At 46.8% G+C, this 140505-nt stretch overlaps 7 protein-coding genes, 1 long non-coding RNA gene and 1 pseudogene across 16 annotated transcripts in view; 6 read left to right on the forward strand and 3 right to left on the reverse strand.

The window, feature by feature from the left end:
- Positions 1-7879, forward strand: part of ZNF304 (zinc finger protein 304) — an 8574-nt gene extending 695 nt beyond the window's left edge. Inside the window, exons 3-5 of one of the 2 annotated variants that reach the window (XM_035724953.1) lie at positions 1639-1713; positions 1812-1938; positions 3740-7879. In XM_035724953.1, coding sequence (XP_035580846.1) covers positions 1639-1713; positions 1812-1938; positions 3740-5562 — 2025 coding nt within the window. In that variant the 3' untranslated portion in view covers positions 5563-7879. The remainder of the gene's footprint in view (positions 1-1638; positions 1714-1811; positions 1939-3739) is intronic. The other variant, XM_027618140.2, reaches the window with a different exon arrangement.
- Positions 7880-15114: 7235 nt separating this feature from the next.
- LOC113935748 (zinc finger protein 548-like) lies at positions 15115-43234 on the forward strand. Of its 3 annotated transcripts, XM_027618142.2 has the most exons (5): positions 15151-15225; positions 33685-33806; positions 35505-35546; positions 38505-38631; positions 40268-43234. In XM_027618142.2, exons 1-5 carry the CDS (start codon positions 15207-15209, stop codon positions 41833-41835), a joined length of 1878 nt encoding a protein of 625 aa, XP_027473943.2. In that variant the 5' UTR covers positions 15151-15206; the 3' UTR covers positions 41836-43234. The 3 variants fall into 3 exon arrangements, with proteins under 3 accessions (XP_035580855.1, XP_027473943.2, XP_027473944.1); XM_027618143.2 differs by lacking the exons at positions 35505-35546; positions 38505-38631 and having other exon boundaries at positions 15157-15225; XM_035724962.1 differs by lacking the exons at positions 33685-33806; positions 35505-35546; positions 38505-38631; positions 40268-43234 and adding an exon at positions 20404-22011 and having other exon boundaries at positions 15115-15347.
- Positions 43235-45403: 2169 nt separating this feature from the next.
- On the forward strand, positions 45404-51987 carry LOC113936254. Its single transcript, XR_004819728.1, has 3 exons — positions 45404-45595; positions 48743-48830; positions 51092-51987. It is a non-coding gene; the product is annotated as an uncharacterized LOC113936254 (long non-coding RNA).
- A 35-nt stretch (positions 51988-52022) lies between these two features.
- On the forward strand, positions 52023-64384 carry LOC113935750 (zinc finger protein 501-like). 5 transcript variants are annotated; one of them, XM_035724966.1, is made up of 4 exons: positions 52023-54175; positions 57425-57463; positions 59380-59506; positions 60355-64384. In XM_035724966.1, exons 2-4 carry the CDS (start codon positions 57449-57451, stop codon positions 61695-61697), a joined length of 1485 nt encoding a protein of 494 aa, XP_035580859.1. In that variant the 5' UTR covers positions 52023-54175; positions 57425-57448; the 3' UTR covers positions 61698-64384. The 5 variants fall into 5 exon arrangements, with proteins under 5 accessions (XP_035580859.1, XP_035580860.1, XP_035580861.1 ...); XM_027618147.2 differs by lacking the exon at positions 52023-54175 and adding an exon at positions 54276-54311; XM_035724967.1 differs by lacking the exon at positions 57425-57463 and having other exon boundaries at positions 52024-54175; positions 60355-64383.
- Positions 64385-85207: 20823 nt separating this feature from the next.
- On the reverse strand, positions 85208-90790 carry ZNF772 (zinc finger protein 772). Of its 2 annotated transcripts, XM_027618144.2 has the most exons (5): positions 90301-90790; positions 89899-89937; positions 88398-88524; positions 87934-88041; positions 85208-87339 (listed from the first exon to the last, which is right to left on the reverse strand). In XM_027618144.2, exons 1-5 carry the CDS (start codon positions 90610-90612, stop codon positions 86195-86197), a joined length of 1731 nt encoding a protein of 576 aa, XP_027473945.1. In that variant the 5' UTR covers positions 90613-90790; the 3' UTR covers positions 85208-86194. The 2 variants fall into 2 exon arrangements, with proteins under 2 accessions (XP_027473945.1, XP_027473946.1); XM_027618145.2 differs by lacking the exon at positions 87934-88041 and having other exon boundaries at positions 90301-90788.
- A 6001-nt stretch (positions 90791-96791) lies between these two features.
- Positions 96792-110682, forward strand: LOC113935751 (zinc finger protein 773-like). Its single transcript, XM_027618148.2, has 5 exons — positions 96792-97018; positions 99400-99438; positions 101292-101418; positions 101931-102029; positions 107589-110682. Exons 1-5 carry the CDS (start codon positions 96986-96988, stop codon positions 108680-108682), a joined length of 1392 nt encoding a protein of 463 aa, XP_027473949.2. The 5' UTR covers positions 96792-96985; the 3' UTR covers positions 108683-110682.
- A 9150-nt stretch (positions 110683-119832) lies between these two features.
- On the reverse strand, positions 119833-126988 carry LOC113936253 (zinc finger protein 599-like). Its single transcript, XM_027619312.2, has 3 exons — positions 126842-126988; positions 122496-122622; positions 119833-120872 (listed from the first exon to the last, which is right to left on the reverse strand). The coding sequence occupies exons 1-3, from the start codon at positions 126854-126856 to the stop codon at positions 119833-119835; spliced, it is 1182 nt and encodes a 393-aa protein (XP_027475113.1). The 5' UTR covers positions 126857-126988.
- Positions 126989-127311: 323 nt separating this feature from the next.
- The window catches only part of LOC113936730 (zinc finger protein 549-like), a 27500-nt gene continuing 14306 nt past the window's right edge, over positions 127312-140505 (forward strand). Inside the window, 3 exon segments of the mRNA XM_027620307.2 lie at positions 127312-127467; positions 127677-127779; positions 129243-129319. The gene's annotated coding sequence lies outside the window, so the exon portion shown is untranslated.
- LOC113936252 overlaps positions 132643-140505 on the reverse strand; it is a 10695-nt pseudogene continuing 2832 nt past the window's right edge.

Genomic DNA, 140505 nt, shown 5'->3' on the forward strand with positions numbered 1-140505 from the left:
GCCGAGGGTCCCTGTTACATCTGGTGAGAAGGCACAGCAGGTGGCCAGGAGTCAGGCCGGGAACGGCAGCCGGAGCAGCTGGGCTTATGTTCTGGTGGTAGTGGGAGCCATGGGGGACTTGGAACAAAGAAGGGAGATGATCTGACTTAGGTGTTAACAGACTCCGTCTGGCTGCAGAGCGGAAAGACTGGGGGCGTGGGGCTGGGCAGGGAGGCCAGAGCGGAGCTTACTTCGATAGACCAGGTGAATGTTGATGGTGGGTGGACCAGAGTGGTGGCAGTGGAGGTTAGGGAAGTGTATGAGTTTGGTGCTTGCTTTTAAAGTAGGGCCCACTGGGTTTCCTGATGAGGCATAGTGATATTCTAGGACTCTTTAATTTTCCCTCTGTCTGCATTTGAGTCTGGGGACCCTGAATTGGCGGGGAGGTCATTTCTAGCCCAGCATTCTGAATTCAGGCCAGGAGTTATATAGAGAGGTTCCTACTTCTGGCAGCCAATAGGATGAAGACTAAGGGTGTATTGGGCCCAGGAGCAGCCTTGTGTGAATGCTGGGAGGTAAGATTGAAGTGGGCGTCCTCAAGGAACCACAGATCTTAATTGTCTGTTGGGAATAGGGTCAGGAGTCAGACAGGAATGGCAGGCTGAGGAGCTGGGCCTCATTCTGAGGGTGGTGAAAGACATGGGAGATTTGGAGCAGAAGAGAGAGGCGACCTGACTCAGATTTTAATGGACTCCCTTCGGCTGCTCCTTGGTTGAGAACAGAGCATTGAGTACGGGTGGGGCACCTACTGCAATAGGCTGTGAGTGTTGATGGTAACTGGCCCGGAGAGGTGGCTGTGGAGGTAAGAGATGGTGGTGGATTTTGTATCTGTTTTTTAAGCAGGGTGACCAGATTTTCTGGTGTGAAGGGTGAATGAGAGAAAGGGATGAGTTGTGGGTGACCCTGGGGGTTTTTTGTTTTTTGTTTTGTTTTGTTTTCTTTACCTGGTTGAGTGATGGAAATGCCATCAACTGAGATAGGGAAGCTGGTAGCAGGAGTAATTTTCTGTGATTATTTTGGGAGGTAGGCTTTTCTCATGTTTAGTTTAAGAAGTCCCAGAGACTCCTTAGTTGAAACATCAAGCTGGATATAGGTTTTTAGTTCTGGGAGAGGTCCTGGTTGCAGAAGTTCAAAAGGTGGGGGCCGATGTGTGGAATGGGGTGAAGCTGTGCGTTACATTTAGGAGGGAGTATCTCCAGGTCATGGCGGCAATGCAGTTAATAACAAGAAAGTTGAAACTTGGGACTGAGGACTGGGTCTCTTGCATAGGCGCTGGGTGACACTGGTTCCTGTCACAAAGATATCTGAGCACTTCCCACACACCACGTGCAGAGTGGCATGGGGGTGTGTGTGCCCTGTAGGTGCACATGTTGTGGACCAGAAAGTTGTTGTTGGTAAAGATGGTTCCAACTGGGAGGAAGGGGTAGTTCAAAGAATGATGTACATGTTGGGAGAAGTGTGAACTGATGGCCTTAAGGTTGTGTCTGGGAGGCATGGCCTGGAAGACACCAGGAGAACTGGCCAGCTAGAGAGTTTGGTGCCCTTCATGGAAGACCCACAGCTTACACAGTATTTATCTGCCCACCTGCTTGGCTCCAGGCCGCACACAGTGATCAGAGAGACATGAAGAGAGAGCAGGCGCTAATGGTGCCAAGGCCTGATATCTCCTCTGAGGTGAGAGGCTGGAAGGAGAGGGACCAGGGGTGGTTGTGTGAGTGGACAGACAGGTGACCCCTGTGGCCTGTGGGCTCAACTGTCCCCCGTCGTGACAGGGCTGTGTGACCTTCGAGGATGTGTTCGTGTACTTCTCCCGGGAGGAGTGGGAGTTCCTTGAGGAAGCTCAGAGACTCCTGTACCGTGATGTGATGCTGGAGAACTTTGCACTTGTGGCCTCACTGGGTAAGTCTTTGTTTTATCTACTGGTATATGGCAAATTACCCCACAATTTAGTGGCTTAAAACAGTAAAAATTCACTGTTTCAGTGCATCAGGGACCTGGTGACCGCTTACCTGCGTGCTTTTTGCTCAGGCTGTCTCATGAGGTTTCAGTCAAGCTGTCAGCCAGGGTTGTGTTCTCATCTGAAGGCCAGTCTCAGCAAGAATCCACTTACAAACTCACTCATGTGGTTGTTCGCAAGATTTCGTTTCTTGTGGCTTGTTGAACTGTGAGAATAGTTCCTCTCTGGCTCTTGGCCAGTGGCTTCCCTCGGTTCCTTGTCATGTTGGCCTTTCTCTAGTGTACCTCCTAACACGGAAGCTGCCTTCTCTCCAAGGAAGTGAGTGAGAGAACGCCCAGGATGGCATCCGGTCTTTTTCTAACCTGGTCTTGAAAGTGACATCCCGTTATCCTTAGAAATGGGTCAGGCAGTCCAGCCTACAGGAAGGAAGAGGCTTACACAAGGGCGGGAATACGGGGAGGTAGACAGTCCCAGGGCTATCTTAGAGGCGGCCTTCCACAGGCCCTCACGTTCCCTCCAGTCCCTTGGGTTTGGTTATTCCCCTCTTTCCTAGAGACAGCTCTTTTTGTCCAGCCAGCTCGGTGACTCTTCTCCCTCCCTTCTTTGGTTCCCAGAGTAGGGAGGGCTGTGGGTACCAGGGCTGGGCTGTGTGCAGTATCCCCTCCCTTCCTGAGCAGTTCCAACACTTTCTGCCCAAAGTCTTGCAGGAATTGGGTTAGGGGTTCAGGGCTTTTTCAGTCTGTTCAACAGGTTCAGCATGGCTGGTGCGCTCCTTGGCCAGGTAACTGTCCAGATCCATGGTACCTTGGTGTCCCAGGTTCTGCCCTCATTCTGTAGTTGACATTTCCTGGGGCCTGAGCATGCCAGGAATTACAGGTACTGGTGTGGTCACTGCTCATGGATGTCTCAGGGCTGTTCTGCTAAATCCTCCTTTGAGGCTCTGTTTTTTAACATTTAATTTTCTTCTCTGTGGGGTGGGACTGCCTGGGCCATTCATCTGCCCTGTGTTTTCTTGACAACTTCAGATCCCATGAGGTGGCTCAGTTGGAGAGGGGCAGAAAGCCCTGGGTGTCTGACAGGGCAGACCTGACTCCAGCCACAGTGAGAGAGACCCAGAGAGGACCTGGCCCTGCAGAATGGGAGCTGGAGGAGTGGCACGTTAGTGCTGGGTTCAGATCATACTTTCAGCCTACTTTGTGTCCACCGGTGTTTTTTTCTCAAGGCCTATAGCGATACCTCATTTCTGCCTCTCCTTCCCCATTCTTGGCACTTTGTCCACTTGTAACTTCTCTTCTGTCTTCCATCGCTTGGCTGTTTCCTCCCTTTTCTGGCTTCTGTGTCTCATTCATTCTGCAGTGCTGGCTACTTTAATGTGCAATGAGTTGTGCACATATCCTTAAGAACCAGCTGCTTATTCGCAGTCAGATTTTCCTGGGCCTGGACACATCCTTCTGCACAGAGCTCGGCTGGCACCAGCAGCCAAGGCCCTACTCCACAGAGGAGTGAGCTGGAAAACTGTTCTCTGTTCCCTAGACCATGTGCCACCATCGTGTCCACCCTTACTATGACCTTTAGAGACCTGGGACTGGCAGTGGGCCTTTCCTCACCCTGAGCCTGCCTCCCTTGTCCCGCCAGCAAGCCAGTGCCCTCATTCTTCGGTGTTTCACACACACACACATGTGATGGGGCTGCTGCTGTCCACCAGAGTCAACAGGTACCTCACCAGCATCTTTTTGCTTTCAGGTTGTTGGCGTGAAACAGATAATGAGGAGACTCCTTCTGAGCAGAGCGTTTCTATAGGATTGTCGCAGCTCAGGACTCCCGAGTCAGGTGCATTTATCCAGAAAGCCCACCCATGTGAGGTGTGTGACCCGCTCTTAAAAGACATTTTGCACTTGGCCGAACACCAGGGATCACACCCCTTGCAGAAACTGTACACACGTGGCCCATGTGGGAGAGGATTCTTGATCAGTGCAAACTTTTACCAGCACCAAAAGCGATATAATGGAGAGGATCTCTTCAGTGGGGGTGTTAGTGGGGCCTCATATATGAAGAGCTGTGCAGTCCACATGTTAGGGAGACCCTTTACTTGCAGGGAGGAAGGGATGGACTTGCTGGACAGGTCTGGCCTCTTCTTTTGCCAGACCACTGGCAATGGGATGATTCCACACGAAAGGACTGAGTTCATGGAATCTTTCCCACACAGCGCCAGTCTTCGCCAACACCAGGGAGACGATGATGGACTGGTGCTTTTCAATTGCACTGACAATGGGAAGGGCTTCCTGAATACCTTTAGTCTCCTTGGCAACCGGGTGAATGATACTGAAGTAAGACCTTTTAGATTCCCACCTTGTGGAAGTATGTCCAAGGAGAGATCAGCACTTACTAATCACAGAAAAGTTCACAGTGGAGAAATATCACATGTGTGTAAAGAGTGTGGAAAGGCCTTCATTCATTTGTCTCACCTAAAAATGCACCAGAAATTTCACACTGGAAAAAGACATTACACATGTAGTGAATGCGGGAAGGCCTTCAGCCGCAAAGACACACTTGTTCAACACCAGAGAGTTCACACTGGGGAAAGGTCTTATGACTGCAGTGAGTGTGGAAAAGCCTACAGCAGAAGTTCCCACCTTGTTCAACACCAGAGAATTCACACTGGCGAAAGGCCTTATAAGTGCAGTGAATGTGGAAAAGCCTTCAGCCGCAAAGACACTCTTGTGCAGCACCAGAGGTTTCATACTGGAGAAAGGCCTTACGAGTGCAGTGAATGTGGGAAATTCTTTAGCCAAAGCTCCCACCTTATTGAGCACTGGAGAATTCACACTGGGGCAAGGCCTTATGAATGCATTGAATGTGGAAAGTTTTTTAGCCATAACTCGAGCCTCATTAAACATCGGAGAGTTCACACAGGAGCAAGGTCTTATGTGTGCAGCAAATGTGGGAAAGCTTTCAGCTGCAAAGACACACTTGTTCAGCACCAGATAATTCACACTGGAGCAAGGCCTTACGAGTGCAGCGAATGTGGGAAAGCCTTTAGTCGTAAAGACACACTTGTGCAGCACCAGAAAATCCACACTGGAGAAAGGCCTTATGAGTGTGGTGAATGTGGAAAATTTTTTAGCCATAGCTCCAACCTTATTGTACACCAGAGAATTCACACTGGAGCGAAGCCTTACGAGTGCAGTGAATGTGGAAAATGCTTCAGCCACAATTCCAGCCTCATTTTACACCAGAGAGTTCACACCGGAGCAAGGCCTTATGTGTGCAGTGAATGTGGAAAAGCCTACATTAGTAGCTCCCACCTTGTTCAACACAAGAAAGTTCACACTGGAGCAAGACCTTATGAATGTCGTGAATGTGGGAAATTCTTTAGCCGAAACTCTAGCCTCATTCTACATCAGCGGGTTCACACTGGAGAAAAGCCTTACGTGTGCAGCGAATGTGGGAAAGCCTACAGTAGAAGTTCCCATCTTGTTCGGCACCAGAAAGTTCACACTGGAGAAAAGCCTCATGAATGCAATAGTTTTGACGATCCTTTAGCTACATCTCTTAAACTTGTTTAGCATCAGAAAGCTCACACTAAAGAAAGGCCTTACGAATGCAGAAAATGTTCCATCTCTTTGTTCGACCTGATAGGATTCACACCAGAAAAAATCTCTGTGAGTACCCTTTGTGAGGGAACCATCAACCAGCAGGTGAACCTTGTACATTCATACAGATATCATGGGGAGATTCCCAGTTAGTACCACATAGGTGGGAAGCTTTTATAGGTGCATTGCACTTTCTAAACTGTCCAGGGCTCTTGACAGAGTTCTGTCACTGCCAGTGCCTGTGGCAGAAGCCATGTCATTACTATCAGCTGTCAAAGGTCCCACAGTGTGTGTCAGTCACTCCAGTATGCTCGGGGAAGGCAGACCCCTGTGCTCCCCCTCCTGTTCTCTGGAGGGAATCAAGAGTGTCCTGAACCCAGTGAGATCCTCACTGCCTCCCCCGTGACTGGATTCTCAGTGGACATGATCCAGCTCTGGCCAAGAGGATCTGAACTGGAGGCTGCTGGGGATTTCCAGACAAGTTTCTCTTCATAAACAATGTTGACTAAACATAATAACCGTGAACTCATTTGTCGTCTTCTAAATCACCCATCTTTAGAACTGCTTGTCCCATGCTGCTCCGATTCATGCAGTGACACAGGCCTACTGTGGCGATCTCTACTGTTGTTTGTGTGGTGGGGTCTATTCACTGTGTGGAACAGATTAAGAAAAAGTCGGGTTCTTCCACCAACTTCATGTGCCTCAGAAGGGTCAGCAGGATGGCAGAGAACAGATCTCAGTCTAGCTGGCCTAAGTTGCATTGTGCCCAAGGCTTGCTAGAAAAGAGCGAAGAGCTTTGTATGCCTCATCCTGTGGCCTGGACGGCAAGATTTCCTGTGAGCCCAGAGTTCATTTCTGAGGAAGGCATAGTTGGTGTGAAAATCTCCAGTTCTTCTGGAAACATGAATTGGGTCTCTTGTTCCTAGGGAATGTTCCATATTCCCCAGCACTTTTGAGGGATTTCTGTCTCCTAGATCTGCATAGGAGCCAGTGCCTGATGTCCAGAATCCCATAGGCAGGTGTCATTGACTGGAAGGCCTACAGGGCAAGGTGAGGCTCATAATCGGTACAGAAACACTGAGATAATGGAGTGGGGGTGAATGTGGCCAATGAGAGGGTACGTGTCTCTTCTAGCAGAGGCGTCTACAAATGTCCATGTGATTTTTGCGGGATGAGAATATAGAAATTCTCTGGACCTCAGACATCTGTATTCCCTGTGGCCAAGGCCACTGTCAGTGTCTAAAAGTTTGTGGATTCCTGTACCTCCCTGGGCTGTTGATGTTGTGGCCATAACTACACAGGCAGGAACCTCAGCATCGACAAAAGAGAGATCCAAGGATAGGGCTTCCCTGACCCAGGTAGCATTCCTGGTGACTGACGTGGACATGGATTTCATTGCTCTCCAGTTTTTGCTGACATTGAGGCAGGGTTCATTCTCCTAAATTGGGAGAGGGATATGGGAGAACCAAAATAGTTGGCAGATGTGACTTTCTAAGAAGGATGGTAAATAGGGACTTTATGGGGAACACTTAGTTCTCAAACTTTATTGAGGTATGACTGACATGAAATAAACTGCACATATGAAAGTGTGAAATGTATTATGTTTCAGCATATGTATATACCGTGAAACCGTCACCACAATCAAGATAATGAACATATTCAACACAACCCAAAGATTCCATGTGTCCCTTTATGATCCTTTTATCTTAGTCTTTCTAATACCCTTTGCCACAATTCATAAACAACAAGCATTTTCTAGAATTTTATATAGACAGAGTCATATGGTATATACATTTGGGGGAGTGGGGACTCTAGCCCTTTTCACTATCCATAACTATTTTGAAATTAATCCATCTTGTTGCATGTATCAATAGGTTGTTCATTTGTATTGTTGAGTATTATTCCATTATATGCATATACCACAATTGTTTTTTATCCATTAAGCTATTAGTGAATTTTTGGGTTGTTTCCAGTGTGGGGCTGTTACAAATAAAGCTGCTCTGAAGATCTCTGTGCAAGTTATCACTTAATAACATTTCATTATATAAATACGCCACAGTTTGTCTGTTCACTACTGAAGGACATCCTGGTTGCTTCCAAGTTTGGCGATTACGAATAAACCTGCAATATACATTTGTGTGTAGGTTTTGTGTGGATGTAAGTTTTCATCTCTTGGTTCTAGCCAAGGAGTGATTTACTGGATCATATAGTAAGAGTATGTTTAGATTTGTAATAATTTGTCTTCTTTTTATTTTAAGATTTTATTTATTTGAGAGAGCACAAGTAGGGGTAAGGGCAGAGGGAGAGGGAGAAGCAGACTCCCCACTGAGCAGCGAGCCTGACATGGGCTCAATCCCAGGACCCTGGGATCATGACCTGAGCCATAGGCAGACACTTAACCAACTGAGCCACCCAGGCGCCCCTGTAAGAAACTGTCCTGCAAAGTGGCTGTACCATTTTGCATTCCCACCAGCAATGAATGAGCGTCTCTGTTGCTCCACATCCTCATCAGCATTTGGTGGTGTCAGTGTTTTGGAATTTGGCCATTGTAATAGGTATGTAATGGTATGTCATTGTTGCTTTAATTTGAAATGCCCTAATGACATGAATATCATTTTCATGTTTTTTAACACTATCTTTTGCAGAGGAGAATTTTAATTTTATTTATTTATTTATTTATTTATTTTTAAGATTTTATTTATTTATTTCACAGAGAGAGAGAGAGAGAGAGAGAGCATGAACCCAAGCAGGGGGAGTGGGAGAAGGAGAAGCAGACTCCCCGCGGAGCAGGGAGCCCGATGTGGGGCTCGATCCCAGGACCCTGGGATCATGACCTGAGCCGAAGGCAGACGCTTAACGACTGAGCCCCCCAGGTGCACCCAGAATTTTAAGTTTAATCAAGTTGAAATTACCCAGTTTTTCTCAAGGATTGTATTTTTGGTGTTGTGTATAAAGCATTGCCAAATCCAAGGTCACCTGCATTTTGTTCAATGTTATTGTCTAGGTGTTCTTTAGTTTTGTGTTTTGTGTTTAGGTCTATTACCCATTTTGAGAAAATATTTGTGCAAGTGTAAATTCTATATCTAAATCATTTAAAAAAAGATTTTATTTGAGAGAGAATTCACAAGCCAGGGGAGGAGCAGAGGAAGAGGGGGAAGCGGACTCCCCAGTGAGCAGAGGAGCCTAATGTGGGGCTCAATCCCAGGACCCCGAGATCATGAACCTAGCCGAAGGCAGACACTTAACCCTTAATCCTTAACCTTAACCCTTAACCCTTAACTGAGCCGTCCAGGTGCCCCTAGATCTTTTTTTTTTTTTTTAACATGAGGATGCTCAATAGTTCAAGCACCATTTGGTGAAAAGACTATCTACTGAATTGCCTTTGCTCCTCTTTCAACAATCAGCTGACTATTTCTGCTGATCTATTTTTAGATGCTGTTCCAATTTTTTTCCATTTATTGAGATAATCCTGTTGGGTGGGCTTTGGCGGGGGGGGGGTTATTTATATGGTATAATCCATTAATTTATATTCAGATGTCAAACTAACCTTGCATTTCCTGGGACAAATCCCACTTGGTCATGATGTATGGTCCTTTGTATATGTTGCCAAGTCAGTTTTCTGATACTTTATTAGTGTATTTTGCATCTATATTGATGAGAGAGAACAGTTTTGTAGATTTCTTGTGCTATCTCTGTGTGACTTTGCTATCAAAGGAATCCTGACCTCACAGAAAAAGTTGGGAGTGTTTCCTCCTTTATTTTCTGGTAGGATGGAAGAGTTTTTGAGTTTTGCAGTTTAGTGATATTTCTTTAAAATGTTTGCTAGAATTCCTTAGTGAAGGCACTTGACCCTAGAATTTTCTTGTGGGAAGACTTTCGATCAATTTTCAGTCAAAATTTGCTTAATACAGTACTATGTAGTTTTTCTACTTGTGTCAGTTTTGGATAATTGATGTCCTTTAAGGAATTTTTCCATTTCAATGGAATTGTCTAATTTGGGGGGACAAAGATTTTAATAATATTCCTTTATGATATTTCTAATTTTTTTAGGGTGAGTAGTGTCTTCATTCCTGCTTTTGTTAATTTGTTTTCTTTGTCTACCTCAAGTTTTATCAATTTTGTTGATCTTTTGAAAGAACCAATTTTTAATTTCATTGATTTTTTTAGTTGAAGAATAATTGACCTACTATATCGTGTAAGTTTCAGGTGTACAACATACTGATTGAGTATTTATACACTTTACAAAATGGTCACCACAAGTCTAGTTGCCATATGTCATGATACAATGTTTTTAAAATATTACTGACTATATTCCCTGGTCTGTACTTTGTATCCCTGTGCCTTACTTACAGTGGGAAGGTTGAACCTCTTAACCCTCTTTGGCTCTCTCATCTGTCCCGATCCCCCTTCTCTTTAGCAACCATCATTCTCTATGTCTGTGAGGCTGTTTCTGTTTCATTTGTTCATTTGTTTTGCATTTTAGATTCCACATATAAGTGAAGTCATACGGTATTTGTCTTTGGGTGATTTATTTCACTTAGCATAATACTGTCTAGGTCCATCCATGTCACAAATGGCAAGATTTTGTTCTTTTTTATGGCTAATATTCCACTGTATCTATATATAGCTAGGTAGATAGAAAGATAGATATTTATAGAGATAACTAGAGAGAGAGAGAGAGAGATGTGTAACTCTACACACATCTTTATGCATTTGCCTATCATTGGACATCCTGGTTGCCTCCATATCTTGGCTATTGTAAATAATGTGATGACATAGGGGTACATATGTCTTTTTGAATTAGTGCTTTCACTTTCTTCAGATAAATACCTAGAAGTGGAATTGCAGGATCATATGGTATTTCTATTTATAATTTTTGAGGGAAGTTTCATACTGTTTTCCATTGTGGCTGCACCAATTTACATTCCCACCAACAGTGTACAACTGTTCCCTTTTCTCCACATCCTTGCCAATACTTATTTCTTGTCTTTTTTTTTTTTTTTAAAGAATTTATTTGAGAGAGAGAGAAAGAGAGAGAGCATGAGAGGGAAGAGGGTCAGAGGGAGAAGCAGACTCCCCGCTGAGCAGGGAGCCCGATGTGGGACTCGATCCCGGGACTCCAGGACCATGACCTGAGCCGAAGGCAGCTGCCTGACCAACTGAGCCACCCAGGCACCCTATTTCTTGTCTTTTTGATAAAAGCTATTCTGACAGGTGTGAGGTGATACCTCATTGTGGTTTGGATTTGCATTTCCCTGGTGCTGATGTTGAACATCTTTTTGTGTGCCTGTTATTCATCTGTAAGTCATCTTTGGAAAAAGGTCTTCAGGTCCTCTGCCTATTTTTAAATCAATTTTTATATTGAATTTATGAGTTCTTCATATATTTTTGATGTTAACCCCTAATCAGATATGTAATTGGTGAATAGCTTCTCCCATTCAGTAGGTTGCCTTTTTGTTGTTGATAGTTTCCTTTGCTGTGCGAAGCTTTTTAGTTGGTGTCCCATTTGTTTATTTTCGTTTTTGTTGTCCTTACCTGAGGAACATCCAAAAACATATTGCTAAGACCAATGTCAAAGAACTTACTGCCTATGTTTTCTTCTGGGAATTTTATGCTTTCAGGTCTTATATTTAAGTCTTTAGCCCATTTTGAGTTTAGTTTTGTATATGGTATAATAAAATGATCCAGTTTCATTCTTTTTCATGTAGCTGTCCAGTTTTCCCAACACCATTTATTAAATAGGGTGTCTTTTCTTCATTCTGTATTCTTGTCTTTTTGTCATAGATTAATTGACCATATAAGTGTGGGTTTATTTATTGGATTTCTGTTCTGTTTTGTTGATCTATGTGTCTTTTGTTGTGCCAGTACCGTACTATTTTGACTACTATAGCTTCATAGTATAGCTTAAAATCTGGGAGCATGGTATCTCCAGCTTTGTTCTTCTTCAAGATTGTTTTGGCTCTTAGGTCCTTTGTGGTTCCATGCAAATTTTAGGACTATTCTGTGAAAAATACCATTGGTATTTTGATAGGGATTGCATTGAATCTGTAGATTGCTTTGGATAGTATGGACATTTTAACAGTGTTAATTTTTCTAATCCATGAGTGTGAATTATCTTTCCATTTATTTGTGTTGTCTTTAATTTCTTTCATCATTGTCTTGATAGCTTTTAGAGTACAGGCTTTTCACCTCCTTGGTTAAATTTATTACTTGGTATTTTATTCTTTTTGATGCAGTTGTAAATGGGATCGTTTTCTTAATTTTTCTTTCTTTTTTTTAAGATTTTATTTATTTATTTGACAGAGAGAGACCTAGCGAGAGAGGGAACATAAGCAGGGGGAGAAGCAGGCTTCCCGTTGAGCACAGAGCCCAATGTGGGGCTCGCTCCCAGAACCCCGGGATCATGACCTTAGCCGAAGGCAGACACTTTAACAACTGAGCCACTCAGGTGCCCCTTAATTTTTCTTTCTGATAGTTTGTTATTAGTGTATACAAATGCAACAGATTTCTGTATATTGATTATGTATCATGCAAATTTGCTGAATTCATTTATTAGTTGCAATAGTTTTTGAGTGGAGGTTTTAAGGTTTTCTCTATGTGGTTTGTCATCTGTGAATAGTGACAGTTTTACTTTCTTAGCAATTTGCATGTCTCTCCTTTCTTTTTCTTGTCCATTTGCTGTGGCTAGGACTTCCAGTACTAATCTAATAAAAGTGGCAAGAGTGGCACCCTTGCCTTGTGCCTGATCTTAGAGCAAAAGCTTTCAACTTTTCACTCTTAAGTACGATGTTAGCTCTGGGTTTGTCATATATGGCCTTTATTCTATTGAGGTACATTTCTTCTATATCCACTTTGTTGAGAGTTTTTGTCATAAATTGATGTTGAATTTTGTCAATGCTTTTTCTGCACCTAGTGAGATGATCATATGATTTTTATCCCTCATTTTGTTAATGTGGTGTATCATGTTGATTGATTTGCTGATGTTGAACCATCCTTGCATCCCTGGAATAAATCCCATTTGATCATGGTGTATGATCCTCTTAATGTATTGTTGAATTCAGTTTCCTAATATTCTTTTGAGGTCTTTTGCATGTGTGATCATCAGGAATATTGGCCTGCAATTGTTTTTCTTAATAGGGTTTTTGTGTGGTTTAGTTGTATCAGAGTTTTGTGTGTGCATGTGTGTTTCTGTCTTCTAATTTCAGTAAGCTTTTTTTTTTTCTAATCTTTATTATTTTCTTTCTTATCCTTAGTTTGGGATTAGTTTGGTCTCATTTTCATTTTTTTTTTAACATAAAAGTTTAGGTTATTTACATCTTCTTTTGTAATAAGCTGTTTATACATTTACCTCTAATCATTTAGTTTACTTGTGTCACATTGATTTTTATATGTAGCATTTTTACTTTTATCAAGCTCAAAATACTTACACTTTAAAAATTTCCCTTCTAGTTTCTCCATTTACGCATAGGATATTTGGTAGTATGTAGTTTAATAAATCCCTATTAAATTTGCAGGGCTGGCATCACAGAGCAGGAGGAATGCTTTTAATCTTTCAGTCAAGGGCCCAAGTGTTATAATTAAAGCTTGAAATGGAGAAAATCTATTTGTTATTTTAAATATGTTACATTCGGAGGAAGAGACTGAACAAAGCTGTCAGTTTTTAACGTAGGAAGAGTAACCCACTCTGTCAGGAATTGATGAGGATGACCATCGGTTAATTCATCTTGGTTATTAGGCACTTTTTCCTTCCTCAGAGCACCCTCATGGATCTGACTTGAGGTGTTTTCTTTGTCTTAGTTTTTGTTTCATAAGATGGGACAATCCTTTTTCCAGTGTTCCTTCTATGTACAGTATCTACAAGTGTCTTTGTCAATAAGTGGGAAATTGATTGGGAAATGGGCTATTATCTGTTAGACTTGCAGGGACACAATTTACATTGGGTCCTGTCTTGTTTTTATTCTGAAGCCCTTTCAAAATGTACTGCCATGTGCTGTAGTTCAGCTAAAGAGACTATTATTCTAATTTCTGTAAGTGCTCATTGAACATTCACAGATCAGTAGACACAATAGTACAACTTCCCTACTCCTTTTTATCTTTCTGGCAACTCTAAATATTGTGTTTTCCTCTCCCTACAGGCTGTTACTGCACAATGTTTTTAGGTATTAAAAATAAGCACATTTTGGGACCAACCGTGAATGAAGCCAAGGTTTCAGCAAGCTGCAGTTTCAGCTTCACTCTCTGACTTCTCAGACTCGGTGTCTCACTCAGACTTCACTGAGATCTTAACTTTTCCCCCCCACTTATCACACATATATTTCTCTAGAACTATTTTTGCCACTTTCCTTGAAAAACATTAATAGCATTCAGTAATATCAATCTCACAAGTGTTTTTCCAGAGATAATCTCAACTCTCTGTGCATTCACTGTTGCTGCAATTACAGATGAAATGGTAATCACTAACCAGCAAAGAGATGAGATTATGGATACTCGGTTCTTTATCTCAGGGATAAGATGTCCCTTTGCACACACGGCCAAATCGTGTGGAAGGCATACACTGTTCAGGTAGAAGATGGCACGTGATAAGTCCTTTTTTCAGATAGGTTTCAGATTCTTAAAAGAAATGGAACATATCTCAGATATACAGTAATAAATATTATCTGAATAAAAGTATTGTTCTCTAGGTTGGAACACCATTACTGACCATACAGGTGGGAAAAATGTTTTCTGTGGGAATCAGAGGCGCATCCTCACCCTTTCTAACCCCTTCAAGGCCTCCTTACACCCCTCCTTCAAGTTCCCCATCACAGCCCTGTCTGGAGGCCCTTCCATTCCTTCCTTCCTTCCTTCCTCCCCCTCCCCCCTTTTTATTTTATCTTATTTTATTTTATTTATCTATTTGGGGGTAGAGGGAGAGAATCTCAAGCTGACTCTGCGCGCTGAGCATGGATCCCGAGGCAAGGCTGGATCTCACGACCCTGAGATCAAGACCTGAACTGAAATTAAGAGCCCCACACTGAACCAACTGAGCCACCCAGGCACCCCTGGAGGCTTCTTACTGAAACTACTGAAGCCCATAAAAAGGACTCCAAAGGGTCCGTGTACTCATCTTTGGCAAGCAACAGATAGCTGAGAACGATGAGGGGACGGCGAGTAACATTACTGTATGCGGTGTCCCTGGCTCCGTGCAGGCTTTTGGAAGTGTGCTGCGATTCACGGAATCTGAAACAACAGGTCTTTGACCGTTCCTGTGACTTGTTCTACGCCGCGCTAGGAGGAAAGCTACCTATCGCCCCTTTAAGGACCAGCAAGGCCCCGCCCCTTTAGAACCCGGAACTCCATTTCCCAGAGCTCCTCACAATCTGGCCTTTATCCCCTGTCAGGAACGACCTACGTCCTGGGTCTGCGCAGTGATGGCGCGGAAACTACATTACCCAGAAGGCCGTGCGGCCGCAGCGGCGGGGACAGCCCAGCCTGCCAGGCTTACCCGAGAGCGTTTTCGTGCGTGCGTGTCGCACGGGGGGCGGAACTTCCGGCAGCATCCCCATAGCGTCTGGTGCCCCTGTCGTTCTCGGGACTGTTCTCTCCTTTAATGCGAACCGAAGTCCCGACTGAAGTACATGGAAAGCGCGGGGAGAGGCGTAGTCTCCGCCGCAGAGGCGGCTGCGAGGCGCCTTCGTCCCCGCCCGGTGGCCGGCCGCTCCCCGCCCCGCTCTTCCCACCGCTCGGAGGCGGAGGCCGCGCCCATGAAGCCGGCTCAGGTGAGCGCTGCGACCCCCGGGCCCTCTGCAGCCCGCCCCTCGCCCCGAGCGCTGCAGCCCCGATGGAGGGGCGCCCGCTCAGCTCCCCACAGCCGGGCCCGCGGGGCGGGAGCAGAGGGCGCCCCGGCGTGGGGTCCCGGCTCCGTCCGTGCGGTGGGGCGTGGCGGGGGGCGATCCCGGCAGGGGCTCCCGAGTCGAGAGCAGGGGTGGGGGGGACCGGGACCCTTGTGTGTGCGGGGAAGGGAGGGCGGGGCGGGGTGTCGCCCGCAGTGCGGCGTGGGCCCCCGGGTCCGCGGAAGGTCGCCAGGGGGCGGGGATGGGAGGGGCACGCCCGGAGTCCGAGGTTGAAGGTAGGGGAGAGCGGGACGGGGAATGCAGGCGGGGAGCCTGCTGAGGAGACACGGCAGCCCCCGCGCGGGAGTTCTGGTGGAGGCTGGGCCAGGGCGGTGGCGGCAGAGCGAGATGCGAGGGGGTTCTGCGTAGGGTTCCACGACAGCCGACAGGACTGCCTGCTGCATCACGTCCGCGTGTGAGCAAAAGCAGGGAGTGAAGGGCCGTGTTAAGGCTTCTTTGCCTGGACGTCTGGAAGGAGGCCGGTGGGGCAGGCGAGCCCAGGGAGCGGGTATCGGGGAGATGATGAGTTTGGTTTTGGACGTGTTGGTGCTGAGATACCTCAGTGGGGAGACGTGACCTGAGCATGTGGAGGTGAAGGTCTGGAGGACGGGGAAGGGGCTGGGCGGTCACAGGTGTGGAGGGTGTGGACTGCTCCAGAGCACGGCCTCGGGGCCAGATCAAGGAGGGAGTCTTAAGGTCGTTATTGCTGATGGGCTCCGTGGTGTCAGGAGGGCTGAGGCTTTGAGTGTGTAGGCGATTCAGCATCCTGAATGCTCCCTCCATAAAGGAGCATACCTGACATAGAAGGTATTCTGGCCTGTGTCTAGAAGAGAATGCCTGGATTTGTAAGTTTGCTGGCCTGGGTGGAGATGGATGTATAGACTCTCAGCCCAGCAGGTCAGCTGATCCTTAGAGACAATTCCTGTGAGACAAAGGAGTAGCCAGATTTGGGGAGCAGATGGGTCCCAGACAGGGGCATTGTCTTCTCCTCCTCCACCTTGAGGACAAGAGGAAGGAAGGAGTGCTACAGTAACGGGGTCCTGCAAGCGTCCTTCAGGGGATCCTGTAGCAGGTAGGCTTGTTGGCCGAAAGGGAGAGTAGCTGAGCTGCCCGCTCAGACTGTCCCTACAATTCATTAAATCCAGGATGTATGAAACATTTGTTGATTAAGACGTCGGGTAACCGATAGTCCTCTAAGTATGTACATACAGGGAGGCAACTAGAAATTAATTCATTCAATAAACTAAGCATGGCAGTACTTTATAAAATTGCAAAGTTAATTTATCTGTGGTATTTGCTAACAGTAGAATGTTATATGTCACATCCTCTGAAAATCTTAAAAAGCAGAAACAATGCAGACCCGCATTTTTAAAACTCCATCCCTTTATTTGCACTGACAACATACAGAATTGTTAATCCCCTGGATAGTTACGGCTGCCAGGTGGTGCGTATTAATTGTGTTTAATACTGTTATCAGCTCTTTGAGGTGGGGGCCATTGTTAACCCCGTTTTACAGGAAAGGAATTGAGGCTCAGGAGGTTCAGTGCTTCGGCAAAGTCACGCGGCAGGTAAGAGCAGCATTGAAGTCAGAGGAGCTGAGAGCTTAGGTTATCGGGCTGAGATCTCAGTGCTCCAGGGCAGGGCAGGGGCGGTGGTGGTCCAGTTCAGTCTGTAGGCTCCTACCGTGGTTGCCCCTTTCTCATGGCCTCCCTCTTCCCACAGGTTCCCGTGGCATTTGCAGAAATGCTTATGGACCCTGTTCAGGTGAATGGAGGGTGTGACAGATCTTCATCCACCCCAGTTATCACCCTGATGGTTTTGCCACTCCCTTGTAAAGAATGATGGTGTCCTGAGATTGTTCACCTGGTCTTCTCCCTCCCTTGGGTCTAAAGTCCTTGTGGTTTCACCAAAGCCCAGGGTTTTGAACTGAGGCCTGGATTCTATGGAGCGTTTCCCATTTCTGGCAACTGATGGGGTAAGATGTGGAAGGGTATCCTGGGCACAGGTTCCAGAATGTTCAAGTGATGGGGGTGAGAGTGAGTTGGAATGTTCAGGGAACTGCAAGGCTCTTACATATGGTGGGAATATGGGGGGGGGGGGGAAGGTTGGGGGGGAGGGGCACACAGTTATCAGATCCACAATTACAACCTGAGGTTGTGGGCCTCTGATCTGAAGGAAGTAGGAGCTATAGAGAAGTTTTGGAGCAGAGGAGCCAGGTGATCACATCCAGGTTTTAACAGGCTATGTCTAGCTGCAGTGTGGAGGAGACGCGGGAGTGAAGGTGGGAATAGTGACCTGGGAGGGAGCTCCTGTGACAGTGCAGGTGAGCCCTGCTGATGGCTGGACAGGGGGTGGTGGCTGTGGAGGTAGAGGACTGGTGCTTTCTGGATGCGTCCTGCACAGAGTTGCCCACGTTTAGTGATGTGGTGAGTGAGGGCGCCAGGAGGTGTGAAGGGAAAGGGGGTCAGGGACAGCCCCGAGGCTTTTGGCTTTCTCTGGAAGTTTGGATGTTCTGTCAATTGAGATGGGGAAGTCAGTAGTCCGAGGGCTTTTCGGAGGGAATAGGAAGTCAGATTCTGTCACTGATGTCCAGATGTTCCAGACACTCCCAGTCGGCAGGTGTACACACAGATCTGGAGTTTAGGGGAGGCATTCAGGTTGCAGACAGCCACAACAGAGTGGCCAGTATGTGGACTGAAGTGTCGCCGTGCCTCAGTTTTCAGAGGGGGCATCATTAGGTTGTGGACGTGGGAAGGGGAAGGAGGCTGAGATTTGAATCTTTTTTGGGAGCCTGGATGGTGGTAGTGGATGTCACAAAGGCAGATGAGAAAGCAGAGTCGCTCTTGGGGGGTGGGGGGTTGTGCTTATGAGGAATAAAGGTGAGGAGTCCGAAAGGCTTCCAAGGGGTCAAGGATATGAGATAGGTGTTGAAGCATCTCCATGAAGGAAGTCAGATGTCAGTGAGCTCAGAGCAGAGCACATTATCTTTCTTTGGACTCATCAGTGTTTTGTGGTGACCCTTGGTCAGACCCGTGTTGTTCCTTCAGGCTGGTAGATCAGTTGAGGTTAAAATGGATCAGCCTGGAACATTGCTAGGCCTGGGGTGGGGAGTTCAGTGTAGCTGGGCTTTGAATGTGGGTGAGGTAAACACAGACTGTTTGTGACTGCTTGTAGGACACCGTGTGTAGCGGAGATGTAGCAGAGGACCAAGGGTCCGTGAGGTACTGACGTTAGGTTTGGGAGGGTGAGTGTGACACAGGTGGCAGGGCCAGGTGGGGAGAACCACAAAGGAACCCTGGTGGTCTGTGGTGCTAGGAAACTTGGGTTTCTGGGGCAGGATGGGGCCAAATAGGCTGTTGATTCCATTTGCAAAATACTACCCGGGTTCCACGTGCACAGTGGTGTGCTGGGAAGCCATGGAATTACCTATAGAGCGGGCTGGAGGGTCTCAGTAACTGAGTTGCAGAAGTGGAAGGACCAGATCTGTAGAGGTTCAGATCAAGAACAATGTGCAGGCGAGGAGGAGTGTGAATGTTTGACCCCAAGTCCTGGGATGGGGTGCTTATGGGAGAGATAAGTTCAAGTTGTGTTGCCTGGGAGGCAAGATCTGGGGGACCTCAGCATAATTTACTGATAAAAGAGAGAGAGCCCCATTGCAGCCCCAGAGCCTAGGTGGGGCTTTTCTGCACCCTCCCCCACTTGTTTTCCCGAGTCCTGGACACAGTGATCAGTGGCAGTGACGAGAGAGAGGCACCAGTGCCACAAGACCTTGTATCTCTTCCACATGGGGAAGTTGGGGTGGAGGGCAAGGAGCAGATGGAAGTGGGGCTGGGGGGCCGCACTGAAGATCCTGGAGAGAGAAGCTGCACATTGATTGAACTGTCCCCATTTTGGCAGGGGCTTTTGGTTTTTACAGACGTGGCCATACATTTCTCCCAGGAGGAATGGGGCCTCCTTGATGAGGCTCAGAGAAGCCTGTACCACAGCGTGATGCTCGAGAACTTTGCACTTTTGTCATCACTAGGTAAGGCCCTCCCACCTACTGCAGTGTCTGGGGCTGGGCGCTGGTTTTCCCCTTTCCCGGGGGTAGTGCTGTCATTCCCACACCCACATCACGGTCACTACTTCCCTTCTGGTTTCCTAGCACACATTTATGGGAGCCAGGTCTGGGCCCAGTGCACTTCTCCAAGTTTGTCTGAGAAATCCCAGTGGTCTTGCTTGCCATTGGTCAGGTTATTCTCTTCAGCCCCTGTGCTCCATGCCTTCTTCCTCCTTGCTGACATTTCTTGGGGCATGCCTGTGCCAGAAATTTCAGCCACCAAGGTAGTCTGTGATGGCGTATTTTTAAATAATCTCTGAACACCAGCTACTTTGTGGCGATCACACATTTCTGCATCTGGACCCAGTCTTGCATCAGTGCTCACTGGTCACCAGCAGCTCTTGCCTTGTTGAAAGTCATTTGCATGGGGCGCCTGGGTGGCTCAGTCGTTGAGTGTCTGCCTTCGGCTCAAGTCATGGTCCGGAGGTCCTGGGATCGGCCCCACATCGGGCTCCCTGCTCAGCAAGAGGCCTGCTTCTCCCTCTCCCACTCCCCCTGCTTGTCTTCCCTCTCTCGCTGTGTCTATGTCAGATAAATAAATAAAATCTTAAAAAAAAAAAAAAAAAAAGAAAGTCATTTGCAGAGGAAGGAGTTGGGAGACTGTCTCTCCTCCCTGCACTTCCCCATTCCTCGGGTCCTTCCCCGGAGTCAGGGCCCTCCCGTCACGGGAGCTTGCCAGGCTGAGCTCTGCACAGCGGGCCTTCCTCTCACTGTCTCGAGTCCCCCTCGCCCGTCAGCAGTCTCGTGGCCTCCTCCGTGAGTGTGTCTGGCACACATTCCCGATGGGGCCGCCTCCTCCCAACAAAGTCAGCAGGCACTTTACCGGCATTTCTCTGCTTACAGGTTGCTGGCATGGAGCCCAGGATGAGGAGGCCCCTTCAGAGCAAGAGGTTTCTGTAGGAGGGTCACAGGTCAGGACTCCAAAGCCAGGCCCATCCATCCAGAAGTCCCAGCCCTGTGAGACGTGTAGCTTGCTCTTGAAAGACCTTTTGCATTTGGCTGAGCATGATGGAACACACCCTGAGCGAGGCTTGCACACTTGTGGGGGAAAGCATTTCCAGCACCAAAAGCATCAAATTAGAGAGAAACTTTCCAGAAGTGATGAGGGGAGGCCTTCATTTGTGAAGAGCTGCAGAGGTCACGTGACAGAGACGACCTTTACATGCAGGGAAGGTAGGAAGAACTTCCCAGCCAGCTTAGGCCTTCTCCAACCACAGGCTCCTCATGTTGTAGGAAAGCCACACTGGGACACGGCAGGTGGAGAGGCCTTTCAGAATGAACAGAATTATTACAAGTGCACCCAGTGTGGGAAAACCTGCAATCATAAACATATACTTGTCGACCATGAGAAAATCCACACCGGAGAAAAGCTTTATGAGTACAGGGAATGTGGGAAGGCCTTCCTTAGAAAGTCCCACCTCCATCAGCACCAGAAGGGCCATGATGAAGATCAGCTTTATGAGAACCCAGAACGTGGAGGATTCTTTACACAGATACCTGGCCTCAGTGACCACCAGGGTATTCACACCAGGCTGAGGCCTTTTGAGTGCAACCAATGTGGGAAGGGTTTCCTTCGACTCTCCCAACTTGTTGGGCACCAGAAAATCCACACAGGAGAAAGACCTTATGGCTGTAGTGAATGTGGAAGTTTTTTTAGGAATCGCTCTACACTCATTAGACATCAGAGAGTTCACACTGGCGAAAGGCCGTATGAGTGCAGTGAATGTGGAAAAGCTTTCACCCGCAAACATAAACTTGTTGAGCATCAAAAAATCCACAGTGGTGAAAAGCCTTATGAGTGCAGTGAATGTGGGAAAGCCTTCAGCCGCAAAGACAAAGTTGTGGAACACCAGAAAATCCACACTGGAGAGAGGCCTTATAAGTGCAGTGAATGTGGAAAAGCTTTCAGTCGCAAACATAAACTTGCTGAGCACCAGAAAATCCACACTGGAGTAAGGGCTTATGAGTGCAGAGAATGTGGGAAATTCTTTATGGACAGCTCCTCACTCATTATTCATCAGAGAGTTCACACTGGAGAAAGGCCTTATGAGTGTGATAAATGTGGGAAATTCTTTAGGTACCGCTTCACACTCATTAGACACCAGAGAACTCACACTGGAGAAAGGCCTGATGAATGCAGCAATGTAGGAAATCCTTTAGTTGCAACTCCACACTCATTAGATGTCGGACAAATCACAGTAGAGAACAGGCTTATTACTGCAGCAAATGTGGGAAGTTTTTGTGGTACAACTCCAGTCTCATTACACAACAGAGAGTTCACACTGATGGGAGAGTCCTTATGAGAACAGCAAGTGTGGGGACATCTTTACTTAAAACTCTGGCCTCGTTAAACACTGTCAAATTTGCAACAATAGAGAAATGCCTTATGAGTGCAGTGAATGTGGGAGAGTCTGTTGATTTATGTCATTTTACACTAATTTGCATGTTTTTAGTATTTATATATATTTGGAATCCTACAGTCTACTTTTGCATGGCTGCTTTTTATTCTGTTTTTACATAAATGGAATCCTAAAGTATATCCTTGCATAGCTATTTTGAGATTTATCCCTATTGTGTTCATTCCTTTTTATTGCTGAGTGGTATTCCATTGGGTGTATAAAACACAATGTGTTTATCTATTAATGGACACGTAGGTTGTTTCTAGTGTTGACCTATTACCAGAACAACCACTGTTATAAGTAAATACCTGAGAATAGAGTGTTGCTCATAGATGAATGTTTAACTTTTTAAGAATTGACCAAATTGATTTCCAATGTGAATGTGCCATTTTATACTCCTACCAGCTGCATATAAGAGTTCCACTTTGGAACACATCTTTGTCAATAATAGGTATAGTCTGTCTTTTTTAAGTTAAAACAAGTGTGTCATAGTCTTATTTTAATCTGCATTTCTGTAATAACTAGTGATATTGAGTATTTTTTATGTGCTAAGCAAGACTGCATTATGTGTTAGAGCTGTATTATGTATAAACAACGAAAAGACTTTTAAGTGTAGACAGTGACTGAGCAAAGAGTAAAGAAAGTGAAGTTTAAGCTAAGTCACTCAAATTTAAGTTCAGCTGCGTATGAAGTGATTGTCAAAAAACTTGATGAACCATCTGCCTTCCACACAAATGTCCAGCAAGGCATTGTTCTAGAATTTTCTCTTTTTACTTGATTACTTTTTTTTTTTTAGTGCCTTCAAGGTATGTTTTTGCGACATAAAATTTCTTAAAAATGTTTTAGGGGCGCCTGGGTGGCTCAGTTGGTTCGGCGGCTGCCTTCGGCTCAGGTCATGATCCTGGAGTCCCGGGATCGAGTCCCGCGTCGGGCTCCCTGCTCGGCGGGGAGTCTGCTTCTTCCTCTGACCCTCCCCCCTCTCATGTGCTCTCTCTCTCTCTCTCCTTCTTTCTCTCAAATAAATAAAATCTTTAAAATAAAAAAAATGTTTTAAATAGTTAATCATTTTTACAGTGATATAAATAATACAGAATTTGCTATTTTAATCACTTCTAAGTATTTGGTTCTGTTGCATATTAGAATTATCCAGAAAAACAGAACCAAACTAGTGTATGTCTGTCCATATATGTATGTATATAGAGAGGTTTTTTTTTAAGATTCCATTCATTTTTTGACAGAGAAAGACACAGCGAGAGGGAACACAAGCAGGGGGAGTGGGAGAGGGAGAACAGGCCTCCCATGGAGCCCAATGCGGGGCTCAATCCCAGGACCCTGGGATCATGACCTGAGCCGGAGGCAGACGCTTAACAACAAGCCACCCAGGCGCCCCTAGAGAGATTTATTTTAAAGTATTGGGTGACACGATTATGTTGGCTTAGCAAGTCCAAAATCTTCAGGGTAACCTGGCAGACTGGAGACTCAGGTAAGAATTTCAGGGCAAGTCCAAAGCAGTCAGCAGACAAAATTCCCTCTAGTTTATGCAGGTTACTGCTTTTCTATTAATGCTTTTGAGTGGATGAAGCCTACCCTCATTACAGAGGGTAATCTGCTTTACTCAAAGTCTACTGATTTAAATGTTAATTCAAAAAGCACTTGAAAGAAACACCCAGAATAATGTCTGACCAAATATCTGGATGCCATGGTCTAGCCTAGTAGACCCACAAAATCAACCATCACATGTATTATTAAGTACATCACCATCCATCTTCGGAACTTTTTCATCTTCCCCAACTGAACGTATTTTTGTATCATTAAACACGTTCTTCCCAACTTCACTCCCCCCCAACCCCCAGAAACCATCATTCTACTTTGTATCTCTATTGTCTATGAATTTGACTACTCTAGGAACCTCGTATAGGAGAGATCATACATTTGTCCTTTTGTGACATTTCATTTAGCATAATAGTTTCATTTTTGACATTTTTATTATGAATACATCGCATAGAAAAAAGATCTTGAATTAAAGTTTATCACTTCATTTTTAAGAGCTAATTTTCTAGACTTGCATCCACTGGTTTTGATCAAAATTCATGGCTCAGTCCCATTGTTGTTCTAAAGTGATCTATTTTTTTCTTATTGTCAGCTTGCAAGACTTTCTTTATTCTGTGATACTTTATTTTAATGTGACAAACTATAGAAATGATCCCTGAAAGTACAGTAGTTATGGGTTATTCTTTTATAAGTATTTGTCTCACTAAATTTTCCTTATTCATAGATTCTATGTTCATGTCCCTTATTTTTTTAAATGTTTTTAGATTCTTTAAGCATCCTCTGATCTGAACTTAACAGCATTTTAATTCATAGCTGGTTGTATCCATTATGTTATTCATCCTACCTACTCTATTTTTCACATATTTTGTATTTTATAGTTATTTTGAGTTGAAATCCTCATTACTTATATGACTCTGCTGTTGTCCTTTCCAGTTTTTAATAAAATTTATATGCATGCTTTATAACTTTTAATCAAACTATTTTAAATTTATACAATAAACTTTATAATGCTTTTACTTTTCAGGTACCTAAAATACTTCCTATGAGGTCATGGCCCACTAGGGGGTATCTGTTCAGCCACATGCTGAGGATGGGATTGAGTGTCGCCATGCACTGAAAATTAAACACTCAGACTTAATACTGAGCAGACATGCAGGACTGCCTCCAGAGGAGAAAAGCAGCTGCACAGGCTTAAACATGGTTTTTACTGAGAATCTTATCAGACAAATTCATCAAAGAGCTTCAAAGCAGGGAAGGCTTAGAACAAAGGAGAGCTATTACTTTTAAACATTAACTACTAACTCATCCATAGGATATGTGCCATTATTCAGAAAGTACGTATAGAAAAAAAGATTGGTTATAATTACCCCTGCCCTCCTGAGCCTTGTAAGGGTCATGAGAGCTTTGTCTCAAATGCCATTGCGTGAGACGGGTTGAGGCAAAGCTGATGCTGAGGTTTCAGCAAATGCCTTGGACTCATGCCCAGAAGTCAAATCATATTTTCTTTCTTTTTTTTTTTTTAAGATTTTATTTATTTATTTGACAGAGAGAGACACAGCGAGAGAGGGAACACAAGCAGGGGGCGTGGAAGAGGGAGAAGTAGGCTTCCCGCGGAGCAGGGAGCCCAATGCAGACCCAATCCCAGGACTTCGGGATCATGATCCGAGCTGAAGGCAGATGCTCAATGACTGAGCCACCCAGGTGCCCCTCAAATCATATTTTCTAAAGTTAACTCCACAATTGAGGTCAGGCCTTAGTTTTTGCCCCTTGAGTACGGTTGAAGCTGGCAAGAATAAACCCCTCCCAATCCAACACTGCTGGTAACACACCCACTTCTGTCTTCCACTTCCTGATAGAACTTTCTCTTTTTTCTCATTTGAAAATTTTAATTCCAGTGTAGTTAACATACAGTGTTTTACTAGTTTTGGGTGTACAATATAGCATTTCAACAATTGAGGCAGAACTTTCTCTAAATATTTGGAGACTGATAAAAATAAATGCAAAAATCCTCAAAGAAATGCTAGCAAACCACATTCAGCAGCACCTTAAAAGTTTTACGCTATGATTAAATTGGATTTATCCCTGGGATACAAGGATGACTCAATTTATGCAAAATGTAATACTCCACATTAACAAAGGATAAAAATCATATGATCATCTCAATAAATGCAGAAAGCATTTTACAAACTTCAACATCCTTTTATGATAAAAAGTTTGTAACAAATTGAGTAGAGTATACCTTAACATAATAAAAGGCATATACGAAAAGCACATAGCTAACATCATACTCAACGTTGAAAAGCCAAAATCTTTTCCTTTAAGATTATAAACAAGGGTGCCCATTCTCTCCACTTTTATTCAGCATAGTACTGGAAGTCCTAGCCAGAGCAATTAGGTGAGAAAAAGAATTGAAAGGTATCCAAAATGGAAAGGAAGAAATACTGTCTCTGTCTGCAGATGAACTGATCTTATATGTAGAAAACTTGAAAGGCTGGGGTGCCTCAGTGGCTCAGTCGTTAAATGTCTGCCTTCGGCTTGGGTCATGATCCCAGGGCCCTGGGATCGAGCCCTGCATCAGCTCCCTCCTCTGCGGGAGGCCTGCTTCTCCCTCTCCCACTCCCCCTGCTTGTGTTCCTGCTCTCGCTATCTCTCTCTGTCAAATAAAATCTTTAAAAAAAAAAAGAAAAAGAAAAAGGGGCGCCTGGGTGGCTCAGTCATTAAGCGTCTGCCTTCGGCTCAGGTCATGATCTCAGGGTCCTGGGATCGAGCCCCACATCGGGCTCTCCGCTTTGCGGGAAACCTGCTTCTCCCTCTCCCACTCGCCCTGCTTGTGTTCCCTCTCTCGCTGTGTCTCTCTCTGTCAAATAAATAAATAAAATCTTAAAAAAAAAAAACCTGAAAGGCTGTACCAAAACAAACTGTAAAACTAGTAAGTGAATTCAGTAAAGTTTAAGAATACAAAATCAACATACAAAAATCAGTTTTGCATTTCTACACACTAACAAATGATCTGGAAAAGACATTAATAAAACAATCTGCTTGACAATAGCAACAAAAAGAATAAAATACTTAAGAATAAATGTAACCAAGGAAGTGAGAGATCTGAACACTGAAAGCTATAAAACACTGATGAAAGCAATCAAAGACAACTAAATGGGAAGATATCCCATGTTCATTGATTGGAAGAATTAATAATGTTAAAATGGCCATTCTACCCAAGGTAGGTAATCTACAGATTGAATGCAATCCCTATCAAAATTACAATGACACTTTTCACAGAAATAGGAAAAAAATCTAAAATTTATATGGAACTACAAGAGACACTGAATAGCTCAATCTGGAGCAAGGAGAACAAAGCTGGAGGCATCAAACTTCCTGTCTTCAAACTATACTACAAAGTTATACTAATGAAACCGATACAGTACTGGCATCAAAACAGACACATAGACCAGTGGAAGAGAAGAGAGAGCCCAGAAATAAACCCACACATACAAAGTCAACTAATTTTTGACAAAGGAATCAGGAATATACAATAGAGGAAAGGATAGTCCCTTTAATAAACGGTGTTGGAAAAACTGGATATCCACATGGAAAAGAATTAAATTGGACCCATATCTTACACCATACACGAAATCAACTAAAGATGAATTAAAGACCTAAACATAAAGACCTGAAACAGTAAAGCGAGAAGAAAACATAAAGGGAAAGCTCCCTGACATTGGTATTGGAAATAATTTTTAATTAATACCAAAGCACAGGAAACAAACAAGTGGGACTACATCAAACTAAAAAGTTTCCGCACAGCAAAGGAAACAACAAAATGAAAAGGCAAGGAGGTTATGCTATCTACTTTTTGTGTGTATCGAATAGCAAATACCAAAATGCACATGTCAATTTGTGGTGAGTTTTCTGAAGAGTTGGCATTAGATGATAAAACTTCCTTTCAAATGTATTTGTGTGGTATGCAATTGTTCACTCAATATCGAAAATGATGAGTAGTCAAGTTCACAATTCTCTCGAGTTTTCCCAGGTGTAGTCTAAAACCAGCACCTGTATACAGAGGGTGGGGAGAGAGCAAAGAGAGGCCAGTCCAGATTGGTAGGTGGCTGTTTTAATAAGCAGAGGGAACTTACATATGAGGCTTGTCTTGGGTAGCTGCAAGACGAATGGATCCCTGCACCACTTGCCAAATTTTAGAAGTTTATAAAGAGGCTTTACTTGGGTTCAGTCACATACACTGTGCAGGTGTTCTCAACACCACATCATGATCTCAAGGCTTTGTCCTTGGAGCAGTCTTTGGGAGTGAGAAAGACAAGCAGGACCCACATTCCAAGGACAGGGGAGGGGGTGAGGAGCCTCGGAGTGCCTGGGGTCTAGCTCACAGGTCAACTGGCAGTCACATCTTTTTGGTGATGTTTTCCAACAGATATAAACCAGTATATACTAACAGTTAAACTTGAGAAATGTAGGATTTCCTTCAATAGCAAAGAAAATGATTAAAATAACATTTTATGTTACCTAACTGAAACTTTATGTCTGTTGATTAGTAACTTCTCATTTCCCCCTCCCTCCAGCTCCTGATCACCATTCCAGTCTGATTTTATGAATTTAACTATTTTAGATTCCTCATCATCTAAGTGGAATCATGCAGTACTTGTCTTTATACTGTGTCTGGCTTATTTCACTTGGCATAATCTCCTCAGGGTCTATCGCGTTGTCATGTATTGTAAAATTTCCTTTTTATTTTATTATTTTTTAAAGATTTTATTGATTGGGCTCCTGGGTGGCTCAGTTGGTTAAGCGACTGCCTTCAGCTCAGGTCATGATCCTGGAGTCCCGGGATCGAGTCCCGCATCCGGCTCCCTGCTCAGCAGGGAGTCTGCTTCTCCCTCTGACCCTCTTCCCTCTCGTGCTCTCTATCTCTCATTCTCTCCCTCTCAAATAAATAAATAAAATCTAAAATAAATAAATAAAATCTACCTTTAAAAAAAGATTTTATTGATTTATTTGACAGAGACATAGCGAGAGAGGGAACACAAGCAGAGGGAGTGGGAGAAGGAGAAGGAGGCTTCCCACTGAGCAGGGAGCCTGATGTGGGGCTCGATCCCAGAACCCTGGGATCATGACCTGAGCTGAAGGCAGACGCTTAACGCCTAAGCCACCCAGGCACCCCTAAAATGTCCTTTTTAAAGATTGAATAATATTTTGTTATTTGTATATATCATGTTTTCATCATCCATTCATCTGTTGATGGGTACTTAGTTTGTTTCCACATCTTAGCTATCATGAATAGTGCTGCAGTGAACATGGAACTGCTAATATCTCTTCCAGGTCCTTTTGGGTGTATACCTGTAAATGGGATTACTGGATCATATGGTAGTTCTATTTTTAGTTTTTTTTTTTTTGAGGACTGTCCGTGTTGTGCTCCATAGCAGCTCTACCATTTTGCATTCCCACCAACGGTGTAAAAGTGTTCCAGTTTCTCACATCATTGGCAAGACTTGCTGTATTTTGCTTTTTTGATAATAGTTGTCCTGTCAGTTGTGAGGTGATATCTCGTTGTGGTTTTGATTTGCATTCCCCTGATAATTAGGGATGATGAGCATTTTCTTATATACCTGTTGGCCATTTGTATGTCTTTGGAGAAATTTTTGTTCTTTGGATGTTGAGTTTGATAAGTTCTTTTTTTTTTAAGATTTTATTTATTTATTTATTTGTCAGAGAGCACACAGGCGGGGGCGTGGCAGGCAGAGGGAGAAGCAGGCTCCCTGCTGAGCAAGGAGCCCAATGCATCACTCAATCCCAGGACCCTGGAATCATGACCTGAGCCAAAGGCATTTAACTGACTGAGCCACCCAGGCATCCCAAGTTTGATAAGTTCTTTATAGATTCTGGATATTAGCCCTTCATCTGATATGTCATTTGCAAATATCTTCTCCCATTCTGTCAGTTGTCTTTGGTTTTATCGACTGTTTCCTTTGCTGTGCAAAAGCTTTTTATCTTGATTAAGTCCCAGTAGTTCATTTTTGCCTTTGTTTCCCTTGCCTTTGGAGACGTGTCTAGCAAGAGGTTGCTGCGACCAAGGTCAAAGAGGTTGCTGCCTGTGTTCTCTAGGATTTTGATGGATTCCTGTCTCACATTTAGGTCTTTCATATATTTTGAGTCTATTTTGGGGGTATGGTGTAAGGATATGGTCCAGTTTCATTCTTCTGCATGTGGCTGTCCAATTTTCCCAACATCATTTGTTGAAGAGACTGTCTTTTTTCCATTGGATATTCTTTCCTGCTTTGTCAAAGATTAGTTAACCGTAGAGTTGAGGGTCCATTTCTGGGTTCTCTATTCTGTTCCATTGATCTATGTGTCTGTTTTTGTGCCAGTACCATACTATCTTGATGATGACAGCTTTGTAATAGAGCTTAAAGTCCGGAATTGTGATGCCATCAGCTTCGGTTTTCCTTTTCAACATTCCTTTGGCTATTTGGGGTCTTTTCTGGTTCCATACAAATTTTAGGATGATTTATTCTATCTCTGTGAAAAAAGTTGATGGTATTTTGATAGGGATTGCATTGAATATATAGATTGCTCTAGGTAGCATAGACATCTTAACAATATTTGTTCTTCCAATCCATGAGCATGGAACCTTTTTCCATTTCTTTGTGTCTTTCTCAATTTCCTTCATGAGTATTGTATAGTTTTCTGAGTACAGATCTTTTGCCTCTTTGGTTAGGTTTATTCCTTAGGTATCTTATGGTTTTGGGTGCAATTGTAAATGGGATCGACTCCTTAATTTTTCTTTCTTCTGTCTCATTGTTAGCGTATAGGAATACAACTGATTTCTGTGCATTGATTTTCTATCCTGCCACTTTGCTGAATTCCGGTATGAGTTCTAACAATTTTGGGGTGTAGTCTCTTGGGTTTTCCACATAGAGTACCATGTCATCTGCATGACTTTTCTGTAACACATTGTAAAAAGCTGTGATACAGGATATTTATGGTGTCCTGACAAAGTCAATGTAGGAATCAGGACCAAATCATTAAACACAGGACATGTCCTTCAATTGTGACAGAGTCTTGATTTATAAAGGTGACTGAGTGCAACATGGAGGGGTCAATGCCATTGAAAGGGAAGTTGTGCTACTCAACAGTTTCCTGTGTTATGACTGGTAAATTAACATTTGCTAAGTACAGCACGGGGTGCTGGATGGTGGGCCAAGTTGTGGTTCAATGACAGACCATAAGAGAAATTGAAAAAGAGAGGTTTATACTCACAGGTCCTGGAGGAACTACATGGCACACTTCCAGGGGCCAAACAGGGACATCAAGGAAGAGTGCAGGCAGAAAGGCATGACCTGGGGCACATGCCTTTACTAGGGTCCATGGGTTTAGGGCTTCCAGGTTTCCCAGTTAAGCCCAGATTGGTCAATTCTTTTCTTTTCTTTTCTTTTTTTTAACGTAGGCTTCATGGTGGGCGTGGAGCTCAACACGGAGTTTGAACTCATGACCCTGAGATCAAGACCTGAGCTGAAATCAGGAGGTAGAGGCTTAACTGACTGAGTCACCCAGGCGGCCCCAACTGTTCAGTTAAAACCAAAAAGAGCTGGGTTTTGGTAAGCTCCAAGGAGGTCTTATCTAAGGGTGAACATAAGGCATACAGGTGCTGGGAGGCTAGGGATGGTTAATTACAAGGGTCTTTGGAAGTCCTATCAGGAACTTTTATTTGCTTATGGCTCTTTGGGCTGTCATGCAGGGCATGTGCTTCCATGAGGGGGTGAATGTCAGTGTAAGGTCCCCTGCAGGCGGCTTGGCCAAACAAAATGGATGCTGAGACAGTGACACCATGAAGTAACATAGCTAAATCCTCAACACCCTGGAAATAAGAGACACAGCACACCATGGAGGGCCACATGAAACCATGTGACATTCAGGAAGGAGGGGGCAGGAGGAGAAACTGAGAGTATGCCTTTCAGACTAAAATGCCTTATTGGGCAGGAAGTAAAAACACAGATTAGGGTTCGTTCTTGTGTTTATAATAGCAGCTTTGCAAGTCTGTGAAGCTGACTTGCCAAGAGAGAAGTATACATCTTTGACCATTAGTTTGGCCTTCAGATAAACGAATGCTAAATAAACAACTACAGAAAACACAGAACACTCCTGTATACTGAGAGCAGCCGGCAACCCTATCCCCAGTGTGTCCTGTGCACCCACTGTTGTGCCTGAAATCCAGTAGGTATGCACCGTACATTTCTTAGATCAGTAAATACCACAGCACAGATGGTTGTTCATTTTCACCTTTGAGGTAACTCTTTAAAAATATCGTCTCTATCCCTCCAAGTAGTTAATAGCCACATTGTCAAGTATAAAAAAAGAATCTTATTTTGGAGTAAAAAACCTGATTATGGCCAAGATTCATGCACAGCCATAGGCTTGGCTTTATCCTCTTGCTTTTCAGATTTCACTGTCTCTCAAACTTCACTGAGATCTTAACTTTTCTTAATGTTTTTTTTTTTTAAGTTTTTATGTATTCGTTGGAAGGAGAACATGAGCAGGGGGAGGGGCAGAGGGAGAAGTGGACTCCTGGCCGAGCAGGGAGCCTGATGTGGGCCTCAATCCCAGGATCATGACCTGAGCTGAAGGCAGACGCCTAACTGACTGAGCCACCCAGGCACCCTGTGTGTTTAGTTTTGTGGTTTGTGTGTTTGTGTTTAATGTATTACAGGTGTTTCCCTAGAAGTATTTCTGCTAATCTGTCTAAATAACGGACCTGACTCTTAATTTTGGCTCGGGTCTTGATGTCAGGGTCCTGCAATCAAGCCCCACATCAGGCTCCATACTCAGCACGGAGTCGGCTTGTCCCTCTCTGCTCCTCCCCCTGCTCTCTCTCTCTCTCTCTCTCTCTCGCTAAAATAAATAAATAAATACATCTTTAAAATACAAAAATATAAATAACTGATCACTTCAGTAATTTCCATTTCACAAGTGTTTTTCTCAGATAATTTCTACTCCCTGTGATGACACTGTTGCTAGAATTTCAGTGAACTGATAAATCTCTTCCCAGCAAGGAGACGAGATAGTGGGTTCCTCCCGTTTGTCTGAAGAACAGGATGCTCCCTTTTTACCGGTGCCCCAACTATGAAAGGAGCACACACCATCCTGGCAGGAGATGGATGTGTTAAGCCACTATTCTTTTCAGGTAGATATCAGATTTTTTTTAACGTTTTATTTATTTATTCATGAGAGTCGGAGAGGGAGAGAGAGAGGCAGAGGCAGAGGGAGAAGCAGGCTCCCCGCCGAGCAGGGAGCCCGATGCGGGGCTCGATCCCAGGACCCTGGGACCATGACCTGAGCCGAAGGCAGACGCTTAGCCATCTGAGCCCCCCAGGCGCCCCTCGATATCAGATTCTTAAAGGAATTGACAAACACCTCAGGTATGACTACTCACTGGGTTCAGACACAATCACGGATCAGGCAGGAAAGATGTTTTTCTGGGAATCAGAGGCACAGCTTCACCGTTTCTCCCTACTTCGGTGCCCCATCTTTGCTCCCCCATCTTCCCCTCCACGGCTCTGTCTGAAGCCTTCCCTTTCCTGTCCTGAGCCAAATACGCAGCTCGTTAAAACGGACTCGAGATTCAGTCCGTATTCTGAAAGGCGACAAGGTCGTAGACAGCTACGAGTGGACGTGGTGTCGTGACAGGCTGTGTCCCTTTGGCTGTGTAGCCTTTGGGAACTTCCGAGCTCCTTCGCATAGGAAGTTACAGGTCCCTAACCATTCTGTGACTTCCCAGACTGCGCTCCAAGAAATCTGGAGAGATCCCCTTTAAGAGCAGGCGGGACCCCGCCCCACCTTTGGAGCCGCGGAACTCCATTTCCCAGAGCCCCCGACGAGGCGTCCAGTCTTTCGTCCACCACAGAAGGAGGAGGGCCTCCGTCCGAGAGGCGGAAGGTGGTGGCGGAAGCGGCAACTACGATACCCATAAGTCTGCGGGGCGCGGCGGCGGCGGCAACTGAGCCAATGAAGCCTTAAGAGAGTGACGCCTGCATGCGTGCGCATCGTGAGGGGGCGGGACATCCGCCGTTCCTTCTCGTCGGTTTGCTTGCTCTCGGCTTCGGGCTTTCAAGGCTTACAAGGCGTCTGGCGGGTGCGGAGGTGACAGGGCGGGAGAACGCGGGGAGAGGCGTAGTCTCCGCCGCAGAGGCGGCTGCGAGGCGCCTTCGTCCCCGCCCGGTGGCCGGCCGCTCCCCGCCCCGCTCTTCCCACGGCTCGGAGGCGGAGGCCGCGCCCATGAAGCCGGCTCAGGTGAGCGCTGCGACCCCCGGGCCCTCTGCAGCCCGCCCCTCGCCCCGAGCGCTGCAGCCCCGATGGAGGGGCGCCCGCTCAGCTCCCCACAGCCGGGCCCGCGGGGCGGGAGCAGAGGGCGCCCCGGCGTGGGGTCCCGGCTCCGTCCGTGCGGTGGGGCGTGGCGGGGGGCGATCCCGGCAGGGGCTCCCGAGTCGAGAGCAGGGGTGGGGGGGACCGGGACCCTTGTGTGTGCGGGGAAGGGAGGGCGGGGCGGGGTGTCGCCCGCAGTGCGGCGTGGGCCCCCGGGTCCGCGGAAGGTCGCCAGGGGGCGGGGATGGGAGGGGCACGCCCGGAGTCCGAGGTTGAAGGTAGGGGAGAGCGGGACGGGGAATGCAGGCGGGGAGCCTGCTGAGGAGACACGGCAGCCCCCGCGCGGGAGTTCTGGTGGAGGCTGGGCCAGGGCGGTGGCGGCAGAGCGAGATGCGAGGGGGTTCTGCGTAGGGTTCCACGACAGCCGACAGGACTGCCTGCTGCATCACGTCCGCGTGTGAGCAAAAGCAGGGAGTGAAGGGCCGTGTTAAGGCTTCTTTGCCTGGACGTCTGGAAGGAGGCCGGTGGGGCAGGCGAGCCCAGGGAGCGGGTATCGGGGAGATGATGAGTTTGGTTTTGGACGTGTTGGTGCTGAGATACCTCAGTGGGGAGACGTGACCTGAGCATGTGGAGGTGAAGGTCTGGAGGACGGGGAAGGGGCTGGGCGGTCACAGGTGTGGAGGGCCTCGGGGCCAGATCAAGGAGGGAGTCTTCAGATGCTCTTAGATGGTCAGGGAGGCAAGGGCTGAAGAGTCACTGGTGGGCAGGGTATGGGAAGCAGGTGTTGGCATCCCTGATGCTTCCTTCAAAAAAGAGATTTGCTGTAGGAGAGATCTTTTGCCTGTGTCTTTAGGAAGGGAGGTGTTGGTGGGATGAGTTTCTCTTCGGTGCAGCCGGTGTTATGTGCTGGTGTGGACTCTCCACTTGCAGCTCAGCTCAGGGCCACTCCCAGTGGAACAAGGGAAAGGTCAGCCAGGCTGATGGAGCCTCAGGGTCCCAGACAGGGGACTGCTTCCTCACCCCCACCCCTCAGGGCGAGAGGGGCGAGCTGCTGTCCAGTTGAGGGCCTCCAACAAGCTCTCTTTTGGGGGTTATGTAACAGGCAGATCTTGTTGCTGTATGGACTAGTAGCTTGTCTGCCTGTTCAACCTTTTCCTACAACTCGTTAACTTAAGAATGTATAAAAAAGTTACTGACTTAAGTACTCAATCAGTATCCTTTTAAATATGTACACAGAGGTAGACAATTAGAAATGAACCTATTCAACAAGTTAAATTTATGCAAACATTTTATAATTGATATGACATTAATTTACCTGTTTGTTTACAGTGTGAAGTTTTATGTATAGTATCTTATGAAATCTTAGAAAGTGGTAAAAATAAAGACCTCAAATTTCAAAACCCTACTATTTCATTTGCACTGAAAATATATACAAAACTGTTGATCCTATGGACAGTAACAGTTGTCACCCAGTTGATAAGAGGCAGCACTGTTTTCTGGAGGAGCTGAACTTAGACCACCAGGCTGAGATCACTTTGCTCCAGGGCAAGGCAGGGGTGGTGGTCCAGCTCAGTTCATAAGGTCCTTCCATGGTACCCATTTCTCATGGTCTCCTTCTTACCATAGGGTCCCACGGAGGTGGCAGAACTGCTTATGGCCCCGGTGCAGGTGAGTGGAGGGTGTCCCACTTTTCAACCATGCCGGTTGCCATCCGGGTGTTTTTTGGCACCCCAGTATCTATATATATACCCTCAGGGAGTGGTAGTGTCCTGAAACTTCTCTTATCCTCCTCACTCTCTTAAGTCTGAAGACCATGGGCTTTCCCCAGGCCCAGGATCCTATATTTAGATTATATGTAGAGCAGTTCCCATTTCTAACTACTGATGCAAGATGTGGCAGGGAGTCCTGGCCACAGGATGTTCACATGCTTAGAGATGAGACTTAGCTGGATGTTCAGGAAACCGCGGGTCTCTTTTATAGCTGGTGAGAATGGGGAGGCCAGCTTGGGGTTGGGTAGGGGTGCACAGGTATCAGACCTTGAGTGACAGCCCGGGGCTCTGGACCTCTACTCTGAGGTTGGTAGGGAGGTAGGGAAGGTTTGAAACAAGAGGAAGGTGCTATGACAGATTTTAACAGGTTCCCTTTGGCTGCGGAGTGGAAGACAGATGGGGATGTAAGTGAAATGCTTGCCACAGTCCAGGGGAGTGTTGAAGCGGTGGCTACACAGGAGTGGTGGTCGTGAAGGTAGAGGAGGCATTGGTTTCTGGATGTGTTTTCAACTAGAGCTGCTCATATTTTAGGATGTGGAGACTCAGAGAGATGAGGAGGTGGGATAGAGGGAAAAGTTGGGGATGCCCCCAGGTTTTGGCCTCGTTAGGAAGGATGGATGCTTGAACTAAAATGGAGGAAGTCAGTGGTATGAGGAATTTGCAGGTGGAATATGAAGTCAGTTTTTGTCTATGTCACAAATGCCCCAGAGATTCCCAGGAGAGGTGTCAAGTAGGCACTTTTTTTTTCTTTTTTTTAATTTATTTGAGAGAGAGCGAGCACGAGCTGGGGGCGGGGGGCGCAGAGGGAGGGGGGAAGCAGACTCCCCACTGAGCAGGGAGCCCAACGCGGGGCTCCATCCTAGGACGCTGGGATCATGACCTGAGCTGAAGGCAGATGCTTAACCGACTGAGCCACCCAGGTGCCCCTCCAGTAGGCACTTGAACACCGGAGTTCCGGGGGTAGATTGAAGCTGGAGACAGCCACAGCGTGGTGGCTGGGGTGTGGCTAGGATGAAGCCAAGGATCAGATCTGGGAGGGAGCATTTCTAGGTTATGGTGGCGATGCCATTAGAGGAGCAGGAATGGGAATGAAGGGCCTGAGTATTGGGTTTGTTTATTTGTTTGTTTTTTAAAAGATTTATTTATTTTAGAGAGAGAGAGAGAGCGCGCGCACACGTGAGTCGGGGGAGGGGCAGAGGGAGAGAGAGAATCCCAAACAGGCTCCCTGCTGAGTGCAGAGCCCAACGTGGGGATCAATCCCACGATCCATGAGATCATGACCTGAGGTGAAACCACGAGTCAGATGCTTAACTGACTGAAGCCACCCAGGTGCCCTGAGTACTGGGTTTCTTCATTGGGCACCTGGGCGGTGATGGGGGGCCTCACAAAGCTGAGGAAGCTGAGTGTCTCTGTGTTTGTGTGCGTGTGTGTGTGAGAGAGAGGGAGAGAAACACGGGGCGAGAGAAAGAGAGACGGGGGCTTTAGGAGTGAGGAAGTCTTCTGAGACTGGAGTGCACATGAGATAGATGTTGAGGGGGAAACTGGTCAGCCTGAAGCATTGCTAGACCTCATGTGGAGTGGGCATATGGGTGGAGAGGTAAGTGTACCTGGGCTTCATATGAGGAGAAAGGAGGGTTCTGACTGCTGATGGGACAGTTGGTGCAATATGGAAGGGAGAAAGGGCTGAGAGTGTGTGACGTCCTCACATAGGCAGGTGGCTGAGGATGAAGCAAGAAGCCGGGCTTTCAAAGCAGGGCTTGGGGCTGGACCTGGCGCTAGGGGCCTTTGGGACTTCTGGTGTCCAGGGGCAGGGCCAGGGCTGAATTGGATCCTCGATGTATTTGCCTGTTTGGACGTGAAGGAAATGCCAGTGGTATGGGCCGGGGGTGTCTGTGGAGTTGTCACTGTGGAGGAGTCAGAGTTGTGAGGGGCGTGAGTCCGACGACCAATATGCAGGTGAGGTGGAGTGTGAATGGTTGGCTCTGGGTGCTTTAGGGCGAGGGACAAGTCTGAGTTTGACTTGAGGGTCTGAGTCTTACCTCTCAGACAAGACCCGGGGGACCCCGGGGAAACTGGCTGGCTGGAGGGAGGGGAGCCCTGCATTGCCAGGCCCACAGCCTAGATGATGTCCTTCACTACTCATGTCTTAGCTGGGTTCCGGACACAGTGATCAGTGGGAATGAGGCGAGAGCGGGCACCAGTGCCACCAGCAGCTGGGGACTCTTCCCCACTGGGAAGTTAGGGAGGAGGACGAGCAGGGACGGACGTGTGCGGGGAAGGACCACGGCCTGGCGAGAGCAGTGCGTCAGGTACTGGCACCCACAGGATTCTAATTTATGGAGGTGGGTGAGTGATGACGTGGAGAGACCAATGACACTAAAAGAAGGTTTTTATTCTGTTTCTTGAGGGGCAGGAGCACACCGTGTAACACAGGGCCACACGGGAAGCACCAGTTTTGGTCAGGAGGCATAAACGCCAGCAAAGGGACTCCTTAGGTCAGAACCTTTCTGGAACTTTCTGGGAGAAATGCTAGAAGGGTAGGGTGAAAAGCTTACTGATGGCTATTTTCTATAAATTTTCTGTACCTTTTCTATAATTTTCGGGGTAGAAGGGGTGTCCCTGGTTGTCTGGTACCTGGCCCTGGTTGATATAGGGCAGGGGAAGTGTTGACTTGGTGTGTGAGTTAGTGAAGGAGGTGATTTCAGTTTGGGCCCCAGATTGCAAGGGAGATATAGAAACACATTTGGCTGTTCGTTTAGCCCTGTAATTAATGGATGGCAAATAGATAATTAGAGAATCCACGAGACACAGTTAACACAAGAAGCTACTCATGAACCAAATGTTCCAACTTTGGCAGAGCCATGTGGTCTTTGAGGACGTGGCCATATATTTCTCCCAGGAAGAGTGGGGCCTCCTTGATGAAGCTCAGCGATTTCTGTACCATGCTGTGATGCTGGAGAACTTTGCGCTTCTGTCCTCCCTAGGTAAGGCCCGTACACCCCCCGCCCCATGTCCTGGGCTGGGCTCTGTTCTTCCTCTTTGGTCCAGGGGCAGCTCTGTCCTTTCCACAACAAGACCGTGGGTACTACTTCCTTCCCAAGTTTCCCGGCATATACGTTACTGGTGCCAGGACTGGGCCATTCGCACTGCACCCACTCTCCCCACGCGGTCCCATCCCTGCTACTCCGAGCACTTGCAAGATCGGGCTCAGAGATCAGAGATGTTGAAGTTTGTCTGAGAGATCCCTCAGACCTGTCTTGTCCCTGGTTGGGTCACTTAGTCTAGGTGCGTGGAACCATGGTGCCCCAGGCTTTCCCCCTTCCTCTTGCTGACATTTCTTGGGTCCTGCCTGTGCCAGGAATTTCAGGCACCAACCTAATTACTAATTTGGGGGAACACTGGGTTGTTTCTACAGTCTCTCCTATGAAGTTCTTGTAGTTTTAAGATGTTGGATATCCTGTGTTGGGTTACTCTGGGTGCACGCTGGCCATGCCTCTTCCTTTCTTTCTTCTAGGACTGGCCTGTCTCAGGTGCCACATCAGTGCTCATCTCGAGCAGTGGGGAGGACCCCGGGTACCTAATAGGTGGACATTACTGTGTCAGTGGCAAGAGACACTCAAAAGTACACAGCCCTGGTGGGAAGGAGCAGGGGAAGGGTGTGTGTTGGAGCTGGGAACCTGTCCTTTGTCCACCATTGTGTGATGCCAGGGCCAGGGGTCACACCTCATTTCTACCTTTTCTTCTCCATTTTCGTGTCTACGCTAAATCGAATCCCCTTTCCACCAGAATCCAACGCCTGTTGGCCTTCACCGTGATTCTGTTTCATTGCTCCCTTTGCCAGGCTCGCCAGCATCTGAGCTATAGTTAGGATATTGTGAGGTCTGCGTGTATCCCAGTTCTTGAGTTGCAGTATCTCCGTGTGGTTAGGTATTTCTAGGTCTGTTTACGGTTTTCTGCACCATGTTCACGAGTCACCAGCAGCCATAGCCGTTTGCACAGGAGTGACTTGAAAACCCTGTCTCTTCTCCCTGCATAGCACCTGCTTTGTTTTAAGTGTTTGTGCCCCACCACCCCACCACCAATTCTTTGTTGCCAACTTCATGCCCAGTGTGGTGGTATTAGGAGATGGCGCCTTTGCAGGGTGCTTAGGTCATGAGGGCAGAGCTCCCATGAATGGGATTAGTGCTGTTGTAAAGGAGAGCCACAGAGCCCCCTAGCCCCTTCCGCTGTGTGAGGACACAGTGAGAAGTTGGCAGCCTGGGAGGGGCCCTCACCCGACCATGCTGGCACCCTGATCTCGGAATTCCAGCCCACGACCGCAAGAAATAAATTTCTGTCATTTATAAGCCACCCAGTCTGTGGTATTTTGTTGTGGCAACCCAGATGGACTAAGATAGGACCCCTCCCTTATGTCCTTGCCCGGAGTCAGGACTCTCCTGTCACGGGAGCTTGCCAGGCTGAGCTCTGCACAGCAGGCCTTCCTCTCACTGTCTCGAGTCCCCCTCGCCCATCAGCAGTTACGTGACCTCGTCCATGAGTGTGTCTGGCACACATTCCCGATGGGGCCGCCTCCTCCCAACAAAGTCAGCAGGCACTTTACCGGCATTTCTCTGCTTACAGGTTGCTGGCATGGAGCCCAGGATGAGGAGGCCCCTTCAGAGCAAGATGTTTCTGTAGGAGGGTCACAGGTCAGGACTCCAAAGCCAGGCCCATCCATCCAGAAGTCCCAGCCCTGGGAGATGTGCGGCCCAGTCTGGAAAGACATTTTGCGCTCGGCTGAGCATGATGGAATGTACCCTGATCAAGAGCTATCCATTTGTGGGGCAAACCTGCACCAGCACCAAAAGGAGCAGATTGGAGACAGCTTTTCCAGAAGGGATGAGGGGAGTCCTTCCTTTGCTGTGAATGACAGTGTTCACATGGCAGAGAGTAGCTTCACATGCAGCAGAGGTGGGAAGGACTTCCCAGCCAGTGCAGGCTTTCTCGAGCACCTGGCCCCTCATGGTGCTTTGAAGTCACACAGGGACACTGAGTGTGGGGAGGCCTTTGAAACTGGACGAAAGGATTACAAGTGCACTCAGTGTGGGAAAGCCTTCAGCCAAAAACAGGTACTTGTTGAGCACCAGAAAATCCACACTGGAGTAAGACCTTACGAATGCAGCAAATGTAGGATGGCCTTCATTAAAAAGTTTCACCTTGTTCAGCACCAGAAAATTCACACTGGAGAAAGGCCTTTTAAGTGCAATGAATGTGGGAAATTCTTTAGGTACAATTCCACACTCACTAGTCACCAGAGAGTTCACACTGGATTAAGCCCTTATGAGTGTAGCAAATGTGGGGAGTTCTTTAAGTACAATGCCAACTTCATGAAACATCAGAGAATCCACAATGGAGAAAGGCCTTATGAATGCAGAGAATGTGGAAAATTCTTTAGGTACAACTATCGTCTGATACGACACGAGAGAGTTCATACTGGAGAAAGGCCTTATGAATGCAGTGAATGTGGGAAATTTTTCAGGTACAGCTCCACATTCATTAGACATCAGAGAGTTCACACTGCAGAAAAGCCTTATGAGTGCAATGAATGTGGAAAATTTTTTAGGTACAATTCCACACTCATTAAACATCAGAGAGTTCACACTGGAGAAAGGCCTTATGAGTGCAGTGAATGTGGGAAATTCTTTAGGTACACCTCTACACTTATTAGACATCAAAGAGTTCACACTGGAGAAAGACCTTATGAGTGCAGCTTATGTGGGGAATTCTTTAGGTACAAGTCGAAGCTCATTAAACATTGGCAGAATCACACTGGAGAGAGGCCTTATGAGTGCAGCGAATGTGGGAAATCCTTTAGGTACCACTGCAGACTCATTAGACATAAGAGAGTTCACACTGGAGAAAGGCCTTATGAGTGCAGTGTCTGTGGGAAGTTCTTTCGGTATAATTCCAACCTTATTAAACATTGGAGAAATCACACTGGAGAGAGGCCTTATGAGTGCAGCGAATGTGGGAAAGCCTTTAGCCACAAACATATACTTGTTGAACATCAGAAAATCCACACTGGAGAAAGGCCCTATGAGTGCAGCAAATGTCAGAAGGCCTTCATTAGAAAGTCCCACCTCGTTCATCACCAGAAAATCCACAATGAAAACAGGTCTATGAGCACCATAAATGTGGGGAAATCTTGAGATACAACTCCAAGCCATTGACAAGAGAATTACACTGGCAAAGAAACTTATGAGTGCAGAGAATATGGTGAAGCCTTCAGGTACCACTCTAAGCTCATTACACTGGAGAAGCACCTTATGAGAACAGGAAATGTGCAAAATTGTTCTGGGACGGCTCGCCATTCATTAGACATGAAGAGGTCACCGGAGGAAGGCCTTCTGAGTGCAGTCCATGTGAGGTCTTAGGTGCAACTCCAGCCCCATTACACATCAGAGAATTCACGATGGTAAAAGACCTTATTTGTGCAACAAATACGGGCATTTGTTCGTCTAAAACTCTAACCTTGTTCAGTACCAAAAAGTTCACACCACGCCAGAGAGTACTGTAGAGGGGGAAAGACTTCAGCCAAATATCTGCTCTTATTTGTCACTGGGAACTACTTTATTTTACATTTATGTTGTGGCAAAGTACATGTAGCACAGTTTACCCTGTCTTTGAATTGTAGTTTAATAGTTTAAAAAATTCACATATTTATGGAACTAATTCCCAGAATTCCTTTCATCTGGCAAAACTGAAACTATACTCATGAAACAGCTCCTCCTACCCCTTCCCTACCACACCTGGCAACTATGGTTTTATACCCCATCTCTATGAATTTGACTACTCTGGGTCTATACATGAGTGGAATCATACAGTATTTGTCTTTTTTGTGACTGGATTGTTTTGCTTAGCATGATTTCTCCATTTGTCAGCATTTTCTTCTCCGAGCATTTCCTTCTGTTTTGAGAAGGAATCAGAGTTGACATACCTAAGAGAGAGGGAAGGGTGTTGATGGAGTCAATTCAGCTTTGCCGGTGGTGATGGAGTCAATTCAGCTTTGCCAGATGTTATATTATTTCTAGAGGAAGAGGAGATCCAGATTTTTATATGGAATCTTTATTTCTTAACAGCTTTATTGAGGTATTGACATAAACTGCATTTATTAAAAGTGTAAAATATATTTTCATATATGTGTGCACAATGGGAGCATCACCAGAGTCTTGATAATGAATAATCCATAGGCCCTGTAGTTTCCATCTCTCTCTCCCAGCCCTTCCTAACTTGCCATCCCCAGGTGGACACTCTAGTTTGCATTTTCTAGAATTTCATATAAAGGGAATCCTACAGTTACTCTTGTATAGCTGTTTTCACTGAATGCGTAAATGTATTTTTAGTATTATCCATGTAGTGTGTGCAAAAGCATGGCATCAAATAACAAGGCTCTGTGTTACGTATTAGAGCTGCATTGTCTATAAACAACAAAGGTGCTAATCAATGAGCGAAAGAGTTGTTTAGAATGGGAAAGTGAAGTTTAAATAAAGTAAATATAAGTTCAGTTTCATATGAATTCATTATCAATAAAAGTTTTTGAACTATCTGGACCACCTTTCTAGAAAATTCTTGTTTGACTTTTTTTTTCCTAGTAGTGTTTTTAGGCTATGTCTTTGTGTCATAAAAATTCTTAGGACATTTAAAAAAATATGTGTTATTATGTAAAATTCACACAAAGTGTACCATCTTGTTATTTTTAAATGTTCGGTTCCGTGGTATATTAGGTTCTCCAGAGAAGCAACCATCAGGGTGTGTGGGGCGGGGGGGATATGTGTTTTAAAGAATTAGCTAAATTTGTGATTGCGGGCAAGTTGAAAATCTGCAGAGTAGGCCAACAGGCTGGGGAATCAAGGAAGTGTTGTAGTTCAGGCCCAATGGCAGTCTGCTGGTAGGATTTCTTCTTGCTTGAGGTCATCTTTTCATCATGTAATCTTCAAACCAGGTGGCTTATTGAGAAATTTGAAATTTAGAAAGGGAAGCAACAAGCATTATAGAATAGGAAATGGAAAGAAAACAGTCTGAGAGTGAGACATGGGAAACAATTCCCGACTCCACTCTCTGATTGCATTTTTCAAATCTCAACATGCACAAAATATTTAATGAAAAAATTATCTAAATTTATATTTACATTTAACACTTTGTTTCATGAATCACTAAATTCTACACCTGAAAGCAATTTTACCATATATGTTAACTAGAATTTAAATAAATTGAAATAAAACTTTCATCAAATTTTTAAGATTTGAGTGAGAAGATACTTAAAATATCTAAATAAGCCTAGTTTTAGATAATTATAGACATGCACATTCTAAATTCCTAGTAAGAAACAAGTCAAAGATGAACAAACTATGAGAAGACAGGGACTTTTGTTTTCTGTTCTAGCATGTAAGAAGCTGGAAGTTGCCATTCCATCCTGACAAGTAAGCTGAAAATAATGGAAAATCAACTCTTCTTAAGACAAGTGAGGTGGCAGGACAAACCGCTGTTCCCCAAATTAGTCAAACGGGAACAGAGAATGAAGGAAACCCAGGAGCTGACCCTCCTCCACAAACCCCAGTGCTATGGTAGGAGAACATAAATCATACTTTTGGGAATTTGAAATACATCAGAACATTCTGTTCTTAACAAGGACTGCTCTCAGAAGAATCAGCTGGGGACTTTTCAGAACCTGGGAAATACCCCAATGCAGGCCACTCAAGCCATCTTGCCCCACTTCTGTGGGGGTGCTGGAACTGGGAAAAATGTATGAAATTCATAGCCCAGAAGCAAAGGTTTACTGAAAGACCTAATTGTAGTCCTATAGTATGCTTCCTCTCATAATTTACCACCACATTGTGAAAAGTCTATTTATAGTAGTTTATTTTACCAGTGCCTCATGTCCAAGTATTAAGAAAAAATCACAACACATACTAAAAGGCTGAAAACAAAATTTGAAGAAACAGAGCAAGCATCAGAACCAGACTCACACAAGGCAGGGATGTTGGAAGAGGCAGACCAGGATTTTTAAAAAACTGTCATTAAGATGATAAGGGCTCTGATGGATAAAGCATACAGCATGCAAGAACAGATTGGTAATGTAAGCAAAGAGATTGAAGTTCTGAGGGAAAAAAAAGTAACAGATCAAAAACACTAATAAAAATGAAAAATGCTTTTGATGGGCTTATTGGTAGACTAGACATGGCTGAAAAACGAATCTTGAGCTTAAGGGTATTTCAAAAAAATAGTCAAAACTGAAAAGCAAACATACAGAAAATATACTAAGAAATGATAATAATAGAATATCCAAGGACTATGGAACCACTGAAAAAGTGTAACATGAATAATGGCAATACCAGAAGAAAATGAAAGAGAGAAAGGAACAGAAGAAAGGTTTGAAACTGTGCTTCTTAGAGTCTGTAATAACAGATTTCTATTTCTGGCACTTGACCAAGATTGCACTCAGAGGCCATCTGGGCATACCGCTTTAATGGCCAGCGGCCCCACGCTACAGCATAGGAGCCCAGGAACTCCATTTCCCGGTGCACCCCCATGTTGCCCCCGGCCTCCATCGCCGAAGTCAGGAAGGACCTGGCTCCCAGATAGGGGCGGGTAGCAGCCAGGGAAATACACACTACCCAGAAGGCTCTGCGGCAAGCCATGGTGGGGCGCTGAGCCAATGAAAGCGCGGCATGGAGCCCTTTTCCTGCGGCTGCGCCTGTGAGGCGGGACTTCCGGCGGCGTCCTCGTGGTGTTGGGCGTCTATGCGTTCTCGGTCTGTTTGGCTGGCGTAGGGTCTGGGGATCTGCGGGTTGGTTGAAAGTGGATGGAAAGTTTGAGAAGAGGCGTCGTCCCCGCCCGGTGGCCGGCCGCTCCCCGCCCCGCTCTTCCCACGGCTCGGAGGCGGAGGCCGCGCCGATGAAGCCGGCTCAGGTGAGTGCTGCGACCCCCGGGCCCTCAGCCGCCTTCTCCCCGCCCCGAGCGCTGCAGCCCCGATGGAGGGGCGCCCGCTCAGCTCCCCACAGCCGGGCCCGCGGGGCGGGAGCAGAGGGCGCCCCGGCGTGGGGTCCCGGCTCCGTCCGTGCGGTGGGGCGTGGCGGGGGGCGATCCCGGCAGGGGCTCCCGAGTCGAGAGCAGGGGTGGGGGGGACCGGGACCCTTGTGTGTGCGGGGAAGGGAGGGCGGGGCGGGGTGTCGCCCGCAGTGCGGCGTGGGCCCCCGGGTCCGCGGAAGGTCGCCAGGGGGCGGGGATGGGAGGGCCGCGATGGTGACGTATGGAAACTACATATTAGTTATTCAGATGACCAAAATATATTTGTCGTATATATCGGGTCTTAGTCCGTAGTTCTTGACTCAACAGCTTCCAAAAACTTTGGAATTTCCTAAGTGTTAAAGTTGTCTTTTGCGGGCGCCTGGGTGGCTCAGTTGGTTAAGCGACTGCCTTCGGCTCAGGTCATGATCCTGGAGTCCCGGGATCGAGTCCCGCATCGGGCTCCCCGCTCAGCGGGGGGTCTGCTTCTCCCTCTGACCCTCCCCCCTCTCATGTGCTCTCTCTCTCTCATTCTCTGTCTCAAATAAATAAATAAAATCTTAAAAAAAAAAAAAAAGGAAAACCTTAAAAAAAAAGTTGTCTTTTGCAACGGAATGAGGTGACTTTGGAAGCACCTAAGCTGATTGCGGGCGGCGGTTGTGGGGCGGGGGGGACCAACCATGTGATTAGACCGTTGGAAATTTTCGTTCCTCCCCTCCCATTTCCCATTTCCCCCACGTTGGGGTAAGGGAGATGGGCTGGAGGTTGAACCAATAGCCAGCAGCCAATGATTTAATCTACCATGCTGTGTAATAGTGCAGTCTCCGTAAATACCCTAAAGGACAGGGTTCAGAGAGCTTTCAGGTTGGTGAACACGGAGATTTGAGGAGAGTGGTGCACCTGGGGGGAGCTTGGACACTGCGCCCTGTCTTCATACCTGGCCATATGCATCTCTTCCGTCTGGCTATTCCCAGGTTATATCCTCTTATAATGAACTGGTAATTCAGCAAGAAAAATGTTTTTCTGAGTTTTGTGAGCCATTCCAGCAGATCACTTAAACATGAGGAGACGGTCTTAAGAACCTCTGATTTTTAACCGGTGAGAAGCACAAGTAACAGCCTGGCTTGCAAATGGCATCTGAAATGGCAGGGTGTTGAAGGTGGGAGGTGCACTCTTTTAGGACTGACGTTAACCTGTGAATCTGATGCTGCTTCCTGATAGTGTCAGAATTGAATTGAATGCTTGGACATCTTGCTGGTTTTTAAGAATTGCCTTGTGTTGGGGCACCCGGGTGGCACAGTCGGTTAAGCCTCCGACTCTCGGTTTCAGCTCAGGTTGTGATCTCAGGGTCATGAGATCGAGTCCCACCTCAGGCTGTGAGCTCAGCACAGAGTCTGTTTAAGACTCTCTCTGTCTCCCTCTGTCTACACACACACACTTCTTGGAATTGGTTCCAGGGACCTAATTTAGGGGCATATCCAGATTTGAAGGTTTTTTTTGTTTTTGTTTTTAAGATATTATTTATTTGCCAGAGAGAGAGAGAGAGTAAGCACAAGCAGGGGGAGCAGCAGGCAGGGGAGAAGCAGGTTGCCTGTTGAGCCACCCAGGCATCCCAAGAAGGAGACTCTTAAGATTGTTCTTTCAGGGGGCACCTGGGTGGCTCAGTTGGTTAAACGACTGCCTTTGGCTCAGGTCATGATCCCAGGGTCCTGGGATCGAGCCCCGCATCAGGCTCCCTCCTCGGCAGGAAGCCTGCTTCTCCCTCTCCCACTCCCCCTGCTTGTGTTCCCTCTCTCGCTGTGTCTCTCTCTGTCAAATAAATACATAAAATCTTAAAAAAAAAAAAAAAGATTGTTCTTTCAGATGGGCTCTGCAGTGAGGTTCGGGGGGTGGGGGCTGAGACCAGAGGGCAGGGCACAGGTGGGCATGTATCCCTGATGCTTTTTCAGAAAGGAGCAGTCCTGGTGTAGGATGAATTCTGGCCTGTGTATGTAGAAAGGGAGGTCCAGGTAAGGTAAGGCACTGGCCTGGCATGGAAACTGAGGTGTGAGTTGGTGTAGCTTCTCTGCCTTGTAGACTAAGCAGACTTTCAAGACCACTCCCTATGGAACAAGGCAAAGGTCAGCTGGGTTAGTGGAGCAGCTGGGTCCCCGACCAGGGCACCGCTGCCTCACCTCCCACCCACTGTCCAGTCAAGGGCTCCCTGCATGCTGTCTTCAGATGATTATAGTACAAGACTAGTAGGACTCAGTGCCTCCCTTTGAACACTAATGAAGCAACCACCCTCCAAATACGGACACATAGGCAGGCAATTAGAAATGAACGCACTGAATTACTTAAAATCTATCCAAATACTTAATGAATGGTTTAAATGTTAACTTACCTTTAAGTATTGGGTTATGATAAAAGTTTTGTGTATTACATCCTCTTAAACCTTTGAAAAGTCAGAGGAATACACAATCAAATTTTTATTTTTTTTAATTTTTTATTGTTATGTTAATCACCATACATTACACCATTAGTTTTGATGTAGTGTTCTATGATTCATTGTTTGCGTATAACACCCCACAATCAAATTTTTAAAGCCCTACCACTTCACTTGCACTGAAAACATAGACAAAACCATTGATGATGTGGACAGTGATAGCTGAGACGTAGTGTCTACTTCGTAGGTGCAGTATCAGGATCAGCCCTCTGAGGTGGAAAACCGTCTTCTTCCCATTTTATGGAATAAGGGCACTGACGCTGAGGAAGGTTCAGTCTTTCCAGAGTCACACAGCTAGTAAGAAGTAGCACTAAGGCCTGAGGAGCTCAGTTTGGACCGTGGTTCAGCTCACTTTATAGGATCCTACCATGGTTCCCATTTCTCATGGCTTCCCTCCTTCCACAGGGTCCCATGGTGGTGGCAGAAATGCTTCTGGACCCTGCAACAATGAATAGAGGGTGTCCCAGGCTCTCACCCACCCTAATTTTCACCCTGTGGTTAAGGCGACCCAATATAGGGAATGGTGATGTTCTGAGAATCTTCATCTGTTCTTCTCTCTCTTTCAGGACTGACAATCCTGTGCTTCCACAAAGCCCAGGGTCCTGAACTCAGTCTGGGTTCCGTGGGTCAGTTGCATTGCTGACAACCGACTGGGTAAGCTGTAACATGCATCCTGGGCACAGATCCAGAGTGTTCAGATGCCTGCAGGGGTTGTTTAGGAAGCTTCCCATTCCTATTATACCTGATGGGATAGGGAGCGTGGTGGCGAGGTGGTGGGGTGAGAGGTCAGGGCACACAGAAATCAGGCCTAGAATGACAGCCTTAAGTTCTAGGCCTCAAATCTGAGGACAGTGGGACCTAGGGAAGGTTTGGAGCTGAGGAGAGAGGTGATCTGATCCAGATTTTAACAGATTCCCGTGGCTACAGAGTGGTGGATAGACTGGGGGTCTACAGATAGACACTCCAGCAAGTGACTGCTGGTAGTGGCCACACAGGAGGGAGTTGCCTTCTGGATGTGTTCTGCACAGAGTGCAGAACATTTTCTGATGTGGAGAGAGAGGGAGCTGGGAGATGACATGGAAACGGGGAGTGAGGAACAGGCCCGTTGTTTTGGGCCTTATTTGGAAGAATGGATATTCCATCAATGAGGATGTGGGAAGTCAGTGGTAGAAGGGATTTTCAGAGGCAATGTGAATAATCCATTCTTGGCTACGTCAGAAATGTTCCAGAGACTTTTGAGTGGATGTGTCCAGTTGGCTGTTAGACCCACACATCTGGAGTTCAATGGTGGAGGCCTTCAGATTGGAGACAACCACAGTATGGTACTTGGCATGTGGACCCCAGTAAAGCTGTGGGTCTGATTTCATAGGAGGCATCTTTATATTATGGTGGTAGCAGCATTAGGGACAAGGCAAGGGAAGGAGGGGGCTAAGTCTGTGTCTCAGGGGGGCACCTGGACAGTCGTGTTGGGGGTGTGTGCATATGATGTGAATGTGATGCATGTGGAAGTCGTAAAGCCTTCTGAGTGGACATAAGCCGGATGCTGAGGTGCCTCTCCAATGAAGGCCAGGTACTGGGGCAGGACGGGGCCTATCACCCCTCAGTGGATGCAGCAAGGTTTCCTGGTGACTCTTGCTGGGATTGTTTCATTCAGGCTGGTAGAGTAGTTGAGGGAAATGGGATCAGCCAGAAGCATTGCTAGTGTAGGGCTTTGAACAAGGGTCGGGTGGTGAGAGAAGGTCAAGCTTGCTTATGAGCTAGATCCTCACACAGGTCTCTGCGGCTGAGCTAAAGCAAGAAACAAGAGTTGGGGCTACCTGAAAATGAGAGCCATTCTCTCATGCCAGGGGACTTTGGTTCTGTGATGCAGGACTGGGGCAGATGAGGATGCTGGTTGCATTTGCAGTGTACCCCCTGGGCTCTGTGTGCAGACTGGCACATTAGAAGGCCAAAGAAATGCCTCCTGTGTGGGTCTGGGGGTTTCGGTGCCGTTGCCTTGCCGTTCCATGGTCGGGTGCCTCTCTCTCCATGCTTGGAACCTCTGTGCCCCAGGCCTTCCCATCCCTCTTGCTAATATACTTTTAGGACTGCCTGTCCCAGTAACTTCAGGCACTGATCTGGTCACCACTTGTAGAGACTGTTTGGTCTGTTTTTTTTAAAGACCTTCTCTGAAGGCATTGTAAATTTCGAATGTGGGATGTCGAGGTGAGGTAGGTCACTCTGGGTGGGTCTTGGCTACTCCCTTTCCCTGTCTTTCCCCAAGGACTGGCCTCATCAGGCCCAGGTGGTTGCTCACATTGAGCAATAGGAGGGCCCCGTGTACCTGGCAGGTTGGACATTACTTCTGCAACATCAAGAGAGGCTCAAAAGAATGTGGCCCTCACACGGAGCATCTGTCCCATGTCCACCATCGTGTGATGCCTAGGACAGTGGCCACACCTCATTTTTACCTTTTCTTTCCCACTAATATTTCCACTCTGACATTGGGCTCTCATCTTTTCCCTTCCACTGCTTCCTTGGAGGGCTGCACATATCTTTAAATAGTCTCTGAACACCCGCTACTGTGTGTAATCACACATTTCTGCCTCTGGACCCAGTCTTGCGTCGGCGCTACCGGTCACCAGCAGCTCTGGCCTTGTTGAAAGTCATTTGCAGAGGAGGGAGTTGGGAGACTGTCTCTCCTCCCTTCACCTCCCCATTCCTCGGGTCCTTCCCCGGAGTCAGGGCTCTCCCGTCACGGGAGCTTGCCAGGCTGAGCTCTGCACAGCGGGCCTTCCTCTCACTGTCTCGAGTCCCCCTCGCCCGTCAGCAGTCTCGTGGCCTCCTCCGTGAGTGTGTCTGGCACACATTCCCGATGGGGCCGCCTCCTCCCAACAAAGTCAGCAGGCACTTTACCGGCATTTCTCTGCTTACAGGTTGCTGGCATGGAGCCCAGGATGAGGAGGCCCCTTCAGAGCAAGAGGTTTCTGTAGGAGGGTCACAGGTCAGGACTCCAAAGCCAGGCCCATCCATCCAGAAGTCCCAGCCCTGGGAGATGTGCGGCTGCTTTGGAAAGACCTTTTGCGCTTGGCTGAGCATGATGGAACACACCCTGAGCGAGGTCTGCACATTTGTGGGGCAAACCTGCAGCAGCATCAGAAGCAGCAGAATAGAGATAAACTTTCCCTAAAGGAAAGGGGAGCCCTTCATTTGGACCACGTAGCTTATATGGCAGAGAAGACCTTGGTATGGAGGGAGGGTGGAGAGGACTTCACAGTCTTTCTCCCCACCCCGCCCAGCCACTCTCAGTGGGTTGAAGCCACACAGGGACACGGAGTGGAGAGGCCTTTGAAAGTGGACGAAATGGTTGTAAGTGCAGCAGGTATGGGAAAGCGTTCAGCCACAGGACATGCTTGTAGAGTCCCAGAAAGTCCACACTGCAGAAGGGCCTTAGAGTGTAGTGAAAGTGGGACATTTTTTTAGGTACAACTCTAACCTCAGTAAACATTTCAGCAGTCACAGTAAAGAAAGGGTTTTTAAATGCAGCCAATGTGGGAAAATCTTTAGGTACAACTCCACACTTAACTAGCCACCAGGAAGTTCATAGCGTAGAAAGAGTGCAGTGAATGCAGGAAGTGTTTCACACACAACTCCAGTCTCCTTAGACAGCAGAGCAGTCACATTGGAGAAAGGCCTTGTTTGTGCCGTGAATGTGGGAAGGCCTTCGTCAGAAAGTCCCACCTCCTGGGGCGCCTGGGTGGCTCAGTCGTTAAGCGTCTGCCTTCGGCTCAGGTCATGGTCCCAGGGTCCTGGGATCAAGCCCCGCATCGGGCTCCCTGCTGCACAGGAAGCCTGCTTCTCCCTCTCCCACTCCCCCTGCTTATGTTCCTTCTCTCGCTGTGTCTCTCTGTCGAATAAATAAAATCTTTAAAAAAAAAAGAAAGAAAGTCCCACCTCCTTCAGCATCAGAAAATGCAGGGAATTCTTTACACAAAAATCTTGACTTAACACCGAAGAACACACCAGGCCGAGGTTTTATGAGTTCAGCATATAGCAAGGCCTTTGTTAGAAAGTCTTGCTTCGTCGGTCACCAGAAAATGCAGGCTGGAGGAAACTTTACAAGTGCAGCTAAAGTGGGGAAGTATTTAGGTACAAACAAATCTCATTAAGCAAGGCGTGTGTGCAGGGAATGTGGGAAATTCTTTAGCCAAGACTCCCAACTCATTCAGCATCTGGGAAAGAATGAACTGTGAGTAGAGCAGATGGGGAAAGATGTCAGCCAAAGTGTGTTCTAAATTAGCATTGGAAAAAAAACTAGTACATAGTTTTGTTTTAAAAGTTGTGGTAAAATACACATCACATGAAATTTGCCATCTTGTTTTTAAGGGTACGGGTTCAGGAATGTTAAGTACATTCACCTACAATGGATATCTGTAACTTTTCATCTTGTTAAACTTAAATCCATTACCCAACTCGCCGTTTTCCCCTTCCCTCAGTCCCTTGAAACCCACTGTTCTATTTCATATAGCATACTATCCTCGTCAAGTTTCATCCATGCTGTATGTTGTGTGTTAATCTGTCTGAATTTCCTTCTCTTTAAGGTTGAATAGTATCTCATTGTATGTGTATGGCACGTTTTCTTTATCCATTCATCTGTCCATGGACCATGAGTTGTTTCTACCTCTTTTGGGTATTATGAATACTACTATGGGCACGCTTATACAAATATTTCTTTCAGACCTTACTTTCATTTCTTCAGCACCTTGCTTTCCAACTATTTTTGCATATATCCCCCAAAAGTAGAATTGCTGGACCATATGGTAATATGGTCATTTTTTTTGAGGAAGTTTTCCATAATGCTGGTACCATTTTACATTACTGCTGTGTGTGAGGTGTCCAGTTTCTCCTCATCTTTTTCTGTGTCTCAGTGTTCATAAGCCCCCTTTCCCCATGTGGTAAGTCACTTTTTTTTTTAATTTTATTTATTTTTGACAGAGCACAAGCAGGGGGAGTGGCAGGCAGAGGGAGAGGGAGAAGCAGACTCCCTGCTGAGCAGAGAGCCTGATGTGGGGCTCGATCCCAGGACCCCGGGATCATGACCCGGGCCGAAGGCAGACGCTTAACGACTGAGCCACCCAGGTGCCCCACTCTTTTATCGGTCTTAGGATCCAAGAAAGAATGTAAGGGTTGGATATAATTATCAGCTTTTTTTTTTTTTAAGATTTATTTGAGAGTGAGCACAAGTGGGAGGAGGGAGAGAGGGTCAAGCAGACTTCCTTGGGAGCTGGGAGCTGGAGGCAAGCTGATCCCAGGACCCTGAGGTCATCATGACCTGAGCCAAAGTCAGATGCTTAACAGACTGAGCCCCTCTACCTTGTTTCTAATAGAAAAACTCCAGTTGATTCTGAAGTTTCAGTCTAACGTGTACCTGAAAAGCAGTAAGACAGTGTTTTAGATCTCAGCTGTGGGTGGATGCACTTTGTGTGTGAGTAACCATTTGTAGTTTGGGGGAACATCTGAAATCATACGTATGTCTCAGTACATTTGTGTGGTCAGCACAGACGACATTCCATGGAAATCTGGGTGTGACCCAACAAGCTGGAGCCCCGCCCCTTCCTCAAAACCTGCAGCCATCCCTAACAAGCGCCTTTCTTGGTGTGGCTGGGCAGTTCCTGAGGTCAGGAATGGAGACCCTCGTGGACCCTCTGGCTCCGTCAGAACTACATTACCCGGAAGGCAGTGCGCCGTGCGTCCCCTTTACTGGGCCAATGAGGGCTCAGGAGAGGCACTTCCGTCCTAAGCACCGCATCTGGGCGGGCCTTCCGGCGTTGGCCCTCAGCGACATCTTGTAAAGTTGGTTCTCTCCAGCGGTCGGAAGCTTTGGATGCTGGGCCTCCCTGAGGTAACGGGAGGAGCGACGGGCTGCGCCGGCTGCTCTGAGATTCAACATAGCTGTCGCCGGGGCTGAAGACTGCGGTGCCACGCTCCTCCCCGCGGCTGCCGTGGCGATTCCAGTTCGGGTCAGTGCTGTGTTTCTCTGCATCTGGGCCCTCGCCCGACTCTGCATTAAAATTTCGTATTTTTGTTCTTGGGGCGGTCCCACTTACCGTGGTCTTCCAAATTTTGAAGTAAGACATGCCTGAAGAGACATGTGCAGTTAAGTAACCAGCTGTAAAATTAGTACTTGTAATTGTTCCTGTTAACCTTAAAAAGTGAAACGGCTATTTCCCCACCACAAATGGGTTTATTTGGGTTCAGTTCTGGAATAGCAGGAGCATTGCAGTCCAGGCAGGCTTAGAAAGGGCTGTTCTGAACGCTCGTGGGGGCAAAGTGGGCGTTGGAAGTATGGTGGCTTCTCATTGGCTGGGCTGTTGCAGGGCTGGCGAAGTAGTAGCTCCTAGTAGAGCCCCCCTGTCTTCTGTGGAGTTTGCCAATGAAAGCGCGTGGTGCGGTTGGTTGAGAGCTCCCCCTGCCGGCCTGATCGCTGCATTCTAATTCACGCTCACGCTGCCCACGTGAAGAGGTGGGCTGTAGATAGGACCCCAGGAGCCAGCTGTGCAGGTCTTTCCACAACAGTTATCCCAGTCTCCAGAGTTAAGCTGTTGTCTGATGTTTCCAGTAAGCATCTTTTATTGTCTTGATAGTTTATTGGTTTCCATGTGTTTTGAAACCCTCTGTGAAAGGACGGACATCACAATAGTATGTTGTGACTAACTTTTCACATCTGTCCATTTTCTGTGCAGTATTCTATGGTATGAATATATGAATAAAATGTCTTTATAGGTGTTGCCCATGGTTTTCTGCATTTATAAACATTGCTACTATAGCCACATGTTCTGGGGCAAAGCACACAGTTGTCTAGCATCTATGTATTAAGGATAGATTTCTACAAGTAGTCAAAGGTTTAGATTTACTTTATAATGCCAAATTGGTTTTCAGAATGTTACCAATCTATATACCCGTAGCAGCTTACAGTATTTACTAATTTCTATAGTGTTACTAGCACTGGGCCAGTGTCAGGCTTGCGAGGTCAGCCTTACTGAGCTTTGCTTTAATGATTACCATTACGTTTGTATTTTTAAAAAGTGCTTGCTGGAATTCTTGTTTACATACCCAAGATTTCAGTTCATTAGATATTAAAATTTTAGATTTTTTTTTAACAATTATGGAGGGTTCAAGAATTTGTGTAATTTTTGCTCACCTTGTGTGGCTTGTCATTTCAGTTTTTATGACAACAGGAGCCCTTTTTTTTTTTTTAAGATTTAGAGAGAGACACAGCGAGAGAGGGAACACAAGCAGGGGGAGTGGGAGAGGGAGAAGCAGGCTTCCCACGGAGCAGGGAGCCCAATGCGGGGCTCGATCCCAGGACCCTGGGATCATGACCTGAGCTGAAGGCAGACACTTAACAACTGAGCCACCCAGGTGCCCAATCAGGAGCTGTTTTATTATAATGTAGTGGGATTCTTTACTACGATGCTTTGGTTTGAGAAATCTGTTCATTTATTAACTCAGATGTAACTTTTGTCTTCCCATCTAAGCCTCTCCAGCTGGAATTACTTTTTTGTGTGTGCATCATTTAAAGTGGAGGTCTAAATTTGTTTTGCCACACAGAGTAATTTATAAGCTATTTTAATGCTCCATACTGCCACTGAAGCATCAAGACCCATGGGTGCCCCACTTTATGAGATCTAGTTTTTTCAACCTAATTTCTGTGCCAATACTTTTCTTACCGGAACAGCTTTATAATGTTATCACCTCTTTGGGAACAATTACTCTTTGTATTTGCAGTCACACCAAGCATGCATTTTTATGGTGAAACACACATTGTTTCTGCTTTGTTCCCTCTTACTTTCCAGGACCTTAATGGCTTTTCCTATTTGAATATTTCCTCCAATCCTGGCATCCTTTTTTTTTTTTAAAGATGCATTTATTTTAGTAAGAGAGCATGAAGCAGGGGGAGGGGAGGAAGGAGAGAGCGGGAGGGGGGGAAGGATCCCAAGCAGCCTCATGTGGGGCTTGATCTCACAACCCTGAGATCATGACCTGAGCCACCCACGTGCCCCTTGGCATCCTTTAATAACATGTATAAGGTAAAGGTTTTGGCTTTGGTTGCTTTGAATCTTTTAGTAGTGTTGGGTTCGGGTTTTGTGGCTCCAGTTTGTTATGAAATCTAGGTGTGTGTACTTTTCTCCACATTGTTTTGGTTACTCTTCGGAATAGTGTCAAGATTTGTTCTTCCTTTCTCATTAATCTTACCCTTTATGGATATGTTCTTTGTTTGGCTGGGTTTTTGTTGTTTTTGAGATTCTTTTTGTCTGATGATGCAGTTTTCCTAAATTGTGATTTAGATTTATTAAAATTATTGTGCTTTAACTTTCACTTTCTGATCAATCTTTGTGCTACGTTACTAATGTTATCTTTTTAAACACACACTTAACATTACCATAAACTTTTATACTCAACACTCACAGATTTTTGCTTTTTAAGTGGTTATACTCTTTCATCATCTGCCTTTGGTATTACTCCAAGAGAACATGATGATGGGATATTTCAGTTAAGGTAGTTTGCTAAGATAGACAGAAATTCAATCATTGTAAGGATAGAAAGTAATACCTCAAAGCAAAGAATTTTATATAATGAGGATGGAACAGAGGTTAGGTAGTCCTAGCTTGTTTCCTTCCCTTTCTCTTAAGTTGAAACAGTCAGAAATGCAGTTGCCCTAAGCACCTTTACTGGAGCCCCAGCGACAACCTCTTTAGCAGAGATTTATTTCGAGGGCGTAATCAAGTAACTAGGAGTTTGGTTTAGTTCTGTACCAAAGGAGAAAATATATTTGCAATATCTTTCTGAACATTTATTGACAAACTTGAAAAAGAAGTATAAGGAGTCACATACCTAACCAGCTATTAGAGCCAACTACAAGGTATAGGAAGAGAAGAACGTATTTTTGGCACAGGAAGAATCAGAATAATAAGGAATAAAATGGAAGGTTCAGAAGCACACCCACACATAAACCTGGACATAATTTCGCTCTTATTCTTGTTGCTCATTCGCATAAGGGATGTTCCTCAAACACAACACAACCCAAGACAGACATTTCTGAAGATGCACACATGCTTTTGGCATGACTCCGTAACACTTTCTACTTTCTTGTATAAATGCTTTCTTTATCCCCTTCAGCTTTCATCTACGTGAAATAACATGAAGTGTTTCACTTTGTCTGTATCCCTCATGGGAATTAAACTAACATGGCCCTGCTCTTCCTGCAGGTTCTGCTTTCAGCAGAAGCACTTATGGACCCTGCACCGGTGAGTGTCAGGTGTCCTGGAACCCTTTTGCTGCCACTCTTCCTGCCCTTGGTGTCTCAAGACTCTAGATAAGCCCCTAAGCCCAGGTCAGAGGTTATATGGAGAGAGATGCCCACTTTTGGCAAGCAACGGGGTGAGATGTGAAAGGTGTCTTAGGTATCAGTATGTAGAAAGCCTTGGGCTTGGAGGTGAGACTGAGATGAGAGCGTTCAGGGGAGTGTTCTAGGTCTCATAGGTCTCTGTTATGTCTGTTGAGAACAGAGGGCCGGGAGCCGAGTCAGGGTTCTGTTCTGAGAGTGATGGTAGCGGTCAAACAGTTCTGGAGAAGAGGAGAAAACTGAATCTGGCTCAGGTCTTGAGAAGCTGCCCTTGGTGATAGAGTACACCACAGACTGGGGATCATTAACGAGGCTAGATCAGGATTGGTAGCTGGGCTAAAGTGGTAGATGTGGAGGTAGGAGAACTGTTTGGCTTCTGGATTTGTCTTTGGGTTTTTTTGTTTTTAAGATTTCTTTATTTGAGAGAGTGAGCAAGGGAACACACAAGCAGAGGGAGGGGGAGAAGCAGACTCCCCTGCTCAACAGGGAGCCCAATGCCAGGACCCTGAGCTCATGACCCAAGCTGAAGGCTGACACTTAACCAACTAAGCCACCCAGGTGCCCTGGATTTGTTGGTTTAAGGATTTATTTGAGAGAGAGCACAAGAGGGGGGAGGGTCAAAGGGAGAAGCAGACTCCCCAGTGAGCAGGGAGCCTGATGCCGAGCTTGATCCTGGGATTCTTGGATCATGACCTGAGCTCAAGGCAGATGCCTAACCTGCTGAGTCACCCAGGTGCCCCTGAATTTGTTTTTAAAGTAGGGCTGACCAGGTCACAGATGGCTCCATGGTTTTTGGTGAGAATATCAAGGAATTAGGTTTTGGCCATGTTGAGTCTCAAATGTTTCAGAGACTCCCAAGTATAGGTGACAAATGGACAGCTGGTCATGCATTTCTCAAGATGTCCACACTGCGGCATCTGTTGTGTATCCCAAGCTAGAACTCTGGATCTCATATAGGAGGAGGCATGTTCAGGTTACAGTGGCGTTGCCACTGGGGGACAAGGCAGGAGAGCTGTGGAGGATTAGATGGCACAAAGACGGACAAGACAGAGTAGCAGTAATGGGGATGCAGAGGGAGGTGTAGGGAGGGGAAAGTCCAGCAGGTAGCCAGATTTTCAGAGGCGCGAACATGAGACCAGAGCAATAATGGTCAGACTGGTGCTTCATCACCCTTCTGTGCACTCACCCAACCAGGCTTTTGTGGTGGTTCTGTCAGGAGGTCATAAGATAGCTTACATAAAGTGTGTTACTGGGACCTAGATTACACCTGGTAAAGTGGCAAGACACAAAATGTGCGATGTAGAGGCAGAATGTGACCAGGGGTATTTAGATCTGCATGTGGTCTAAGCCAGGAACAAGGTCAGGTGGAGAAGCCCCTTCTACACAGGGCTGAGACCATTGGAGGTTGGGATTTATTACAACACTTGGCAAGCACTTCCTAGATGCTACACACAGACAGAAGTCAGTTTTATGGGCTAAGTAGTGGTGGGGATCAGATGTATGATGGAGGTATGGTCCAGTGAGTAGGAATTTGAGAGAATGTTAGGCCCAACATGGTTATGTCTGGGAGGCATGATCCTGGGGACTCGCATATGTCTTGCAGGAAAAGGTTGGGGGTCCTGCATATGAGGCCCAGAGCTCAGAAGGCATCGCTCTGACCACTTGCCTCTTTGTTGAAACTGGGTACCACTGCTTAAGCTGGAGAGCTAGGGGAGATAATGAGCAGGGATGGGAGTGAATGTGGGCTGGGGTTTGGGGTAGTTTGGGGGTCCTGCAGAGAGAGGCTGCTTATGGACATAAGTGCCCCCCTCATCCCAGGGCTCTGTGACCTTTGAAGAAGTGGCTGTGTACTTTTCCCAGGAGGAATGGAGGCTTCTTAACGAGGCTCAGAGACACCTGTACCGTGATGTGATGCTGGAGGTCTTTGCACTTGTTGCATCACTGGGTAAGGCCCCTCACACCAACCCCAGTGTCCTGGGCTAATCTGTCTTTCCTCTTATTTCTGGGTGCTGAGGCTGGGGCATATATGCTACACCTGCTTTCACAAAGAGCTCAACACCCCCTGTTCTGAAGCTCTTTCAGTAACAATTTCCATGATATTTTTGTTTCCTGAGGTGGCTTTGGGATTGGCTGCCCTGGACCAGTGCGGCCTGCTTAGCTGTCCTGTCTTTCCCTTAAAGGCTTGCATCTTCTAGATCCCATGTTGTCCAACTGGAACTGGGAGAACACCACATACATGACAAAGTAGACATGACTCCAAATGGGGGAGGATGTGATACATAGCTGGGAATCCTGTCAGGACATGTCATGTCCTGGGCTCCACACTGTTTGGTGCCAAGGTCAGAGGCTCCTCCCCTGTTTTGACATTTTGCCCACTTGTCATTTTTCCTCTCAAAAGAGACCTAGGAGTATATCCCTCCCTTGTCTTCTACCCTTCATTGGGGTCTCTACTGATCATTGCTCCTTCTGCTGTGCTCTCCAACATTGGGCTACACTTAATGTGTTATACAGTCTGTATGTACCCATACCCTTAAAATAATACTTGAACACTGGTATAACCAAGGCACTGGCAAGAACACATTTCCGAAGATGTGAGTTGTGGACCCAGCCCCTCCTCCCATGGTACACCCCATCCATGTGTCTTTTGCATGGTGAGTCCTCCCTGTTCTGTGATGCAGCCCTCACCTTCAAACTACCCCTCCTCCCAGCTCCTTTTGTCTTGATCCCCTGGTGTCAGGCAGGGGGAGGGTTGGCAGCCCCCTACCCAAGCTCGTCACTGTTCTCTGCTTTCAGGTTGTGGGCGTGGAACAGAGGATGAGGCAACATCTTCTGAGCAGAACGTTTCTGTAGGAGGGTCACAGATAAATTCTACCCAGAAGGCCTACACCCAGGAACATGGCCTGGACTCAGAAAGTGATTTGCATTCACCATCACCTTCTGAGTGCCTGGCAACAAATCCTGGCCAGAAACTGTGTGGGACACAGAGGAAAGTTCACCAGCATCAGAAGCAGCACAGTGGAGAGAAACCCCTCGGAAGAAACGCGAAGAGCTGTGTAACGCACATGCCAAGGAAGCCCTTCCCTGAGAGCTCAGGCCTTCTCCAGCACCAGCTCATTCACAGCCAGGGGCCACCACCTAAGGACACCAGCTGTGCAGAGCTTTTTCGCAACAGACAAAAGCACTATAAGTGCAGTGAATGTGGGAAAGCCTTCTGTCGCAGATACAGACTTGCTCAGCATCAGAGAGTCCACACTGGAGAAAGGCCTTATGAGTGCAATGAGTGTGGGAAAACCTTCAGCTACAAACACATACTTGTTCAGCACCGGAGAGTCCATACTGGAGAGAGGCCTTATGAATGCAGCGAATGTAGTAAAGCCTTCAGTAACAAACCCACACTTGTTCGGCACCAGCGAATTCACACTGGAGAAAGGCCTTATGAATGCAGCCACTGTGGGAAATTCTTTAGCCAAAGCTCCAGCCTTAGTGAACATCAGAGAATTCACACTGGGGCACGGCCTTATAAATGTAGTGAGTGTGAAAAATTCTTCACCTCCAACTCCAACCTGATTAAACATCGGAGAGTGCACACAGGAACAAGGCCTTATGAATGCAGTGAATGTGGGAAATTCTTTAACCAAAGTCCCAGCCTCATTAAACACCAGAGAATTCACACTGGTGAAAAGCCTTATGAATGTAGTGAATGTGGGAAACTCTTTAGCCAAAGCTCCACCCTCATCAAGCACCAGAGAGTTCACACTGGAGTAAGGCCTTATAAGTGCAACGAATGTGGGAAACTTTTTAGCCAAAGCTTTGGCCTCACTCAACACCAGAGAGTTCATACTGGAGAAAAACCCTATGAGTGCAGTGAATGTGGAGAATTCTTTAGCCAGAGCACGCAACTTACTCAACACCGAAAAGTTCACACCCCAGAAAGCCCTCATGAGTGCAGCAACTGTGGCAAAGTCTTCAGCCAAAGGTCTGCTCTGATTGACCACCAGAAACTTCACAGCCCAGCTAGACCTTACAAGTGCACCGAATGTGGGAAAGCCTTCAGCCGGAGGTCTAACCTTATTCGACACCAGAAAGTGCACACCGGAGAAAGGCCTTTCAGTGGAGGTGGAGATAGCAGGGAATGAGCCCGGTGTTTAACACAGGAACATACCACAGAAGCCTACCACCACCACATGTCTGAACACGCCGGTCATAGGGAGCCATGTTGTTCTTTCTAACCTGTCCAGGACCCTTGCCACATTTGTCACTGCAAGTTTCTTTGGTGGGTGTCCCAACTTTGTATGCTTCAGTGGGGATAGATTGTATCATGGCACGGGCTAGCGGTCACTCTGGTTTTGGCCTGATTTACATTGCAACCCCAAAGCCGCCTAGGATAGACTACAGGGCAGTGCTTTTTGTGTGACTAATCTTGTAATCCAGATGTTGGGGTTTTCTGTGGGTCTAGAGGTCTCCCTGAGAGGACAGTTGTAAGAATCATGTGTTTTTTGATTCAGCTTCTCTTTTTCACCTTGGAGGTCACATGATGTCCCCAGGTCTCTCGGGTCCCAAGAGAGAGCCATGTTTGGAAGGCTGGTCTCCCTGACTCCAGGCATCAGGTAGGAACCGCATTCAGTACAAAAACACTGGGGGCAGTAGGCAGTGAGGAAAAAAACCAGCAAACTGGAGGGACTGTGATGCTTACACGTTCCAGGGATCATGGCTGGTTTACAGTAAGGTTCTTGCAGAAATTCTGAGGCCCTTAAAAGCTAACTGCTCCTCTTGCTCTCCAAGTTAAAGAAAGGTGGGGGGAAGGGATAGTTGAAAACAGAACTAGAAGCCCAGACCCCCAAAGGCAGTAGGTATGTGATTTTTATGACCAACGGAGACTTGGGCTCCCTGTTTCTTTGGACCTATCCAGGTGAGCTCCAGTGGAATTGCTTGCCCGCTAGTACACAGCAGAGCTCCCCCTCATGCTAGAGGTGCAGCTATCGAACCTAGGGTTGCCAAATTCCTACTTTTCCCGAAGAGAGGTTCGGATTTTTATGTGAAACCATTTCTGCTTGGCATGCAATATACTTATTAAAATGTACTTTGTAAGGTCACTTAATAATGGGTGTGCACAAAACAAAAATGCAACACCTGGTACACTAGTAAAATTTTAACCATAAGTATTTTCATCTTTTAAACCTTTTTCTGTCTGGCCTCCCAGGCAAATACTATTTTGTGTTCTCTAGAATTTGACATCATTGGAATCTTAATGTGGGTACCAATCTTTTTTTTTTTTTAAGATTTTATTTGACAGAGAATGAGAGAGAGCACGAGAGGGAAGAGGGTCAGAGGGAGAAGCAGACTTCCTGCTGAGCAGGGAGCTCTATGTGGGACTCGATCCCGGGACTCCAGGATCATGACCTGAGCCGAAGGCAGTTGCTTAACCAACTGAGCCACCCAGGCGCCCAATGTGGGTACTACTCTTAAAGTTGGCTTCTTAAGGGTACATAATACACTGTTATTTGTTCATCCATTCACCTAACAAATGGGTTTTCTGGTTTGTGTCCTGGGGCTGTCACAGGTAAGCTTACTGTGAACATACAAATCCTCTCAAAATGGGTTTTGATACAGCTAGCAGTGCAATGCCTGAGTCTCTAAAGTGCTCGTGGTTACTCTGGTTTTTCTGTCCTCACCAATTGAAACGTGGTCACCTTTGTTCCAGTCTTTTTGTCATTAATGGTTTTAAAAGGTGTGTTTAAAAGGTGTGTAGTGGTATGTCACCATGGTTGAATTACGCATTTCCCCTAACAAATTCACAGTTTGCCACCTGTACCTCTCCCTTGCGTAAATATTTGCCAATTCCAGTTGCTCTGAGTGCTGATGAAGACAAAAAAAAGTGTTGGAACTGTGCTAGTGCAATAAAAATTAAAAAGGAAACCAATTAACTTTCAGTTGTTTGTGCTGTTGACAGTGTGATGGCCACATACACTTTAAGGTTAGTTCTGCGTATAAAAATGTTTTTAAATCTTTCCCAATTTCCAGCTGTGAGCATGAAAGTTGCCCACCAAAATGTGCCTTTAGAAGAAACGGGCAGTACGTTGGCATTAGCCAGGAGTTCAAGGGCATACTCAGGTCTGCCCCAGAGTCCTTTCCTCAGCCCTTGCCTCTGAAAGCTGTGGAGAGTTTCAGAACTTGTTTAAGTAGTTAAATAGAGCTGCTAAGAGCTTTCCTCTCTTTCCATCCCCCCAACTGTCTACACCCCTCAGCAGTGATTAGAGAAATCCCCTGAAGAAACCACTGATTTTGACCCATGACGCATTAGAACTGTGCTGTTCAGTTGGTAATCACTAGCCAAAGGTGACTGTATAAATAAAAAACTCAGTTTGTCAGTTGCATTAGCCACATTGTGAGTATTCATGTGGCTAGTAGCTTCTGTATTCAGTAACAGAGATAATGGAACATTTCCATCATCACAGAAAGTTCTGTTGGGCAGCAGTGCATTAGAATATTTTCATGCTGTCCTTACTCAAATCAGTTCATTTTTGTTAGAGAATGTGGATACCTTAATTTGATGGGTCATAATGTTCCATGGAACTTCTTGAAGATACAATTGTATATGTTCTTTTTATTTTTCATAACTCCCACTGGTCCTTTTCAGTTTCCTATAAAGTTTGTTGTTTCCAGAAAAAAAAAAAAGGGCAGTAAATGGTCTGTTTTCAGCAACTACTGCTACACAAACATAGCAAATAGTAAAATGCACTCATGTATCAAAGGGATGAGTTTTAAAGATATTACTATGCAAATAAAGGATTAAATCAATTTAAACTTCAAATAAATTAAGTTCTCTTGATCTCTCTCCACATTCCAAAGAAAGGTTTAAGCATTTACTTGCCATTAAATCCTGGGACCTAACCTCTGAGCCCTTGGGAGCATTCTGCCATGATAAACAAATGCCCTTGCATAACACTACTTGGGGCCTTGGGTCATCCATATCCATGAGCACACACTTGTGCTCATCCTGTGATTTCTGGGTGGTGTGTAGCTTAGACCCCTCTGTCAACTTGACCTCTGGAGCAGCTAGCTGGGGGAGCCTAAAGGCCAGGCCAAAAAAGCTCCCCTTGCCCACAAGACAGAGCTCACACAAAAACCGCCCCGAGTTACATGCAAGCCGAACTTAGCAGGTACTGTAGACACAGTTCCCTAATGACCATGTGAGAAAGACCAGGCCAGTGTCTCCCGGCCTCCGCACCCTTCTTTCCCTGTGCTAAGTTGTCCTTATGCAAATAATTTAACTAAAAAATGAACCAAAAAACGCTCCCTTGGGTTCTTGGCAGTCCTTTCTAGTGAATCACTAAACTGAGGAGTGGTCTTGGGGGATTCGAACATAATTACTTTCTTAAAAGCGTTCCACTAAAATTAAACAGCAACTACCCCTGAAATGCAGGTAAAGTTTTGGCACAGGCACTTACACTTCTGAAACCAAAATTTTCTCATGCCTTAAAAATCCTTGCAACCCATAAACCCAAATTCTCCCTTCAGAGGTGGCTTTTCCTAGGGTACATGCTGGAAAGGGGAAGGAAGGTCTGTCTGACACACCTCTCCCACCGTTTCCATCCTTATGTTCGTTCCTTGGCTCAAGGTCACTTTCCCCTCATGTTCGTCAAAGCTGAGCACCTTAAGTTTCCAGTCACCAACGTTAAACTTCTTTGTAGAGTAGCAGTCTCCGTCTTCCTGCGATTTATAAGGACGCCTGTGACTACAGCACCTGGGGCAAAACAGCTAAAAATCAAGATCAGTCTCTCCTCAAACTCACATTTGCTAAGTCTTTGTCTTTTTTCCTTCACCAAAGGACAGGAGAGGATTTGTTGTACATGGATCGCCAATTCAACCACAAATGAAAACAGAATTAGTCCCAAAAGTCTGAGGGGCCCAGGGCAAAGGACCAAAAGGTCTTGGCATCCAGAGCAAGAAGACAGGTCTCATTGCAACGCGATGCCCATGGATGTTGTAGATTCCATTGAATCCAGGCTCTAAAAAGTAGGCCTGCAGTCCAACAATTGGTATCAGCATCCCAGGCTTCTGGCTTTCCTTGTCTCATGGTCTTGTGGCTCCACGGGCAGCACCAGCGAGCAGTTTACCTTGGCTCTGCCTCCTCTTTCTTTTATGGCTAAAATCCTGCAACATTTCTTTCCCTGCTCGGCTCTCATAGCACAGAGGTGTTTCCAAGAAGATGGCGCTAAAGGCCGCGAGCCACCTTTGCAAAGGCTTGCTCCTTAAGGTCAACCAATACTCATAAGGTGGTCAAGGAATGAGGATACACATCTTCAGGGGCAACGAAACTGCCACACCATTGGGTTTTTAGCTTTCCTCAGTTGTTCTAAACAAGCTTTTAAAAACTGACTCATTCCAAAAAAATCAGGATGCAGAAAAAAGAGGTTCCACATCACCTATCAAAAAGGGCTTTGCTATTCTTCTCATTTGAAGTTAACTAGGGTCGTTGAATCTTAATTTCCACACTCTAAATTCTGCTTCTTGCAGCAACTCCATTGAGTAAGTGTTTAGAGTGCTAAGACCATTGTGTGTGTGTGTGGGGGGTGTCCCCACACTATCAGAAACTCAAAACAGAAAACCACTTTAATTACAAATACAGCACTAGAGCACAATATACACTAGAGGATCATCATGGCAGAAAAGCAAGCTCATTTAAGAACACAGCCTAAGCACCTGCAGAAGCCTATTAACATACAGGCGTGTTCTCAGGATGAGTCACCTTCATCCAAAGGAACAGAATTTTTCCTAGGTCTGAAACAGGCACGTTACAACTTGGACCCAAGATGCCTAAAATTAAACCCCGCCGGGGAGGAGGGGGGGGGGAGGAGCTGAGTGAAGAGCCAGACTTGGGGCTCGACCTCAGGACACCGAGATCATGACCGGAGGCAAAACCAAGAGTGGGATAAAGCCAACCGAGCCACCCAGGCGCCCCCTAAGCAACTTTCTCGGTTCTGGCTTTCAGCTTCCGTATTTGCCTAGGCTGTTCGGTTGGTTGGCTTCCCAGCGCCTTCCCGTCTCTAGACCTCCTGCCGACAAACAGACGGAAATCGTTTACTTTCCAAAGCAAGTGAACTTGTGGAGCGGGCGGGGTCTCCAGTGTCTGCAACTTAACGGAGACGAGGGCCAAGTGGCGCCCCCCGCCCCGCTCTCTCGGAAGAACGTCTGCCGCTAAGAGGGTGGAGGTCCACACGGAGGAGCCTGGGACCAGGGTGGGAAGGGGGGCGCAAGCAGGCAGGCTCAGGGTTGGGAAGAGCCGGCCAGGGCCCCAAGGCGTGGAGAACGGGGAGAGCCTCCGGGGGCGGGAACCGGGCAGGTAGCCGAAGACTGACGACCACGGGGGCGAAGGGAGCCCCCGCCAGCCGAGGCGCCACGACGCGCCTGGGGTGGGGACAACCTGGTGGCAGGAGCACAGAAGACGAACGTGGGACCCTCGACACGCCCCGTGGGAGATGGCTGCAGGGAGGCGCGGAGGGCGATGACGCACCCCTGCGGCGAGCCTCGAGGACCCGCGGGCCCGCACCGCCCGGGGGAGGCCTTGGGCGCCACCCAGCGCTGGCTCGCCGCCGCCGCCGCCGCCACTAATGACCCCGAGGTTCACGGCTCCACTCCTGAGGCGGATCCGGCTCGGTTCCAGCTTCACAGCCATGCACGCCCCAAACGCAGACTTCCTTTTCCCAGCAGCCGCCTCAGTGGGTCATGGGAGGCCCCCACCGCCTTGTCGCAGGGCATCATTAGGACACAGCTATGACGGCTCTTCCTCTTCCAACCGCCAACTTCCGTCCTCCCGAAACCTAAGGCAAACGCTCTAGGCTCCAGCCCGTCCTCGAGCACGTCCAAGAAGCCCACGCCTCTGGCGGCAGGAGACGAAAGCCCCCACCATCCCTGGTCAACCAGCGCCTCAGGTCCAGGAAACCACCCACAGAAAACCACGGTCCCGCAGCCACGGGTACCCGGCTGTGGGATCCAGGGCCGGCCTGGAACGAGTTCCTACGTAACGACCCCTCAGGGCCCAGCAAGGACACTAAGCTGGGGGACGCCCAGAGGCACGGGGTGGGGACAGCAGCTGCTGCCTCCGGCCAACCGACCCCAGCGCTCCAACTACGGAGCTGGTCCTCCTCGACAGCGCCCGTCACCGGAGCCGCCGCCCCCGCGGCTGCTGGCCCCAGACTCGCCCGCCGGGGGTCCTCGGCTGAAGGATCTAAAGTGCACTCCTTCCGAGGACAGGGATCTCGGTCTCACCCTGGTCTGCGGCCGAGAGTGAGGTGCTGGAGCCCCTGCTGCGTTCCTTGGATGTGGTGCTCGTTTCTCGGGCTCCGTCTCCGCAATCGGATCCGGGTTCCCCGTCCCTCGTGACCATCGCCAGAGTCATTATTGTGACTGCACCAGAACACACAAGAGGGGCAAACATTCAAAGAAATGATCGCCGCCTCGGGGGCGTGTGGCCAGGCCACCTTGAGGTCCCATCACCAAAGCCAGAGGCGCACACCCAAGGGGCCTTGGGGGCTGACCGGGCTGGTGCTGACCTGTGTGCGCTCCCTTGAGGGAGTCTGCACACCCGGGCATATTTAGCGTTGAAAACCGCTCTTTACAGGAGAGAAGTAAGCGACTAAAGCAACGGTTGCGGTTCCTCGCGCTTCTACTGAACCAGCGTGGGGGCGAGAGCGCCCCCTCCCCCAGAGCTGCCCCGATGGCTGCTCAGAAGCCAGGCACAGAGCGCCGGGCAATCCCGTCGAGGCCGGCGTCTCGCAAGGACGAAGGTCAGGCCAAGGCCCTCTCCCTGGAAGCGGCGTGCCCACGGGTCAGGACGGGCAGAGGGGACCCGACCCGCCTTCCGATATCAGAAGGTGTGTGTGGCGGGGGGCTGGTCCTTGCCCGCACACATGGCCGCCGTCGAGAATGGACGCAGAGGAACCCCCAGTGGTCCTGGTAGCGCGGCAGCAAGGCAGGGAGGGCACGAGACCGAAGGGGAGAGCGGCCTCGGGCCACAGCAAAGGATTGGGGACATCTCGGCTACAGGTCGGTTACACCACGGCACTTCACGCCCTAAGACCCCCAACACAAAGGGCGGTGCCCGGGTACCCAGAACACCCACTGGCCCTCAGGGACCCCTGCACGTCTCGAGGCTCAGCACCCCCTCCCCCCAGCGGCCGCTGCGGGGCCCTGGAGCGCTGTCCCGTAACCACGCGCACACGCCGCCCGCAGCGCGCCGCCCCCCGTGCCGACCGCACCCAGGACTCCGGTCACCAGCTGGTGGGGAGAGGCCAGGGTCACGTCCGGGCGGCAGCCTGGCTCCGGTACCAGGCGGGGCTGCACGGTGGGTCGTCTGTTCAGACGCGGGAGAGTCGGTGTTGACCGGGATGAAACGCACACGGAGACCCGGACCACACGGGGGAACGCGGGCGCACGCACCGAGAAGGCGGAGAAGAACCTCAAACGCGTTTGCGCGCTGTCAGGAGAACGTGCACGGTCCTCCCAGCAAACAGGAGCGGTCCCGTGATGCCTGGGACGCACGCCAGCCTCGCTGTATCTTCCAAGTCCCCTGCGCGTGGCCCCTGCCGTGGGGCCTCCCGTTGCTCCGCTCAGCTCTGGGGCCACGTCCGGGAAGCGCCCCAACGAGGCAGCCCCACCCGTGCTCGTTAGCCGCCCGCCGGGTCGGGGGCCAGGAGCGGCCGAGAGCCCCCCACAGCGTCGCAGGGGGTGCTGGAGACGGACCCCGTGGCACCGGAAAGGAGACCCACACGCACACCGAGGGCCCCTCGCTGGTCCGACCCGGGGGACCCTGCCCTGCCTGGGGCGCAGCAACACGGTTCACGACGGGGAAAGCGGGGCTCAGCCCCACCGAGGGGCTAGTGGGCTCCACGCCGAAAAGACGCCCTCACCCCCTAGCAAAGGCGTGGCCAAAGTGGCTGCTCTGCACGAGAAGAGCGGCGTCAGGGGGCAATGTTCTGACCAAAGGCCTGTCTTCCCCCATCAGGGCTCGCCACACTCCTACAGATTGAGACACACGGGTTGGGGACTCCACGATGCAGGTCAGCACGCGGGGCGCCGCCGGCATTAGGACCCTGGCGGGGAATCCGCGGTGCTGCGGGGGCTCATCCGTTTGCCACTCGAGGCTTCTAAACCCCAAAGAGATGCGTCTGGTCAGGTCACACAGACCCTGAAAATGCAAAACACGAGCAACTTGAAGCACAGCCAGCGCTCTCTGCGGGGCTCGAAACACCACCGTCTCTGTCGGGCGTGTCACACGTCAGGCCTCGGCCTCGCGGCCAGGCAAGGTGCCCACCCCCCACACGGGACCGCGCGCCTCCCCTCGCCCACTCGACCCCCGCCCTTCCGGAGTACTGGAGGGGGCCTCAGAGGCCACTGCAAACACGCAGCTGGGGTAACGTCGAGCGCTCCGGTGATGCCACAGCGGACCCGGGAGTGGGGAGCACAGAGCGGCAGGATAGCCTCTCCAACTCAGAGAGCCGCTTACGGGACAACCCAGAAGTGAAGGCAAGCGTGGGCTGCGCCGGAGGCCTTGGTCCGGCCATAACCGTGCGGCAGAGCGGGGCAGGCCAAGAGCCGGGCCTCCCCCTGCCGCGAACATTCGTCTCGCATCCGCCTGGAGCTGGGTCGGGTGCGGAAGAGGGCGCTCACTACCGCGGCCCGCTCGTGAAAACCCCCAGCGAGAGCCCAGCACGGACAACACCCTTGGGCCTGCTTCAGCCCCCAGGCCCCTTTTGTCGCCTGAGTACGATCCGTAGTCTGGAGATTTCCATCGGACAGAACGCTTAACCATGTCGGGTGGCATAGTATGCCTATGTCTGCATTTCATTACCTGCAGCAGGGAGCGAACCGGCCAGAGGACCCCCGCGGCCCCCGGGTGCTGGAGGCTGGAGACAACCCCGCAGCCTGAGATCCAGACCCTGGTGCACAAGGGCTGACTAGTAGCTCACAACACGAATCGGGGTTATCGTCAACAAGCCCACAGACTAGACATCCCAGTGCACAACGGCTGGAACAAAAGGGCAGACTAGCAACCTCTAACACGAATCGGGCTTATCAAGGTCAGACTTTGAGCTCCTCTGGATACCCCACTTGAAACCACAGTGAAAGCTGTTCCACCCCTCACCTGACAGCAAAAAAATACCGTTTCTGAAGAAGGAACCTATTTATAGATCATAAGGGCCTCCTGGGCACTTGGTCCAACTACTGGCCCCCGGCCCCCAGAACAACTCCATCATCACCAGCGACACCCCCCCCCCCCAGCCAAGAGCTCCTGGGGCCATCTAGTCGACCCGCAGGTAGTGCCTCCCAAAAAAGCTAAGAACCCTCCGGGTTGGATTACGGCCTCCCCGCCGGCGCACGCATCGGGTGAATACTGAACGGAGGTTTCAGAATTCGGAAAAAAGCTTCCATTGCGGCACTGGCCCTCCCAACGCAGACCCCCCCCCCCCACGCGGGACTGCGGGTGGAAAGGCCCTAAAAAAAAAAAGGGGCAACTTGTCGGGGCCAGCCAACTCGCAAGGCCCGCCCGTGACACGGGTTTCCGCCTCTGGAGCAGAACTTCTAAACACCAAAGCGCGACCCGGGCACCCACTGCGGAATGTGGACACCACCGAGGTCCCTTCCCCCCCTTCCCCGTCCAACCCAAACACGGGCTGGGATGGGGGGGCGCGGTCCATCCACCTCTACACAACGTTGAGACGACTTGGAAGAAAGTTCCGCGGAGGCGCCACAAGGATCAGCGGACCACCCCACGAGGAGCCGCAGCCAGATCTCTGGCACCTTACCCCGGCCTCCGCGCACGCTCCGGGCCGGTCTCCCACCTGCGGAGCCGCCCGCACTTCGTTACCCCCGCGGAGTCACAATCAGCTCCCGCGGACTGAGAAACACCAAGCGGATGCTCATCGAATCCCCTGGGCGGCCCCACGAGCGCCCCCTTCCCTGCGGCTGTGGCCAACGCGCGGGAGACCTGCGTATCCAATCTCCAGCGAAGGGGGGGGGGGGCGGCGACGCGCCGGCGAGAGCGGGACGATCCCGCCAGCGCCGCCGGCCTCCTGGAACTCTGCCTCGGGTACCACGGCCAAATCCCGTCCCTGGTCGATTTCGCCGGGGCTCCGGAGGGAAGAAAGCCGAAGAGCGGCCACCCGGTGGCGCTCGACAGCCGGCGCGAACGTCAGCGGGACGGCTCTGCATCGCCGGCCGGCGAGGGCGCACTGCCTGCGGCCCGGGCGTCCGAGTTTCTCCCGCCCCAACGCGGACCGCGCCTCTCGGCCGTGAGAAAGCCCTACTACAAACCTCGCAGCCGCAAACTATAGAATGGGTCTTTGTTTCTTGTCAAATACGGGACGTTAGCACCTAGCTCTTTTTCGCCACTGTAGCCTTATAGGCATAGTCCCCATTCTTCTTCCTGCTTCGGGACCCCTGCATGTGACAGGCTTCATGGGGCCCTACGTGGCATGTTGTGCCCCTCATCTCCAGGGGAAACTGAGTGTTAAGAAGTCTTTTAAAGACATCATTAGCCTTTCCTGTTGTTACTCAGTTATTTCCACAAGTTAAAATACCACGGGCACATTTTTACACGCTTGTAAAACTGGCAAGAGGCAGGGGGCAGGGGTGGAGTAAGGGGAGGTTATGGGCTCTGACTGGAGGGTTCAGCGTGCACTGAGTCGGCTTCAGGGGTAATGGACCAAGGGTGGAGTATTAGCCCTTGTTCAGGTGATTTGCATTTTCCGCGGAGCGGGGGGAGTAATCGTGTAGTGCCGCTCCCCGCCGGGCAAGTCCTGATTCTCTCCTCTTCTGGTGTTTCTGAGGTTCTTTACTCCTGAGTAGTCAGGTGTTTCTAGGTCTACCTCAGAGGTTTTCTAGGTGTCAAATTACAGCTGCCGCAAACACAATAAAACACATGGCTGAGTAAAGTTCCAATAAATTCAGGAAAACACACACGGAAAAAAAAATCTCATTGCTTAATTTTATGAAAGTTTTTGTGGAGTGTTGTAAAGTGCCTGGAACTTTCACAGGCAAACCACTCTGCGTCCATATAGCTAGCTATGTGTGGGTTTCACAGTTACCACCATACACTTACTCTCAAGATGCTCTTAGCAGTCAGATGCTTTGAAATTCCTCCTTTGGATCGCCTTTGGGGCTAATTTCAAAGCTGCATGGAATCGTCAGTGTGACTTTTAGTTTAAAAAAAAGTATTGTCTAGAAAGATACCAAGATCACGTTTTCATTTTGAACCCTCCTGGGAGCCTTTTATATGCTCACATACATACTTTGTGTTGCAAAGGTTGGCAAGAACGTTTTTTGTGTCTTTTATCCAATAACGTTATTGCACATGTATCTCTCAGTGAAAAAGTTTCAAAGTTTTCTCCAAACTTATAATGTTTTTAGGGTAACTTGTGTAGTTCTTATGTTCTTTAGGAAAGCGAGTTGCTTTCTGAGGACTATAACCTCTTTTACTTCCTCTGAGGAGGAGTGTCTGGGCGGTCGCCGTGGCTGTGCGTGTAGCTGAGTTTGGGGTCCATGAGAGGCAGATAATCCACTCTTGGTTCAAAGCACAGGGTTATTCTTTCTGAGGCAGGCAGAGTAGGGAAACGCTGGGTAACTGCAGAAGAAACAAAACACGGGTAACTGAGTCTGACACCTTACAGTGTTCGTGACTATTGAGTAGACGCTGTGATAGCTCTGGTTTCTCACGGCCAAAGCATCCTGTGGCTGCAAAGCCTACAGCACACGAACACGCACAGCCAGTTCGCTTGCAAGTGACCGAGAATGACCCCTCCACTGGGGGACGCTAGAGGACTTCTGGTAGATCTTGACTTCATACAGAGTATCCCCAAGAGAAAAATCAGCCTGCGCCTTCACATAGGCTGGCCTAGAGGAAGTGTGATGATATGCAGAGTTCTTGGAGGTCCCCCCCCATTCCCAGAACCCTACCTGAATTTTCGACCCCGTTACTATAACTTCCCCTAAAGATCAGAGCCCCACATGTACCTGGCAACTCAGATCCTGCATCTGACCGTGCTTGCACTCCCACACTTTTGCTTTGCAATAAAGCTGCCTCTGCTATACTTTACTGTGACTCATCCTTGAATTCTTTCTTTCAGGGAAGTCAAGAACCGGGCACTGACTGGTGGCTGAGGTTTCAGGGCCCGAGAACGCCCCGTCTCCAGCATCATTTCCAATACCGTAGAGACCTGGGCCCTAGACAACCTGAAGCAGGAATTAGGTGCAGAAGGACGCATTAAGGGTTATTCCCTCATCATCCAGTTCTCCTGGTCAAATCTTTACATATGGGGTCACTCAAAGGGGCCTGCTGTGGCCATGCTGCTATGAGTAAGAGTGTCATAAGATCCCTGTCCTTTCTCCACACACTAAGCACCGTGTTCTGGAGCATGGGATGACACGGATGACAGAGATATGGGACATACCCTTGCACAGGGAAGGAGCTCATCATGAAGTGTGGTAAATATACCTGAGAACACGTGGGTGCAATGAAATAGTTCTGCTGCTCTGAACATATCCAGAGTTCATGAGAGAGAGAAGGGTCAAATCTTGGGGTCCTGGCACAGGCGAGCAAAGGTAGTGTTCCCTAGCGTCTGAGACCTTTGATTCTGGGGAGAGGAATTTGGACCCTTCTAAGCTCTGCTGATAATGTGGGGGTTGGGCAATGCCATGAACTGTTAGTTGGGCTTCAAATGGGAATGTCACTTGGTCATGTCACTTCTTCCTAAGCCTCCGTACTCTTCAGAGTAAAAGTGGGAAGATGGGCATTTAGGGACAGCAGGCAGTATATAAAGGGTGATCCTGTGTTGGAAAATCCAGGGCTGGTGTGTTAAGAATATGGAGATTATGACCTGATGAATGAGGTGGTTCAAACCACCCACACGGGTTTGGCAGGCAGCTCCCTCAGCATCAGGGCCCCCATGTTAGGGAAGTGGAAACCCAGGGTCATTTTGGCTGAAGGTGTAATTTCAGTACATTCACACAAAGGAAGTAAAGTCACAAGGTTTATTACAAATCCCACAGTGGGGACACAGTGAGTCGGGGGAAGGGCAGTCCTCCCTCCCAGATCACAATGAGCAGGAGATAGAAATCAGGGTAGCAAGCACTTATTACTTATAAGGTGGCTGGGGCAGCAATCACTAGCTTTTGAGACTCAACCCTGAGCGGTTATTTTTTTAAAGATGCCCCAGGAAAAGCACAGCAGGAACTTGTGACGGGAATCCTAAGCTCAGTTCCTTAGCTACATGTCTAGACTGGTTGTGAGCAGGGTTGTCATGCTGTAAAATGCCTGGGCAGCAATTCACAACAGCTGTTTTCTCATTACAAGGCTGAGTTGTGCTTCCCCCAAATTCATAGGCTGAAGCCCACCCCAGTATCTCAGAATGTAAGTGTATTGGGAGATAGGGCCTTTAAAGAGGTAATTAAGTTAAAGTGAGGCCATCAGGATGGGCACACAACCAATCCTACAAGTGATTAGGACACACACAGATACCTGGGTGCATCTGCACAGAGGGATGACCATGTGAAGGGTCAGCAAGAGGGTGGCCAACTGCAATTCAAGGAAAGAGGCCTCAGGGGAAACCAACCTGGCCAGCATCTTGATATTGGACTTCCAGCCTCCAGAACTATGAGAAAATAAATTTGTCCTTTAGGCTACCCAGTCTGTGGTATTTTGTCATGACAGCCATAGCAAACTAATATCATTACCCATTTACCTATGGACGGGTATTTGCAGATTTTTTTTAAAAAATTTTATTTATTTGTGAGAGAGAGAGAGAGAGCACAAGCAGAGGGAGGGGCATAGGCAGAGGGAGAAGCAGGCTCCCCGCTGAGCAAGGAACCTGATGTGGGACTCAATCCCAGGACCCCAGGATCAAGACCTGAGCTGAAGGCAGTTAACCGACTGAGCCACCCAGGTGTCCCAAACGTAAATAATTCAAGTCGTAAAGTATGTACTCTGAGTGCAATGGAATTAAATTAGAACTAAATTACAAGAGGGGCACCTGGGTGGCTCAGTCAGTTAAGCGCCTGCCTTCAGCTCAGGCCATGATCTCTGGGTCCTGGGATCAAGCCCCGGTATCAGGCTTCCTGCTCAATAGGGAGTCTGCATCTTTCTCTCTCTCCCTCTGCCCCTCCCCACTGCTTGTTCTCTCTCTCAAATAAATAAATAAAATCTTTAAAAATATTTTATTTTAAAAAAGTAAATTACAAGATAAGGAAAATTTCAAATATTTGATATAACACAGTTCTAAAATGAGCCAAATGTGAAAGAAGGAATTTGAAAGGTGAGAGAGATTTTAACTTAAAATGAAAACATAACATATTAAGTTCTATGGGAGACAACTAAAGCAGTTCTTACAAGACCACTTTTGGTATTAAGCATCTATATTAGGAAAAAGGGTTTCCAATAAGGATCTCAGCTTCCATGTTAAAAAGTAGCGAAGGAAATAAAATCCAGTAAAAGCAAAAGGCAGGGTGCTTGGATGGCTCAGTCAGAAGAGCATGAGACTCTTGATCTCCAGCTCATGAGTTCCAGCGCCATGTTGGGTGTAGAGATTACAAAAAAAACAAAACAAAAGCAAAAGGCAATGGTTAAAAAAAAAAAAGAGCAAATTAGAAAAAAATGAAACAGAAAAATCAGTGCAACCAAGTGCTTTAGGAAGATAATAAAAGTGATAAGCTTTTGATCAAGAAAAAGAGAGGTATAGACATTACCAGGATAAGGTGTGAAAATTCACAAAAAGGAAACCTCATTTAGGATGGAGTCGGGAGGACAGCAGGGGGAGCTCTTACACTTGGCAACCAGTTGTCCATTGCAGACCCAACAGGAAGAGATGGACCTTGCAAACCAATACTACTTTACTATCTTCCTCTCCTGGCAACAGCCCAGCCAATGACAATGACAGCTCAGCTAATGAGAAGCCACTATACTTATAACTCTCAGTTTACTCCAATGGACTTTTGGTTTATAACAGCCTTCCCAACTTCCCTTTTCCTCTATAAAAGAGCATTCCTCACCTTTGTTCTCTGGACTTGCCTACGGTTTTGCTGCAGCTTGCTTGTCCTGGATTGCAATTCTCAACTATGCCCAAATAACCACCCCCTTTTTTTTGCTGGTATAATAAGTGGCAATTTTATTTTTTAAGTTAAAGTTAGTCGTTGGACCAAATAGGGATCCAGAGAAGATCCCCAACAACTCTGAGGCTTGTAAACAAACAGGTGCCGGTACCCACAAAGCTGACTGTTCTCATTGCTTTCTCACCAACCCTGGGGTTTGACAGTAAATTTTCTTCTGGATTTCAAGCTCCATGCTTTGTGTTTGAGTCCTCCAGCCCTTATTCAGGATCTGTTTAAAGGCCTTGTCTTTAAAAAAGAAAATCTCTGGGGTGCTTGGGTGGCTCAGTAGGTTAAGCGTCTGCCTTCAGCTCAGGTCATGATCTCAGGGTCCTGGGATGAGTCCCGCATCAGGCTCCCTGCTCAGCGGGGAGGAGTCTGCTTCTCCCTCTTCCTCTGCCCCTCCCCCCCACTCATGTTTTCACTCACTCTGCTCTCTCTCACATAAATAAAAATAAAAAATCTTTTTAAAAAATAAAATAAGTATCTCTGACTGTATTTGTTTGGCCTTTGATGCAACTCCTTTTTGGAACTGGACCATTCCTGTGGGACTGTGTTGACTTTCAGTCCAAGTCACGTTTGGAAACAGTAATGTTACTAGTGGAACTGTGCTAGCCTTCAGTCTGACTCCTTTTTGGAACCAGACTGCTCCTGTATGAACTGTGCCATTTTGAACTGTGTTGGTCTGGTCCAGCTCCCTTTTGGGATTGAACTGTTCTGTCATAACTGGACCAGTTTGAAATGTGTAGGCCTTCAGTCCAGGTCTTTTTCGTGGATCAGATTATTCTGGTTGGAACTGTGCCAGCCTTTGAACCAGACTGTTCCTGAAAAACCTCTAAGAGATCCCAGTCATCAACATGCTTTTGAGGGCACCCTACTGGGACTCCAGTTTTATGTTTAAAAACTATGATCACTCATATGCACATTTATGAGTAAGTAGACTGACTTAACCAAAAGTAATTTAGAGCTTCAGTGGCCATCATGGGGAACTTTTGATCTCCCCGAACTTACTTATTTTACTCCAAATTCAATCAGAAAGTTGCAGTTCCTAAAACAAAACAAAAAACCTGAATGGGATGCCTGTCTTAAATGGTATCTCCAAGTCTTCCAGATATATTCAGGGTTCTAAGTTTGCCTCTTTGTAAAATACTATTTCTAATTTAACTGAAGCAAACAATTAAAATAAGTCAAAATGGCCTGAGGCCTCTTTTTCACTTCTGTCTCATCTTATTTTTTTTAAGATTTTATTTATTTATTTGAGAGAGAGAGAGAGAATGAGAGAGCACTAGAGGGGGGAGGGTCAGAGGGAGAAGCAGACTCCCTGCTGGGCAGGAAGCCTGACGTGGGACTCGATCCCGGGACTCCAGGATCATGACCCGAGCCGAAGGCAGTTGTTTAACCAATTGAGCCACCCAGGCGCCCCGTGTCTCATTTTCTTTGTCTGTAGACATGTGGCAACAAAATTCAGGCTTGCACACAGAAACCTGATGGACCTGCTTATGACTATTATAATCAACACAAAATTGTCTTTTAAGAATATTCTGGTCTACCTTTAGATGTTGAATCTACCTGGGTAGCATTTGACTCTATGTTTATTAATGGACTGAACCAGGATCTTTCTCTTTTAGTTAAAAGTACTGGGATGGAATGGGAAACCGCCCGCTCAATTTAGTTAATATGGCAAACCAGCTCACTCACATCCCAGATGAGTCACCTAAAAGAAAGACGACTAAAATTCTCAATTTTTTTAAAGATTTTCCTAATTTATTTGAGAGAGAGAGTGAGAGAGATCACAGAGGGAGAGGGAGAAGCAGACTCACTGCTGAGCAGAGAGCCCAATGCGGGACTCGATCCCAGGACCCCGGAATCATGACCTGAGCCAAAGGCAGATATTTAACCAACTGAGCCACCCAGGCGTCCCAAAATTCTTAATTTTTGACTCTGGCAAATGAAAGTCCCTGAACAAAACAAAAGCCCTCTAGTTGCTATTTTTGCAAAAAGCCAGGGCATTGGGGGAAAAATGATTGTTAGAAATTTGAGTGCTCCAGGTGCCTTCAGCCCTTAGTCAGCTTTGCTAATGTCTTCCTAATTCCCAATGATGGGGATCTGAGAAACTACAGGAGCTCTTCCCAATCCTCCCTCTCAATCAGCTTGGAGAAACTATTTTCCGGTTTGGGAGTGAGTCTCTGTCATTCACACCAGAGCTACATTCTCAGTGTTTAACCCCACTGCTATAAAGCTGCCCCTGCCCCAGAGTACTAGAGCAGTTCAAACAGCGGGGGTCTCTAACAAACTTCAACAGGTTCCTGTGTCTGTACCTAGTCCCTTTCTTCTAGGCCCTTGGAGAGCTACTCACCCATTTTCTCTGTACTCTGCCCCTATTCATTTATTGGGCCAAGATTTCTTAGAAAAATATCATGTCAGACTTTCTTCCCCAAAGGGGGAATAACTCTAGAATTTTACAGTGGTAATCAAAATAGCCAGTCAGGAGAATTAAATGACCTTCTGACATAATTTATTCTTTTATTCTGTCTCTGACAGCACGATAGCTGACTCTGGAGGTACTGATCATTTGTTCCTATTGTATCAGCTACCATCTTCTCTCAACAGATATTGGCAAAATCCACAGGGTACCTCCCATCAGGATTCAAAACCTCTTCCCATAATCAATGCCCTATAAATAAAGAAGCCCTTCAGGGTATCAAGTCCCTAATAGATTACAAGGTCTCATTATCCCCTGCCTTATTCTCCATAACACTCCTGTTTTAACAGTGAGAAAACCCAAAGGCCAAGGATGGGGGTTTGTCCAGGACCTCTGAACAATAAATGCCAAATAACCGCTGTTACTCCTCAGCACCCTGTTGTTCCTAACCCCCATCTGCTACTAATACCTATTCCCAAAGTAAGCAAATTTTTCACTGTGACTGATTATGCAGCACATTTTTCGTATTCCAGTTGATAAGGATAGCCAGTATCATTGTTTTCACTTGGAAAGAAGGTATCACAGAGTCCTTCTTACTTTTCACAAATCTTAAAACTTGCTTTGGATGATAGAAAGTTCTTTGCAGGCTCTACTTTGTTGCAATATGTAGATAATTTGCTTCTCTGTTCCCCTTCTCAAACCTCTTCACAGGAAGACCACATCCACCTGTTGAAACTTTTGGCCTTAAAGGGACATAACGTCTCCAAAGAAAAATTGCCATTTACCCAGTCTCAAGTTAGATACTTAGGGAGCCTGATCTTGAAACAAGGACTATATTTGGATCCAGATGAAACTCCTCACAAGTGCTTAATGTTGACAGGTTACCTTTTTTTTTTTTTTAAGATTTATTTATTTATTTGAGAGAGAGAGAGAGAGCGCACATTAGAGGGGGGAGGGTCAGAGGGAGAAGCAGACTCCCTGCTGAGCAAGGAGCCCGATGCGGGACTCGATCCCGGGACTCCAGGATCATGACCTGAGCCGAAGGCAGTTGCTCAACCAACTGAGCCACCAGGCAGGTTACCTTTTGAATCCTCATGAGAACTTAAGGAAACTCCTCTAACCAATGCAGATTTTTCATGATTTACTGATGGTTCTTAAAGAATGAAAATGGTAAATATCATGCTGGGTATGCTACTGCAACTCCTTTGAATCCACTGAGGCAGAACCTTTACCTTTGGCTACTTCACCCCAAAAGCTGAGTCCTGTGCCTTTACTCGAGCTTGTACCTTATCCAAGGGTAAAACTGCAAACATTTATACCAATAGCCAGTATGCCTTTGAGGTCGCTCACAACTTTGGAATATTATGGAAACAACATGTCCTTACCTCCAATGGGAATAATGTTAAAAATGGCTCCTATGTCCAAAATTTATTAGATGCCATACTTCTGCTACCTGCTCTGGGTATTATCAAAGTTCCTGAACATTCCAGACTCAACTCCATGGGGGCCAAAGTAGCCCACCTCACTGGTATCTGTACAAATGCTGCTCTCAAGGAAACCAGTAACCAAACCTTTGTCGTGGTCCAAAGGGATGTTCTCCAAAATGATAAATTTTGGAAAAATCAACAGGAGATACCCAGCAATTGGCAACAAAGAGGGAAAAACAATACTGGAAATATAATTGTTGCCTTAATAAAAAGAGATAACTCTGGTTTGGGCCAAATAACAATTCAGCCATATCAGAAGTTCTGAAATTTCCACTACTTACAAATGCATACACATTACAGGCGCCTGGGTGGCTCAGTAGGTTAATTGGCCAACTCTTGATGTTGGCTCAGGTCATGATCTTGGGGTCCTCGGACTGAGTCCTGTGTCTGGCTCCACATTCAGCAGGGAGTCTGCTTGAGGATTCTCTCTCCCTCTCCCTCTACTCCTTCCCCCACTCGCAGGCTCTCTAAATAAATAAATCTTAAAAAAAAAGTGAATACTCATTAAACCACTGGTCTACTGATAAAATGATAGCATCCATAAACCAATGTTGCTGAGAAAAGGTTAATAAGTCCACAAAAGTATCAACCTCATTTGTCCCACCTGTCCAAAACACAATCTCAGGTACCTGTCCATGTTGACCCTGGGCATTTCAAATTACACAGTGGACAATTTCAAGTTTGGCAAATGGATTTCATACAACTCACCCCATCTCATGGATATGTTTTAGTTGTGGTTTGTAGGTTTTCTCATGGATCAAACTTTCCCTTGAAAACAGGCCAGTGCCTCTTCTGTGGCTCTTGGAACAAGATTATCCATAGGGGTGCCTGGGTGGCTCAGTCGGTCGAGTGTACAACTCTTGGTTTCAACTCAGATCATGATCTCATGAGTTGTGGGATCAAGCCCCATGTCAGGCTCCACACCCAGTGGGGAGTCTGCTTGAAGATTCTCTCCCTCTGTTCCTCCCCTCACTCTCTCTAAAATAAATCTTTTTTAAAAAGAGAAAAGATTATCCCTATATAGCAAACCTCTCAAACTTCATAGTAATCAGGGAACCCATTTTACTGGTCAGGCATTTTGACATTTCTGTGCTGTCTGGCCAGTTTTACAACACTTTCATTGTGCATATCATCCTCAAACCTCAGTTAGCAAAAATGCGCTAATGGCACTATAAAGACTCAATTGCCAAAACTTCTAGAGACTCTCCAATACCTTGGCCATGGCTGTTAATTCTTCTAAACCTCAGATCCACCCCCTTGGGAACTTACAGACTTTCACCCTTTGAGGTAGTCACAGGACGTCCAAAGCACTTGGCCCCTGCCTTCTTTGACCCACTTGATAAACTTATGTAAAGGCCTAATTACTTCTGTTAAAGATAACCATGTTTTGGTAGAGCCATCTTCTCACAGAGCACTCCCCAGTGACCTTAAGCATCACATTTTGCAACCCAGAGATTTGGGCTGTTGGAAAACACACCTCCAGACTCTTCAGCCCCCCTGGAAAGGCCCTTGTCAGGAACTACTAACCAACCCTGTGCCACCGAACTCCAGGGAATAGACTCTTGGGTTTCTGTAACACCTCTAAAGAAAGCACCAAACCTTGATTGGATCTGCACATCATCTGGTGACTTGAAAGTAAAGATTTCTTGGAACTGAAGAAGACATCTGACAACAGCTTTCCCAAGATGTGTAAAATAAGCCTGTATATCTTCTTCACTGTAGCTTCTTTCATGGGAAGACAGTGCCCATCTGCATTTTCCAAGTCGTGGCAAAAAGGGGAACATCTTTCGATTGTGGCCTTTCAGAAACAGCCTCATGATCCTGAGACAAGTTAATTTTCCCTTGCTCTTTCTTATGGGTTAGAAGGTTTCAGAATTCAAAAGTCTCTTTCATCTGAACTATTAACTGACTTTGGATTCATCTCCAAATTCATGGTCTCTAAATTTGCAACCTTACAGATTGTACTAGCAATAACACATTGCTTTTTTTGAGATAACATACTGTTTTAAAACATCTTTGAAGTTCTGCTGTTTTACAAAAAGTTCATCAGCTGTTGCATCATGTTCATACCTGCACTCTATCTTCCCAAATGCACTTGGTTTGCTCCTTCAGTATGCTCTTGCAAATATTTGCTAGTCTGTTTTTCATGATCACTTTAAAGAATCATTTCCAAGAGGAATACATCACTCTGGGTTTGCCTTCATAGGGAGAACCTTTCTCCCCTAAGTTGGAATAAGTGCCAATAAATGTTCTGTTTGACTTTCAGACCTAGGGTCCTTGGTTAGAACCATCATACAATTTGGAATTATGTTACTTCTGACTCGTATATAATTGTTTTGTATTTTGTTGACTGTTAAGCTTTTTAATTTTTTTAAATGATCACCCAATTAGGTGATGCTGGCTTGATGCTTCAAGAATCTGAGTTTCTTCCTCCTAACCTTCCTTATTCCTCAAATGTGACCTTAAGTGGTTTCCACTTGCAACGCACTTTCCTTCCAACATAGGACATGACAACATTCCTAGTACTGAGGGACAAAACCAGTAAATATAAAAGAACCTGACTATTGATTGGCAATGCCTTCAAAGAAAGATCTTAATCAAAAGAGGGGAATGTGGAAATTAATAAAAGGAAACCTCATTTAGAATGGAGTCAGGCGGCCAGCAGGGGGTACTCTAGTTTGGCACTAGTTGTCAATTGCAGACCCAAAGGAAGAGATGGACCTTGCAAGCCAATACTACTTTATTATCCTCACAGGAGGAAGATTTCTTCCTCCTCTGTCAACAACCCGGCCAATCAGAGACAGTGACAGCTCAGCCAATCAGAAACCTATGTAGTTACAACCCCGTTTACTCTAGTGGAATTTTTAGTTTATAACAGCCCTTCCCAACTTCCCCTTTCCTCTATAAAAAAGCATTCTTCACCTTTGTTCTCTGGACCCGCCTATGGTTTTGCTAAAACTCACTTGTCCTGGATTGTAATCTCAGCTATTCCCGAATAAATCCTTTTTTTTTTTTTTGGTTGGTTGGTAAAATAACTGGCAGTTTTATTTTTAAGGTTAACACAGGAATAAGAGAAGTGGCATCAGTAAAGACTCTGCAGGTACTAAAATAATAAGAGAATAGTTTGAGAAGTTTGACTACTTAAATAAAATGAACTCCTTGAATGACACAAGCCACCAATGCTCACTCTAGGGGAAGAAAGATAACTTCTATAGGTCTATATCCACTATGAAAATTAAATTTGCAGTTACAAATCTTCCCATAAAATAAACTCCAGGCCCAATTACTTCTTCACTGGTGAATTCTACAAAACAAGGAAGAAACATCAATTCTTCACAAACTGTTCAACAAAATTAAAAACCAGGGAATACTTACTATGTAAAGCCAGCATTATGGTGATACCAACTAAACCCAGGCATTAAAGAAAATTAGAGACTAACATCTCTCATGAGCACAGATGCAAAAATCTTAAAAAAGGGAGGGGAGATAAATACAATAGATAAAAAGAATACATCATGACCAAATGGGGCTCACCTTAGAAATATAAGGTTGGTTTAAGTTTTTAAAATTAGTCAGTGTAATTCATCATTAAAAGACTAAAAATGTAAAGAAAAAAAAAACCCTATGATTGTGGTAACCACTATGCAAGAGATTCTCTTAACAAGCTCTACCTTCTTGTATTGTCCGTTGTGGAGTCCCCTTCCACTTTATACCAGGATTAGTCTGGGTTACCCACAGAAAAAGTCAGAAATGTTAACACATCTTTTCCGGGAAAAGGTTTTAACAGATACTGTGGCTTTGTTTTTGTGTGAGCTCTCTACTGGATCACCTGATTTGGAATTCTTTCTCTAAAATGGAATACTTTCAGCAAAAGTATGAATGCAAAGGAATGAACTACTGATGGACATAACACTGATGAATCACAAGATAATTATGCAGAGTTAAAGCCAGATACATAAGAGTACATATTAAAGTGTTACCTGTGTACATAAGTTTTTCCAGATATAAAATTCTGGGAAATGCAAAGAAACCTATAGTGACAGAAAGCAAGATGAATGGTTGCCTAGAAATGGGTAAGGGGCAGAGGGATTGTAGGGCAAATCAGGAAACTTGGCTTCACAGGTGCAAACATGTATCAAAACTTATCAAACTGTATACTATAAATATGTGTTTATTGCAGAAAAGGCTTTGATTGATTGCTCTGGCAGTGACCGTAGCCATAAAAAAAGACACAAATATGGGAATCCTGAGAATTTCTGTGAGCCCTCATATCAAAGCCACAGTGATGGAAACATGTGGATATACCTTTATAAGAGTCACATTCCCTATAGTTTGCTCCCAACTCCCAATTAATCAGTATCTCTGTGCCAATTACTATTCCTACCTAGTCTTTTTAGGGGACAGTGACATCTGCCTACTAAATAATAGATTTCAGGGGCATTGGCAGGTCCCAGGGGTCAAGTTCTCATCTAGAGACTATGGGACTCGGGTTCCCTGCTTCACAGGAAACCTGCTTCTCTCTCCCACCCCCCCCCCCCCCGCTTGTGTTCCCTTTCTTGCTGTGTCTCTGTCAAATAAATAAATCTTTAAAAAAAGAGAGAGAGAGAGAGAGAGAGAGAGAGAGAGAGACACTATGGGACTATGAAACATCCCTCTGGAACAAGGGAACCAATTCATACTGCTCCTAGATACACTAGAGGCTGTCACAACGGCCCACTGCTCAGGGTGACCTTGATCACACAAATAATCCTGGCATACAGGCCAAAAGATTAGGCCCACCAAGATCAGTATTCTTTCATAGGCGGTCTTGAACTGTGATGCAAGTTAGGCTAAAATGAGAGCTGCTCTTTGCTTGCCATTCTGCTAACACCACTGGGACACAACATTTGGAGCTCTCACAAAAGCTGTTCCTCCCCTCATGCTGGCAGAACCCAATTCTGTTCTCAATACAACCCACAGAGTGAACAGAATCCCCAAAATTATAGTTTAAAAACTAAGGCATTTGTTGCCAAAACAAACACTATGAGATGGGCAATTCCTAAGGTAGGTGACTTGGAGGCTGGACAAATCCATCATGAGTGCAAAATGAGACCAGCAAAGTCCATGAAAAATGGAAACCTTCTCTGCAAGCAGCCAGCAGAACAAAGCTTCCAACCTTCTGACCAACACTAGGTCATGTCCATGCTTATACCAGCTGGTGGGGGAGAAAGCATGAAGGAGTGAGGATTTTTAATGGCTTCCAGGTACTGATGATCCCTCTAGGGAAGGGAGGAGCAGAGGTCTGCCTATTAGAACATGTTGGGATGACTTATGCATAAGGTGCCATTCCATACATGGCTGGTTTTTGTTCATTTTTTTAGAGACATGGGCAGTGACAGAATTCTGGCAAGCCTCCTGGACAGGTTACAAAGTGCAACACAGCACCAGAAAGCTTCCCACATAGGTGACAGAATAATCTCCGGGGGCAGACGTTGAAACATATGAGGTTCAACTTCCAGCTGATGGCTACTCATGAAGGCTAATCTCAGAGCTTCTCTCTGCTGTCAGTCACTACGTTGAACAAGGATATGGTGTATTCCTTGCCATCCTAAGGCCTTTCTCCAGTGTGAACTTTCCAATGTCGGATGAGGGAAGCTCTTTGCCTGAAGGCCTTGCCACACTCACTGCACTTATATGGCCTTTCTCCAGTGTGAATTCTATGGTGCTGAACAAGTACATGTTTGTGGCTAAAGGCTTTTCCACAGTCACTGCACACATAGGGCTTTTCGCCATTGTGAACTCTCTGGTGTGCAATAAGGTCAGAGCTCTGGCTAAAGAACTTCCCACATGCAATGCACTCGTAGGGCCTTGCTCCAGTATGAACACTCCAGTGTTTAATGAGTCTGTATTTGTGACCAAAGTATTTCCCACATTCACTGCACTCATAAGGCCTTTCTCCAGTATGGATACTCTCATGCTGAACAAGTGTGGATTTGTGGCTATAGGCTTTCCCACATTCACTGCACTTGTAAGGCCTTGCTCCAGTGTGGACTCTCTGGTGTACAATAAGGTTGGAGCTATGATTGAAAACTTTCCCACATATGCCACACTCGTATGGCATTTCTCCAGTGTGGATTCTCTGGTGCTGAGCAAGTATGGGTTTGCGGCTGAAGGTTTTCCCACATTCGCTGCACTCATAAGGCCTTTCTCCAGTGTGGACTCTCTGGTGCTGGACAAGTGAGTCTTTCCGGCTGAAGGCTTTCCCACATTCACTGCATTCGTAATGCCTTTGTCCACTGTGAAAAGCATCCACACGTTTGGTGTTACTGTTAGGCTTCCACTTACTCTGAGGGGCATGGTGCTGGAAAATGCTTGAACTAGCTGGGAAGTCCTTATAACCCTTCCCTGTCGTAAAAGGCATCTCCGATGGTTCCACAGGGCAGCTGTTCACAAGCAAGGTGCCGCTCTTGTCCCCTCTGAAGGGTTCCTCTCCACTGTGCTGCTTCTGGTGGTAAAGGTTTGCACTGAAGTAGAATTGTTTCCCACATGCCCCACACATGTATGATTTCTGCCTAGGGTGTGTTCCCTGGTACTCAGCCATGTGCAAAATGTCTTTCAAGACCAGGCCACAAGTCTCACAGGGGTGGGCCTTCTGGGTAGAAGGACCTGCCTTGGGAGTCCTGACCTGTGACACTCCCACAGAAATGTTCTGCTCAAAAGCTATCTCCTCATCCTCCATTCCATGCCAACGACCTGAAAGCAGACAAATGCAGAGGACAAGTGCAAATTGACACTGATGGAAGGGGTAGCCTCATTATAAATGTGTCTAACAGAAGTAAGATCAAGGTCATAGGACTGCTGTCAGAACAAGAGGTCCAAGCTCAAGTGAGTAAAGGGCTGCTAGGCAGCAGTTGGCATCTAAAGATCACAGAATGGAAGAGTCAAAAAAAAAAAAAGGAATGGAAGAAGACTTGATTAGGAAAGGACACGAATGTGGGGTACAGCCCAGGAAGAGCATTTCACCTGGGGACAGGTGAGAGCTGTGCAGCTGTGTCTACTGAACAGCTACCACTGAACAGCTTGTATTTAAGGACTTCTTGGCGTATGCACACATCTCATAACACACTAAGTACAGGCCAATGTTGGGGAGCACTGCAGAGGGAGCAGTGGAGAGGAACAGGTGAGACATGGAAGCAGAGGTGGGGAACAGCCAGAGGCCAAAGGTCAGAGCATAAGACAAGTGTGTACACGGGGAAGTAAAGTGTGGGGAGAGAGGTTAGGGAATGACCAGAACCCAGCCCCGACATCACATCCTTCCCCATTCCCATTCCCCAGGGCCACACCCACCCTGAGCCTCTCTAGTCCCGCCTGGAGTAACATCTGCCCAGTCAGATCGCCAGAGCTTGCTGCCCAGCTCCAGTGAGGCAACCCCATGGGACGTGGAAGATTCATATCCTAAGAGGAAGACAAGACATGTAAATGGCCAGCACTGGTCTGGGCAACCCACCACTCAGAGAAGAAAACTAAGTATTATAAAAATAACCTCAAAGTAGGGTCTTGCATGAAGAGCTCAGTGGTCTCAGCAAGTGGTGACCACTCTGGTCCCTGCAATTCCTGACCCAGGCAGGCCATTGGAAACATCAGCTAGAGGAAGGGGTCAGAAACTGGGGCACAGGGGTGCACGGATCTGGACAGAGGCACCCAGTCAGGGAGAAGACAAGCTCTGATATAGGAATGACTGGACTACCCTTGGGAAGTAGGGGAGAAACAGAGACCAGTACAGGACACTGGGGTGGGTATGATGATCTTACCCAGTGAGGCCATAAGTGCCAAGTTCTCCAGCATCACATCACGGTACAGGAGCCTCTGAGCCTCATCAAGGAGCCCCCACTCCTCCTGGGAGAAGTACACGGCCACATCTTCAAAGTTCACTTGTCCCTGCCACAAGGGGGAGAGCCGAGTCCATGAGCAGCCTCTCTCCCAAGGACACCCATCCAGGCCCCCACAGATCTCCCTCCTGCATTTCTTCCTAATTCCTCAACTCAGAGGAAATACAGGAACTGGGTACCAACGGTGTCTGCACTCTCGTAATCTCCCTTTGATTACTGTGTCCACCCGTAGCAACAACAGGCGGGTGGTCAGAGAGGCACCATCTAACCTCTGGGCCTGGCCTGCAGGGATGCACTGCCCCCCACCACCTCCTGACAGCCAGTTCTCCTGGGGTTGCTAAGATCATGCTACCAGACAACCAAAGTTGGGCTCACCTTTCTTCTTTAAGCCCCTAATACCAGGACCCATGAGCCATCAGTTCACACTACTTTGTATGTGAACATTATTCTTTTGGATCATACTCTGTCTCACAACTCTGGCCCCCCACCCAGTCACTAGCCTCCACCATCACCTTCCTGCCTCACTAACTGCACTGCACTGTACATTCTTCCTCCTAAACCTGCCTACACGCCATCTTCTACTTTTTGGATGTCTCCGTCATGAACCTTCCACAGAAGTCCAGTCCTGTGTCCATCAGCTCACCTGACACCTCCACTCAGTGTTCACTGGAACATCTTAAACTCTTCACACGGGCTACAAATTTAAAATCCTAATATCCAATCTGAGTCATGTCTACCACTGACTTGCCCATCTCAGCTGATGGAGCTTCTACCCTTCCGGCTGAGAAGGGCTAAAACCTTGGGGTTCTCTCTCTCACATCAAAAAGAAAATCTGATCCAACACTTCTCCCACCTACAAGCTCCCCTCTGGCCCACCCCTTACCACCACTCACCGGGAATGTTGAAGCAGCCTCCTTATGTATACCACAGCTCCCTTTACCCTCACCACACACAGTCTGTTCTCCACTTGGCATCCAGAGGGGGCCGTTAAAACCTGGATTAGACCACTCCTCCCTCCTCTGCTCCATACGCCCATGGCGACACCACCCTCAGAACAGAGGCCTAGCTTGTCAGCTGGCCATTCCAGACCTGACTCTTGCCACCTGCTCCTGATTCCTAGCACACGTGGCGGAGACCTGTTGTTTCTTGAAAACTTCCATCTCAGTCTCTCCTCCAAGTATATGCAGGTGTTAGTTCCTGTACCTGGAACCGCCATCCACATCTTATTCCAACAGTTACCCCAAAGTGGGAACCCTCCCAGATAAGCCCTGGCCTGGACTCAGAATCCCGGGCTGAGGATTTCTCCAGGGTCCTCAGACTCAAGCGCTGGGAGAGTATAAGAAGAGGGTTGTATGATACCACAGTCCTGGAGCCCATGTGGGTGGGGGTGGGATGGATGAGAACACAGACACCCTTCCCTCACCTGTACACGGTCCATAGTTACTCCTGAGTTCACCGGGACCTGTGGGAAGAGGGAGCCTGTGAGAGACAAGCAACCACGAAGGAGCTCGTGCCCATCCCCCACTCCTACCCCGCCACAAAGACCCCGGGCTGATTAAACCCCAACCCTACCCTCTGTGCCTAGGTCTCCAGGCCACCTAACAGCGGCGTTACCTCGGACTAGGTCCTTCTGTCCTCACCGGCCTCATCATCTCCTAACCTCCTAACCTGGTTCGTGCGTTCCGTAAGCAGTCCATGAAATACCTCTAAGGCCGTCGGATCGCGTCCTTCCCCCGTTTAGAACCTTCCCCGGCTCGCGCAGGCTCACAATGACGAAAGAACGGCTCAGGCTGACACTGCGGTGTAACGCCCCTCACACTCTCACCCTTTCACACACCAACGGCCCCAGGCCTCCCGAACACTCCGTCTGGGTCGCCGCCCAAGGCTTTGCCCACGCTGGTCCCTCCGTCCGCGACGTCCTTCCACACCCACCGCACCGGCGATCAGAAATGGGGCGCAGCCCGGGGCGCCCCTGCTGTCGGGACCCGAGGCTGTTCTCATTCGGGGCTCTGGGTTCCGAAACGGAGGTCGCGGGCGGACCCGAGGGCGCAGCACCCACCTGCGCCGGGTCCGTCAGTGCGGCCGCCGCCCCCGGAACCTGTGGACCGGGGAAGGCGCGCGGAGGGGAGGGGGTCATTAATGGTCGACAGCTGCGAGGACCCGATCCTCAGGCCCGCCTCTGTTCAGGGGAGGCAACGCCTCCTCTCGCGTTTGCTCTCTCGGGGGACTCACGCCTGACACTGCGATCTGGAAACCGACCTGGTGGGTTAATCCAAAAACAAACAAAATGTCCGCTCAGCAAGGGAACGGAAGTCCCACCCTGATGTCTCCCGCACCAACGAAAACGCCTCTCCCTCGGGCCTGCATTGGCCCAGTACCGCGGAGAATCCTGGGTAGTGTAGTTTCCTCAGCAACCACACTGCAGAGGGGCATTTGCACCGCCTCCGGAACAGAGGCCACCACGTAGCTGGCGGCGCCTAGAAATTGCGTGTCCTTGAGTACGAGGCGGAGCTTCGCTTTCCCTTAAAGGAGCCGGTCCCATATTTCCGGTAACTATAATGTGTAACACGTGGGACGCCTGGGTAGCTCAGTCGGTTAAGCGTCTGCTTTCTGCTGGGGTCATGATCCCAGAGTCCAAGGATCGAGTCCCGCATCGGGCTCTTTGCTCATTGGGGATCCTGCTTCTTCCTCTGTCTGCTCCTCCCCTTGCTTGTGCTCATGCTCTCTCTCTCTCTGACAAATAAATAAATAAAATCCCTAAAAAAAAAAAGAAAAAAGAAAAGAAAAAGTGTTTCCTCAAAAACACATTACAGAAATGTTTAGAGATATTATTTCAGGACTCTTTAGGCAGAGAATGCGCACCAAAAAATTCAATGGACACACCATATGCTAATTTCACTCAGATTTTTATAGCTGGAAGCTAATAAATATTGTTATAAAATAAACTTTTTTAAAATTTATTTATTTGTCAGAGAGAGAAAGCACAGCAGGGGAAGCAATAGGCTCTCCACCGAGCCAGGAGCCTGATGCGGGACTAGATCCCAGGACGCTGGGATCATGACCTGAGCCGAAGGCAGACGCTTAACCGACTGAGCCACCCAGGTGTCCCTCAAATAAACTCTTGTAGCCTGCAGCTCTAGAGTTAGTTTTGTGAGCCTCAGCATTGAGGATCGGGAACAAGAGAGAAAACACTCCAGACACTCGATGATGTGGAACATGGAGAGGGATGTTAAGCACCGCTAAAGGAGGTGGACGTGTGTGTCTCTGGTTACCTCAGAAATCATTCCTTCTGCCTGTATAATCAGTGATTGTGTAGAACACAGGTGTAACACTTTTTTACAAGATAATATTTCTTACTCTGTATACAGAGATGTAGTCAGTTCCTTATAGGTGTGTTACAAATGAGAGAAAGGGGATTTACCAAATGTCATTTGGGAGTCAGAAGGGCAATAAGAACAGTCTCTATGCAGAAGAAATAGCCACTAATTAAATTTCTATACACAGTAAAAATGTCTCTTTTTTTAAAAAAAAGATTTTATTTATTTATTTGACAGAGAGAGACACAGCAAGAGAGGGAACACAAGCAGGGGGAGTGGGAGAGGGAGAAGCAGGCTTCCCGCCGAGCAGGGAGCCCGATGCGGGGCTTGATCCCAGGACCGTGGGACCATGACCTGAGCCAAAGGCAGACGCTTAATGACTGAGCCACCCAGGCGCCCCATACAGTAAAAATATCTCTTAAGAAATTGCAACATAAGACGATTTGAGGCCCAAAATGATGACTGTAATGGAAAACAAACCCACAGAAAATAAAATTCTAAACAAAATATTCAAGTCCAAAGAAGATTGATCCCAGATGAAAAGTGCAATGAGAGAAGGAATCAAGACTGAGAGGTACATCTTTTTATCAAAACAAATGCTCATTATCTATGTAAAATGTGAATATATCTCCCATGGAATTAAAATGATGGAATTGACGTGCAAATGTTGGGGTTTGGAGTTAAAGGTCAAGAAAGGATTCTTGAGACATCGTTGGTGTAAAAAGGTGGTTAAGATTAAAGCATGGGACAGAACCTGTGGGCAGAAAGAGCTGCACTGGGGTACTGAGGGGTGACTGGTGATATACTCTAAAGTTGGGAGGGGGTTATGGATAGCCTAAGTCTCTAAGGAATTTGGAAGTAAAGTTTCCAGAACCTTGAGGGGCTAGTCATTGTTAGGGAAAGGTCATTTATTACTGCGTAGTAAAACCTTATTCACAAGACCGTTCAGATGTATACAAGTGGGCCATATGCTTGAAGGATGATTGCTAACGTAGATCTTTGGTGAGGTAGAGATAAAGGAAGTTTCCAGAGGAATTTTTATATGTTAGGGGAACACAAATATTTTTTTCCCTTAAGTAAATTCAACCTCCTGAAGTGGGGCTTGAACTCACAACTCTAAAGTCAAGAGTTACACTCTACCGACTGAACCAGTCAGGAATCCCTGGTATTTTTGTATGTTAAAGGAGACTTACAGGATCTTGGAGGTCAAGATAATATTAAGCTAAGATTGCCTTTTGCCCTCAGCAAAGTATTAACATCGAGGCAGTTGAGTTCCTAGAGGAAGGTCACTCTGCCTATCTCAAGGACTTGTCAATGGGCTTTAAGTTGTAAGGAAATTTATTTTATTTTTTTTGCCTTTGTTCTCCATGTCAGAATTCCCAAGCATTCCTTCAGACAACATCCACTGAGAGAAGGCTAGTTGCTTAATGTTCTAAATCCCTTATAGTTCTAAATGGGAAGTAAATGTATTTATAATTCTGTTAACCTTAAAAATAGAAGCTGCCAGTTATTTTACCGGCAAATGATGGGTTTATTTGGGAAAAGATAATTGCAATCCAGGACAAACAAAGCAGCAGCAAAACCATAGGCAAGTCTGGGGAACAAAGGAGAGACACAATTTTTTAAGGAGAAAAGAGGGAAGCTGGGAAGGCCGTTATGAACTACAAGTCCATTGGAGTAAACTAGGAGTTCAAAGCGTGGTGGCTTTGCATTGGCTGAGCTGTTGCCTGTTGTGGGGGGGGGGGCGGTGAGGAAAGCGTTTCTTCCTGTGGCTGGAGTAGCAGAGTAGTATCAATATGCAAGGTCCTGTCCAGGTAAGATCAAGTCCATCTCTTCCTGTTGGGTCTGCAATTAACTACAAGTGGGAGGGAGTGAGAGCTTCCCTTGCAGAAACCTCCTGACTCCATTTTAGTGAAGCATCCCATTACTAATTTTCACAACTTGAATGTATTAAATAGATGCTTGTGATTTTTTTAGCTTAAATATAATAAATAGAATCAGTGTATACTTTTCAGAGGAGAAGAGGAAAAATTTGGAGTATAACTTGTTGATCAAGAAAGAATTCACTGAAAAAAAATTTTTTTAAATAGATTTTATTTATTTATTCATGAGAGACAGAGGGAGAGACAGAGAGAGAAGCAGAGGGAGAAGCAGGCTCCGAAGGAGCAGGGAGCCCGATGCAGGACTCGATCCCAGGACCCTGGGATCATGACCTGAGCCGAAGGCAGACACTTAATCATCTGAGCCACCCAGCCGCCCCAGAATTCACTGAAAATTAAAGCAAACAGACTCTTATTTGGGCAATTAGAATTACAATTTGGGAGACACCGATTTAGGTAGAAACCTGGATAGTGTTCTGAGGAAGACCAGAAAGGAGGCAGAATTATAAAGATAAAGGTTCAAGAGTGCAGTTCCCATTTTTCTGTCACATAACTGATGTCTCAGTGATTGGCTTTGCTGTGCATCAGCTAGACAGACTTGGGTTAGGTTTCACCCTGAAGTCACGCACAGCCAACATGAAGTAGACTGGGATGTGTGGCCTATGCTCTCTGCCGTAGTGCTCTCCTTCAGGTGAGTGGAGTCCTCCTTCTTCTTTTTGAAGGAAGCAAAAACATTTGACAGCTTTCAGGAACGGAACTGTAGATTTCACCCTGAAGGAGCAGTAGCTGTTGAGTCCTACTGACTCTATCCCAGAGTCTGCTAAAATTATTCTAATTATCCAGTCGAAGCTTTGCTCAGTGTATCTACCCTGCCTTGCACATTCCTTCCCATGAGAACCCCAGTAAAGACTCTGGACCATGCTTTCCCCTCTCCCTCTCTGCCTCCTGATCCACCTGGGTGATTCTGCATGTGGCCCCACGTGGCCCTTCCCATGTCGTGCCTCTTGTGTTTAAGTAATAACTTCTTCCTTCATGAAAATCATTTCTGTGTCTGTATGTCTTACCACACCTATAGAACAAATCCCAGGTACATTTGGTGACAGTAGATAATCATTTTACCTAAACTAAATGATTAAATAGTCTGTTTGTTCTTCACTGATCAAGTTATTTTTTTAAATATTTTTTCTATTTATTTATTTGAGCGAGAGAGTACAAGTGGGGTGAGGGGCAGAGGGAGAAGCAGGCTCCCCACTGAGCAGGGAGCGTGATGTGAGGCTCGATCCCAGGACTCCAGGATCATGACCTGAGCTGAAGGCAGACACTTAACCAACTGAGCCACCCAGGCGCCCCATCACTGATCAAGTTATTTAAATTCCACACCCTTGTGAGGCTGTTTCAGCCTGTTAAGATCATCCATTTGTTTATTCTTGTGACAAAATTAAACTATCTGCATAGCTTTTTCTCTTTCTCTATTTTAAAACTGTCATACATTCAGTTGAGTGTTAATAAGAGATGTACAAATCATGTTTTTTTCTTTTATAAAGACTCAGGAGGGAGCAGAAGGCAAGCTGAGGGCAAAGCACAAGCTGATACCCCTCAATTCCCCCCCTCCCAGGTGGAATATGTGTGACATTCCTCAGGCACTCCTGGCTGCCCTAAAGCTAAGGGAAGGAAAAACAAATGGTTAAGTAATAGGGATCACAGTCCAGCAAGACACGAGTCTTCCTCAGTTTATGTCAATGCAGTGCAGCAGCTCTTTCTGCTCACGGGTCCTGTCCCCATGCTTTCATAAAACCACCTTTTTGCACCAAAGACATCTCAAGAATTCCTTCTTGGCCATCGACTTCGAGCCCTAATGTCTTTCCCACATCAAAGACCACACCTATAGAACTATCACCTGGTGTAAAACAGAATATATAATATTTCTTAGGCATTCCTTGTCACTTGCTCCCCTTATATGACCCTCTGGCCCCCTAGAGTTCACCCGACATTTCGATAATCATGCTTTTGATGTCCTTAAAGTTTTACCACCTATGTTGACTTCCCTAAATGATAGTCTATAGTCACATGCCACATTTAGGCCTGAACTAAATAACTAATGCCCTTGGGTCTCTATCATTTCATGTTCTCGACTCCGATATTGACTCCTCACCTCCTAACCAGAGTATTTTCGCTAGTGCTTAACACCTACTTCCAGAAAATCCCAGGAAGGAGTGAATGCTTCATCATCTTTTGTTCTCATGAGTCATTCCAAGGCAGTGTTGGATTTAGTCACTGCTCAGCCCACAGACAAAAGGGACAGAAGAATTGGGGAAATGAAGACTGACAGGAAAGAAATGGAGCCAGAGGTAAGGGAGGTGCTGGGAGAACACAGGGAGAACACATACTAAAGTGCTGGCGTTTCTTTTACCAGTGCTTCCTGATGTCAACAGTAGTCCAGCATCCTTCCCACCCACAGGGAGTTTGCTTTGTATCTGGAGAGGAGAGGGCAGCGGGAACACGGAGTAGAAAGGGATGAAGGGGAGAAATCTGGGAGTGAGAGCGGGTTGGCCTACGTTTTTGAAGCCCATTGTTCTACTTGAACACCAACATTGGGCCCTTAAAAAGGGAAAGGGCACAGGTGCGTGGGGTGAGGGAGGAAGGTAAGCACTTGGGATGCCCGACTATCTCCCCGCCTATGTTCAGAACTGTGTCACTTCTTCCTCACACATCAGGCATTGCTTCACCACCGATGTCTTTGATCTTGGGCATCGCCTCAGCAAGGGTAATTTGTCAATGTACAACGGTTCAGTACGAGGAAACCACTTTATTGTGGCTCTCAAGACTCTCTTGAACTCATTCAAGAGAAGGAAAGACTGTAGTAGTACTAGCTGCGCAGGGAAACTGAAATACAGGGACATCTACATTTAGGATAGTCTCTGGAGGAGAGTCCGGGGCAGTTCTTGACCCAGATTTCCCCAGCCCGCCACCTCAGCCCGTCAGCCCACTTCTTCCACGTTGGGCTCGGTGGGAACTACATTACCCAGAAGGCGCTGCGCCCCGCGCCGCCCGCGCTCGGCCAATGAAAGTGGACTTTCCCTCGCGTGCGGAACGCGCTGGGCGGGACTTCTAGCGCGGCCGCAGGGGCGGGCGTTTTGGGGCCTCTGGGGCCGCTGTGTCTGATCAGAGGCTTGGGAAGCCTCGTGTGCGGTTGGGGTGACGAGAGCGGGAAGCCGGGAGAATCGGGTCTGAGGTTCGGCAGCGGCGAGGGATCGGGGTCGGGGGTGCGCGGGCTGGTCCCCCTCCCCGGGCGTTGCTCCGCCCACAGAGTCCGATGGCGGCGGCCGCGCGGAGGGACCTGGCTCAGGTAGGCGCTGATACCCCGGCCCTCCCCGCTTAAACTGAACCCCGCTGAAGCTGAGCCCCGAAGGGGCGGTCCGCCTGGGTCCGGGACGGTGAGGCGCCCGTGTCCGCATCCCCATTCCTGTCAGCCAGTGTGAGGGGGCGCGGGAGGGTGACAGGGACAGGGCCTGAGCTGGAGTCCTAAACCTGGGGGCTGTCTCGTGTCCGCAGGGAACGGCTGAGAGGGGACGGGCCGCCGTGGAGAGGCAGCCGGAGCGGCTGGGCCTTCGTTCTGAGGGCGCTGATGGCCACGGAGGGTTGTGAACAGAGGAGGGACTCCCATCCGTTGCTCAGAGTTTTCAGGGGCTTTTCCGGGAACACAAAGGGATCGGGGACGGAGGGTGGGGGAAGCCCATACAGTAGACTCTACTGGAGACGGGACCGTGCTGAGGGCAGCGGAGCGGGAGGATTGATGGGTCCCGGAGGGAGTTTTAAAAACCGGACAGGATTACCTGACGCATCAGAAGTGGCTGAGAGAGAAAGAAGGGAGTGAAGGGCCGGCTGTGTTTGTTTGCCCTTTTTTTTTTTTTTTAAAGTGTTTCCTGAAAATACCCTGAAGGATGGAGATGGGGAGGTCGGTGCAGGGAACAGGTTTCAGGGAGAAGAGCAGGAGCTGGATTTGGGACAGGGTGGTGTCGAGTGCAGGTGTCGTATGGGTAGCTCGCGCACTCACATCTGAGGTCCTGGGGAGGGATCTGGGCTGAAGATGCCCAAGAGGTGGTGGGTCTTGTCCTGGACCAGGGCAAGGCCTGGGACTCCTACTTGGGAGGGAGAATCTTAAAGTTCTTTTTTTTTTTTTTTAATTTTATTTATTTATTTGAGAGAGAGAGAGAATGAGAGAGAGCACGAGAGGGAAGAGGGTCAGAGGGAGAAGCAGACTCCCCGCCGAGCAGGGAGCCCGATGCGGGACTCGATCCCGGGACTCCAGGACCATGACCTGAGCCGAAGGCAGTCGCCTCACCAGCTGAGCCACCCAGGCGCCCGAGTCTTAAAGTTCTTATTTCAGATGGGCCTGAAGGGTGGCGCTGCTTTCAGAAGGGTGATCCCCGTAATCCCAAGTGGTTCTGGGTGGTGTATGCAAGAGTGGAAGGTTATAGGGTCTGAGGACTGGGACTGGAATGGAGACTGAGCTGTTCAGTGGTGTAGGCCTGCCATTGTGGGCTCAGCAAGCCCTCAAGTCCAGTTTTTGTGGAGAAAAGGAAAGGTCAGTCAGGTGAGTGGAGCAGCCCCTTTTGGTGCTTGAGTTCTCCCAGCCTTCAGGGCAGGAAGGACGAGTAGCTGGAAAGGCCCCCAGCAGGATTGCCTGTAGGAGCGTGTGTAGCAAGCAGCCAGGCTGCCACCAGGACTGGTCTCTAATGTTTCCTCAGGCCCAATCCCCGTATTATTGATGTGTGAGTTTATATGAAGTAAGTGTTTATTTAAACATTAACTGGTAAAAATACGTATGTTTGTATACATACGTCTGCACGTGTGTATATACATACGTAGGCATTAAAATAACATGGGTTTGGGGCGCCTGGGTGGCTCAGATGGTTAAGCGTCTGCCTTCGGCTCGGGTCATGATCCCGGGGTCCTGGGATCGAGTCCCGCATCGGGCTCCCAGCTCCTTGGGGGCCTGCTTCTCCCTCTGCTTCTCTCTCTCTCTCTCCTTCTGTCTCTCATGAATAAATAAATAAAATATTTAAAAAAAAAAAAAAATAACATGGGTTTAACAAGTTAAATTGATGTAAGCGCTTAATAATGGAAGTTTTAATATACTTCTAAGCATCTGATTAAAATTAAATCTTTTTTTTTTTTTAAAGATTTCTTTATTTGTCAGAGAGAATGAGCACAAGCAGGGGGAGCGGCAGGCAGAGGGAGAAGCAGGCTCCCTGCCAAACAAGGAGCCCAATGTGGGACTCGATCCCAGGACCCGGGGATCATGACCTGAGCTGAAAGCATATGCTTAACTGAGTCACGGAGGCGTCCCTAAAATTAGATGTCTTAAATATCACATGCTTTTAGTTAAAAGGCACGTACAAAACACACTTTTGATACCTGTCAGTTTATTTGCACTGAAAATGTTGACAAAAGGTGTTAATTATGAGGACAGTAAGAGTTACTACTTAGTACTTGACACATGGGAAGGAATTCAGTACAGATAATAGCCCCACGGGGTGGGCACCACTATTATCCCCATTTTACAGATGACAACACTGAGGCACAGGGGGGTTGTGTATTTATCCGAAGTCACACAGCTGGTAAGAGGCATCCCTGAGGACTGAGGCCCAGATGATATGAGGGACTTGGGTGGGCCTTTGTGGCCCAACACTGTTGCCTGCTTCTCATGGCTTTGCTTTTCTGTAGGTTTGTATTGCTGCAGATTTGCTTCCAGACCATGCAGAGGTAAGTGGGGGGTATCCCAAATCCTCATCCTATTCAGTTCCCACCTGCGTGGGCTGCAGGATTCTGTGACTGCCTGCTATTCTCCCTACTCTTCCATCATAGATCCCTAGAAGATGATCACCTAAGGTCAGAGGCCTGAGTCCAGACCAGGAATTACATGGATTGGTTCCCATTCCTGGCAACCAGTGGCATGACATTTATAAGACATTATATTCATGGTGATAAACATTAGAAAATGCTAGAGGTGAGGCTGGGCCGGGAATGCTTATGCAACCTTAGGTCTCTGTTATGTCTGGTGGAAACAGTAGGAAACAGAAATTAGACCTGATGGAAGCCAGGAGCTGGGCCTCTATTCTGGAGTGGCAGGAGCCCGGGAAGGTTTGGAGCAGAAGAGGGACGTGATAGGACCAGACTTAATGAGCTGCTTCTGCTGCAGAGCAGAGAGCAAACTGGGGAAGAGCGGCTGCAGTAGTCCAAGTGAGTGTGAGTGGTGGCTGTGGGGGTGGGACATGGGTTGGAATCTGCGTCTGTTTTTTCAGTAGGTCCAAGCAGACTTTCTGATGTGGAGGGTGGGAGAAAGACATGGAAGGGTCGGCAGTGACTTAGATATTTGGCTGTAGTAGCTAGAAGCTGGCAAGTACTACCATGTCAGAGTTGGTGGTAAGAGTCATTTTCACGGGGAATATTAGGAGTCAGGTTTGGGCTGTGTTTGAACTGTGATGCTTCAGAGACCCCCAAGTGGGTGTGTTGAGTGGGCACCTGGACACACAGTTGTGGAGCTGAGGCGAAGTGGTTAGATTGGAGACACCCCCAGTACGGATGGTGTGTGGACCAGGACAGAGCTGTGGATCAGATTTGGCAGGAGCATCGTCAAGTAACGAGGAGAGTGTGGGGCCAGGGACTGAGTCTTGCTGGACACCTGGATGGGGTAGTGGGCTTCACAAAGACACATGAGGGAGAATGGTGTCCCTGCGGTCAGGGTGTAGGCATGAAGAGGGTCTGGCCGGTGGCCAGTGAACATGAGATACATGTGGAGACAAGGCAGTGAGGTGACAGTGAAGCTGGTGCCACTGCCAGTTCATTTAGCTCTGGGATCCCAGGCTCTTGTTCTGACCCTTGCTGGGACCAGGGGATTAGCCCAAGATAAAATGGGATCCTCTGGGACAACTGTAGGCCTAGTGGGAGAGACAAGTGGACTTGGGCTTCGAATAAGCCTCAGCGGAAACAGACAGGTGAGGGGACACCTTTGCAACACAGAAGTAGAAGAGGGCTGAGGGTGTCTGAAATCTGTGTGTGGTTCCTGGTGGCTGAGGAGGAAGCAAGGATATGGGCCAGGGAGGAAGGGCCTGAAAGTAGGCCTGGGGTTGCCTCTGGCAGTCAGGGTCATTGGAATTCTAGGACTGAATGGAATTCTGATTCCATGTGCCAAGCACCCTCTGGCGGGCATGTACCACACCAGCGTGTGGTGAGGCCAGGCAGATGCATGACGTGGTGTAGGGGTGCTGGTGGCAGTGAAAGGAGGTGTGGTACAATGATGTGCATGTTGGGTGGGAGTGTAAACTGATGGCTCCAGGCTCTTGTACTGGGGGCTGAAGGGAGAACAATGGCCCAAAGTTAGTCGTGTTTGGGAAGCACAGTCGGGGAGACGCCAGGTCAGTTGTCTGGCAGGCCCAGACCTGCCCACCTGTTGTTGCTGAGGACTGAACAGTGAGGAGCAAGGTGGGATCAGTGGCACCAGGGCTTGGTATCTCCTCTGAGGTGGGGGACCCCTGGAGGAGGGTGGACACTTGTGAGGATGCCTGGAGTCCTGGGAAAGGAAGCTACACATCAACTCAACTGTCCCATCTTGACAGGGCCATGTGACCTTTGAGGACGTGGCTGTCTACTTCTCTTGGGAGGAGTGGGGGCTCCTTGATGAAGCCCAGAGACTCCTGTACCGTGATGTGATGCTGGAGAACTTTTCACTGATGGCCTCTCTGGGTAAGGTCCTCACAACCCATTCCAGTGTCCTGGGCTGGGCTCTGCTCTTCCCCTTTACCTCAGGGACAGGTCTCGCCTTCCCAGAGCTGGACCACGGGCGTTTTTTCCCTTCCCCGTGCGCGTGAGTAGGTGTTGTGACAGCCTGGGCTGTGTGTACCACCCCTTCCCTTCTTGAGCTGCCTCAATACTTGCTGCCCCAAAGCCGTGCAGGAGAAGCTGTGGGATCAGGAGTCTTGCTGTCACCCCAACGGATCACACCCTGTTGGCCTCTCCGTGGCTTGGGAACGCCATAAGGATCCCTGGCAGCTTTGTGCCCCAGGCTCTGCTCTCTTCCTCTGGCTGACATATGGGATGTGCCTGTCCCAGCGATTGAGGCACCAACATGGCAGCGGCTTCCCTGGGTTGTTCTCACGAGAGTCTCCTCCAAGATTCTTCTGTAATACTTAGTTTTCTTTCCTGTGGGCTGTCATGGGGTGGGTCACTTTGACCCACCTGTGTCCTCTCTCCCTTAGGACTTGCATCTTCCAGGACCCATGAAATCACCCAGTTGGAGTGGTGGAGAGAACCCTCTTTGCCTCCCTGTGGAGTCGTGACTGCAGCCATGCCAAGAGGTACTCGGCGGGTGGAGCTGGGCAGGTGTGAACTCAGGGATGGACTCAGGTCCTGCCAGGAATCCTTGTGCTGGGCCCTGACGATTCGGCGCCAAGGCACGGTTCAAGGCTGATGTCCATCTTTTCTCAGTTGTGCACTTATTATGTCTACTCTGATTTCTAACCAGGGCTCTCCCCCACCTCTGTGCTTCCTACTGCTCCCTCTGCAGTGCTCCCCAACAGTGGCCTGCCTTTGAATCCTCGTGAGTTGGTCAGTCAGGCACGGCCACAGGAGGAGACACAGGAGCAGCTCAGGAAAAAACAAAGTTTATTATGCTCAGCAGGTTGAGAGAGACACAGTCATGACACACTGGGGATGTGTGTGTGAGGTGGTTCACAGGGGAGGGAGCACCCAGGGAGTGGGCTCAACCAAGCAGGGGGAAGCAGAGAGTGAGTGAGGACCCATGAGCAAGTGCCTTTCCTGGGGGTCAGGGGGTGTACACAAGAACAGGTGTGAGTGGATTTCATTTGGAACATTTGAATGTCACTAGGTCACAGGAGAGGGCAAGAAGGGGGACTTGTGATAGGAACCAGCCTTATCACTTGGTTAAGCTGGTTACCTGGGTGGGGTGCTCACAGCCTGTTTGTGGGGATGTTGAGGCAACAGGAAAATATGAAATTTAAAAGGTTACAATACAATGAGCCCTGTGACGTCTCAACACCATTAACAGGACCAACTGTGATAGGTACCACTTGCCACCTGGGTTGTGGAGACGTTAAAGGTGACTGGAATAGTTTGGTCTACCCATAGAAAGGCAGACTTTGACACAGGTGACAGCTGAGAGGAGTCCTCCTAGGGATATGATGAGGGTTTGAAACCCAGGCCTTAGGCAGGCCTGCATTTAGTGGGGGGAAAGCCAAGAGAACAGGTCATATACCCCTTGGTTTAAGGGAATCTACTGGAAGGTTTTGGTTATGTTATGAAAGATTTTTACCTCTTGGCCTAATCTTCATAGTTTTGCTTGTAGCTCTCTAGAGTTACTGAGTTACATACAGCAGGAGGTACCCTGAATAGCACCCACGCCTCCTTTCCTGGCTAGTAAGCAGTTAAGCCAGTGTGTTATCCACGACCATTCGGGCTTAGAGACTTGTGTGCCTGTTGCATAAAGGGACAGTGTGTAGTGCAGCCTTTGTATGTGACCTTGAGAGGGTCGCCAGGAGGTGCTGGTTGGCAGTCATGATACAATCTCGTTTGACACAAAGGCTACTCTACTGGGGCCAGCTCTGGTGTCGCCTGTGGCTATGCGGGGGGTCCTGTTAAGATGGAAATAAATCTTGCCTGTTTTGCCTGGGTTTGATAGCAAAGGGGAGGTACCTGGTAGATAAAGAACTGTGGGGCTCCTCGGTGTAACCACTGCACACTGGGGTACAGACTCATTGAGTGTCAGTAGGGGAAAGTGTATAAAGTGCCGTACCCATGAGTTCGGGCTGCAGTAGAATCCAGAGGTACTGTTAGTTACTGATTTATTGATTTTTGGGAAAGAGAGAGTGTGCGAGTGGGGGGAAGGGCAGAGGGAAAGGGAGAGAATCTCAAGCACACTTTGCGCTGAGCGTGGGGCCTGACACAGGGCTCAATTCCATGGCTCTAAGATCATGACCTGAGCCGAAACCAGGAGTTGGATGCTTAATGGACTGAGCCACCCAGGCGCTCCTGAGGTGCTGTTATTTAAAGCATAATGTGCCCGTGAGGTAGTTAGCATGAGGGCAAAAGACTAACATGCAGTTGGCTCCTGGGTACAAGCAGTAAGCCTGTGGGGGTGACCTGATTATAAGGTGCAGCCATCCTAGGTGAGTGTAGTTGGGAACAAAGGCAGGGGGCATAAGCAGACAAGGTGCTTTGAGGGGACCCTGTCTGGGTCCTGACAGTACAGATTGTGGGCAGTCACTGGGTTGTTTAAATTACTCATGGACAACTCAATAAATGTATGTTGGGTTCCTTGAAAGGTAAAGGTGAACAGGGGCTGTGACTGGTAATAGGCACTGAATAAGATCCATTGCCCAGATCTGCCACAGCAAAGTAGTCACTGGGCACCCTTTGGATATCTTCAGTTAATTCAATTATGTTAGGTATTAGAGCCTTGATGGGGAGAACTTAAGCTTTGGGGTTTTGATAATCAGTAGTTGAGTGGCATTGTTGGTAGAAGCCCTTGAAGACTGGCCAAATAGGAGGATTATTGAAAGGAGAAATTATGAGAATAATTGCCCCTTCATTTAGTTGATCTTGAACAGCACTCTGAAGGCCAGCAGTTACCTTGTTTCAGGTGATACTGTGGTGTGTTTACTACCTTCACCAGCAGGGGCAGCCCCACAGGTTCTCATTTGGTGAATAACTGGCAGGACCAGGGAGCGTGGCTTACTCCAGCTTTGTATGTGGCATGCAATGGCATCTCTGTCTATAATAGGAAAAGTCAAAGCAGTAGGGGTCACTGTGACAGGCAGCCATTTAATAAAAACCGTTGCAATTAGAATATTGACATTGAGTGCAGTTTCTTTGCCATGAATAGTTTTACTGCCATTACCCTGTAGTTTAAAAGAGGCACCCCCTTTAAATCTGAATGGGTTGCTTGGAATGATGGTGACTTGGGCTCCTGTAGCCCATAGAGTTAGGAAATGTTGAAGAGTTCCTGTGAATTACCAGAATTGTATGTGGGTGATTGCCCTTGGGTGGTATGACAGTGCCTGAGGACTAGCTGAATCCTCACTGGCTTGGCCTTGGCGGTTGACATTTTTGGAACTGGAAGCATCCTTGGGTGGTTCCAGAGGAGTGGTTCCCTGAGCCACCAGACCTGTGGGTAATAATGGGTGAGGCTCTTCTACTATTTCTTTTAGTTGTTGTAATTTGTTGTTTAGTTGTTGTAATTTGGGGTTGGCTTGCCTAGTAGTTAGTTTGTGGGGTCTCTCAGTGGTCAGTAAGTCACCTGGAGGCAGTAGGGGTGTCAGCAAGTTGGGAAAAAAGGAACAGACTAAATGGTATAGGTGGGGGGTACCCGCATACTAGGAGGCAGAGGGTGGTAAGTCAGACTTTGTCAGTTGGGGTGGGTGGAGCCCTTATGGCGTGTCAGGAAATCAGTTCCATCCTGTTTGGTGTGGGACATGTCAATAAAATTAAGCAATGCCACCCTATATTGGGAAGGGCACCTGCAAGAACAACTAGACTCTGACAAAGGCGGCCTCCTCTGGATTAAAAACACACTCAGGATTTTTCTTGTCTGAATGTTCAAAGTACTGAAAGATCCACTGAACCATTCCACTTTGTGCGGAGGAGCATCAGGGCTTCCTGATGCTTCTGTTGTCCATCTCCAGGCCATGAAAATCCAAGTCAGTAAAGGCAGGGCTTCTGAATCCGGAGGGGTGGTAGAAGTTTCAGATTCCTCATCTGAGGCTTTTATAATCTCATCAAAAGTTTTGGCATCTGTCATCCCTGCCCTGGCATTTGGGATGCCCTGCATCCTCCTGGGTGCCTTTAGCCCAAAATGTTATGTGAGAATTGAACTTGGCGGGCCAGAGGATCTTTAAATTACCTATCTTAGGCTCTTTAGTAATGCCAGCAGCTGCCTCATCTCTGGGGCTCTGTGAGCAGGAGCTACAAGCCGGTATTAAATGCTCTTGGTGACCAATGAGCTCCTTTCCCCCATCTCTTTGCATGAAATCTTTCAGAATAGTTTGGATTTCCAGTCTTGTGATGTCGTGAGTTTTAGTTTCTAATTCCTCGTGATCTGCGTTCTTGACCTGCTGGTTCTGGAAAGATATTAGATGCTTCCTTCCTGTGGCTCCATCTCTTAAGGTGACCTCAGCTGGATTGGAATCCGCTGAGGAGAGCTGTGGTGGCTGGATGTCTTTTTGGGATTGGTCCCAGATCTTGGGAGCAGAGTTGGCAAGTTGACAGGCAGGGGCACGAAGCAGAACCTGGAAGGGTTTCAAAGGTATTTACCTTTCTTGAATTATTGGCTTACTTCCTCTGGTTATTGTGAGGTGTTAGAATGAAATGTTCCTGCTGAGATCCTAGGCCATAAGAACTTGAGCCATTTATCTCCAGGAATGGGACCCATTGATGCCCACGGGCTTGGGAGGCAAGGAGCCACAGCAGCAACACAGGCAGTGAAAGAGTTGCCAGCAGTACAGACCCTCACAGGCTGCCATGGTAGACTTCCCATGAAGGAGATGCAGCATCCCTGCCTGGGATTGAGGAGCAACATGGCTTTGGGAACACGAAAAACCTCCCAGTCCTGGTGCCGTGAGTCCACAGGAGTTATCTCCTGAGGGTTACCCAGCCCCCCTCTGTTGACAGATCAGCTAATAGCCAACAACTGATATGCAGTGCTTCTTTGGCGGCTGCAAGGAGATTACCCTTCCACTCTCACCCTCGATCCTAGTGGAGACTTCATGACGTTTTTAGCCAATTCTACCAGCCTGTCCCTTATTCAGGGAGCACTAGGAGAACACTCCCCCTCCTCACCAGCACCCTGTTGAGTCAGGGCTGGCCAGAAGTGAAGTCTCAGGGTATTTGAGGAGAATGAGCTCCATAATTTAGGGTGGAAAGCCTTGGCAATGCCTGAGAGAGGCAGCACACAGGAGTGCTAGCAGGACACCCAGCCTTCCCAGATGGTCGACAGCCAGTTAGTAAGCCAAGCAGTTAGGAGGCATTTCCTAAATCTTCCCCCACCTGTGAATGATTGGCATCAGACCATGCTGTTTGCGACGTCAGTCATTTTGTATTTTCTGAGAATAGGTGCAGCCATGACAGGAGAGGCACAGGAATAACAAAATTTATTACACTCACAGGTCCGAGACAGATAGTCATTGCATGATGAGAGGGACAGAGGGTCACCTGGGAGGGAGTCCCAAGGGAGTGGGCTCAGCCAGGCTGGGGAGAAGCAGAGAGGACCTGTGGGTGAGTAGCTTCATTGGGAGTCAGGGTGGGATGCATAAGAAAGGCAGTGAGGGGGTTTCACTGGTGCGTTTGAACGGTGCTAGGTCCCAGCCAAGGGGGAGGGTAGGAAGGGGACTTGTGGCAGGGGCCCGCGTCACACTAGCGTACGTGTCACAGAATTCATGGCCTGGGGGGAGGTTGAGGCAGCAGAATACGAAGTTTTCAAGGCTCTGATACATACAGGCTTTCACAGAGTGTGTCATGAGGTGTGCACATGTCCTTAACCCTGAACACCAGCTACTCAGTTGCATCTGATTGTTTTCTGGGCCTGACCACACCCTTCTGCACTGTGTTCCGGGGTCATCAGCAGCCTTGCTGAAGGCCATCTGCAGAGTGTGTTGGAGACCCAGCCTCTCCTCCCTGAGCTGCACTCCATCCTGTGTCCTTGCTGCTCATGAGGCCTCCCACCAATCTGCGAGCTTGCCAGGTCCAGCGCAGGCACGGCAGGCCCTTCCTCACTCTGAACCTCAGGCCTGATTCTGCCCGCAATACGACGGACTATTTACTAGGTGTGTGAGACACATTTGTAAGCATGCTGCGTCCTCCCCCTGAAGTCCACATACACTTCATCAGCACTTCTTTGCTTTCAGGTTGGCGGCGTAGAGCAGAGGTTAAGGAAGCACCTCATGAGCAGAGTGTTTATATAGAAGGAGTGCTCAAAGCAAAAGTTCAACACCAGAAGCTGCACTGTGGAGAGAAACCTTTAAGAGAAGAGGGTGGGGAGGGTGGAAAGGACTTCCCAGTCAGTTCTGGTTTTCTCAACCATCAGGTGACCCGTGGCGGAGGGGAGCCACAAAGGAACACCAAGAGTACGGAGGCGTTTCACCCTGGAAAAAGGCATTACAAATGCAGTGAATGTGGGAAAGCCTTTGGTCAGAAATACTTACTTGTACAGCACCAGAGACTACATACTGGAGAAAAGCCTTACGAATGCAGTGAATGTGGGAAATTATTTAGCCATAAATCAAACCTTTTTATACATCAAATAGTTCACACTGGAGAAAGGCCTTATGGGTGTAGTGAATGTGGAAAATCCTTTAGCCGCAATGCTGATCTCATTCAACACCAGAGAGTTCACACTGGAGAAAAGCCTTTTACATGCAGTGAATGTGGAAAAGCCTTCAGGCATAATTCCACACTTGTTCAGCATCATAGGATCCACACTGGAGTGAGGCCTTATGAGTGCAGTGAATGTGGGAAATTCTTTAGCTTTAACTCAAGCCTCATGAAACATCAGAGAGTTCACACTGGAGAAAGACCTTATAAGTGCAGTGAATGTGGGAAATTCTATAGCCACAAGTCAAGCCTTATTAATCATTGGAGGGTTCACACTGGAGAAAGGCCTTATGAGTGCAGGGAATGTGGGAAGTTTTTTAGCCAAAGCTCTAGCCTCATGCAACATCGGAAAGTTCACACTGGAGAAAAGCCTTTTAAGTGCAATGAATGTGGAAGATTCTTTAGTGAGAATTCCAGCCTCGTTAAACATCAGAGGGTTCATACTGGAGCAAGACCTTATGAGTGCAGGGAATGTGGGAAATTTTTTCGCCACAGCTCCAGCCTTGTTAAACATCGGAGGATTCACACTGGAGAAATGCCTTATGAGTGCAGCAATTGTGGGAAATCATTTAGCCAGCGTTTCAACCTCATTCAACACCAGAAAGTTCACAGTGGAGAAAAGTCTTGAATGCAGCTGATGTGGACAAGCCTTTAACCAGAGGTCTGCTCTGATTCAGCAACAGAAACTTCACAATCCAGATAGGCCTAATGAATACAGTAAATGTGAAGAAAGGCTTCAGCCAAAAGCTTAAACTTGTTGAGCACCAGAATGTTCAGACTGGAGAGAGGCCTTAGGAGTGCAGTATACATGCAGTTTCCTGGTCAACCTAACTTAAAACAGAGAGGAGCTCTGAAAGTAGCATTTATGAGGAAGCCAGCAACTGAACATCATTCATCCAAATATCCTGACATACTGCCTCCTGAGAAAATAAGCTTCTGCCTGGGAGCTCCAGGGAGAGGGAGTCCTGTGTTCTTGGATGTATGTCTGTAGTGGAGATTCCACCTCTATCATTGGAGTGGGGAGAGAGGGAATGGTCTTAGTTCAGATATGACTGGCTCTTGCTGCTCTTACTGAATATTAGACGTTCTTAAGTGTTTCCTCATTTGCTGTATACCGTAGGACCATTTCCAGAGACTTTAACTTGTGTTTTTATAATATTCCCCAGTTTTAATGGGAAGCAGGCCTGCAGAGCTCACACTGTCATGCAGGAAGTTGATCTAAATATTTAACTTTATTAAGAACTTGCCAACTTGTGTTCTAGATGGTTATGCCATTTCATATTTCCTCCTATATTAGATTTCCAGTTTCTTCACATCATTGCTTATCCTTGTATGTAAGACACGAGCCATTCACTTCAGCCATTCTAGTAGGTGTGTGGTTTTAACCTGTCTCTCTAATGACTCAGTGTTGAGCATTAGTCTTTGTGTTAATCTGCCACCCATACATCTTCTTTAGTGAATTATCTTTTCATGTTTTTTGCCTACTTTTAGAAAAATTGGTTGGTTTCTTATTGTTTTGTGATTTCATATATTCTACATAGAAGTTCCTTATTTGATATATGTTTTACCAGTGTTTTCTCACAGTCTATGCCTTTGATTTCTGTTTCTTTCTTTTTTTAATTTTCATTTCTTAACAGTCTCTTTCCTAGGGCAGAATTTATTAATTTTCATGAAGTTCAATTTATTTATTTTTAGAGATTTCATGTTTGGTATTATATTCTTTTTCTTTTATGGTACTATATCTTTGCTTGTAAATAAAAGCCTTATCGGAGTATGGTGGAGTCTTATGAGTCCTTACCCAAGCTTATGAAATCTTTGTGGATTTAAGTGTATATAAAAATTTTCAATGTATGTAGAAATATTTACCTATGTACATATCCCCTAACTCTTCTGATGAATGCTCAGGTCATGATCTCAGGGTCATGAGATCGAGCCCGCATTGGAGCCTGCTTAAGATTCTTTCTCTCCTCTCCCTCTGCCCCCGCCCCCGCTAAATAAATAAATAAATAATAAAATAACCTAAAAAAAAATCGGCATTCCAATAGGCATGAGCATATTTAATGCCCAGTTATTGGTACAGTTTTTCAGTAAAAAAAGAACCAGAACTCCTTAGAGGCTATTTCCAGGTTGGTGCAGGAAGGTACATGAGCCTAGAAAATATTCTTGGATCAGTTAAGAAATGCTCACAGAATGATGTCGACATATTAGATTTCTAGTGCTGTCCTAACAAATTACCACAAACCTATGGCTTAAACAACACATTATATTATAGTACTGTAGATCAGAAGTCCTACACAGGACAGGTCTCAATAAGTTAAAATCAAGGTGTTCGCAGGGATGTGTTCTTTTCTGGAGTCTCTAGGACAAATTCTGTTTTCTACTCATTTGAGTTATTGGACAATTTCAGTTCCTTGTGGTTGTACGACTTATGTTTGTGTTTTCTCTGTGGCTCTCAGCTTAGGGTTGACCCCGAACATATAGGAACTTTTACAGCATATTTAAAGCTAAAACAGTACCAATTGTATACAAAGTCTTACAAAACAAAGGTCGGGGCACCTGGGTGGCTCAGTCGGTTAAGTGTCTGCCTTCCGTTCAGGTCATGATCTTCATGATCCCAGGGTCCTCGGATCAAGCCCTGCATCAGGCTTCTTGCTCAGTGGGGAGTCTGCTTCTTCCTCTCCCTCTGCCCCTCCCCCCTGCTCATGCTTGCTCTCTCACTCTCTCTCAAATAAAATCTTAAAAAAAAAACGGGCACCTGGTTGGCTCAGTCGTTAAGCGTCTGCCTTCGGCTCAGGTCATGATCCCAGGGTCCTGGGATCAATCCCCGCATTGGGCTCCCTGCTCAGGCGGGAAGCGTGCTTCTCCCTCTCCCACTCCCCCTGCCTGTATTCCCTCTCTCGCTGTCTCTGTCAAATAAATAAAATAAAAATCTTAAAAAAAACAAACAAACACAAAACCAAAGTTCAAACACTTCCCAACTAATTAAGTGAACCCAATACTAACATGATACTAAATGTGGGTAATATTTAAAACAAATTACAGAGCAATATCCACATGAACATAGATACAGCAAAACCTTAGCAAAAAATTTTTTGGAGGGGGGGAATGATGGTGGCAGAGTAGGAGGACTGTAGGGTCTCCTCTTCCCACAAATGCAACTAAATATCAAATCATCCTAAATACCACAGAAGTCAACCTGAAGGCTGGCAGAGCAAACTCCAAAACTAAAGATAGGGAAGAGGCTCCATCAAAGAAGGTAGGAAGTGTGGAGACATGATTTGGGAGAGAACTGGATTGTGGTTGATGTGGGGAGAGAGCCACACTGATGGAGAAGAGCAAGAGACACTCCCACAGAGGGGAATGGACAGAGGAAACAAGTACCCGTAGCAATAAGCTTGGAAAGCATGAGGGGCCAAAAAGAGAAGATATCAGTGAGACCCTGAACGTGGAGATGAAAAAACAATCAGAGATGAAGACTGCAATAAACGAGATTAGAAACACCTGATGCAATGAACAGTCGGCTGGAAAAAGAATGAATTAATGACCTAGAAGAGTAATGGAAAGTAAACAAGATGAACAAAAAAGAAAATATGCAAAACAAGAACAGACTTAGGGACCTCAGTTACTCCATCAAGTGTACTAACATTCACATTATAGGAGAAGGAAGAGGAAGAGAAGAGAGAAAACTTATTTGAAGAGATAATAGCTGGAAATTCCCTAATCTGGGGCGCCTGGGGGGCTCAGTTAAGTGTCTGCCTTCGGCTCAGGTCATGATACCAGGGGCCTGGAATGGAGCCCTGTATCAGGCTCCCTGCTCAGCGGGGAGCCTGCTTCTCCCTCAACTCCCCACTTGTCGTTATCTCTCAAATAAATAAAATATTTTTTAAAAAAGAAAATTCCCTAATCTGAGGAAACAGATAACCCACATCCAAGAGGCACACAGAACCCCTAACAATATCAACAAAAGCAGATCCATACCAAGGCATATTGCAATTAAAATGGCAAAATATAGTGATTAAAAAAAAACTTTAAAAGTGGCAAGACAAAAGAAGACAGTTATATTCAAGAGAAATCCAATAAGGCTATTGGGATTTTTCAGCAGAATCTTTCTAAATCAGAAGGGAGTAGCATGATATATTCAAAGTGCTGAATGGGAATAATCTGCAACCAAGAATATTCTATCCAGCAGGACTATCATTCAGAATAGGAGAGATAAAGAGTTTCCCAAACAAAACTAAAGGAGTTCATGACCACTAAACCAGTTCTGCAAGAACTATTAAAGGGGACTCTTTGGAAAGGAAAGACCAAAAGTGACAGTATGAAGATAGGAAACACAAAACTAGTAAATCTGACAACACACACCTAAAATGTGTGTGTGTGGGGAGGAGTAAAGAATGGGTTCAAACTTAAATGACCATCAACTTAATATAGACTGCTATATGCAGAAGATGTTATATACAAACCTAATGGTAACCACAAATCAAAACCCACTAATAACATGGGGCACCTGGGTGGCTCTGTCAGTTGAGCGTCCAATTCTTTTTTTTTAAGATTTTATTTATTTGACAGAGACACAACAAGAGAGGGAACACAAGCAGGGGGAGTGGGAGAGGGAGAAGTGAAGCAGGCTTTCCTCTGAGTAGGGAGCCCCATGTGGGGCTCGATCCTAGGACCCTGGGATCGTGACCTAAGCCGAAGGCAGACGCTTAATGACTGAGCCACCCAGGCACCCTGAGTGTCCAATTCTTGATCTCAGTTCAGGTCTTGAACTCAGGGTTGTGAGTTCAAGCCCCACACTGGGCTCCATGCTGAGCACGGAGCCTACTTTAAAGAAAAAAAAAAAGCTAATTTGTTAGGAACATCTGAGTGGCTCAGTCAGTTGGGCAGCTGGGTCTTGATTTCAGCTCCAGGTCATGATCTCAGGGTCCAGGGATAGAGCCCCACGTCAGGCTCCATGCTCCACGGGAAGTCTGCTTGAGGATTCTCTCTCTCCCTCTGTCCCCCAACTCTCATGCGCTTTCTAAAATAAAATCTTTTTTTTTTTTTAAGAAAACCCCACTAATACGCAAAGAATAAAGAGAGAGCAACTTTTTTTCTAGATAGGTCCCCTGAGGCAAGGAAAACAAAAAGAAAAATAAACAATTGGGACTACATAAAAATAAAAAGCTTCTGCAGAGCAAAAGAAACAATCAACAAAACTAAAAGGCGATCTACAGAATGGGAGAAAATATTTGCAAATGACATCCAATAAAGGGTTAGTATCCAATATATATAAAGAACTTAAAAAATCCAACACCCAGAAAACAGTCAAATTAAAAGACGGGCAGAAGACATGAATAGACATTATATCTAGGAGAATCACAGGGTTATAGGGAATGGAGATTCCACTCTTTTTTTTGACAGAGATAGCAAGTGAGAACACAAGCAGGGGGAGTGGCAGGCAAAGGCAGAGGGAGAAGCAGACTCCTCGCTGAGCAAGGAGCCCAATGCAGGACTCAATCCCAGAGCCCTGGGATCATGACCTGAGCTGAAGGCAGGTGCTTAACTGACTGAGCCACCCAGGTGCCCGGAGATTCCACTCTTAAAAGGCTGGCATGCAGAATCACTCACCCCAGGATCCAATACAGAAGCAGCAGTTTTGAAAAGCTCCAAGACTATACGTGAAGGAGATTTGTTAATCTTAAAGCAACTGCTGTATGAGCAGGAGCATGCTACAACTCTCTCCTGGGGTGGAGGCACTGGTGGGCACCATTTTTGCATTCTCCCTCTACCTTACTAGTGTCAGCACTGGTGGGCACCAGCTTTATACTCTTCTTCTAATCTGCTAGCACCAGTGTGTGAACCTTGCCCCCGCCCCACTCCTGTGGCCCCACCGAAGCAGGGTGGCTGGACACCACATGCACAGCCCGCAGAGGGCACACCCCTTTAGTACCTGGCTCTAGTGGCCAAGGAAACAGCATTTCTGGGCCTCACAAAGCCTGAAACAATCAGAGAAAGTTCTTGGCAGGCTACCACCCCCAGGGCACTGCACAGACAGGAGACTGAAACACACCCCATCTTCCTGTGGAGAAGACCTATTTACTAATCTTGGAGATGCAGGCTTCAGGTTTACCACACATCTGGAGGATACGGAAATGCTCCTCGGGAATACAGGCCAGAGGACACCATCTTTGTGCTCTTCCTTGGTCTTGCTATAGTGAGCCAGTGCCTCCCACAAGGGAACCCCAACTTCTGCAACTGTCACCAAAGTGACAGCTGTAGATCACCTGACCTCAAGGCCAGTAGGGCTTATGATTATGATCCAGTGGACTGTATGTACTTGCATACCTTAAAAACTGCTGCCTTAGGATCCAGCCTCTAATTAGCCTGAAACCAGATTATTGACTATCCTTCCTCTGGAATACTTACGGGTCTTGGCACACCCTCAACAACAAAGTCTTACCAAGAATAAATCAGGCTACTTAGATAATGACAAAGGTTTGAGAGATAATGAAGAGCTAAAGGAAGGTTTGGGGCGCCTGGGTGGCTCAGTTGGTTAAGCGTCTGCCTTCTACTCAGGTCATGATCCCAGCCAGGGTCCTGGAATTGAGTCTTGCATTGAGCTCCCTGGCTCAGCGGGGAGTCCGCTTCTCCCTCTTCCTCTGCCCCTCCCCCCTGCTCATGCTCTCTCACTCTCAAGTAAATAAAATCTTTAAAAAGAAATATCTTCTGGGCGCCTGGGTGGCTCACTCATAAACGTCTGCCTTCGGCTCGGGTCATGATCCCGGGGTCCTGGGATCGAGCCCCGCATCGGGCTCCCTGCTCGGCGAGAGGCCTGCTTCTCCCTCTGCCACTCCCCCTGCTTGTGTTCCCTCTCTCGCTGTGTCTCTGTCAAATAAATAAATGAATGAATGAATGAATAAATCAATCTTAAAAAAAAAAGAAAGCAATCCCATTTACGACTGCATCAAAAAGAATAAAATGCCTAGGAACAAACTTAACCAAGGAGGTGAAAGGCCTGTATACTGAATATCATACAAGACTTTGATGAAAGAAATTGAAAAAGACACAAATAAATGGAAAGATGTTCTATGCTAATAGATTGGAAGAAATAATGCTGTTAAATTGTCCATATTACCCGGAGTAATCGACAGATTCAACACAGTCCCTATCAACTTTTCAAAGGCATTTTCCATAGAATTAGAACAACAATTCTAAAATTTGTAGGGAACCGTAAAAGACACTGTGTGGACCTGCGTTTGCAAACATTCCCAGTTCAGTACCACGTCCAAGCTTACGTTCATGCTGCTGCTTGTAACCGGAAAACCGTCCTCACGTCATCCTACTGGCTTCCAGAAACGGGAAGTGCTCCGTGCAACTCCGGGTCTCGATGAAGGGCCGTGGGCCAAGGGCGGCTCGCCTCCGGGAGCCCAAACTCAGAGGCGGGCGGGGGAGAGCGAGAAGCTCCAGGTCACGGGATCCTCCGTATCGGGGCTCCGAGACCAGCAGGGCGAGGGTCCCCGCAGCTGCCGCCCACTGGGCCTGTGAACCGGCTGGGACCGGTTGGGCCCTTCAAGTTTAGTCCCATCTTGCCAGGCCCCAGGCGGGACGTGACCACGGCGGCCCGCACTCCCAGCCTCAGCCGCTCTCCCGTCAAAGGCACTCGAGGCCGAGGGTGCCGCCTGCAGGCACCCGGAGGACGGAGGGCTGGTGTGGGGCCGGGAGAGTGCGGGGCCGGGTTAGGGCCGCTGCTCACACAAAGGTGCACAGCCGGGCTCCTACTCTCCTTCCTTGCCTCCTGTTCAGCCAACAGGCCCAGCCTCGGGGACGTCACCTGACGTCCCACCACCACGCCCGCAGGGGAACACCTCACTCCTGGGTTGTTACTGGACGAGTGACTGCCGCCCACGCACGAGGCACAGCCTGCGGGGTAATGTAGTTTCTGTCTTGCACGCGTACACGTTAGGATGGGCCTTTCCCGTGCTCCACAACCCTGGCCCAACAGTCCTGCGAGGGACCTGGGGAAATACTGCTCTAGGGCTCCAAATACAAGGACCGTGCCCAGATTTCTGTGGCCACCTTGGGCGAAGCCCCATCCTGGGAGAGCTGTAATAGGAGACTTCTCCTTAGTGGCCTTAGGCAAGCCTCCTCAACCGCTGAGGAAAAAAATATACTTAAAAACCATAAAATAAAATAAGTCCTGGGGATGAAATATGCAGCATGGTGACTACGGTTAACAATACTGTATAAAAAAATAACACTTAAAAGGCTTAAAAATAGGTGATATGGAGATAACTTGCGGCATATTGTGTACTAACGTTAAATAGTGCTCTAATCCAGTGGTTCCCAAACCGGTAGCAATAGCATCACACGGGAATATGTTAAAAATGCATCCAGAAGGGCCTCAGTCCATGCCTGAACCTGCAGCTAAATCCTGGGGAGGTGTGTGCAAACTGAAATCACTGAGGCTGGAGAAGATATCCCTGTGGAGGAGCAGAAATGAGAAGACATAATGAAGGTATAGTTTCATAATAACTTCTGCCTATATTTCATTGCCCCAAACTCATTTACATGGCTCATGTAAATGAAGCTGTATGTCCATAAAGGGAAAACTGGATCGGAGAGCATCTACCCACTTTCTATTCATCAGATACCATTTTATTATTCTTCCTACATATTCAACACTACTACCCTTTGGGTGATAACCCAAAACTCCATGCCTCCATCTTAATGTTAATATTTATATTCTTTTTTTTTTTTAAGATTTTAAGTAATCTCTACACCCAACCTGGGGCTCAAACTCAGAACCCTGGGATCAAGAGTCTTATGTTCTACTGACTGAGTCAGCCAGACACCCCTAATACTTCTATTCTTAACTTAAAACCATACACAAAGTAAGTTACTTGTTGCCACTCACTCCCTATATAATTATGGTTCTGTGACATTTAGAAGGACCTAGTCAAGGATCTGCTGAAGAAAAAAACCATGCCAACCTAGATTTCTATATATGTCAAAACTGTCTTTCAAGAAAGAGTACAAAATAAGACCATTTCAAACCAAAAATGAAGAATTTAATGGAAGATTAACACATATAAAATGAAATTCTAAAGGTTATATTTAAGAACTTTGGAAAGTAATCTCAGATGAAATATTTACAATGATAGAAGGAATGGGGACCCAAGAGGGGAATGCCTATGTGGATTGATACATCTGCTCATTATTTGCATTAAACATGAATAACATTTCCTTTTGCAGTCAGATTGATGGAATTAACATGCATAATCTCAACACATATACTGAGATAGAGCATACTAGTTAAACCTCTAAGTCCATTATTTTGCCTGAGAAGAAGGAAAAGCATTTATAAGTTTGTGCTCTACTGTTTTTAAGTGTTTGTAAATTTTAGCTTAAACAATAACAAACAGAATAAGCTTTTTAAACTAGAATTTTTAAAAAATCTGGATTATAAGTAACAGTTATTTTTTTTAAGGACCAGAAAAAGAACAAGCGAGGCAAAGAAAGCCACAAAATAAGAGGACATATTTAAAAACAAATATGTAAAATATTACATTAGGTAAGTAGGAAATAAATTAACAGTCAGTACTTTTTGATGGTTAAAACCTCCCTTCACAAGATACTTAATCTTCATCAATAAATTTCAAGGGCAGGTTTTGAATTTCCATTCAAAGAACAACTAACATTCTCTGGCATCCTCAGCCACCCCATCTCCACCAGGGAAAGACACCAGGGGGCAAAGAACGTCCTGGCGTTGCTTGCTGGGGAAGACCGTATGCCGAGGGTCACCAAATCTATAATCAAGCATCTTAAGGTCTAAAATCAGCTGAGACGTCATCAGGACCTGCAGTATATTTTTACAAACAAATCCCATCAGCACATCTCCTGATGAGAAAGGAATAGGATGGCATGAAGGGGTAACATTAGTGAAAATAATTTTAACAACAGCTAACATTTAAGAATATCCACAAAGCAGACACCACGCACTTTTCAACACTATCCTTTAACCTGCATAACCACTTGGTGAGGTGCGTCAGTCAACAGTCTTGTTTCCTAGATAATGAAGCTGAGACTCACAAAGGATATTAGGTCACCCAGTTTACAGAGGAAGAGACCAAGAACCCAAAAAGTCCCTGAGTTGTGCTGTCATGGCCACTAGTAAGAAGCACAGCTGAGAAGGGTGCTCATCGGCCCTGCATGGCTTCCTGCTCAAATTCATCCCATCTGGGCAGGGCCAGGGCCCCTCAGCATCACAGAAATAAAGTCATGGCAAATTCCCTGCCCATGCAACCATCAAGGGGAGAAGGAGTTCTGTCTTTTCCTGTCCAAGAAAGGGAATCTTCAGCTTCGCCTGCTCACTCAACACACTAGGTGCTGACTGAAAACCTGGAACATAAGGACAGTCCATGTCACATTCCCATGGATGCAAAGGGCTCTCTCCTGAGGACTGAGGAGGGAAAGTCATTCCCCAGGGCTCACCCATCATCCTAATTATGCACACGTTCTGTTGGCTCTGCCTCCTAACATGTCCCAAGTCATCTTCTCCCAAACCAACTCCATTGCCACCATCATGGGCCAGTCCAATAACAACGGACCCCTGGACCACCCAGTGGCCTCATTTCTCTCTCCCACATCAATTATTCCCTCTTCAGTACACTCTCCACGCAGCAGCCAAGGGCAAATTTAGAGACAAGACCATGCCACTGCCCTGCTGAATCCCTTCCTCAGCCTCCCAGAACAGTCAGAATAAAACCCACAAAGCCCTGTGCATCTGGCCCTGTTCTGTCCATCTCAGTGCTCACCACTCATTTCCTCCAGACACACTGGCCTTCAGCTGTTTCCTCTAATAAGGCCAGTTCTTGCCTGCCTCAGGGTCTTGGTACATGCTGTTCCTTTGCCAAAAATGTTCTTTCTTATCTTTGAACATAGCTGGGGCTCCTCCATCCTTCATGGGTCTGCATGATCTTACCCTTTGGGTACTGTCTGCTCCTCTGACCATGCTTTACAGTTTAACATTCATCTTCCCACTTTTACAAGAGAGGCCTGTGGGGAAGTGACATGACTGAGGTCACCCAGGTGGTGATAGGCACAGCTTTGAAGTGCTGGAATTCCAACTGTCCCCAGGGCCCAAGCCCTTAGTCACTGGACCACTCTTCCCAAAGGACATCTGTCCTCCATGCCTAAGTTTTGACCCTGATTATGCCACACAGGGCCTATAGGCACATTACTGTCTAGCAGCAGAGTTGCTCTATCACACCTCTGTATTACCACGTGTTTTTCCCTTCTAGACAGCAAGGCCCAAGTCTCAGTCACCCATGTATTTCCATGACACAGGGCATATGCGGGGTAATGGGCACAAAGGATGGGGTTCTCATGACTCCTGCCCATCATACCAGCAAGAGCATAGCAGGCCCCTGTAAACACAGAAAGTTGGATGGAGAGACATGGACCATGAGGGAAGAGGGCCCTTCAACCACTGCAAAGCACATCGCGTCTGCTTTGGGACAAACTGAGGCTCAGGTCTCTTTGCAGGCCACATGACAGCAAAGCACTCTCAGGTGTGGAAAGAAGGTCCCTCTGCTGAGAACCATGTTGTGTTTTGGGAGAGTGGCCTCTAGTCTCTGTAGTGTCAGTGCTCAGCCACAGGTAAAGGTAATGCCACAGCCAAAGCACAAAACTGTGCACATGAAGGAGGACACGGTATGCAGGGAAGCCTTGGATGTGAACTCTCAGATGCCAAGTTACATTTTCCCTCCGGTCAAACAATTTGCCACTGCAGTTACTTTAAGAAGGTCTCTTTAAGAAGAATTCAGTATGAGTTCTCTGATGTTGACTGAGGCCTGCCTTCTGGTCAAAGACCTTCCCACATCTCTTACACTTGTAGGATTTTACTCCACTATGAATCTTTTGATGAGTAGTGAGGGTTGAGCTGTAGCTGTAGGTCTTTCCACACTCATTGCACTCATAGAGCTTCTCCCCAGAATGACACCTCATGTGTCGCGTTACAGAAAAGCTGTTACAAAAGGCTTTCCCACATTCTTTGCACTCAAAGGGTTTTTCTCCAGTGTGGGTTCTATTATGCCGAATAAAATCAGAGTGGCGGGCAAAGGCCTTTCCACATGCACTGCACACATGAGGCTTCTCTCCACTATGAATCCGCTGGTGCTCAGTGAGGTGTGACCTGCGGCTGAAGGCCTTCCTGCATTCGATGCACACATAGGGCTTCTCCCCAGTGTGAATCCGCTGGTGTTCTGTAAGGTGTGACCTGCGGCTGAAGGCCTTCTCACACTCGATGCACTCATAGAGCTTCTTCTTAATGTGAATGCTGTAGTGTCCAGTGAGATCTGCCTTCCTGAGAAAGGCCTCCCCACACTTTTTGCATTTATAGGATTTTACTCTAGTGTGAATCCACTGATGTTGAAGAAGGAAGTGATTCTTAATAAACTCTTTCCCACATTCCTTGCATTTGTAGGATTTCTTCCCTCCATGAATCAAGGGGTCTCTCCTTGATCTATGTGATTCACACTCAAGGAGAGCATCTTCTGGAGAGACTTGCTCCTGTAAATCTTTTGTGCACAGATTTTTACCTGTTCCCAAATCATCACATTCAGGGTTCACCTTTCCAGGGAGGGTTTCCTTGTAGGGGACTGTCCCTGTCCTTAGGTACCCTCCCTGTTTTTCTGATGGTCTCTCTTGTTCCCCGGCTTCTCCCAACGTGGAAACACTGGAGTCGTCCTCAGTCAGTAACCTGTGGGGTGAGCATCCCTCAAACAAGCCTGGCTGAGAAGCAGAAGGCTCTGTGGTCTTGGTTTTTGCTTTGTCATCTGAAGGGAATCCAATACACAAAAGAGTCCCATTAACAATGCCAACATAGAAGGAACAAAATCACCAAGCCAGTGGGAAAAGGAAGATGGAAACAGGGCCACTGACACCTGCTGGATTTTCACATCTCTGAAACTCAGCTTTGTATTTTTTTTTTTTTTTTTTTTTGCTGGTCCTTGAATTCTTGACATCTTTAAAGGGACAACCTTGGGGAGAATTTCGGGTAGGGGCCAGAGAAGAATCCCTTCCTTACTATCCAGACGGGAGAGAAATATGACACCATGTGCTGTGTTGTTCTAAGAAAGGATGTCACAGGGAACACAGGGAAGGGGGCATCTAACCCAGCCTGAATGAAAGACAACTGGGAGGGGTCTTGAGATCTGAGTCCTAATGAAGCAAGAGTTACCACACAGAGAAAGTGAGAGGGTCCTGCTGCCAAAGGAGGCAGAGTGTACAGAGGTGCAGAGTCTAGAGAGAATCCTGGATGCTGAGGGAACTTCAGAGCATGAGAGGTTGGTGGAGATGTGGCTAGAGATGCAGACAGGGTGCAGCCTCCAGAGTTCGGAAGGGTGAGAGCAAGTACAGCCATTGCCACTCCCAGGACAGTATCTACAAGGCTGAGGGTGAGCAGGACTTGTCAGGGGGACATATTAAATCTACTGTGTGTAAGAAACAGCTAAGTGACTAAAACACAGACAAAAGCTAGTAGAGAAATTTGAATTATTTACTTCAAATATTAAAGAGAAGCTGTACAAATGGAGAAGTTAATAACAAGGTTGTCAACTCTCCTCAAATCTATCTGTAAGTTCATCACCAGTCCAGATAACATGATTTTCCATGAAACTCAACAAGTTGATTCTAGAATTTGTATATTTGTTAAAGGCTAAGAATATCACTGAAGAAAGAATAATAAGGAGATGGGGCTTGCCCTCCCAGTATTAGGGTTATGATGAAAGTAGAGACATCAAGACAGCATGGTGTTGGCACAGACGTAAGGAAAACTGGCAACAGGACGCAACAGTGCTCAGAAACAGACTTATGAATACATACAGCTTTCACAGACTGCAGAGGTGGCACAGCAGATCAGTGGGAAAAGAAGGGACTAAATAACCAGTGGAGCTGAAAAACTGGTAACCTACATGCAGGAAAAAATTCTTGCATTTCTACCGCATGTCATACACAAAGCTAATTCCAGGTTAGTAAGCAACAGAAAAAGAATATAATTTGACCTTGGTGTGAGGAAGATTTCCTAGCAAGACATGAAAAGCAGTAATCATAAAACAAAAGATAAATTGATCTGACTAAAAAAAATATGAATTTCTTTTAATCAAAAGATGCTTTAAAGAAAATTTCTAAAAAGCTAAGCTCCAATAGAATACAACTGCAGTCAGGAATATACAAAAAAAAATCTGACAAGTCAAAAAGGGAAGAGCAACCATCTTGGTGATTCCTGATGGAGACAAAGGGAGAGCAGGCAGGAGGAAGTGAGCCCAGAACATGGCAGGGACCGTGGGGAGGAAGGCATGCTGCTTCAAAGGCCTCTTCCACCAGCCAGGCGTCAAAAGACAGGAAGAAACTAAGAAGGAGGCTGCATGTCCCTGCATGGAGGCAAGGAGAAGACTTACCCAGTGAGACCAGGAGCCTGCAGGTCTCCCTCATCACCTTCCAGTAGAGTGTCCTCTGGGGCAGGTCCAATAATTCCCACTCCTCCTGAGTGAAGGTGACAACCACATCTTTGAAGGTCAGCAGTGCCTGGAAAGACAAACACAGTAGCATTGTGCTCTATGGCTATTGGGTGGGATCAGAGCCTGTAACTCAGTCTCTGGTGAAGGTGCACAGAGGTCCCCCTGAATCACTAAGGCTTCGTGAGGGCCGAGCTCTGAGCTGGACTTAAGGGGGAGGCAGCTATGGCTGACAGAGACGCCCTCCGTGGTGGAAACAGTGGAGAATGACACGGACGTGGAAGCAGATGGTTAAGTGGTCTGGGACATCAGAGGAACAGGGAAATAATCATGACGATAATTCCAACAATAAGAACAGCAGCAGCCAAAGCTGAGCCTCCCTGGTCCTTCCCATGTGCCTGCCCTGGACTGTGGGCTTCACATGCTGTGGTAAAGGGATTAAATGTCCACAGCTCTGGAGCAGACTCCCAAGTTTGGATTCAACCCCTTGAATCAACACTTGGCCTGCTGTGTACCTTGGGGAAGCCATTTAATTTCTCTGAGCCTCAATCTCCCCTGTCAGTATAATAATTCTCTCACTTTATCAGGTTATTTGAGAATCCAAGGGAAAACATTCATAAAGCCAACACTAGAGTCTCTGGCTCATGACAGTGCTCTGTACATTTATTAATCCTTCTATCACGATGAAGATAAATGCCATCATCAGCTCCACATCACAGTCTGAGTTGAGGCTCGGGGAGCTATAGTGAGTCACCTGAGAGTTCCCAGCCTACACAGCAGAGGTAGGATTTGAACCTAGGTCCTTCCGGCCCAGGTCTGTGGTAACCCTCACACTCCTCCATTACTGCAGGTGAAGCCCTTCTTTTTTATTTTTTTTTAAATAAAGATTATTTATTTGAAAGAAAGAGAGATGGTGGGAGAGCATGAGCAGGTGGTGGAGGGAGTGGCAGAGGGAGAAGGAGAAGCAGACTCCCCACCAAGCAGGGAACCCGATGCGGGGCTTGATCCCAGGACCCTGAGATCATGACCTGAGCAGAAGGCAGACGCTTAACGACTGAGCCACCCAGGCGCCCCAGGTGAAGCACTTCTAATGACTGTTGCTGTTAATCTGCTTCTAGATCCCTGACCACACTTCCATGGACATGGACAAGAGGATGGGAGCCATCCTCACCCTCCTCATGGGAGAGGCACTGACGGGGGCGCCACTCATCCTGGGAGTGCCAGGGCCTGGGCTAGCTCCCCACACCCACTTGGGTCCCCCAGCCTTCTCAGACTCCCCAGGAGATTCCACGGTGAGCTATCAGTCAGTTTCCCCTTCCTGAGTCCTGACAGCATGTGTCCCTGAGTCACGAATACCGTAAGGACCAGGGAACCCAAGTGGGTGAGAACAATGCCACTGAGGCCATAAGAACAAAGGCAGCAGCCCCCGACTGGCTGTGATGTGTGTCCTGGGTGAGGGCGGGGTGAACATCCAGCAAATGACCACACATGCTCCCCTTCCCAAGACACATCTCAGCAGGTGGGGGGTGGGGCTTGGCAGTCACAAGGCCCTCTCGTGCCTCCTTAAACTCTGTCCTCACTGCCTCTGTCCACGAGGTTCCCTGTCTGGGATGGCTCCTCTTCCCCTCCTTGTTCCCAAGCTCACCAGCAGGAGAAAGCCCTGCCCACCTTACAAAGTTTAATATAGGTGAAATCCCCAGGCCTCCCCAGCCCACTGTGGTTGGGAACATAGGCTCTGGTAGCTAATAGACAGTACGTGAGTTTCAACTACTTAAGAGCTGTGTGACCTTGGGTCGGTAACTTAACGTCTCTGACCCCTAGTTCCTCTTCTATAAAGCAGGGATGATAACAGAACCTAACTCTGAGGAGATGGGAACTGAATGAGATGAAACATAATAACTGTCCCTCAAAGCAAATCAAGGTCTCAGTGAAATCCAGCTATTACTACTGTTTGGTTATGATTATTTTTCCTCCTCGCTCCTCAAGCACCCTGGAAAATCTCAACCTGGCACTCCACTCTGCACAAAAATGCTAGCTCCCAAGCATGCGCGTACTAGGGGTACTTTAGCTAGAACTAGAAAGATGAAGAGGTGGCATTTGAGCAGAGGCCTGAGGAATGCACAGGGATGCCCTGCAGAGTTCCAGAGACAGTGTCCTGGGCAGAGGGAACTGGCAAGTGAGCAAGAGCTTGGCAAGTGGAGGATGGCATAGCTGCAGGGCCGATGGGGAAGAAAGGAAAGGAAGATACGTGGGTGGACACAGAGCAGTTGCAGGGACAGGTGCAGCAGGCAATGGGGGGAGAGGGTTTGAACGTAGATTCTAAGTGTGATGAGAGCCCACTGAGGGGAGTCTCATTCTCCAACTAGCTAACAAGGTCCTGTTACAGCTCTGGTGCTGTGATAGGCCTGGCGACAGAGCTTCAAAAAGGAATCACAGCCCCCGTTGGAGAAAGATCCCCAACAAGGACTAAATAACTGAGCAAGATGATGCAGATGGCCTTAAGAGTTCTGAGGCCAAGAAAAAAGGGGACAAGATTAGAGAGATGGGGTCATTTCAGAAGGAAAGCTGGGGATGACCTTGCTGAAGGCGGGCACTGGTGTGGCTGGAATGAAGGGAGGGGGACATGTACCGGAGAGAAACCCGGGGTCCGTTGTGTGTTTACATCTAAATGCACACTGCCACCACTGAATCTTTAATGCATCTACTTTTCGCATAAAAGTAAACGTCTTATAAGTGGCAAGCCAGCTTTACTTGTAATAAACAGACGGCAAATACAAAGATGAATCCAGTAACCTTCTTGGCTCCCAGTGCCTGAGGGCCCTTTCCTTTTATTTCTTTTTAAAGGTTTTATTTATTTGTATGACAGAGAGAAAGAGCACAAGCAGGGGAAGCAGCAGGCGGAGGGAGAGGGAGAAGCAGGTTCCCCGCTGAGCAAGGGGCCTGACACGGGGTTCAATCCCAGGACCCCGGGATCATGACCTGAGCCAAAGGCAGACGTTTAACCAACTGAGCCACCCAGGTGCCCCTCGAGGGCCCCTTTCATCCTAGCAGAGAAGCAATGATTCCAAAAATATTGCTCCCACTGTGAGTCTGCTCCTAGGCTCTCTCTTCCCCTAGTCCTTGGCTGGATACAAGCCTGAGACAGGGGACACCCCAGGGCAGGATTCCCCTGGGGTAAGTCCCTAAGATCGTCACAGGACAAGGGGCTCTGCTCCCTGAGAACAGTGTCCAGAGTGATGCTACCTGGGCAGTGTTGGACAATGGAGGACATACATCACACACAGGCCCTCTCTGACCCCCTCAAGGCAAGGGGAGGAAATGTCAATATGCCCATTGAACCCGAGAGATGGAAGACAAAAGCACTGATCAGACTTACTCAAGCTCACAGCCCTGGGAAGGGCATAGCCAGAGGGGCCCCTGAAGTCTCTACATTGTTAAATGGGCTTTCCTGAAGCTCGGTTCATTCAGACGGTGCAGGGACGGGAGGATTCCAAGAAACCCCATTTCTCTCTCGCCCACACCGCCGTAAGAGAAGACCAGGGCAAAGGCCTCCTTGGACCCCTGAGATCACAGAAATGAATGGTCACGACCGGTATTTACTGGGCATTCCCTGCATGTGCTGTGCTGCTTTTCACACTCTGCCTCCCACATCTGCCTCCAGGACCCCAGAGGGAAGACACTGCAATTAGCCCATTTCACAGCCAAGGAAGCTGACTATATCCCACTGCGGTGCGGCAGCAGAGCCTGGAGCTGAACCCAGCCTGTAGGCTGTGTAACTCGTTTTGCACACCTGTGGCACGTGCCTCGGCTGCGAGGGCGGCTGTGGGTGAGGCGGGGAATTCCAGGTACGATGTGGGGGTTGCAGGGAGCCCTCCCCCTGCTGTCCCTGCCTCCTCTCCACTCTATAGCTAGAGAAAGCCTATTAAGACTTGACACAAATCACGTTCCTCCTCTCCTCCACATCCTCCATGGCTCCCCCCAACCTCAAAGAGGCCCAGTTCCTCAGCCTGTCATTCCAGACCTGACTCCCATCTTGGTGCTCTCTGTTCCCACCAGGCGACACGGAGAGCTGCCGAGTCTGTCCAGCTCAGCCTCCGCTCCCCGCATGTGCACCTCCTGGTGCATGTGCCTGGGACACCCCTGCACGCCTCACTGATGGACGGAGCTGGGAACCCTTCCGTATCAGGGCGGGCCCCCAGACACAACGGCACAGTTAGGGGAAGTGGTGAGACCCAGGACAACACTATGCTCGGTATGGAGGTGCTGGGACTGCGTGGTCATGCACTCACCTGTGCCGGGTCCATCTGCCCCTCTGCTGCCTCCGTGGGACCCTGCGCGTGGACCGAGGGCCGCGAAGAGTGGGAGGCCAGGGAGGGGCCCAGGGGCTCTGCTGACCCGCCCCACACACCCTCAGCCCTGCCTCCGTGCAAAGGGGACACGACGCCTCTTCTCAAGCCTCCCTGGCCCGCGGCCTCAAACCCACTGAGCGTCCCGCAGCCGTGACCTCGCGAACAGACCCGGGAACACGCGATACAGCCCCCGGGAGGCCGGCGCCGTAGGTCTCGCGTGATGCGGGATCCCAGCCCTGTGCTGTGATTGGCCCACCACTACCGCCTCTCGCCGCTGAGCCTGCTGGGTAATACGGTGGCTGCCGCTTCGCCTGCCGTCTCAAAGAGCATCCCTCCAGAAAGCGCCTCAAAGGACCCGCGGCGCCTGCCTGAGGGCCTCTGGCAGGTGACGTCATCACGCTCTGCGGGTGGGGCCAGGCTGCTTCCCTTCTTAACCGGCACCGCCGCGTGTCTGGGGCACAGCTTCTCCGATTAGAAGTGCTGCGAGGTGTTGTTTCACGTGTGCCCCAAGTTGAGGCTCCCAGAGGGACGCGGCGGACGGCGGTAGCAGAGTCCGCCCCTCCAAGGTTAGCCCTAATAAGCACCGTCTTTGCTACTCTTCAGTTCCGGGGAGACTGAAGTTTTGAGAGTCAATTCTGTGGAATTCGATGATGGTCAGAGACGAGAGAGAAAATGCTTCCGGGGTGCAGGTTGAGGGGGGAAGAGGGGGGAAGAGGGCGGAACTGTCAGACAGCCTTAAATCGCATGGCCAAGGCAGTGTCTCCTTTTCCCTCAGAAAACATTGTTTTCCTGTCCGGATACTCACGGGCTGTATCCCTATCCAACCCAGCGAGCAGCAGCGTCTCATCAGTGGGGTACTTCTTACTGCACATTCCAAGGTATATCCTATTTCTTTCAGTAGTATGAAACCTGAGATCTATTTGAAAAGGAGAGGTATTTGTCAAATTTCATTTTCTATTGGGATGGTGACTGTAACGGTCATGGTCGGAGAATGTGCAGAGACTGACCGTCTGAACCCAGAGATAAATGGGTTTTCTTGATCTCAATCTGTTTGCTATAATTGCAATGAGAGTATGCACCAGGGGAATTGAAATTATCTCTGAAAACCATTTGTGAAAAGTAAATTACTGCCTACCAGTTTTAGTCTACTAGCAAAATTATGCACGAGGTTACTAATTACCTCATGCTATGCATTCACATTTATTCAATGAAAATTCACTGTGAGAAGGTACCCTGTGTTTTCATCATATCACATCTTTATTAATGAGAAGTTGCACATGATTGTGGTCACACCGCTCCATGTCCTTAGATAAGAATGTGGCTTCTCCTCCACTGGTCAGCTTATATGTCACGCTTAGTCAAGGATGACTCAAGGGTTGTGCCCCAGCTGGAAGGATGGATTTGTCCTTAACTGAGATGGGAAGGGGCGGTGGTCGTGCAGATGGAGGAGCTTGGAAACATTAGGGTCTCACTTTTGAGCCTATTTTGAATCTACTAAGCATCCAAATGAGGCAGACTGTAGAAATTTCAATATAGAACTGTAGGGTTCTTTTTTTGTAAAAAATGTCAGCATTTTGATTCACTGATAGATTGATTTCTAGAATGCTCATAGCTCTGCAATCCAGACTCCTCGACAGAAGAAGAAATTAATGCTCAGAGATAACACAAAGTAAAATGTCTCATTTATGGCTTTCTGCAGTTATAGGTAAGTCCAATATTTTAGAGAAGTAAATATAGAAGCGGTTTAGCTAGGAAGTATTTAAACACTGCTTGACCTGCTGTAACAAAAGGAGTGTTCCTATGTCTCAAACTAGGACCACCTGTGGTACCATTTACACTCTAGAGCTGTGTGTGAGATCAGACATGTTGATTCCAGATGAGGCCACACCCTTGTGTGACTCCTTTCCTTGCCTCATTCTCGTTCCTTGACCTTTAATTTTTCCTGATAATTTCTCCTCAATAAATCACATGTCACTGAACCTTGTGCCAGCTTCTGCTTCTACAAAACCCAACCTCAGACAGGACACATCTGGTGAAAACCTAAAATATAATCAGGTGAAGTATACCCAGGATATTAAGGTTTCTTTTCCATAACAAGACGAGCAAGGAAGATCAAGAAAACTTGCTTAAATGTGTCCTGATATGAACAAAGCTCTGCAATTTTAGAGGAGAGTTAGAATGTGTTGCTGAATCTCTTTGTGGGGGAGTGCTTGTTTCCCTCCTCAATACCTGATGAGCAGGGGACATGGTGTTCTCTGCTGTGTGACTTTATGTCTGAGGCAGATCTCAAATGGTTGTGTCTTACACTAGATAGTTCTTTAATTTTGGCATTTCCTTCTAGTGCAGGTGTTCTCAAACCTTAGGGGTACATCAGAATCACTGGAGGAATAAGAACACAGAAGCCCCTCGGTCACTGAGGTAAAAAAGAGCCTAAGCATTTGTGTTGATAGCAAGTTGCCTAAGTGCTTTTGAAATGACATGGTTTGAGTGTCTTGGCTGTTCAAGGATTGCAAAGTAAGAATGAAGATTAAATGAGTGAAAATATATAGAGTTATTTTTTCTTTTTTCTTTCTTTAAATTTTTTATTGTTATGTTAGTCACCATACATTACATCATTAGCTTTTGATGCAGTGTTCCATGATTCATTGTTTGTGCATAACACCCAGTGCTCTACGCAGAACGTGCCCTCTTTAATACCCATCATCACCAGGCTAACCCATCCCCAAAATATATAGAGTTTTTAAAACAATACCTGGAAGGGTCTGAAAATCATTATTGCTATTAGTGCAGTAACATAAGACGCTGAAGGTGGTTAGGAATAGGAAAGCGCTCTGTGGATGGTTAATTGCAGCCTATGTTTCCTGAAAGGCTCATTGCAGGTCCAAGAGAAAGTACAGGGTGGAGAATGAAACCTCTAACCCAGGTAAAGGAAGGAAGAAAAACTTACTTCTTGAAGCAGCAAGATCCCATCCTAGATAGGTCTCCTGGAGATAGGGGATTCTTTTATTTATTTATTTATTTATTTATTTATTTTATTTTTAGATGTTATTTATTTATTTATTTGACAGAGAGAGAGAGACACAGCGAGAGAGGGAAGACAAGCCGGTGGAGTGGGAGAGGGAGAAGCAGGCTTCCCACCGAGCAGGGAGCCCGATGCAGGGCTCGATCCAGAGACCCTGGGATCATGACCTGAGCTGAAGGCAGACAACCGACTGAGCCACCCAGGTGCCCCAGGGAGATTCTTTTATAAGGTGAAGTCACACAGAAGAAGAATGAATGTGTATCATCAGGTCAATTTCTATTACAGAGAGTGATTCCATTTCCTACTGGGTACTAGAGTTCCTAGCATTAGAAATATGCTAAATGGGAGAGAGCAGAATTTCTCAGGCTTGGAAAGGACCTCCAGGACTGCAAAGCGGTTTTCATTGAGCTGAGCCAGGGATATGTAGTCTGTTGAGTAGACACCCAATTACAGTCATCAATTGTGAAGTGTCACCATATAAGAGAGTTAGAAACCAGCCTGACTTCTGAAGGTTGGTAGAGTATCAGATATCTGAATATTCACCTTCCTCACTTACACATCCTCCATCTACTCCTTTCTTTTCTCAAAGACCCAGTTATGGTGTCCAGGCAGCACAATCATTTCCAAATCCACAATATAATTCCCAAACCCAGGGTGATATATTGGGCCAAGGACAGCCACTGATAAAAGAGATGGCAGCAATTAATTCTATGACCACCTCTGACCCCCTAAATTCCCACAATTGACTCCATTTCTTTCATGTGCCCCTTAATTTCCCTGATCCTTCCCTTGTCCTTTCACCTGTGGGCTGAGCACTGGCTGACCATCACAGCTTTGGTGTGATGTGTGAGGAAAGGAATGTTATTATGTCAAGGGCTGGGAAGAAGAAAGACTCAGGGCCACTGTTACTTCCTCAGTGGACGCTGTTGGACGTGGAAGCACTGACCTCACCGACAGAGATCCTACGTGATCCATGGTAATAAATTCTGAGAGGGGAATTCAGAAAAAATTTGCTCAGCAGGAAGGCAAGCAGAGGGGAGTTAAGAGAGACCTTGCACAATATTTGTGGTTAAATTATAATCTTTTTGGAAGAATCTTCATCAACTGCAGACAGCGTTCCTTCCCTGGATTGAGGAGATGAGGAGGGAGAAGTGGGGTAGTGTGTCACTATGAATATTCACTTTAACTTTGTATATAGATGAGTCAATTCAAAATATTTATAGAAAAAAGTCATTTTAACACTAATTTAATTAATTAACACTAACAAGACTAAATTTATGAAATCACTAAGTATAACAAAAATATATGATAGAACTATAACCAAAAAAAGCAAAAAAATTAGAGAAAGGAAAAAGGGAAGAACTGAGAATCACTGGGAATAGACACCATAAAATGATTTTAAATAAGAGATGGTATATCAATAGACATGGCAGTTTTTTCCATCAATTTCTTCCAATTTCTTTCATCATTGTCTTATAGATTTCAGTGTATAGGTCTTTCACCTTCTTGGTTAAATGTATTCCTAAGTATTTTATTCTTTTTGATGTAATTTAAACTGTAATAATATTTAAAGAGTTACTAATTAAGCAAGCAAATTTAAAATTAAGTTCTTATTAATAATTTTAAATAAGGAGAGCTGACATTTTTACTCATAGTTTGAACTCCTATACTGACCTGTTATTGAAAACAAACAAACAAATGTTCAGCTTTCTTGGCCTGTCGTAAGTGTTCACTCAGAACTCTCCATCACCATCCTTTCTTATTTCGTAGTCGGCTGCTCTCCCCACCTCTTGACAATCTAAACACACAGGATTTCTTCCAATCCCTTGAGGCTCCATAGGATCTTTCCAGGTGATTTGTTTCTGTCAGAAAGAACTGAACTCAATTATGATTCAAAAATATGTTTAAAAAACACTTGCATGTATTTTTGTAAGACCAAGGTGAGAGATTCCCCCAAATTCCTTAAACTTAGAAATTTCCTTCCTTTTTAAACTTTTTATTTTTTTTTATTTTTTTAAAGAGTTTATTTATTTATTTGACACAGAGATAGCAAGAGCAGGAACACAAGCAGGGGGAGTGGGAGAGGGAGAAGCAGGCTTCCTGCTGAGCAGGGAGCCTAATGCGGGACTCGATCCCAGGACCCTGGGATCATGACCTAAGCTGAAGGCAGACGCTTAACGACTGAGCCACCCAGGCACCCCCTTTTTAAACTAAAAACGATTTTATTCATTTTTTTGAGAGTGAGGGCATGAGTGGGGGGGAGGGGCAGAGAGCGAGGGAGAGGGAGAAGCAGACTCCCTGCTGAGCAGGGAGCCCCATGTGTGGGGTTCAACCCCAGGACCCTGATATCATGACCTGAGCTGAAGTCAGATGCTTAGCCAACTGAACCAACCAGGCGCCCCTCTTTTACACTATTTCAAAATTCTCTGAACTTCTCCTTTGAAGATCCTAACACAGAATGAGTAATCTTTGTGTACTTAAATATATGGTGTTCATTTTAGCACCTTAAATATATGGTGTTCAGCACCTCTGTTATAAGACAATGGGCTTTTCCTGACCTTATTTGCCATGATGTCATAATTTCCTATCACACAGTAGTTAATAAAATGTTAACAAATGTTTAAATGAATGATTAAACGCTGTTAAAACAGACTCGGCACTTTAACCAGATTGGGAAAACAATTTGTCCTTGCCCTACAGACAAGGCAGAACTGAGAGACTCAAGTGTCACTGACCATGAGCACAAAAGGACTCAGTGCTAGAAAACATGATGAGAGGAGTATAGTGCTGTTCACTTTCCACTGGATTTGCAACCACAGTCATCCAAACAGTCAAAATAGCATAGATTGAATAAATAGTAACAAAGGAGCTCGCCAGGACCAAGATGGTTCCTGTGGCTTTGGCCTCGTGGGACGTTTTGGGGGCAAGGCTGTTGTTGCGAATGTGCTGTACTTGCTGCCTGGGCCTGAGCTGGATGAAGATCATGGAGCTACTTGCCCACACCATGAAGCCCAAACTCATAAAGTCAAGGGGAAAATGTATGGCTGTATATAATATGTTAAATCTCAATACCCTATTCCAGGAACAGTATCCATTACTTTTCCACACTAAGGTTTTTGCTATGTGGTGGAACACTCATTATTACAGAAATAAATGAATTTATCAAGAGATGTAGGATCCAGCAGAGGAAGCAGCAGAAGCCAATGAACTTTGGGGATTTAATCTTGAGCTCCATCCACCTACAAATACTAGGGTTCAGTTTAATAACTTGGTAGCCATTGAGGAGACAGATAGTGCTGAAGGAAACCCCAGTGCACACTCTGTAATAATAAAAGGTAAGTTTACAGGCAGCATCATTCAGGAAATATCGGGATCCAAAAGTTACCATTGTTTGAGGGATCCCTTTGGAAAAAAGGACCATGGAGTTAGCTAGGACCAGATGATTAAGAATCAAGTCTGTAGGTCTCAACTTGTGTCCAGTGAGCAAAGAGAAAGTATAAAGACAAAGAAGGGATGAATTTCCTAGGATCCCAACTCCCGTCTGAGTGATGAAGATAATGCCCAATTCCAATTTGCCAGAACCCATTGCATCAACATCTAGGGGCTGATTTTAATTGAAGTCAGAAGAATGAGAGGAAAAAAGCAGAAATAAATGCCTTGTCAACACTATGCAGAGTACTTTTCAGCACTTATTCTAAAACTTATTTTCTCACTTTAAGTGGTTATTAATTTTATGCTGCTTGTGTGTGTGTGCAATGGCAATTCACTGACGAACTGGATTAGAAATAGCCTCTGATAGGGGCACCTGGGTGGCTCAGATGGTTAAGCGTCTGCCTTCGGCTCAGGTCATGATCCCAGGGTCCTGGGATCGAGCCCCACATCGGGCTCCCTGCTCCGTGGGGAGTCTGCTTCTCCCCCTGCTCACGCTCTCTCTCTCTCTGTATCTCTGTGTCTCGAATGAATAAATTAAAAAATCTTAAAAAAAAAAGAAATAGCCTCTGAAAATCATAAAACTTGCTAAAAGACTATAACTTAATTATTCCAATAACTAAAATGAAAGGATATGTAACATGATAGAGGTGCTAATTATCACTAAATGGCAATCATATTACAATATATAAATGTATCAAATTAACATGTTGTACACATTAACTTGCACAATGTTATATGTCAAATATATTTCAATGAAAAAGTAAAGTCCATTAAAATAGAAGGAAGAAAGAGAGAGAAAGAAAACTCTGCCAAATGAACAAAAACAAAAGAAATAACCCCAATGTCCATCTATAAGTTTGTGGGTGATCGAATGAGGGCACAACTGCACACAGTTCTCAACAGTTGTGGGGATGAGGTCAGGAGATCTTTGTATACTGAACCAGTCAGTATTGTTTCAGTCTTTTTCCCAACATGATTGAGAAATTAGGAAACCGGGCGCCTGGGAGGCTTAGTTGGTTAAGCGACTGCCTTCGGCTCAGGTCATGATCCTGGAGTCCCGGGATCGAGTCCCACATCAGGCTCCCTGCTCGGCGGGGAGTCTGCTTCTCCCTCTGACCCTCTTCCCTCTCGTGCTCTCTATCTCTCATTCTCTCTCTCTCAAATAAATAAATAAAATCTTAAAAAAAAAGAGAGAAATTAGGAAACATCGTGAGCGTAAGCATATGAATAACATCGTGAGATAGAGAAAGAAATACAGGAATGGATCAATCCACAGAGCAGTCCTTGGAGGGTAGAGAGTGTCAGATTAGGGTGACAACAAGACAACTGAGGCACTTTAAAATCTTTAAATTCCAGGATAACATTTACAGGATTATATTCTTTTATTCATATCCCCATAATCTTTTTGCCCTATTTATCTTTACACAATATTTGCATTTCTGTACATGACAGATAAACGAGCCTTCACTGGTCTAAATGAGAAATACGGTGAACAGTCTTCCTGAACTTGACAGAAATTTAGAGATACGTCATTGAAGACTCCATTTAGCACAACATACCCCTGCTTAAAACAAAACAGAACAGAACACCAAAACAACATGCACATACATACACCAGCAGCAGCTATCACACAGACACTAGGTGTCTACTCAGAGTGGGAGCTCACCTTTATTATGTTAGTACTCACAACCCTGTATTTTGATGCCCTTAGGGTGAATGCTGTTCTGGTCACTCTGTTTCGTGCGAAGAAGTGAGAGAAGTTTCAAAACAATTTAACTGAGGAGAGGGGACATGTTGGGCAGCCCTGAGGCAGTTTGACAAGACTGGCGACATGCCTCTGGTTTCCTCAGCAAATGTTTTCCTGTTTCTATGTGTTTGGTCTTCTTAGCTTGCTTGCTTGCTTGCTTGCTTGCTTGCTTTCTCTCTCTCTCTCTCTCTCCCTCCCTCCCTCCCTCCCTTCCTTCCTTTCTTTCTTTCTCTATCATCTTTCTATCCATCTACTGTCTAATCCTGGATTTCCTGAGATAAGTATTTTCTAAGAATATGATACTTACCTGAAAAGAAAAGCTATTTACACAGTTTAGATTTGCTCCCAGGACAAGGACTGCCGCCACAGCATCTGCGAAGTATCTCAATAGCACACTTATGCCAGAGATAGAGGTTTGGTCTGTGATCTCATCTGCTTGCCAAGAAGTGATTATCATTTCACCTGTAAGTGCAGTGACAGTGTCTGCATGGGGAGTAGAGATTAATTCTAATTAATCCCAAAATAACTAAAAAATATTTGGGATTGCGAAAACTTCTGAAAGCTATTAAAAGTGCTAATAGGAAAGCCGTTAAGAGTGGCAGAGGGACACCTGCATGGCTCAGTCAGGTAAGTGTCTGACTTTGGCTCAGAAGAAAATAAAATCCTTTTTTAAAAATTTGTTTAAAAGAGAGTGGCAGAAACAGATGGGAAGAATCTACTTTTGAAATAATTTAGTTCTAATAGAATGTGAAAGAGTACCATTTTATCTAATCAGTGAAAGAAAGAGGCTGATCAAATTTCTTAGTCAGTTTGAGGGCTCTGTTTACAGAAGATAATTCCTTCTCATTCCTGAGAGCACTGAGGGCAGTGAAATTGAAGGAAAAAACAGTGTAGGCGGAGGGAGAAAGTGTATCCGGAGTTGTGTGAATAAATAGGGTATTGTGGTGTGATTATTTGTTCAGTATTTTAACAAATATTTATTGTGTAGTTTATGGGTTTCAGGCACATTTCTAGGCATATGGAATATATCAGTGCACAAAATATAAATAGAAATCCTGGAATTTACTCTGTAGTTGATGGAAAGGAACAAACAATACATCTGTGTTACTAAGTCACATAGTACATTAGAAGGTGATGGGTCCTTTAGAAACAAGAAGAGCAGGGTACAGGTGATAAAAAGATCAGGGATTTCAGATGGATTAAAGTTGTGATTGGCTGTCAATAGTTGGACTCATAGTGAAGATAACATTTGAGGAAATAGTTTACATGATGCAGGAAGACATGTTTATTTCTTCCTTTCCAATTGTTATATATTTATTTTCTTGCCTTATTGCACAAAATAGGATCGTCAGAAAAATGCTGATTAAGAGGGCAAAGAGCAGCCATCCTCCTTTTGTTTTAATCTCATGGGAATATTTTAATAATGAGCCCTGAGTTATGATATTTGCAACAGTATTTTTGTTATTTATGTTATTTATAAAATTAAAGATTAAAGGTATTATTTATAAGATTAAAGAAGATCTGTCTTATATCCTTATATGCATATACGTTCATGTATGTGTATACATATGTAGATATATAATTTCTGAACATATGTGTTATTTGTGAACATATATATATTGTTTTTTGAACACCTTGAAAGTATGTTGGGAACGTTGTATCCCTTGGCCAAAGAACCCTTTGGTGTATATTTCCTATATAAATTGACATTATCCTACATAACCTAGTTCAATATTCAAAACCAAGTAATTTAATATTGCTTTAATAGTATTATTTAATTCATAGTTCATATTTAAATTTTGTCAGTTGTTCTATGAATGCCCTTTTACAGCTAATTTTTTCAGTCCAGAGTCAAGTTCAGTATCAAGAATTGCCTTTATTTCTCATTTGCTTTTATTCTCTATTGATCAGAAACAGTTTCTCACTCTTCAGAAGTGTTTTTTCTTGTTGTTTCTAAAAAGTACAGGCCAATTATTTTGTAAAATTTACCTCGGCTAGTGTGTCATGAGGTTTCTTAATGATTAATTGAGTTTTGGCATTTTTGTGGCAAGGAAACCACAGAAGTATTGCTTTGTCCTTCTCAATGTGTTGTATTAGGAGGCATGTAATGTCTGTTTTCCCGTTATTGGTTATGGTAACTTTTTCACTTTGTCCTTCTGATCTCCCTACACAAAAGTTACTATTTTTCTGGTATAATTGTAAGTTATTAGAGGAAAGATTCTTCGAAAATGTATAAAAATTCTTTTCCTCATTATTTTGCATTCTTTTAAGAAATGGTCAATGAGGAGACAGAGGAGGGGCTCAGGAAAACAAAGTTTATGATACTCACATGTTCTCGAAACAGGAAGCATACCACAAAGGGCCACATGGGAAAGACACCAGGGTGGTCAGGAGGTAAGAGCAGAAACAAGGAGAAGGTTTAGGGTACCACCTTTATTTGGGTTTCTGGGGGACAGGCAAGGCAGGCCAGGTGAACAATTTCGGATTGGCTAGTATGAGTAATTTTAGGCTTTGGGCTTTGTAAGTGGTCCCTAGTTGCTTGGTACCTGGCTGTTTCAGCTGACAAGATTCCAGGCTATTGTCCTTGATCTACTTCTGCTTCCATCTGGAGAAGCAAATATGACTGTTCCTCTTGGGTCAGCGTGAATGCTCTTTCCATCTGTGTTCTCTAGTGTGCTTACTATCTGATGAATTTGTTTTATCCATTTTTCTAAAGCTGTATTATCTTTTCAAGCTGCTCACCATCTGTGAGCAGGGTTAAATAGTGTCTTTTGAAAAAGATTATGTCCAAATCTTAATCCCAGATACCTGGGAAATGACTTGTTTGACAATAGGGTCTTTGTAGATATAATTTAATTAAGGATCTTGGGAAGAGATCATTTTGCATTTAGGGTGGGCCCTAAGTCCAATAACTGATGTCCTCATAAGAGAAAGGAGAAGAGATTTGATATTCTCAGAGACACAAGGGAAGAGGCCACGTGAAGATGCATGCAGAAACTGGAGAGAATGCATCTACAAGCCAAGGGATACCAAGGATTTCTGGAAACCACCAGAAGCTAGGTGAGAGGCATGGAACAATCTCCCTCAGAGCTTCCGGAAGGAACCTACCTTGCCAGCCTCTTGATTTCAGACTTCTGATTTTTTTAACTAAAGAGAACAAATTTATTTTGAGCCACCTAGTTTGTGGGATCTGTTACAGCAGCCCCATGGAAGATGACAAACCTTTTCTCTTCTTCGTGGAAAACAGATACCTTCGGTGTGGTCAGTATGGCCAATGAATACTTTTCCTCAGTATCTTCTCTTCAGTAAAGACCGATTCTGGTTATCTCAGGCCAGCTAGACCCAAGACAATTTCACACAGGGCTCTTTTAGAGCATTTTGGCCAATTAGGGTTTGGCCACACATCTGTTTTTGCCACAGACTGCTTATTTTTTTTTATAAAGATTTTATTTATTTATTTGACAGAGAGATAGCGAGAGAGGGAACACAAGCAGGGGGAGTGGGAGAGGGAGAAGCAGGCTTCCTGCGGAGCAGGAAGCCCGATGCGGGGCTTGATCCCAGGACCCTGGGATCATGACCTGAGCTGAAGGCAGACGCTTAACGACTGAGCCACCCAGGCACCCTATAGACTGATTTTTTTTTAAAGATTTTACTTTTTTATTTTAGAGAGAGAGACAGAGAGAGCGAGAACATGAACAAGGGGAGGGGCAGAAGGAAAAGGAGAGACTCTCAAGCAGACTCCATGCTGAGCTCAAGGACCGGCAGGGTGCTCAATCCCACAACCTTGAGATCATGACCTGAGCTGAAACCAAGAGTGTGACCCTTAACGGACTGAGCCACCGAGGCACCCCAGCCATAGCTTGCTTATTGCTGAGGTGATATCTGAATACATTTTATGGGCCCTAAAATGCTCATTGTCCCTAGGACATTATATGGGAAGTAGTCATCCTCAATTCTATTGTAGTTTGCATATGCCAGTGAGTTTCTCATAAGTACACACTGTGGCCATTGGGACTATTATTACTAAGCATATAAGCCCACATATTCTCTGACACTATTTGGCAAGTATTGTTTTCCTTGGTTCTTGTCCTCTATCCACAACACATGGGCACATGCTACTGCAAGCCAGACACACAGATGATTTTATACCTAGTGTATCTGGGCACATTTTTCAGTGGCTTCTCCCCCTGGTCAGCAGGGAGCCTGTTTCTCCCTCTCCCTCTGCAGCTCCCCCTGCTTGTGCTCTCTCTCACTCTCTCTGTCAAATAAATAAATAAAATCTTCAAACAAACAAACAAAAAAGAATCACCTGGATCAGAGGCATAGTTAAGACAAGCTTTAGTATCATACTGGATCACCACCCATAACTCTTCAGCTGTAGTAGCTTCTCTGTTGCCTTCACTTTCCCTAGAACAAAGAAAAGTAGCCAAGACTGTGTATTCTTGAATGACTTTCCCTAAGTTTCAAAGTCTTTTGACATTCATTTATTTTAATCTCCCCAGTCCTGCACCTACTGAACCTAGGTCCTATTTTTATACTTTCCTTCTCAAGCCTGTAGTCCTTGAACAACCACAAACCAGAAATGGCCAGAAGCCATCCAGATAGCAACAGTGGTTCCTCACCCACCACCCAGTACTGCCCATTTTTCCTTCTCCCTAATACTACCTTCTCATTATTATTTAAAGTAGAGTTGAGGATCATATGAATTAACCTCTCTGTATCACAAACTGCAAAAATTTCACGTGTGTGGATAATCGAAAAGACTCACAAGTCTTCAGAGCATCCGGATGTGAGGTTTTTCTTAAAAGGTCCTGGAGGGGATGGGGGTGGGGGATGGGTATTAATGAGGGCACTTGTGATGAGCACTGGATGTCCTATGTAAGTGATGAATCACTAAATTCTACACCTGAGACTGAAAAAGAGAGAGAGAGAGAAGCCTATGGGGAGGGGGGAATGTAAAGGACATACTGTAGCAAAATAAAGGGAGCATGGGTCACCCAGGCACAGCTTTGCAGAATCCTTATTTGTGCATGGATAATATTCATCTTCAAATGAAGGATAATTTGAGTCAGAATTCCCAGCAAGGATTTTATCCCTTCTGCTAAAAGTCAAATTAGGATACCTAATCAATTATGCCATTTTGAAAACCGTCAGTAAACAAACTGGCCTTGGGTGCCCCCATGGGAGCTTTGGAGTTTAAACAGCACATAATAAGTCCCACCACCCGATCTCAACAAAGACTCAGAGCCAGATATCCAGAGTTCCTAGACCTAAGACTGAAGTCTTCCAGTCCAAGCAAATGAACTCTACCTTATGCAAAAAATTACACAACACATTAAAATTTCTGAGATGTTGCTAAACCAGTTCTCTCTAGAGGAAGCTATTCTGCTAAAGGTTTTTTTT

Source organism: Zalophus californianus, chromosome 17, assembly GCF_009762305.2.
Source record: "Zalophus californianus isolate mZalCal1 chromosome 17, mZalCal1.pri.v2, whole genome shotgun sequence".
Classification (NCBI taxonomy): Eukaryota; Metazoa; Chordata; class Mammalia; order Carnivora; family Otariidae; genus Zalophus; species Zalophus californianus.

What these genes read in the sequence shown, in the direction of transcription:
- LOC113935748 (XM_027618142.2), top strand. An exon ending in CGCCCATGAAGCCGGCTCAG is followed by an intron (nt 33,807 to 35,504) that starts GTGAGCGCTGCG and finishes TTCTTACCATAG; the next exon opens with GGTCCCACGGAGGTGGCAGA. An exon ending in TGCGCTTCTGTCCTCCCTAG is followed by an intron (nt 38,632 to 40,267) that starts GTAAGGCCCGTA and finishes CTCTGCTTACAG; the next exon opens with GTTGCTGGCATGGAGCCCAG.
- LOC113935750 (XM_027618147.2), top strand. Translation starts at nt 54,291, where the DNA reads ATGCCTGAAGAGACATGTGCA. An exon ending in CACTTATGGACCCTGCACCG is followed by an intron (nt 57,464 to 59,379) that starts GTGAGTGTCAGG and finishes CCCTCATCCCAG; the next exon opens with GGCTCTGTGACCTTTGAAGA. An exon ending in TGCACTTGTTGCATCACTGG is followed by an intron (nt 59,507 to 60,354) that starts GTAAGGCCCCTC and finishes CTCTGCTTTCAG; the next exon opens with GTTGTGGGCGTGGAACAGAG.
- ZNF772 (XM_027618144.2), bottom strand. Translation starts at nt 90,612, where the DNA reads ATGACCCCCTCCCCTCCGCGCGCCTTCCCCGGTCCACAGGTTCCGGGG. An exon ending in GGCACTTATGGCCTCACTGG is followed by an intron (nt 88,042 to 88,397) that starts GTAAGATCATCA and finishes TCTTCCTCTTAG; the next exon opens with GATATGAATCTTCCACGTCC. An exon ending in CGGGACTAGAGAGGCTCAGG is followed by an intron (nt 87,340 to 87,933) that starts GTGGGTGTGGCC and finishes GTCTGCTTTCAG; the next exon opens with GTCGTTGGCATGGAATGGAG.
- LOC113935751 (XM_027618148.2), top strand. Translation starts at nt 96,986, where the DNA reads ATGGCGGCGGCCGCGCGGAGGGACCTGGCTCAG. An exon ending in TGCTTCCAGACCATGCAGAG is followed by an intron (nt 99,439 to 101,291) that starts GTAAGTGGGGGG and finishes CCATCTTGACAG; the next exon opens with GGCCATGTGACCTTTGAGGA. An exon ending in TTCACTGATGGCCTCTCTGG is followed by an intron (nt 101,419 to 101,930) that starts GTAAGGTCCTCA and finishes TCTCTCCCTTAG; the next exon opens with GACTTGCATCTTCCAGGACC.
- LOC113936253 (XM_027619312.2), bottom strand. An exon ending in CAGGCTCCTGGTCTCACTGG is followed by an intron (nt 120,873 to 122,495) that starts GTAAGTCTTCTC and finishes GATTCCCTTCAG; the next exon opens with ATGACAAAGCAAAAACCAAG.